The sequence below is a fragment of the Zeus faber genome (genome assembly GCF_960531495.2).
Source record: "Zeus faber genome assembly, chromosome: 11".
Classification (NCBI taxonomy): Eukaryota; Metazoa; Chordata; class Actinopteri; order Zeiformes; family Zeidae; genus Zeus; species Zeus faber.
Genome location: NC_137205.1, coordinates 11296865 through 11431864, shown reverse-complemented (window position 1 = coordinate 11431864; position 135000 = coordinate 11296865). Strand labels below are relative to the sequence as shown.

Genomic DNA, 135000 nt, shown 5'->3' with positions numbered 1-135000 from the left:
CTGTCAAATTCACACACGCACCCACACACGGTTTATGTTTCTGGTGGCAGACGGTGTTTATCCAAGACGGAGGCGACATGGTATAAATCGAAGGCCTGTGCTGGTGCAGGCTCATATTATTCCAACACTTTCCCTCCAGGGAGCTTTGAATAACTGCCAAACCTTAAACAGTAGCTTGTTAGGTAGAGTGAGGCCGGGCTTGTGTCAACAGTGGCACAGGGCTGGTTGGCCTACATCTGCATATAACTGTTATACACTCCAAGATCTGGACGCATGTGTTGATCGTTGGCATTCACCGTGAAATTTACTACATGGAGATTACGCCCCAGCGTCGCATGTGTTAATAATGATATCACCCACTTGCTGTGACCATCTATTGAAACTAAACTTAGCTTGCTTCCGGCTTCTCATAAATGTTGAATAAATCTTTTTTATTCATGCCGGGCCGGGCGTATCCCCTGCCCCGGCTGTACATGATGTTAAGCATTTGCTTTGTCTCGTTTCAGGATTTCACTGACATTGCAGAGAGAAACACACCGAGGGGAGAAGGAAGCGAAGGTATTGTCGAGGCGATTTGGTGCGAAGAGGTGTAAAGCAACAGGTAAACTGGGGTCCAAGGTACGCACTGAGCGTATGATACCAACAACACGGATGGAAAGAACTTTGATGTGGAATCCTAATAGAATTTTGGAACGGAGGCTAAGAGTAGAGACTGACTGGCAGTTTATATTATAAAGGAGACCTCAGGAGCAGTGAGAGACCTGAGAGTTAGAGAGCCATTAGTCCATACTCCTGAGTTCGACACCAATCTATCCTTCAGTCAAAAGATAAAAGGCGGACAGTTCACAGTAGGAGTAGACCCAGTAGAGCTCAGCCCATAGGAACAAGTTACGCCCCAGTAGGACAATCTTTTGATTGGGCAAAAGATGTCTGGAGAGGAGCAGAGTTTATCAGACGCGGAGTTGAGTCCGGGCGTCTCGGACGACAGCCGTTCCCTGTCGCCCGGTCACTCCTCCGGCCACGCCGGCGGGGGAGACTCACCCCTTTCTGGCCAGCAGTCCCAGCTGGCGGGTCTATGTGATAAGACATCCGGTGCCTCGAGCAGGTCATCCATCAAATCAGACGAAGAGGACGACCGTTTCCCCATCGGTATTCGTGAGGCAGTGAGCCAGGTGCTGAACGGCTACGACTGGACCCTTGTGCCTATGCCCGTTCGCGTCAACACTGGAAACAAGAGCAAGCCGCACGTCAAGAGGCCCATGAACGCATTCATGGTGTGGGCGCAGGCGGCGAGGAGGAAGCTGGCCGATCAGTACCCCCACCTGCACAACGCCGAGCTCAGCAAAACATTGGGGAAGCTGTGGAGGTGAGGCTGAATGATATCTATTCACACTGACATCTGGCTGAAGAAAGGTGTTTTGGCCCTTTTTTATTGCAAGAAAATGACTCTACTGGACTGGCCTTTATGTATTCTACCCAAATGCTTTCCCTTAGGTTTTTTGAATCATGATAGTTCAAAACGTTCTCAATGAGACAGTTGTAGTCCACATAATTTAAGAATACTGTATACCATTGTGCTAAATTCAGATACAACATGAACACGGGCGACTATGTAGCAGACCTGCTAATTTCCTCTTTCCTGGTTGTGGGGCTCAATTGAGAAGGTTGCTGTGCATGAGGTGTCCACCCGTCATACCTCCCATTAGATAGCACAACATTCTGCAGCTGGCCCTTTCCTGTAGCGCTGCTTTTATGTCACAGTTGTAGGTGGCAACCAACCAGTTAAGGAAAATACTTGTCTAAAAAGAAAGCACTGTGTATTGTGAAGGGTAAGTGTGCTGTGGTCACATGTCCTGAATCCATGCTAATTTCAGAGACCACTTAATTCTCAGCAAATTAGTTGGAGTAAATGTCTCCTGGGGGAATAACTGTGCCCACCCCCCACCCCCCCAGCTCAGCTTTATAGTTCAAATTATTACAGGGCTAATGACATTTCAGGTTTTTCCATTCACAAAGCTATGTCAGTTTATAATGGAGTGTAAAGTGCTAAATTTCAAGCATTATAAAACACTTAAACCCATTTCATTATGAATTAAAACATTTTCCTGAAATGTTTGCCTTTTGAAATTCCCTTTCTAGGGAAAAATACTTGCTTAACAACTCTGAAAACTAAGTCGTTAAGCAATTCAGACTGTACATTTTCTTTCCTTTTGTTGACAGGATTGTAGATGACGATAGCTAGTACACTCTGGTCACCCATAGTGAACTTAAACATTGCGTCGGACTCCATAATGATTCTCATCATTATCCTGTCCTCGATACTTTCTCATGCAGCCTACTCGCTATTTTCTAATTCGAAGGTCAGAAAGGGTTAATTCGTTAACCTCGTATGGTTGGAGGAATAATTAGATAAGGACTTGACCTTGTGCTCAGGCATGATTGGTTAATTGGTCCACAGACATGGTGAACTAGGGGCGGAGGAAAGGTCAGGGCTTTCTCATTCCAGCTCTGCCAGCAACAGTAACGTGGATCCTGATTTTCGTGTGTGCAGACAGGATGTATCGCTGGCCCTCATAATCGCATTACTGACCCGTTGTTTCCAAGTCCCTGGCAGCGGTAACTTTAGAGAGTTAATACAGCAGGCGGGGCCACCTGAAAGAAAACTACTAAATAAAACAACGATATTCAGTTAATAACAAAACAAACAAACAAACTATTAATAAAGAAATATAAAAATACTTGACTGCATTTCCCTCCCCAGAGGAACTGCCTGAATTGAACACTTGAAAAGACGCATCATATAAAGTGCTGTTCAAGATCAACAACGAGGTTTTCAGTAGCTCAGACCGCCCCCCCACCCCCCTCATTATTTTGTTGACTACAAACCCTACACGTCAGCCAATTCACGATTCACACCTTCCCTGTCTTTCTTCATCCAAGACTCCTCAATGAAAACGACAAGCGGCCATTCATCGAGGAGGCGGAGAGGCTGAGGAAGCAGCACAAAAAGGACTACCCAGAGTACAAATACCAGCCAAGACGCCGCAAGAATGGGAAGCCCGGGTCCGGGTCGGGCAGTGAGGCAGATGGCCATTCGGAGGGCGAGGTCAGCCACAGCCAGTCCCACTACAAGGGCCTGCACCTGGAAGTGACCCACAGCGGGGGAGTCGGGTCCCCTCTGGGTGATGGCCACCACCCTCATGCTGCAGGTGTGTTGCCTGCTGTACTCCACCTACACCTGCAACAACCCAACATCTTTAATTATTAAACATAACCAAAGACAACTCAGCAAAATAGAATCTACTAGACTAGAATATTGCCTCGTCTTTTCTGTAGTCCAGACTAGTCAATATTAAAGTCTTAACTAATTGAACTAGATGGGACTTACTTTAACATTTCCTTTACATATTAGATACACATTCCATAATAACGTCTTCTCTTGTGTCTCTGCAGGCCCGAGCCACAGTCCTCCAACACCACCCACCACCCCCAAGACAGAGCTCCAGGCTGGCAAAGCGGGGGAAGGAAAAAGGGAGGGTGGCCCAACTGGTGGCCCCCGTGGCGGAATGGGGATCAGTGCAGAAGGGGCCTCCGGCACACCGGGTTCTGGCAAACCTCATATCGACTTTGGCAACGTGGACATTGGTGAGATGAGCCATGAAGTGATGGCCAACATGGAGACATTTGACGTCAATGAGTTTGACCAGTACCTCCCCCCCAACGGGCACCCAGGGGTCGGGCAGAGTAGCGGGGCAGGATCGGCTGTGCCTGCCACTTCTCCCTACACCTATGGCATCTCCTCAGCTCTGGCGGCAGCTAGTGGACACTCAGCAGCCTGGCTGTCCAAGCAACAGCAGCAGCAGCCACACCACATCTCCCCGCTGGGATCTGACCCCTCCAAGGCCCAGATCAAGAGCGAGGCCGGAGGGGCCGGGGGCCACTTCCCCGAGGCCGCCTCGGCTGGCTCCCATGTCACCTACACCTCGCTCAGCCTCCCTCACTATAGCTCCGCCTTCCCCTCACTGGCATCCAGGGCTCAGTTCGCCGAGTACGCTGACCACCAGGCCTCAGGGTCCTATTATGCGCACTCCAGCCAGGCCTCGGGGCTGTACTCTGCCTTCTCCTATATGGGGCCCTCCCAGAGACCCCTGTACACTGCCATCACTGACCCTGGCAGTGTGCCCCAGTCGCACAGCCCCACGCACTGGGAACAGCCTGTCTACACAACGCTGTCGCGGCCATGACAGACAACGATAGCTGAGGGCCGTGGTGCATGTTCGGCCCCCACGTCAGACCTCCAATGTAGTAGCAGCAGCAGTAGTCGCAGTAGAGGTAGCAGTGAGGTTGGTTGTGATAGAGGCAACTATGGTCTGGGCTGGGGGGAGTGGGCAGGCACTGGGGGAGCACGCTGGGAAGGCAGAAGGGGTGAGACCCCGTACTGGGCTGGCCCAGATGCAGAGAAGCATTCAGGGCCCAAGGATCAACTTGGAGCCCGAAGCTTTTGGAGCATGGTCGATTTTTTGGGCTAACAGAGTGTAGTCGTCCATGAGCGTACTGTATTACTTTGCAAACCTTGGAGACGAAAACCTGGGGGGTTTGTTTTCCCGTTATGGAAACACTGACCTGGGAACAGCCAAACTCTTCCTGAATAAATGGTTTGAAAGCATCGGAAGGATAGAGTGCCAAACTGCTTGGCGATATTCCCATTCAGGTCTCAGGAAAGTTTAACCTGGTATCAGACAGACCTGGTAATGGAAGAAAACGTAATATTCAAAAGCATTTTGTTGTGGTTAGAGAGCTGTATCTCAATACAAAATATCACACTGTTTACTCACAAAATGTTTTTTTTTTAACACAAAATGAGGGCTCATGGAACAAAAATGCCATCAAACCTTGATTAGGTTCAGAAGTGTTAAGCAATTTTATCAGAAAAATGTTTTCATGATAAAATGATTAGTGAATATGATCAGGATATTTTACTGAACGTGTCTGAGATTCAAAATGTTTATTCATGCAAACCGGTGATATATATACAATTTGATTATATGTTTTATTTGTAAAATAACCAAAGTTTTGAGACCAAAACTTTACTTAACACAGTAGATAAGAAACTGAGGTTACAGAGGTTTCTCCCAACACGACACTCAACACTACCTGCTTGTATGTAGCAAATTAGTTGTTAAGCTGAAAAGATCTTTTCCTTTGTGAATTATCGTTCCTTTCGCAAACCTCCATTGTTTTATTGATTATCGAGGTAAGATTTCATAATATGGCACTGATGAGCATAGTGATTTTCAGAAGTATTTGATGTATTCAAGCAGGATATTCATGATGATGGACAAATCTATTTATACTGTTTAGATAATCCGTTTTCATTGGCTCAAACAATGGTCTGTCCTTGCATTAGAATACTCCTTTTGTTTTAATTGTTCCACAAAGTTACTTTATTAATATTACTGTCAAATGCTTTTTGCCATTATAACCCTCACTGAATGCACCACTGCCTTTGCATTTCTGTTGTGTGCCATTAGCACATCAAGTAGTTTGATGTAATTGTGTTACTTGTGTTGTTTGTTTTTGGACACTTCCTCTGTGTGAGATGCCACAATCAAAATGTAGTTACCAGAGATATTGTTTTTTTTATTTTTATTTTATTTTAATGAAAATTAGGATTATCGTAAATGTCTAACATTTGATCCCGGTGTGCCTTTCTCCAAATTAAAATAGCCGCTACTCACAGGGGAAAGGACCAACATTCTGCCTGTTTGATTAGAAACAAGGCTTTGCAGAGGTTTGAAATGGGTCTATTTTATGAAAGACCTACAGAAGGAATTTGTTTTTAGTTTATTCTACACCCTCGTATTGACACGCCTGTAATTCAGGTATGATGTCTTCTATGACAGAAATAATTATTCATTCACTTTTATTATGTGTCTGCCTGTAGCACAGCTTGTAAAGCTTTTCAGTTCACCAGCACCTACACACCATGTTTTCCTTATAACGTGTCACAGTTACAAAGCAGAGCAAAGTCTATATTACATCCCAGTCGCTATTTGTGTGGATATGAATATTGCCTGAATTATTTATATTTGCCAATATATTGCTGTTCACGGTTAACCCCCCACATTTTGAAATGAAAACACCTTGACTATTATTGGCTTTTTACTGTTTTGAATTATCCACCCTTATGTAACACAGCAAAACAACTTGTAAATGACAGGAGGAACGAAATTTTAGGCATGTGATGTTGACTGATCTTCTGCTCTCGCACTAAATAAAGCGCATTCTCTGCTTTTGTACAAATCCATCTCTGGTGGCATTCTTGGTGAGAGGACAGGACATGAAAATAAGATGAAAGATGGGGGGGGGGGGGGGGGGGGGTGTCACTCGTGATGTTTTTTTTTTTTTTTTTTAAGCATTCACTTTTTTTCTGAAAGGTAACAAGATGTACTGAAAACAAAATAGAAATGTGCCAAGTCTCTGCAAAGAAACAAACTAAACATTTTCATACAAAGCGATTGTGATTTCCTTTCGGTGACTCAATCTCTGCTCCACATTCTCAACATAATCTGCTCTAGCCAATTCAATTTGACCGGTAAACACATTTCCTAACTGGCCATCATTCACTGGCAAGGATTGGTCATTTGATAGTATTAAAAGAAGCTGTGTGGGTTATGTGTTGCATTGAATTACATTTCAGTGCATTGCTTGAAAAATAAGCGCTTCTTTCGATTGCAATCCGGTGTGTGTGTGTGTGCGTGTGTGTGTGTGTTAGGATACCTGGGAGAACATCACTCCCGAGTCCTGACCATAACTTCGTCCCATTTTCACTCCACCTGGATTTTAAAATGCATTTCTGCAAGCATGATGGAAATATATTGATATCTGTGTATATACATACAGTACATGTATGTATACCACGTGTGTGTGTGTGTGTGTGTGTGTGTGAGTGAGTGGGAGAGAAGGACTTTGTGTGTGTGGCAGGTTAAGCCTGACTCCTAATTCTACTATTTAATCGGCTGTGTGATACTTTAGAAAGACAAAGAGAGCCATTGAAAGGGAGCCGGGGGGGAGGAGGGAACCATACCCATAACTGCCTCGCCTGTAGCTACGCTAGGATACAAAGGCACTCTCATACTCACATATACCCCCACAACCGAGTCCACCCTCCCCACCCACCCACCCCCCTTCCCCCGGCCAATGAACCCCACCCCCCATCCCTTCTCAGGTTGGAACAGTAGGCCTAATGGGATTAAAACATTCCGGACGTAGGAAAAGCAAGAGAAAAAAAACGACAGAGGCAAATAATGAAATATTAAACGGGAGAAGAAAATTATGTATTTGCTTATGTAAATTTGGAGCACCAGAATAACACACTAAAGAAAGTTGACCTATTTATACAAACTAGTTCATCGGAGAGGGATGAACGGCCGAGAGCAGTGGAGCCAGCGACAGGTAGGAAAGGAGGCCTCTATTTCCATGACCAGGAAATGAGCAGGCAGCACAGGCAGCCGAGGTCAAACTGGGGCACAAAGTATTCTAACTCACAATCTGACCAAGACACAATAAAATGAAAATTCATAGGTTTTCCTCTCACAATCATATTACTAAAGATCTGGTGAATTTAAGACATACTTATTTGATCTTGATCTCTAGATGTGTAATTTTAGTAAAATAAAATCATTTTGCTGTCTAATTGTGTACTACAAACTGAATTATCTAATGATCACAAAGTATTTTATTAGCACCGTGTCGTCCAAGTCAGAGGTTGAGTTGCAGTGCTAAATATGACCCATTCCATTAAAGCACATGATCAATTTGCATATTTGCATAGGGCCAGATTTCCCCAATTGCCCCACTATAATTTACAATGAAGACTGATGGAGACTGGCCTTTTTTGATGGGAAGATTCGAAGGAATCCAGTTCATCAACACGTGCACCAATTTGACATGTGGGCCTGCACTTAGTCCATCCCAATGGTTTATCATGACATGCCTAGCACTGGAGGTTCAAATCTGCACCAACAAGCACAAAACTAGAATTGTCATTTCAAGAAACATACACTGCAACATTGAATCCTGTTTGAAACCCGTTGGTGAATTGAAGGGATGAGAGGTTGACGGGGGTCAGAGTGGAAGCAAAGAAGGTTAAAAGAGTGAGACAAGAGAGAAAGCAGCCAGAAAGACTGAGCAAGTCACTCGAGAGAGATACTAACCATGCAACAAGCTGCGGGCTGCTGGCCTAATAGCGTCCTCTGTGTGGCTGATGGTGGTGATGCTCACATGCTTGGCCCCCCCTCTCCTCCTCTGCCCCATGAAAAGAGCTGTGCCACCCCCAGACCGCATCTCATCAAAAGATTCCCAGATTCAAGCCACCCAAAATGAACCAATAAGATCTGGCACTGCGGTGATAAAAACCCATGACAAATCGTCATTTACTGGGTTTTCCCAGTAAATGACGGTAGTGATGTTTTTTCCAGAGTGCAGTTTTTATTTTTAGGATTCCTCTTGAATGATCGAGCTGTAGCTTTGCAGTGCATCAGATCGATGGTTAGTGAGATACTGCACTGACTCATTCTCACCGAGAGAACAGAATGTTAGAAGTAGAACAAGCTGTGAGAGATAAAGGAAAAATGTTGATTCTTTTTTTTTAAAGCCACTTGAAGAAAATCTAAAGTAAAAGGGGTTTGTGGGGTTGTAATTGACTAATCAAATAATCTATTAGTAGTGCTATCTAGCTTCCTTTTTAAAAATAATTCTGTTCATTCTTCCAAACGTGAAAGTTTCCAAGTCCTCCATCGCCCATCGACCACTGTGCTTCGGCTGCTTGGGTAACAGTCCACTTCCTCTGAACAATAAAGTGACTGTCTTTGTGTCGTGCCTGCGTGTGGTTGTCTTTGCATGGAGAGGGATGGTTGAGCGGAGTGGCATTATGGCACTTTCACTCAAACAAGATTGAGAAACTACATCGCACCGTCACCATGTGTTATGTTCAAACTAGAATTTATAGTTTCTTCTGATAAATGAGACTTCAGTGCGCTCTGGTTTTGTTGGTGAAGCTCTGCACTTGTTTCCAGTAACAAAATATGAAAACAGGACACAACAGACCATAACACAGGTTTAGCTCACAGTAGAAGCCAATCAGTTTCATATTGCATTATTTTATAAATGTCTACAGTGCAATTAAAAGCCATTTTTAAATACCTGCCTGATTATGTGACAAAAAGTGATGCGGAATAGCAAGTATACAAAAACATTTATTCACAATAATAAAATTGTTTCTGAGAATCTTCTTTATCTCTTTTTCAAAACAATAATCCCCTCACTAACAACAGAAGGTTATTTCAGAAAGTAAATGTTTGACTAAAGTTAGATTCCCCCTTGTGGGGAGATTCAACTGATATTTAACTTACACTCAGAAGATACAGCTCAAATGAGGGCATAGCAGTGTCAGCACACCAAAACATCTAATCGCAATAAAACAGGAGAATTTTAAGTGAACTCAATGTCCTTAGTCGACTTTTATGGAAGCAGAACTCTCCAGTGTCTGTAAATCCCCACATACAGAGCCATCTCACTAGGGTGCCGGCCGGGGACATGGATCTTATCCACCTCCCAATAGAAGAGGTAACGCCTCCGAGCGTTGGAATGTTCTGTTTTCCCAAGAACGGAAGGCAGCTCCCGGCATCGAACGGTTTAATCGGTAATGATAAGCTCGTCGCAGCCCCAGTCCTCGTAGCTGCCATCAGGAAGATACCGCCGAATGATGATGGGAATCTTCCTGCTTCTGTCAGGGGAGAGGGGGGGGTCAAATGTCACGAGATGCTGTGGATGACTGATACTTTGTTCCAAATATAGAGAACACTGATCACAGAAAGCAGTGTGGCTAAATTAATATAAATAAAATAATAATCAAGGTATGCAGCTCTTGTTGTCTTGAAGGTTTTGAAAAGACATTATGGAGACAATGGCTTTTCAAACAAGACCAACTAAACAATACAGAAATATATTTAAGTAAACAAGGTTTCTTCTACTAATGCTGCAAGAAGCCTTCATAAAGTGAGAATCAATAAAGATATTGATGAGGAATATAAAGCTCAATAATGACGTTGGAATAGGCAGCCCAACAAACTATCAAATTATATTTTTGTTTTACATTTACGCTATGATTTCATGTTTTTGGTACACAACGTTTACTTACTTCAGCTCTTTCATTGCAATTTGCAGTGGGTCTGTTTCTCCCTCCAGCTCCACCATGACCGGAGCACACATTCTGCATGTCCATAGATTAGTTTAAAAAACAAACAAAACAAAAACAACAGACAATTCCTGTAAAATTGTAAAAGGGTGGGTGCGTGACTGCGTGTATCTATTGAATTCCCCTAATGTGTTTACATGTTTCCATGACGACTTGATTTACATTTGCACGAAACTTTGGCAGAATCTGACACTACTAAAAAAAATATATATAACTTCTATTGGCTAGAATTAGGGTTATCATTGTGGGTGGGTGAGGAGACAACATTGCCAATGTATAATATGTATAATATATGTATGTGATTGGAAAACTGCGGGGGCTGCCATGAGTTCGGATTTTGTGTCAAAATGAAGGATTTTCTCAGCCGTAACGTATTTTCCCCATGGCCAACCTCTTGGCAAAATTTGGGCACAAAAAGCGCAATATTTCATTGCTGGTCAAACCCCTCCACAGAATAATAGCACATAGAGTCAGGATAGAGCTGGTTGTTTTGATGTACTTTGGGTGTATGTGGCTTCGATTGTGTGAGGTGTAGCACAGTCAAATTTGGCACAGTCGTTAGCATAGCTCACTGAAGCAGATAATTATTTTGTTGAAGGAATGGGACTGAAAACAAAACACAACTCACGCTATCTGAAGGGCTCGTGTCCCGAGAACTCTCGCCCTCTCATATTTCGTCATGTAAGGCGTTGTGATCCTCTTCTGGTTTGCTTGCTGGCCGTCTCCTGCTGGCAGGATCTGCACATTTTCCTGGTCCTCCTCATTTCAAGTGGGAAAAGCCCAATTGTACATACTGTTAAAACTATACACAGAAAACGACGGCTCTAAAAACACACGTGAGAAGAATTGTCCACCCTTTATAAGAATGGACAAAGTTGACACGTGACAATTGTGACAAAGATCCACGGTGAGAGAGTAACGAGGCACACTCACATCTTCCACGTTTTCCAGGTCATCCAACCCTTCATCTTCCTCGGCGTCATCGAAATCCCCATCATCAAAGCTACAATTTTGTCATCACAACAATCATTACTAGATCACTGAACTCCCCGATAAAGGACTTTGCAGTTATTTACCTAGACCCGCCACATAACAACAACGTGTGTTGAACCTCTTGTTCGACCCACGTTGTTACGCACGAATTGGTTTAGTTAGATATGTCACCTCTTTGAACTCTGAAGATCATTGTACTCACTTATCGTCGTTGTCTGACATGGTTCTTTGTTATACAAAAGCTCGGCCCTGCAGAAATAAATCTTCAAATAAGACACATGCGTCTACGTCCGCCGCAACCAGCGCAATGGCGCCCCGACTTCCTGCACAAACGGTACGTCAACAAAAACATTCCGTGTAATTCTCGGGAATCGTTCGTGAAGGTTCCGCAGAACAAACGCTAACGTTTAAAGGTAAAGGCTTTTGCTGTGCAAATGTCTTTATTTATCTATTCGCGTGTTTTATGGGAAGGGAACGTGATACCGATGGATCGACGCTTGGATCGATGCTTGTTTTCGAGACAGTGTTGTTGGCGCTTTACGAAGACGTCACAAAGCGTCGAACGTCACTAACTCACCGGAAGAGGTTCGAAGGTTTCAACTCTTGCCCCCCCCCCAAAAAAAAACCCAGTACACCTTGATATTGACGCGCAGATCGGGAGAATAAAGACATAAGCGGTTCACTCGAGATATTAACAGAAGAATAAACACATTTCGGCATAACGGACAATGGTATAAGAAAAAGCTCTGCCTCTCTACCGAGGGATCCACTGCACTATCCGCAGCCATTTCACAACATTCTGCAACACTGGAACAGTGTTGGTATGGCCTGTACTACACTGGAAACTCATTATATGCGATGGTTTATTCCGCTTTCATATTGTTTGCCTCCATTGAAACAAATAACATGTACTCATTAGACAAGGCATCTGAACATTTTAATGGAGCTTTAATGAGGCCTTCTTCTTCTTCTGTGCTTATCGGCGGTTGGCTTTGAGCTGCGTTACCGTCACAAACTGGACTGGAGTGGTGCACGGGAGTTATGCGGGAAATGAAATATAATAAAAATGAAATTCAAAAAAGGAAAGAAAAAAAAAAACCCAAAAACGATCTAGACGTTTTTAGCCAAATCAGTTTATAAACGTTTCAGGTTTCAAAAACATATTCATGTCACACCATTTTTTTTTTTTTCCTGCTGTTTTCCCCAAAACACCTGGCAATGAAAAGTCCTGCTCCTTTGCCTTCCTCAGGGGTTGTAAAATGTGATTTCTCTTGATTTTGTATTTCCTACACTTATGTAGTTTAGTGCACGTTCGACTGTTTGCGGTCGGTCTGTGTGTTATGACTCCTGTCGACCACCAGGTGTCGCTGTCGGCGTAGCTTCGGCTCCCAAAAGACCGGCCTCAGCGCTTCGTCCGCTACAAACGACAGGTACCGACCCTCAAATGAATAATTTATTGAATTCACACTAAACACATACGCACAAGTAAATTGCAATATATACATTTCCCGAATGACAATTAAAACACGTTGAAACACATGAAAACGATGATCAAAATGAAATTACAGCTTTTTTTTTTTAATATATATATAAAACCGCATTGACAGTAAACAGTGAAAATACAAAATCCTTACAAAAAATGTCATGCAAAAAAATATCAGAGAAGTAGTTTCCATTGGAATAACAATTTCTTCCAGTTCTAAATGCTGTTTCAAATGGTGAATCATGAAGTTTATTCATCCATGATTCAGTATATCTTTTTGAAAATAGTACATACATTTCTAAGTAGGTGTGATGTTCAGGGAGGGGGACGGAGGTTCCTAAAATCGTCACATGGCTTTGATATTCAAGGAGCTCACATGTCCAGATTTTCTTCAGGCCCGGGCTTCTTCACCTCTCGATGGAACGGGCCTCAGCTTTTCTTCTCCTTGGGTTCTTTAGCGCTAAGCATCTTAAACACTTTCATGGGCTTGAATCTCCCTTTGGACTTCTTCAGCTCCTTCAATCCCTCTTTTTGGAGTTCTAGAAAGGAAACGCAGCACAGCGCGCTCGAGTGAAATGGTGGACGTCATCTACAAAAGAATGTTCTGAAATGGTAAGTGTTTGGGGATTCTTCTTGACTTTCCCCCACGAAGACAAGGACATTATTATATTTGAGTCCAGGATCAAGCCTATTTATTTTTTTGCTAAACTCCCAAGAGCCTTGGGCTGAAAACAGATGGACTCTGCATATGCAAGAGAAGATACCTTTCTTCTCCATCATGGCGTCCAGCACAATATCTTCTTCCTTTTCCCTGTATAACGACAAAAAAAACCTTGTTAAATATCTATTTATTGCTGCTACAAATGTGGAGAATGTGAAAACCCTGTGCACCTCTGTCTGTCTTGATCTAAGCTGCTGATGATCTGGTTCCTCTCTTCAATGACCGTGACCAGTTGGTCCATCAGCTGATGCTCGTGACTTCGATCCTCCGCGCTCCACTCGCTCTCTGCATGTTGGGGATACGACGCGTGGCATCGATAAATCACACCACTGACTACACTTGACTTTAAAGGGGATGAACCTATTATGAAAAAACTCACTTTTTTCAGTGCTTGTGCACATACATTTACAGTTTTTTTTGTGAGCTGCCTATGTCTGAAAACATGTCATTCAGCAAGCCGTTCAGATTTGTGTCTCAGTCTTACGTGACGTTGAGACTCAATAGAATTACAACCGCCCCCAATGTGAGTAACACCACCCATGCCTGGAGAACTACCAAGTGCTGCCCACAAATCTTTCAAAAGAAAGAGGATTTAATACAGATACATATTTAAGTGTCTGACAAAAAACTGCAAATGAGTTTTTCATAAATCAGTATTTTATAAATAATTCTGCTGTGTGTTTCTTTCAAAAATTATTTACTTTTTAAATAAAATAGGTATGCGGTGCACAGTCTGTTTGTTTTTATTGAAGATGTATTTCTTTTATTTTCTGACATTTCCTGATTAAAACAACTTTAAACAACTTTAAACAAACTGCCTTTAAACAACTTTGCCTCCTTTGAATATCACGCCGTCTTGGTGACTGCTCCGGTGAAAGCCTATGTGGTCGTCATCTACCGTCCACCAGGACAACTAGGTGACTTCCTACATGAGCTTGACACCCTGCTGTCATCAATCCCTGAGCACGAGTGTCCCATGCTCGTCCTCGGAGACATGAACATCCACTTGGACAGTGCGAGCTCGGCTGACTTCCTGTCTTTGGTTCGCTCGTTCGACCTAAGACAGATCCCGACTCCACCGACTCACAAGGCTGGCAAAGAGCTTGATCTCATTCTTGCTCGGAGCTGTACCACCGACAACCTATGGGTCACTCCTCTTCATCTCTCTGACCACTTCTTCATCCACTTCAATGTCCAGCTACCAAAACAACCCCCCACCTCCCCACCCATGGTTACTATCCGCAGCAATCTCCGCAACTTGTCTCCCACCCACTTCTCCTCTGTGCTCTCCTCTTCTCTTCCACCCCACGGCACTTTCTCCTCTCTGCAGGTTAATGATGCCACTGACTCCCTCTGCTCCACCTTGAGCTCATGTCTGGATAGCCTGTGTCCACTATCCACCAGACCTGCTCGTTCAACCCAGTCGCACCCTTGGCTGACTGACACCCTCCGGACAACGCGCACCGACCTCAGAGCAGCCGAGAGGAAATGGCACAAATCCAAAACAACTGAGGATCTTGCTAGCTACCAGACACTGCTGTCCTCCTTCTCTTCCAGCATCACTGCTGCCAAGAAGGCCTTCTTCAACGATAGGATCAACGGTGCCACAGACACACGTAAGTTATTCGCCACCTTCAAGTCTCTGCTTTACCCTCCACCACCTCCCCCACCTACTAACCTCACTGCTGACTGCCTTGCCTCCTTTTTTACTAACAAAGTGGCAGCCATCAGCAGCCAATTCACTAAACAACTTACTCACAACCTGTCTTCTCCAGCCCTAGGCTCATCGTTCCCTGGTTTCACCCCCCTCGCTGAAAGTGAGGTATCTAAACTACTAACATGTAGCCGTCCCACTACCTGTCCGCTAGATCCGATCCCATCCAACCTCCTTCAAGCCATATCACCGACTATCACCCCGGCAATCACACATGTGATTAATTCTTCCCTAACTTCCGGCACTTTCCCTTCCGCTTTCAAAGCGGCTCGGGTCGCACCACTGCTCAAAAAACCCTCACTCGATCCCAATCAAGTAGGAAACTATCTGCCGGTCTCTCTCCTCTCATTCCTTTCCAAAACCTTAGAGAGGGCGGTCTCTAGACAGGTTACAGAGTACCTGTCAAGAAACAACCTTCTTGATACACTTCAATCTGGCTTCAAAAGTGGTCACTCCACTGAAACAGCCCTGTTGTCTGTGACAGAGGCCTTAAAAACTGCTAGAGCTGCTGCCAAATCCTCGGTCCTCATTCTGCTTGACTTATCAGCTGCTTTTGACACTGTCAATCATTGCATACTCCTGTCCATACTCTCAAGCATGGGCATAACGGGCAGTGCACTTTCCTGGTTCGAATCTTACCTTACTGGGCGCTCGTTCAGTGTGACATGGCGAGGCCAGCTGTCTGTGCCTCACAACCTCACCACAGGGGTGCCCCAAGGCTCGGTGCTAGGACCCCTCCTCTTTGCCATATACACCACCTCACTGGGCCCAATCATCCGCTCACATGGCTTTTCATATCACTGCTATGCGGATGATACTCAACTCTATCTGTCCTTCCCGCCAGACGACCCTACTATCTCGACGCGGATCTCGGATTGTCTCGCTGACATATCCACATGGATGAAGGATTATCATCTTCAACTAAATCTGGCGAAAACGGAACTGCTGGTCTTCCCGGCCAAACAAGGTATTTATCACAACATTGATATTAAAATCGACTCTCTATCTCTTGTTCCTACCAAGGCTGCAAGGAATCTTGGTGTCATTATTGATGACCAACTGACATTCTCGGACCATGTTGCCGCAGTCTCCCGGTCCTGCCGCTTCGCACTACTCAACATCCGAAAAGTCAGGCCGTACCTGACCCAATATGCCACTCAACTGCTGGTACAAACCTTGGTGATGTCCCGTCTCGACTACTGCAACGCCCTCTTAACAGGCTTGCCGGCCTGTGCGGTGAAGCCACTACAGATGATACAGAATGCGGCGGCGCGACTGGTGTTCAACCAGCCAAAGAGGGCACATGTCACTCCGCTGCTCATCGAGCTCCACTGGTTACCTGTAGCCGCCCGCATCAAGTTCAAGTCTCTTATGCTGGCCTACACAGTGATTGTTGGGAATGCTCCCGCCTACTTAAATGCTCTTGTAAGAGCACATGTTGCCCCCCGGATGCTGCGCTCGTCAAATGAGCGTCGCCTGGCTCTGCCGGCCATACAGCCACGGCAATCCAGGCTATTCTCATTTGTAGTTCCACGTTGGTGGAACGAGCTGCCAAAAATGACCAGAGCGGGGACCTCCCTCTCTGTCTTTAAGAAGCACCTGAAGACCCAGCTCTTCAGTGAGTACCTCCTGTCCTAATCTACAATTACTTTGCACCACCTTGCAGTATTTATTGTTACACCAATGTTGTTGTTACACTAATCTCTGTCGCAATGTAGCTGAATGTTATTCTCCCTTGTAAGTCGCTTTGGATAAAAGCGTCTGCCAAATGACTAAATGTAAATGTAAATGTAAATGAAACAAAAAAAGCCTGGTGCGGTGTCACGTCCCGTGTAACCAGCAGTGCCCGTGTCCTACGAAAGTCGGAAAAAACCTTTAGATAGGGCCTTGTAGATCTATGAGTGAAGATTCTGCACCTGGATTGCTTAGCTCTCGCCTAAAATTTTGTTGGACTGCTAAGGTACAATCGGTGAAAGTTTACGTACTTCATACAATGGAACCCTACTAATGCTCAAACCCCCATTGGCTCCCAGAACTAGGGGCCTGGCGGCTCATTTACATTTAAAGCGGCACACACCAAAACAGCCCATCGAGAACAGGAGGGATATAGAGGCATGTCAGAATGGCTAGAATGGCTGTTTTGGGTACCTCAGAGACCTATATTAACTTGTTGAAAATGAGCATAATAGGTCCCCTTTAAGATACTCCTCTTGATGACAAAACAAAAAGGGCAATTGTTATTGTGCTGCAATAACAATCGTCTGCTTTGATTCACAATGCATTGTTATGGACCACATCATATTTAATCAGATGGATAGATAGATAGATAAGTTCACCTGGTTTGATAAGAACACATCGGAGCTCATACTCCAAATCCTCCTGCCTCTCCTCTAATTTCTTCTGCTTGGCCCTTTTCACACAGAGAAGACAAAAGCCATAGAAAGCTTCAACGTAAATTTCGGATGTGCGGTAAAAATAAGGTAAAAATATGATATGGTCTTTTCACTCACAGATGGACAAGCTCTGTGTCGCGCCGCACAAGCACGCGTTTCTCGTGAACGAGGGTCATCCAGTCCAGCAGCATTTCCTCTTCCTCTTTCTCTGGAGTTGAAAGGAAACCATAGACACATATTGTAACTGTCCACCAATCCAAAGATCAAACACCCAGGAGCATCTTGTGGGACTGTTGAACACAAGCATCTCAGTAAGGGCTTTTAAAACGGCTTATGAAAGTCAAAGTCAAACAACTGCAACGTCAGTGAGCTTTGTTAATCCAGGATTTGAGATATTTGGATAGAGTTTGTTTGTATTAAACTGGTGGAGTCTACAACGGATATCCAGGTGAAAAGAGTGGAATAATAATAAATAAAATAAATAATAATATAAACAAGGAGAAGAACAATATGAATAACAATTTTAGAGAACAGTTACAAGAAATAACGCACAAGAAATAATACCAGTGAATAGTCTCCATGAAACTGTGAAGCCAAAACAAAATATGTGCATCATATGCGCAGATAACATTTAATTTCTTTGGGATAAAAAATGGATACGTTAAAAGGCACTGTTGCACCATTAAGTAAGCAGTATATGACCTTCATTTAAAGAAAATTGTTGATGAGAGGCCACATTTTCAAGTCACAAAAATGGGTCTATGAATTTATATGCTTATATATATAGTGATTCATTATTTAGCTGCAAACTACAGCAAAGTGTTGAAATGCAGTTGTGGTTTTGGCGCAATCTGCAGGTGGTGGCAGCCAACACTGGCAACCAGCAGGGGTAATTAGCAGGCTTTAAAAGCTGCTGGTCCTCTCTCTCTCTCTCTCTCTCTCTCTCTCTCTCTCTCTCTCTCAAGCAGAAAATACAGACGTTTGTCTCATAAGATGAATGTCAGACAGCTCTGCAATGGGAGCCCAACGTCACTGTCAGGTGAGAAAGTGAGCAAACCCACCTCCCCCCCATCTGCCGATGGCGCCAAAAACACTGCCCACTGCCCACTACCACAGTAGTAAAGCCCATTCTACTGCTGGATTTACAAACTTACCTGCGCAGAATATATTAGATATATACAACTCGTGCTAACATGCATGTTATCATCATCGTTATTACATGGAAAATCATTACATTGTGTAAAACTCTGATCAATAAATTACCATTTTTGCAATCTCTCAGCTCCTTCTCCATTCTGACGCCTCTTAGCTCCAGCGCCTCCAGCCGCTCGTTCAGTTTTCCCATCTCCACCTGCAGGTCTTCAGTGGGAAGGAATGGATCTGTTTGAACCTGAACATAAATAGACAAAACTCGCTGTCAAATACCAAATGGAAGTGAAATAGAAAAACAAAGCAGAATATCAGATCATTGAAATTAAGCTTTATTTCACGTTCTACAATGTGGCTTTTCTTTTGACAAATATCGTCAGATTTTCATTTCAAAACAAAACTGCTGTCAGAAAGTGACAGGCTAATGAGGTTAACGTTGTTTAATTAAACAATATTTACAAGGTGGGAATAAATATTTATACATTTAACATACATTATTTATGTTAAAGATTATATTTTACATTTTTGTAGATTGGCACTTTCAGGGAAAACTGGGTAAATCCACTTTCCACTTGAAACACAAGTAACGGCCCCGACGGCTCAATGTTAATGTGTATATAGTTCCAGGAAATAATTTGTTATTAGAATAATATCATTTTAACGCAATATCAATACATATAAATGAAAATATATATAACAATATCACAATGAGTTCAAACTCCCAACTGATTCGGTCCTATCTTGTAATGTTATATGATCATCCATTTAAATCAAATTAAGTGAAGTCTAAATCAAGTCTCAAGTTCGTCATAATATATTACAGAATATATGACATTACCTTCCTCTTGATGGGAGGGAAACCATATCCGGGAGCAGGTGCCCGCCTGGACGGAGTGGCCTGAAAAGTCTCCGATTTAGGAATAGCAGATTTTCGATCAAAAGGGTTCCCTTTGCAGGCCTGACGAAAATGGAACGCGATTAAAAACAGAAAAGGGAAAAAAGAAAACAAATACACACATCATTGAGTTGTTGACGGTCTCTATGATCTACAGTCACTTTACCCTCAATTAAAACCTACTGTGGGTAATTTAGGATCATTAGCTTTTGGTGAGTTCAATTCAGTTACATAGTTACAGGGTTGTGTTCGCTGCCACAATTTGGAGGAAATATCAAATTTTATGTGACAGAATGTACAGTAGAATGCTGTTCATATGCACCTGATTTATCTGAAAGTAATGTGCATTGAAAACTTGATGGATCTCCAATAACACGCGTGACAATCAGCTCAATCAGGACAAGGTACTGATGAAAGTACGGTCAGATGTTTGTTTCTGACAACGTTGAATGTTTTAACTTTACGTCTATTGATCAAACTGACCAAGCAGCACAGGATATTCATATCATTGTTTCTGGCAAACACTAAATAAAGCACTTGGATTGTATTAGGAACCGTTTACATATGCACTATATTGATTTGTGTCAACCAAACAGTCCATGCGGCTAGGATGGACGACATTAAACTGTGCACCACGACATGTAACGTACAACATCTTACCTTGCTCTTTGATTGTGTCATTCCACCACAATGGTTTTTTTCGGGCTGCTCAGAGGAGACGGAAGGACTGTGGGGGATGGCGGAGGAGAGGGCTGGCACAGAGACGCCCTTGGGCAAACTATGGGCAACGGGTGACAGGCCACATAGCCCTGCCGTCTCTGCAAAACCTTCGGCCAGGTCGGGGAAGGCCATTCCACCAGCAGCACCGGCCAAGCACGGACAATCACCCTCAATATCAGCTGAAGTGTCTAAGCCACAGGATCCTGCTAAACCGGGTAATCCAAGATCAATGTTGAACTCACCCCCAGCCAGTTCACTGAGAGCACCTTCTGTAGCTAAATCTGGAAGACCGTGCTCACTTGATGCTTCACCTGAACCTCCTGGCAAACCTCCCGTTACCGATTCATTCAACCCAAGTCCACCAAATTCGGTGTTCTGTTCAGAAACACCAAATTCACTTGACAGTCCACCAGCCATCCCACCATCTCCATCTAAGCCTGGTATCTCCAGTCCCACGGCTGCGCCTACAAGCCCTGGTAATCCTACACCACCCACAGTAGTAGGACAACCATCAGGGCCACCCGCTCCCGTCAAGCTGGGCAATCCAAAGGAACTGGCCGCTGCAGCCATATCAGGGACGACTCCAAGCACTTCTGCAGGGACGGCCATGTCGGGAATTCCTCCAGCTCCACTTGAACCTCCAGTCAAACCATCAACACCAGCAACTTGAGACAGAACCGATACATCCACTGAGGTCACTCTCCCTGCCAGGCAGGTTACAGCAAGTCCACCAGTCAACTTAGCGAGTTCAGGTTCCCCAAGTGAACCTTCAGGACCGGCTTTGACCACATAGTGTGATTGGGGTAGATCAGGTGCATTAGGGTCGTCTGTGCTTTGACTACCACTTCCGCTCGTACCGGAAGGGCTGTGGGAAGCAGCTGAACCATCTCTCTCTGCCCAGTCTGAATTCTGTAAAGGGGGATCACTATGAGCATCTTTCTTCAATGGAACCGGTTTATCCGCTGGTTTATCATTTGTATTGTCACCTGAGCTCAGCCGACCACGTGTGTCTGCTGACTGGGTGGCAGCTTCAGGCTCAGTAGCCTCCTTTCTTGCATCTTCATTAGTGTCCACATTCATGTCACCAAAAGGGTTGCTGGGGATGGCCCTGGGTTTGAACCAAGTCCCTCGCATGGCAGGGGAGGAGCTTGATCGAGGAGGAGTCATGGGGGCCGGTGCAGGGGGAAGTTGTGTCCATGGTCCTGGGTGGATGATGGCCATCCAGGGATGGTTCATCTTGACTTTATGGCTGGTCGGACTAGTGTTAGAAGATAGAGGACAATGGGGAAAAAAATACATTTTAGTGACCTAAGGGCAGGTGAGAATTGTAGCCGTTCTTTCTGCAACTGAGAATGATCAAAAATCATTTTTTATCGAACTATAAAGGAAGGAATCTCTGTCGGTCTGTATGTCCTTTGATTATCTCGACAACCGTTCATCCGATCTACTTCACACCGGCAGTTTCATCTTTCATTGTGGAATACAGGACTGAATCTTTTCCATTCTTAAAATTGTGCTATAAATGTCTTGAAAAGTAAAAGCCTATAGCTTCTTGCGATTATGTTTTTACTGGTCAAATATAAACTTTAATAGCCATACAGAATGAAACAATTATCAGCATCATATGAGACGCCGAGACCCATGTGAGATCCGCGGATAATTTGGTAAAAGTGTCTGTGTACTGGATATTACACAGGTGGAATAACAATAACACTAATGGTTAAGGTATTACAAATATGAGGAGGAGAGTTATTATGGTAGTGAACGCTGCTGTATATGGCAAAATATGAGGACGATTATTTTACTTTTGCCATCAAGGTTCCTTGACTTTGAAGCACAGCAAATGTGCCGGCCCGACTTTTAAAAGATTGTGCTGTTTGGTTTTGATACACTTACATGCTGGAGGAACCGGGCGGAGATTCAGTTTGAGAGGATGGTTTTCCTGCGCAGAGGAACAGACAGGAAATGAAAAGTGTTTTCAGTCAGTCAATTTGATGTTACATAATACATAAACACACACACAAACACACACACAAACACACACACATACACACACATACACACACACAATGTCTGGGAGACTCAGCAAATACTCACCTGTAGAGCTGGAGCTCTTCATTTTCTCTACTGTTTTGCTTCTGGGCGCAGGAACAGGCGGCACGGAAGAGTCTACGTTCATGTGTCTCGGTGACGCAAATGGCAGACGACTTCCTTCTGAAAGTGAAACACCTGATGATGGAGCGGTGAGCCTGGGGGGGGTTAGAGCCTCTGCCGCGTCCTCCTGCAAGTCTGCCAGGTGGGTGGGCGTCCTGCTTTCCTAGCTGGGCTGCAGATCTCGTATGTGACGCCGGGCCGGGGGGGGGGGGGGGCCTCCTTAGCTTGACCTTTGAGCCTCTGCTTTCTCCTCTTCCAGGCGCCTAGCCGTCTTGTGACTCTGTTTTCTGAGTGTAATGAGCAAGTATGCTCACAGACCGTCTATCTTTGCGGTACTCAACTTTGGGCCGATTCTTGGTCGGTCAAATTTGCCCGCCGAGGTCGGGGCAGCTGTGCAGATCAATGAGCCGGTACCCCGTCCTGGTCTATAAGATCTGGGGAGAAGGCTGCTACTGCATACTTTGCATCTGAAATACGAGAATGAGGACTTTCACTGAGAGGCATTAGTGATACTTTGTATACAGGGCTTAATGGAGCACAAAATGCAGTGATTGCCTTGTGCATTTGATAGTACTGAATCTCAAATAACTAGAATCAAAGAAACTCAAAGTTTGAATCAAAATACCCCAGTTGATTGCTGAACCTCATAAAAAGAATGATTTTACCAGGGAGTAACATACGTAAGCCCACGTTGTATTTCATTTGAGTGAACCTGGCCAGCGTACTTGGTCATGAGGGGAAGTGTTGTGGTTCAAAAACAGCTGACCCGAGGCCAGATGACCAAGTACGGTGGTAGGTTGACTGAATTGGTGGATGGATTGGTGCGATGGTAGATGTTTCCTTCCACTAGATGCCTCTGTACCAGATGAACATGCTTTCTAAACAAAGTGCACACAATCACTGGATTGCGTCTGGATCCATCACCTTCTGTGCGAGAACAATGACCAGACGAGGTCTGAAAATAGAAGAAAAGCTGGCGCCCGACTGTGACAACATAGCAAACAAGATAAAAGAAAATGCCGTTGACATGAGCTATGAGTTATGTGCGCTTTTTAAATGACCCCTGAGGGGGTTTCACGGCAGCGGAAACTTTGCTCTTTATGAGATTGGTTTGGACTGTGGCGTGGGATGACACCAAACTGGCAGGACTGGCTGCAGAGTAAAGAGAATGCAATCAGGTGACACACATTGTGACATGAGCAAATTTGTTTGACATACAAGGCCTTGTATGGATTAAGATGTGCTCTGTGTCTATTTGGACGGCACAGTGGCTCAGTGATAGCACTGTTACCTCCCAGCAAGAAGGTCCCGGGTTCAGACCCCGGCTGGCCCCATGTTTGTGCGGGTTTCTGCCGGGTGCTTTGATTTCCTCTCACCGTAAAAGAACATGTAGTTTGGGGTTAATACTCCTACTGGTGCCCCTGAGCAAGGCGCTGGCAAAAAGAGCAGGAGTTGGTCCCTGGGTGCTGCACTGCAGCTGCCCACTGCTCCTAGGGTATGTAAGATGGGTCAAAGGCAGAGGACAAATTTTCTTTCAGTGTATGCGAGTGTTGAGAAATGACGAAGAACTCTTAATCTTGTTTTGATAGATGACTCTTTGATGACTCTCTTTGGGGCATTATGGGGAAGAGAGGTAGAGTGGAAAGTGGATGGGGAACACTTGTAAAGGAGAAGCCAGATCTGCGGTAAAGTCTTCCAGTTTCCAACAGGACTTTTCAAGCGTTAAAGGGAATCCAGCCTTTATTTATTGATTTATTTACCTATCTATTTATTTATTTATTTATTTATAAACCCTTATCAGTCCCACAACGGGGAAATTCGCAATTTCTCTGCATTTACCCATCCTAGTATCTTACGTATCTAGGAGCAGTGGGCTTTAATTCTAGTTACCGTTAATGTGATGGCATCAACAGTGACGTGGCCTGACAAAACAACAAATTCAAAAATCCTCCGCCCCCACTTCACCCCTCTATTAGCTTCACAGCGTGATTGAAGAAGCAGTATAACTGGTAGAGGTAAGTGATGACACCTTGACGATCGGGCACCATGTCCTCTGGATCCAGCAGGGCAGGGATCCCCAGTTTGGTCTCTGCAACCTCAAGGGCCTTACAAATCAGGAAAGATAATGAGGGATCAATATTCTATTCTGTATTTTTCCATTTTCAATGAATATTACCAATTGCACAACACTTGGAAAGGAAGAAAATTAAAGACAATTGGCATTTGGCAGTCCAAGATGTTCAAGCAGGTTGTTTCAAAGTCAAGCACTATGATGACAAATTTTAAAATGTAAATATCTATATAAAAATATACAAAATATACAATGGAAATACACCAAATAAAAATAGGAACTGTACACAAAGCTAGTAAGGCAATGCCATTTTGAGACCATTTAAACCAAGGCAGACTACACTCTGGAGCAAAGTTAAGACAGTAAGTCATGGGTTATTAAAGAAATTAGAATTTGTTATTAAACATGTGCTAAAACTGAATGGAGATCATGCAGATAGGAATGGAACCGACACAAATTGGGGACCCACTTGAGGTACTTCTTTGAGCTTATTTGTTCTATGCAAAAGGTATGGTGTTCCCACAACCTGCGGGGCTAGAAACAGGGAAACGTGAGCACAGGAGGATCCGGCGGAGGAGAGCATCTCAGGTTCAAGAAAGAGCAGCAGGTTTTTCGGCCTCCTACAGCCTCATGATGACATGGTAATGTTCCAGATCCGGAACAGTTTCAAACATTGGTTCCAAGGGATCAGGGAGGTTTTTTTTTTAAATGCCGCATCAATGAGCTGAGCGTCACTGCTACCTGACTACCTGACCGCACTTCTCGTGTCCATGAGGTTGAAAGGTCGAAATATCAAGCAGTTCATTTGTATTAAATTACAATAACTTAATGAATTGCAATGCAATAAAAAAAATTAAATCGTTAATTTAAATAAGAGTAGTCAATAAATAAAATGAGTCACTTTCATAAAATAAGTTTAGTAAAGTTTAAATATCATACATAAATACAAATAAATATACTAAATACATATAAAATACCAAATAAAAAGACTTGCAGCTCTACCTGCAAGAGGAAGTGCGCAGGAGCCTCGTTATCGTTACTTACGTGGAGCGAGGTCGATGTTTGTGGATGAAGTCCATCTCTGAACGAGGTCGACACTTCCCTTATGTCAACATTGGGGTGTCGTGGGCAGAACGAGCGGGACCGCTCCCGGTGAGGAGCGCGCCGAGACCGGGGCCGAATCTCGCGTGTTAACGGGATCCCAGGCGTCCCTAATCGCGTAAGCGGAGCACCTTCATCCGAACCTCCCCGTCGGAAGCCCCGAGGCCACGGGAGGGCTCGGTTTCCTCCTACTCCACCAAACCCAAACAAAGCGTCGGTGCCGCCCCCACGGCGCCCCGCGAGTTGACGCGGAGACCCACGGTCCGCGGACAACGGCGGCGGCTCCCAAGTTTGTCAACACGGACGCGTCCACGCTGCGGGAGGAATGTGTTCACTCCCGTCCCCGTCGAGTGCGTCTCCAACGATTGAACGATCCCGAACGGCTTGTTTTCATCTCGCAGGCGAAATATCGATCTAAAAATAAAATAAAATAAAATAAAATACCGTTATTCTTTTGTACTTGTGGCGCTTTTCATGTGCTGTAGTTCGCAACGGGTGTCGCTAGGGGGAGACAAACGTCTAGTCACTATAATTAGATGGGCCCGGTTTCTTGTTTCAAATGTATTTTTCAGATGGGTTGTATTATACATTTGGTTATATGATTTAATTCAACAACGAGGTCTACTAGTTGCAAATTACATTGGATTTACAGCCAATACACGGACAGTGAGGATGCATTTCAGTAAGAACACTCAACATGCACCGACCCTATGTGACAATAACAACAGCGCACGGCAAAGGTAAGTGTGCGTGTGTGCGCAGATGCAGCGTTCAAGTCATGTGGGAGGGATGGAAATTACGCGTCTTCCGACCTGAAAGTACAATTTCACTTCAGTTTCATTCCTTCAAGTCGAAAATATTATTTGTGATCTTTGAGTTGACCTATATCACCCCCCCCCCCCTCATGTCCAACGCGAGATGGCGAATAAAAGCAAACAAAACTCATTTTTCAAGTAACCTAGAGCTATTATAGATAGGCTTAATATAGATAAATAAAGACCAATGCGTTCTATCATCGGTGTAATTTAGTCATTACTTTCTGATTTAAAGATATTTTTACGGTAATCACGCCTTTAACGGTGATTCAATGCCATTTTTTTTTGTTTTTGTTTTTAGATTCAAAGGACTTGGGAAGCGTGAGTTTACATTGCCAACGCATGGACAACTAAAAGTGAAACTATAAGACGAAGCTAATTCTTATTTCCCCACTTGACTTGAACGCATCGCACGTCGAGAACGCTCTTTGCCACCACGCCCACCGCTCGTCCGCACCTCGCGAGACCGATGTTTGACAGAAATCCCGTAGCGATGGCTGCGCCGCCCGACGCCGAGAGTTTGGAGTCTCGCATTAGTGAGTATTTCAAAGTTAAAAACCGGGTCAGTCGTCGCTAAGGGGGCCCACACGCCAGCCTCTCCCCCCGCGCCGTGACGACGATGGGGTGACAGGCCGTGCAGCGGCGGTAGCGGCTGCGTGGCAACGGTGGGGGCATTGACGACGCTAACGCGTTAGCTATTTAGCTCCTTAGCTGTTGTGCTAGCCGGCTGACAGCTCGTTAGCTGAACAGAGCGGCGGAGCGTGAAGCCTCTGCCGTCATGGTTTCGAGGGGGTGACGTCACTGCCAGGACGGCGTGTGGCGTATTGGGGAATGCTGTCAGGCAGCCTGTCTTTCAATGGGCGGCTACACATCTACGTTGAGCAGGCGTTGCTAAAGGCTCCTGCAGCGAATGCATCCCGTAACGTGTATCCCCGATTGTATCACTTCTCTACATCACAGACAAAGCCACCAACCCACTGAACAGAGACACAGACTGGGGTAGCATCCACGCCTTCTGTGACCAGCTCAACAATGACTTGGAGGGGTAAGGTCTGTCTAGACAATCGATTCTGACAGTTGGTCAAACTTGCACTCCTGCATGGGTTCATATGGAGTCAAGTAAAGGTCGTTCATATAGCCCTTAATCACAGTACAGTTTCAAGCCTGTAGTTCACGTTGAAATCAACGGCATCCCGAGACTCCCAGAAAAACACCGTCAGGGGGAAAAAGGGAAGGGAAGCCTCGAAGGGGTCACCGCAGGACAAATTTCCCATCCATAGCAGCCAGGCTGCAATGGATTCCGAGTGGGCAACATTATTGAGTGAAAAAATAACGTTTTCCTCTTTGAAGGAATGATACAATTCTTTCTCGGCTCCAATATGAGGGGTAAGCGATGCATTTATATGACCACAGTCTGGAGGTCTGAAAAGTGTCCAGAATAATTTTGTTTTACATGGAATAAATCTGTCTGACGTAATCTTCCTTGTGTTCAAACTGACTCGGTTCGGACTCTGTTGCCCACTTGAGCACTGAGCTGTGTGTAGTGTAGTCGCTTTACAGTGATGTCTGTTGCAGACCTCAGCTGGCGACCAGGCTCCTGGCCCACAAGATCCAGTCTCCACAGGAGTGGGAGGCTATGCAGGCTCTCCTGGTGAGTCAATGGATTTGAAAGGTTGAAATTAAAAGTTTTCGCACCAAAATGAGCGGGTTGACCTGGTTTAAAAAAACCCTGGGTCAATCCTCTAAAAATAGGCGATTGACACCTTTCCCATTACCAGGAGAAATTATGTTTTTTTTCTGATGTGTCATGTTCATGGTTCCAGTGTGATTGGGAATAAAACAGTAGAGGAGACAGCAACTTAAACAAATAACGACAGAAAACTATAAAACTTGATAAAAAATATTTTTGAGCCGTTCAAAACAATCAGATCGTTCATGAATGACCCAACACTACAGCAGAAGCATCATGGAGAGTCTATGCTGCCGGTGCACATCCGCGAACGGACACTGCATGCTGTCGGTGCACTAACCAGCAGGGCGTGTAGGGGTTCCCCACACTCACAACATTTCACGGTCCCCCATGGAGAAAATAGTCAATAACTTCTGATTTTGGATTCTAAATGGGATATGAAATGATGGAATTATACACAGATATTCCTGTCTATTTATGCTCTGGCGTCCGGCATTTCAACGCACGTTGCATTACTCAGGTAAAGGGGCCAAAATTAGCGGGTCGACCCGAGTGTCTTGTTCACATCAGAGCTGATCTGAGGTGGAGCGTGAACCCCGATCAATTGCTGGGTCATTTGACCCTGGACTGAGACCCGGCATTTTCCTTTCCCACTGGTGACAAATGCCGGTTGTTACCGGGTTTTTGATGCAGTGGGAAAAGGGTTTTAATGAATCCCCAACCCCAGGTGTATGGCCTGTTGTTCTGTAAAAAAACATTATTTTTCAGTGGTTGTCTTTTGATCTTGTTTTTGGTTCTGTTCTAAGGTTCTGGAGAATTGTATGAAGAGCTGTGGGAAAAGATTCCACAGTGAGGTGGGGAAGTTCCGATTCCTGAATGAACTCATCAAAGTAGTGTCACCAAAGGTAAACGTTTGAATGTCTGTCTTCTTTTGCATTTTGGAACCATATATCAGTGTTTTTGGTTTTATGCCTGGTCTCATGTGATGTAAACTAAAGCCCCTTTCCCACTTGCACTGAAAGGCCAAAATCTACTGGCAATGTTCCTTATTGGCCGTCATTTGGGAAAAGCAGCCGCTCTCGATGTTCCGTAAAAACTAGTCGTGTAACAACATAGTTGATCTGTACGGATCAACCCCCACGATTCGGCAGGCATGTGAACCACAGATTTAGTGCAAAATTTGTCATAGTGAAAAACAGCTTCACTGCTGCTGTTACTTTGTAAAGTAATAATTCCCTAAATCTCGATACAGAGTTGCAGTGAGAAGAAGATACAGTAGACAAGACAGATGCGTGCTGTGTTTTACTCTGAAGCGCAATGATTGCTTTACGGTACGTCGCGCTATGTTGCTGGTACTTTACATGTCGTGAATGAGCTGCTGTCTGTCGCCGCTATGCGTGTGAGTGTCCGCCATATTGGAGCAGTCAAGATCCGCTAGTAAACAAATACGATGTGTATTGAGAGATGCAGACTTCTCTAAAAAAATCTAATGTAACTTGCTAAATTTTGAACCGATTTTCACTAAATCTGGTGTGTTATAGACGTGAGAAATTGAACATGACACTGTTAACTTATTGGAATTTAATTCAGTTACTGGGGAAGGATCTAATCATATATTTTCATTCACTCACTACCATGTTTAAAGTAAGAAGGTGTCATGCATGCCTCATATTGCACTTTAATTTAACAATTGAGTATTGAATATTTTATATATTTTAAGATTTTATTTAAACATTGGACATCTTAAATGTTGTTTTCATTTAAGACCATGGGCAAAAGTTCCTTGCTTTAAGTGTTTTTACTGAATAAATGGAAAGCAAAGTTATATTTGTCTCCCTTTTTTACTTAAAATTATATTTTGCTCATCCAAAAAAAACAATCCGATCCGTGACTCAAAACTGTGATACAATCCAAACAGTGAATTTTGTGATCCATTGCATCCGTCATCCATCAGTAAAAGTTGTTCCGTAAATTTCCCCACTCTCGACCTGGTATAATCTCTGGGAAAACGCCGATACGTCTGTGAATGAATGTGTGTGGGAATGGAAGCAGTAACATCACCGTAAAGTAGGCGCGGAACCCAAATAAAGCAAAAGTAGTGGGATTTTACAAATATTTATTTTGTACAAATATTTCAAATGTTGTTTTTCTGGAAGAAATAAAAACATTTTGAGAAATGACGAGTCCGATTCGTGGCGCTCGGCTTCAAAGAAAGAAACTGAAACATGTCCAGTCCCTATGGAGACATGTTTTTATATTCTTACATTTTATTATTTTTCTAATTAAAAATGCCACTCAGACCCTAGATGTGTGTTTTTTTTTTTTTTTTTTAAGAGTAAGGGGCACGGTGCGGGGACCTAGGGCACAAGCAATTTGCGTGCCTGCCAGCAGCAGGCACGGTGGAGGAGTAGGAGAAGGAACGAGGGGCTCTGTCCCATCTCCATCAGCCGTCGGAACAGAGTCTGTCCGAGAGGAGAACCAGGGGAAAAAAACCCCGATTCTGATTGTACTTCCATTGCCGACAGATTGTCCAAACGTTTGCATCTACACTGGACATAATGTGCTTACCCTAACCGATTATGTACTGTATCCATAGTAGTCATCTATGTGGGAACAGACTCCATACGGAACTTTTCCGTAAAGGCCAATGTGTGAATTACTACCCACATATAATATTTTTTATCCAGCAATATTAGGGATTCCATATGGGAAAGGGGCATTATATATGGCTCCATTGAGATTCTGGTTTATAGATTTTCTCCTGAATCTCTGGAGGCGGAAGTGTTTGAGATTAAAAGCTTCTGACTGGGCCCGTTTCCTGCCTTGTGCATCATTGATTACATCCCCACCAGAGCTGAGACTGTTTCCATGCAAGATGCCATTTTGGACATTTTCCTGCTGGAATTTTGGTGAATCCACACAAAACGTTTTTTAGCTGCATGGTTACAGTTAGCTGCTCGTGCTGATGTGAGATGTAAACAACAACATATGAGCAGGAAATGGAAGCGGTCCGAAGCTTTACGTCTCACTCACTTTGCCCTTCCTCACCCGACGTTTCAGGAGGATATTCAGACCTGAATCATGGTTGAGCCATACGTAATATCGTAGGAACATCTCATGCCTGGTGCATGTAAATCAGTCATTTTAATAAATAATTCTTATTGTTGACAACATCTCAATCCATTCCCAATCCACCCCCCACTCAGTACCTGGGCTCACGGTCACCAGAGCCGGTGAAAAAGAAAGTTCTAGAGTTGATTTACAGCTGGACCTTGGGGCTCCCAGATGAGGCCAAGATCTCCGATGCCTACCAGATGTTAAAAAAACAAGGTAAACTATTTATTACATTGTAGTGGGTCCCCACTTCCTAGATTCCTGTTGTCTAATTATGAACCATAGTTGTTTTTTGTTTTGTTTTTTTAATTGAGCTGCAATGAGCAAATCAATCTTTGAAGTAAAAGCAGATTTCTGAGGTTCTTGTGGTCATCTTTAACTGGCTTTATTAAATTGGGCTTTTTAAATTTAGTTCCTAACTTCTTTCAAAAGTTGAATTTGACATAACTACGATGTAAATATTAGCATAAAATAGATACAGATCAAATACTGATCCGTTACAAGGCCAAAAGAATGTGGACGTTTGCTTCTCAAATATCTCATTTCGCAGTCCTCGGCATGAACGTGGAGCTGTCCCAGATTTGCTGCTATAACGGCCTTTCCTCCTTTGGCAAGGTGTTAGACTAGTTGTTTCTCAATCTAATTATTTTATTAGGTGTGCAAGAGTTAATTTGGAACTTGAATGGCAGGGGGCATTTGAAGACTAGACTGAGAAACCCTTCACTGGATATTTAAGCCTTGCTGCAGGGATGTGTTCCCACTTGGCCCCTTAGTGAGGTTGGGCGCTGCTGGCTCAGCAGTCAGTGACCCGATTCATCCCAAAGCTGTTAGATGGGGTTGAGGTCAGGGCTTCGTGCAGGCCAGGCACCCGGTCCCTCCACACCGTTCTCCACAAATCATTTCTGTATGGACCCGGCTTTGTGCGAGGTGTAAGTGTCATGTTGGAACACAAGCTACACAGGGAGATTAACAGAATCAAGATGTGTGCATACCAGCCAGTTTTGTTCTTACCCACATGTGATTGTTGAAAAATCCCGATCATTCGAAAACTTCTAAAGAAGTTTCTTCTGCAGGGTCAGAGGTAGAGAAGGGAAAGAGGTGACTTGTATTGCGAACTGAAAAGTAAACTATGGCCTTTAAAGGGAAAAATCGGAACATTTTACTGATACTGAAATATGAATTATTTGTTTCATAAGTTGAATCCAGAAAATGCTTTTCCGTAGCATCTCCTCTGACTCATCCATCCAAAAATGAGGCTTGTGCTGCAATGACCGGTTAATGCTGGGTCCCCTGAGGTTCGCACTTTGGCTGGAATTAAAAATAAGGGATGAAAAGTTTTGATATAAAAGTCGATTTTTTTCTATTTGTAAATGAATAGAGGCTGGATGGTAGAGAAGGGTGCACATCATGGGTGCAATCTACGGCACCAGTGGTGTTGGGCATCTCAATAGATTAAAGTAAGAACATATTATGAATCATTAGGTTTTTTGCTTAAAATCTTTGCACGAGTGCTAAGATTACCCCTCACGGGAAATCATGGGTCGGAGCTATGAAAAATAGCCCCATACCACTGTCCCTCCTGGCTTTAAGGCTGAGGCTGTGTTTTCAGACCAAACCCAGAATCATTCATCGGACTGGCAGATGGCAAAGTGTGATTCATTTCTCCAGAGAACAGGCTCCCAGAGTCCAATGGTGGGGAACTCTGCACTGCTTGATATTGGGCATGATGATTTTAGGCTTGTGTGAAGGAAAGTGATTTCATAAAGCAACTGTTGAGCAACAGTTCCTGGTAAACATGGAGATCTTCTCTCTCCTTTTCCTCAACAGGTATTGTCAAACAGGATCCAGACCTTCCACCCGACAAACTACTGAACCCTCCTCCACCCAGACCCAAGAATGCTATTTTTGAAGATGAAGAGAAGTCAAAAGTCAGTTTTTCTTCAAATATAGAAAATAATCATGATCATTTGTGTGCATAGATATTTATTTGTATTACCGTTATCTTTGTTCTGTATTTTTCGGGGTTGGCTTTGAACAGATGCTGGCTCGCCTGTTGAACAGCACCCACCCAGAAGACCTGAAAGCCGCCAATAAACTCATCAAAGAAATGGTCCAAGAGGTAAGACTCGGTGTCCACCCTCTATTCAAAAACACCCAAACAAACCAAGCCAAGCGTTGTGGAACGGTTGTGAGGGGGCACTCTAGTTTCTTCTAGATAAAGAGTGCTTCGACTGAAAACATTAGCTGAATGGGGGCTGAATGGCTCACTTGAGGAAATGGCTCACTTGGGGAGGTTTTCCGTGTCGCTGACGAAAGTGATTCAGCCACAGCTCTAAGAATCCCCCCCCACCCCCCACCCCATACACACGCACGCACGCACGCACGCACGCACGCACGCACGCGCACACACACACACACACACACTTTTACTGTCTTCTGGCTGTGTTGTTGTAGGCTTTGCTTGTAATTTGTGTGTGCGTGTGTGTGTGTGTGTGTGTGTGTGTGTCAGGACCAGAGGCGAGCAGAGAAGGTGTCAAAGCGTGTGAACGCCATCCAGGAGGTGAAAGAGAGCGTCAGCCTGCTGTCCCAGCTGCTGGAGGACTACGACAGGACGGCCAGCACGCACAGCAACTCTGAGCTCATACAGGTCACAGGCTCTCCACGACACAAACACAACACCAAAGCCCATAGAAGAAACGGAAGGCTTTACGTGTGTGTGTGTGTGTGTGTGTGTGTGTGTGTGTGTGTGTGTGTGTGTGTGTGTGTGTGTGTGTGTGTGTGTGTGTGTGTGTGTGTGTGTGTGTGTGTGTGTGTGTGTGTGTGTGTGTTCTGTGTTTAGGACTTGTATCAACGCTGTGAGAAGATGAGACCCACGCTGTTCAGGCTGGCGAGTGACACAGAGGACAATGACGAGGCCCTGGGTGAGGGTCACACTCACACACTTCTAAAATACTTTTAAACACAGTCGCTGTCCTTCAAGAGTCCTTCAGTGTCGGTACCCGTTGTTCCTCACCGAGTTATCATTTGCAACTAAATGAAGCAAGGGCGCTCCAGAACGATCATGGTCACTTTTACCATAAAGGGAAACCCCAATACGTAGCTCAATAAGTTCACTATATTTTCATCATCTCCACAAATGTCCCATCATCCCAAATGTCCTTTTTGCTTTGATTACAAATGTGATATCTTCCTGTTGGCAGATACATTCTCTGGTGATTTAGTCCCATGCTTCAGGGGCACATCTTAACTTCCTCTTCAGTCTGATGACATAATCTGTCCCGTGATGATAGTGAAGTGTAATCCAGTGTGTCTAGTTCTTTAAGCTATTCTTTGGGAAAAAGCTCGGCCTGTTTGGAGAAATCTCAATTATTGTGCAATGGCCGCTCGTCTCCCTGCAGTTTTACAGATTTCACTTGCAGCAAACGGTGTGTGATCCATTCCTGGCTGTAAAAATAACCTAAATAATAATGACTTTGATATTGATGTTTGATTATCCAGAGAGCTTCATTGGACAAATCAGTGTTACATGTGTGCACAATAAGATAACAGTGTAATAATGCGGGATTCTCTAGTGGTGTTGGCAGAGAATGTTGCCATACAGTTACAACCAGTTTGTGGACATTTATTTCTGCATGTGCTTCTAATAATAAATTAATATTATTGAAAAATGTATATTATGCATTGATACTCACTGTGATACTCAGAGCAAACATTGACAAATTGAGTTAGAAGTTTGCAGCTATTAATTGGCCTCCCATCAATTCTCCTACCTCCAAGGACGATTAGTAAGAATCAGAGATCAGTGTTGCCATGGAGGCCAATCCCCGTCGATTACATTGCCCAAGACGAGTTGTTGACATATGTTTTGAGAACAGCCTCCCTCTTAACTAGTGGTCCAGCTATTAAGAAACATATCCAGGAAGGCTAAAGTGTGTGTGTGTGTGTGTGTGTGTGTGTGTGCGTGCGCGTGCGTGCGTGCGCGTGTGTGCGTGCGTGCGCACAGCTGAGATTCTGCAGGCCAACGACAGCCTGACGCAGGTGATCAACCTGTACAAGCAGCAGGTGAAAGGGGAGGAGTTAAACGGCAACAACACGGTCATCACGCAGCGGCACACAGGTTTGCGGAGAGCACACACTTGAGAATCCACTTTTAATACAGTCAAATAGCACGGACAGAATTTCGTTCAAAAGCGGCTCCAGTCCAAATGATTTTGGACTGCAGGAAAAAAGAACTCAGAAATGGTCTGAGAATTGTCGAGATTGGTAGATTGGAGATTGGTTTTTAGAAATGTTCTCCCTCTCGCAGGCGGAAACACGGCGCTGCTTGATCTCTCAGGGCTGGATACGTCGCCTCATTCCCCTCCCTCCTTCCCAGAATTCCCCACCCCGACAGACAGCTTTAACGCCCCCTCCCAGGAGACGGGGATCAGTCTCCTTGACGATGAGCTCATGTCGCTAGGTAACGGCCTGGCAGGTGTTCCCTGTATAAGTGACACGGGGTTAATATTTCATCTGTAAACCTCTGTTTTGTTCTTACAATCCAACAATGGTCGCCTTTGTCTCCTCCAGGGCTGAGTGAAGGCACCCACACATCGAACCCCGCCTCCCAGCCCGAGGACTCCACAGCGTGGGATTCCTTCCAGGTGCGAAGTGGGAGATCCATTCTCTTACTCAAGTTAAATATTAATAATTGCAGCCGTTGAAGATTAAACCTGCAGTTATTGGGTAACATGCTGGTAAAAATGACGGACAGGCCACGTGCCAAGTGTCACTTCCCCGGCAAACCTGTTTGACTTGAACGCGGGCTCCTGTGATAGACTAGAATAGGTTTCCGTGAATAGTTTTAGTTGTTTTTTTTTTTGGATGTCCTCACACTCCGTGCCCGTCTCTGCACGTCCACAGTCCTCCGACAGCATAGACGCGGATATTCCTGCAGCCCCCAGCCTCCTCCTGAGCCCGGAGGCGGCTTCCCACTCGCAGCCCCTCTCCCCCCAATCCGCCACGGGGAGCTCCGCCCTGGACGAGCTGGACCTGCTGGGAAAGACGCTGCTGCAGCAGTCTCTCCCCCCAGACAGCCTGCAGGTCAAATGGTAAACTGACCTAACAGACACGTTACTCTGCCCTGCTGCAGCTGGTGAGTAGAAAGAACTAAAGCAGCAGCCTCACCGTGCTGCCGTTGAGCAAGGCACTAGAGTAGAAGACTTTCAGTAAGATACTTGACGATAGTAAGAGAATAGTATGAAATACTGCAATTAATATGCAATCACAGTATTGAATGCGTCGAGCAAAACAAAAGTGAGGCAGAGAATTGCTGAATAAGAATAAATAAATCAGTTTGTTAGATATTTAAAGATCTAAATATAAAGAATCATATTTAACCCTATCATGCATATGTTTGGGTCAAAAATTATCCAGCTTAAAAATCTCCCTTCAACTTTTTACCTATTATTTAATGAGCATTGAATTAACCTTATGGAGAAAGAATACTTTCACATCATCTGAAACAACTTCAAATGGGCAGTTCCTTGATATTTTGAAGATTCAAATATTATTATTTGGGTCATTTTTGTATTCTAGGGCTAAGCAGAAGTGTGACTCTCAAGGTGTTTGAAATGTTTGAGCCGTCGTGTCCCCCCCCCCCCCCCGGCTCCAGGGACAAGCAGCCGTCCAAGCCCACCCTACGAGACCTCCAGAGCAAGTCTGGTTTCACTGTGACGCCCAGCCCCATCCCGGCCTTCGCCTCCGAGCACCTGGGAGCGACGCTGCTGGACCTGCCTCCCGCCTGTACCGAGACCCCGCCTCCAGAGGTCACCCTGAGCGACGTCTCTGTGCCGCTGGAGTCCATCACACCCAGTGAGTAGGATTTCCTGGCGGGTGCCACGCCATCGTGCAGGTGGAGGAGCGCGGCTCCAGCCTCTCTGCTTTCTCTCTCTTTCTTCGCTCCAGGCAATTTGCTGCCAGTGACGGTGTTCGACGGACACAGCCTGCGGGTGCTGTTCCACTTTGCTCGCGACTCCCCCCCCTCGCGTCCAGACGTGCTGGTGGTCATCATCTCCATGTTGTCCTCCGCCCCCGTCCCCGTCACCGCCATCAACTTCCAGACCACAGCGCCAAAGGTCAGTGATTCCATCCAGAAAGAACAACAAACGAGTGGTCCAAGTAGCAGACTGACGTGGCTCCTGCTTATCCACGCGTTGTCTCAGTCCCTAGCTGTGAAGCTGCAGCCCCCGTCGGGGACGGAGCTTCCCGCCTTTAACCCCATCCTGCCCCCCGCCGCCGTCACACAGATCCTGCTCCTGGCGAACCCCAACAAGGTAACAGCGCAGACTGCAGCAGAACCAACCCCCACCCGACACTTAATGCTGTCGCCTAATGTGCTGATGATGATGATGATGTCTTCATCATCATGCATCCTGATCCATTGAGGCAAATAATAACAGAGAAATACCTAAATAGACGGTGTGTGGTGAGTGACCGGCACCTGGTAGAGAGCAGGAAGTAAATCTGTTCCTTTTTCACAATGTTAGAAGAAAAGGGAAATTGTATTCGCATCAGTCTATGCAAGAAAGATTTAGAGGAGCTAGATGTATGTTCGAGGTTGCTTCTCATGAGAGCTGGAGTTGGTCCCCGGGCGCTGCACTGCCGCTGCCCATTGCTCCAAGGTACAGGCTGGGTCATATGCAGAGGACACATTTTGTTATATCCCACTTGTACAATGACAATAAGAGATATTCTATTTTCCTTTTAAAAACCCGAAGCTAGGATGCAAAGCACACCAGTCGACTTCAGCGGGAGCAGCCCCGTTCAGCCCACGTGGAGCAGATCTGCAAACTTATCCGTTCACCTTGTGTGTGTGTGTTTCAGGAGAAGGTGAAGCTGCAGTATAGACTGACGTTCACCATGGAAGAGCAGGCGCACGATGAGAGCGGCCATTTAGAACAGTTCCCTCCCGTGGATACGTGGGGAAGTCTATAGCACTCCGCTGGACGACAAACTGACACTGTCTCCGCTTTCTTCTCTCCAACTCAACACCTTGCAGATCTTTATTTTAAACCACACTGTTGTTTTCTTTAGAACTGGTACTGATTACTCTCTATCCCCCAACCCCAGTGTATTGTGCTCATGCTTTGCTTTCAATGAGTCGTGTATTTCTTAAGTTTGTCTGCTGATATGTCGGTTTCAAAATGCAAAAGAAAAAAAAAAAAAACCAACCCTGTGGGTGTGAAGATCCAGTTGTGTTGTAGTCTTGTCCGTAATGGGCGTGCTGAAAAGTTACGCTGGAGGGAAAGCCAACCGGGTTCATGATTCCTCATGGTTACGATGGTTTATGCAACCGATGCAGTTTTTGTGTGTAGAGGATTAATACAGACTGCTGGAGTTCTCTTTTGCATGCCTTACCGAAGCTACGAGCACGCGAAAACCAACAGGATGATGGAATGGGAGAGCCTGTCCATAAATCTCACATCTTTAATAGAAAGAAAAAATATAACAAGCTCTGCTCAACTTTTTTTCTTTTTTTTTTTTGTGTATGCTGTTTTGTGATGGGTAAATAGGTGCTTCTGTTTGCTGAAGACTGAACTTGATTTGCACATACTTACGTACTGTTTTCCCCTCTCATGTATCAACAACCTTCAGAGTTCTGTTTAATCCCCCATACGTGCCTCTTTCAGTCTCATTCTGCTTTGCAGCCGTCTTTGTTTCAGCTATATTGAGTTTCAAGAAGCAAAATGCGTTTGTGAGGGTGCTGCACCAGGATGTTGGGAGGGTTCTTGTTCGCAGTCGAGGGTTTCTGATTTACTTGTGGTAAATTTGAGTTGGAAGTTGTCGTGCGAGTCTTCGAAAAAACTCAGCCCCGCCCACTTTGTTGCAGCGTCTCAAATGTGCACACCCTGTCTGCAAAGCATGCCCTGCTCCAGCTCATTTCTTCCCTCGTAGACTCCAGAACCGTTCCTGCTTTGTCAGTACGGATGACAGTTGACAATGGCAGTTCTGTTAAGTGTAAGAGCATTAACACTGGAAATATATCAAAAGGGTAATAAAAGTATTTTTTTCCTTGGCAAATAAAAGTATGTTCACTTTTGTTCTGTAGCTCAAGAAGCAATGTATGTGGAAAATCTCTCGAAACTCAAAAGAATGTATAAAATCAGAATTGTAAATAAAAATCAGACATACAATGGTACGCTGAAAGACTTTATTAAACCCTGAAAAATAAAGTATGTAATAAAGACCATACTGTTACCGAGCCAAACAATCTGTAATTGTGCATGTCAACTAATGTTGGAAGTACAGTTACTGTACATTATGTGAATATCTGTGGGTCCACTCTGCATCAAACCTAAAATAATTATGGTATGTTCCCAAACTAAAACTGCATCTATTGAATATATAAACACTAAGGCTAAAGGTCTAGTATGGTTTACGGATAATATGAGGACATGTTTCTTAAATCTTCCTAAACAATAGTTCTGTTTACTAAAAGGGTAATGTACAAAACCTTAACTAAGAATACACAACTGAGGCACCTACCTTTGATACACCTAAAGGCAAAAATCAAATAAATCAGTGAAGCAGCTCACATTAGTAGATGCTCAGAATACAAAAAAATAAAAAATAAAATAACTTGTCTTAGCAAAGCGGCAACGCCAGCCAAACACTGCAATCAAAATGCTTCCATGGAACAAAGATGTGAATTCTGCATTTCATTAGAAACATAGTTAAGGAATTCAGTCATCCAGTCCGGCCTTAACTCACCTTACACGCAGTGAGGAGGAACGCTGAGCTCGGTGCAGACAAACCAGCTCAACCGTCCCGACCTGCTGCTCGTTCAAAAACCAAAAACAAGCTTGGAGGACAGGACTCCCCCCTATTGGACATTTTCAGCACTGTAAGTAAAACTGCAATGCCATTTCTGATCAACTGTGTGTGTAATTCACCTCTCCCACTGTATGCAGCGGTTTGTTTGTTTTTTTTTGGTGTGAATTGTGCATGTACATGCATGCACCCTCCCACAAAACCCAGCTATTTTCTACCTGTGGTGGGAGGGGGAGGTGGGGGAGGGGCAAACTGGAAGGGAGAGTGTCCCATGAGGCCCATCATGGGCTGGGTGGGGGTGAACTGCTGGGCCATGAGGGGCTGGGGGCCGGAGGTGGGGGGCGGGGCCGGGGCCCCGCTGCTCCCTGACCCAGAGCCTCCCCTGGAGCTGCTGTTCTGGTATTGGCTGTAGGAGGAGCTGGAGTTGGAGCTGCGCCCTCCATCCCTGCTGTTGCGTTCTCTGTACGAGGAGGAAGAGGAGGAGGAGGACGAGCGCTCGCCGCCACGACGATCCCGCCCAAAGCTGGTGCTGGTGCTGCGTCCATCTTTGGCGCCGCTGCTGCTGGAGCGCATGCGGCGATCGCACTCATCCTGGTACATCAGGTTGGGGTTGTTGGCGTTAGAGTTGGAGCCGCCGCGGAAACGACTACGCCCCCCTGGAGGGGAGGAGAGAAAGAGGGAGATTGGTTTGAAAATAACATTACACAGTAATGATAAAATGTACACCGATCAGCCACAACATTAAAACCACTGACAGGTGAAGTGAATAACATTGTACATCTCATTCCAATGGCACCTGTCAAAGGGTGGGATGTATTACGCAACAAGTCAGTAGTCAACAACAGTCAGTTCTTGCAGTTGATGTGTTTGATGATGTGTTGATGCATAAAATTGGCAAGTGTAAGGATCTGAGCGATTTTGACAGGGGCGAAATTGCGTGGCTAGATGAGCGCATCTTTTGGAGCGCATCTCCAAAACGGCAGGTCTTGTGGGGTATTCCCGGTATGCAGTGGTTAGTACCGCCCAAAAGTGGTCCAAGGAAGGACAACCGGTGAACCGGCAACAGGGTCATGGGCACCCTTGCGTGTGGGGAGCAAAGTCCAGCCTGTCTGGTCCGATCCCATGGGAGAAGTACTGTAGCAAAAATTGCTAAAAAAATAAGTCAATGCTGCTATGATAGAAAGGTGTCAGAACACACAGTGCATCACAGCTTGCTGTGTCTGGAGCTGTGTAGCCGCAGACCAGTCAGAGTGTCCATGTTGACCCCTGTCCACCGCCAAAGCGCCTACAATGGGCACCATCAGCGCCATAACTGGACCATGGTGCAATGGAAGAAGGGGGCCTGGTCTGATGAATCACGTTTTCTTCTACATCATGTGGATGTCGGAGTTAAGAGTCCGATCCAGCATCCGTGGGATGTGCTGGAACAACAAGCCCAATCCATGGGGGCCCCACCTCAAAACATACAGGACTTAAAGGATCTGCTGCTTACGTCTTGGTGCCAGACACCACAGGACACCTTCAGAGGTCTTGTATTCATTGAGGTCATTGTATATATGAATGAGCCATACAGAAAGTAGCCTCCTCACCTCCTCCACCTCCTCCGCGGCCGCTGTCCACCAGCTGCAGCAGCTTGGGGTTGATGGCCTGCCGGGCCTCCTCCAGAACCCGGATCAACTCCCGGGCCTGACGGAGGTTCCCCGGGGTAAAGAAGGTGTAGGCCGTGCCTTTGTTGGTGCTGCGGGCCGTGCGGCCGATCCTGTGGATATAGTCCTCCGACGAGTTGGGGTAGTCGTAGTTGATGACAAACTTGACATCCTCCACGTCTTTAGGGCGGAAACAGGGTGAGGTGGAGCAGTGAGATGTTGCAGGTATGGGAGAGAAAAAAAAAGAGCAACTGTCAAGGAAGATAAATACAAACTAACTTATTTAATGTGCTAAGCGCATGAAATTAATGTTTTGTGCTTCTGGAATTGGGGTCACTGAATCCAACGATAGACGCAAAGTCAGCCAGCGACCCCTAAAGGCCTCACTTACCTGCCAGCTGAATACTAATTCATAAAATGTGGCTTTAGAGATGAAGTCATTGATTTCACTTACATAGGAAAAGAAAAACGAATCATTTGACTAGCTCAGTCAACAGGTTGCACATAACTTCTAATGTACACAATATGCCAAATCAGCAAGATTTTCTGGGGGAAAACTAACTTTTTCATGAAAAGGAAAAAATAAAAAAAATAAATATAATAGGCTCAAAACTGCCTTTTAAAGCTAGAACTCTAGGATGGATGGAGTGCGCAAATTTAATGTTCAATTTCCCTGGATGTAAAACAAACTGGAGGTCTGTTTCTCATTACGGGTTGACAAAGGGCTCTGAAAAACACTGCTGATTCCGGGAGGGGGGAGGCAGTCTCCTAAATGTCTCCTTTTCCATACGACAGGCAGGGAGGGGATGGGAGAGATGGGAGGGGAGAGGGAATTGAGATACTTACCCTGAATTTTAGATTTAGAGATGACTTTAGGAGTTTAGCCCTCTGAGTTCCCGCCCCTCGCCAGTTCTGAGAGGTCTGCCGGGGCAGTAGGAACTTGCAGAGGACAAGCCCACCCTCAAAAACGAAAGAGAAGGGTCCGTTCCCGCGCCCGACCTCTGCTGGAACTGCTCCGGGTCAGAAACCCGGACGGGCCGAGTTCCTACATTTTTAACATTTCTTCTCCGTGTGTCCCAGTCTTCCTTTTGCACGAGGAAGACCTTTGCGCTGGGCTTTGGGTCTCGTTGGATCGGGGTTTTCAAGTGACTAGTGGGGGCAGGTTAACGCTCGTTTCTATATATTGGGCGAGTCCCGGAGGCATTAGGTAGGGGCAGGGATTTGGTGGATGCGTAAGACATTCTGAGGAGACATTGTGGGCCTTGTTGGAGGCTGGCAGTGCTATTTAGGAGCCCAAGGATTCAAGAGCAGTAACAAGAAACAGACACTGTAAGGGTGATGTGTAGAGATACTTCCACACTCGCCAAAAATATAAACCAACTAGTGGGCAGCTTAAAGGGGTTTTTTACCTCCTAAACTTAGCAGGATATATCCAGCGATATTGAAAGACTGGATGGGCAGTCAGTTCATATAAACACAAAAAGAGGTAAAAGCATAGAAGAGTGAGTAGGGGGTTAAATGGGAAACAACGGGGAATGTGAAAGGTGTTAGGAGTATGTACAAATGGTTTTAAAAAAGGTAGGGACAAAAAGCAGGAGTTAAGAACAGAGGGTTGTTGGAGTGACACAAGAAATGGCTAAACACTGACTTTGTGGGGGAAGAAAGTATTGCCAAAAGGGGAAGAACTGGGAATGACTGAGGTAGAATAGGAAGGTCGAGGTCTGAGAAACACGCAGAAAGGAGGGTGTGTGTGAAGAGGAGGGGGGAGGGAGAGAGAGAGGTAACAAGGGAGGGAGACTGATAGAGAGAGGTGGCTCCTCCAGGCCAGGACTCCTGCCAGCCAGGACCAGACATGACGGCCGGCACAGGCAGTGGTGGTGGGGGTGTCGGGGGCCGGCGGCCAGAGGGGGGTCTCCAGCTCCGCCGTCCAACCGCTGCTTTCCTTCATCACTGGACGGCGGTGGCCCCTTTCTGTCTTCTGGTAACGCACCACGCCAGGGGACTCCCCGGACCCAACTCGACCGGGCCTAGCGCTGACCTCCAATTGGTGGAGCTACGGGCCACGCTGAGGGGAAAACTTTGTCCTGTAAACTAGTTTGGTGCTAGTTGGGTTAGCCACTTAGCTTCAGCAATCTGATAATGTAGCCTGCGGGGTCCTAAAATTCGAAGACTCATTTTTTGTTTGTTTTGCCAATCGATATCTCTTGGCAAAAAAAAACAAAAAACATCATAGATTGCAATTAGTAGAAAGATTCTCTAGATGATGGGAAGGTTCGAAGTGCGGTGGCTACAACCGGGGCGTTGCTGCTCTCATTGTGGTGCGTTACTGTCACAGAATGACAGTGTGGCTGAGGGGAGTCCACCCCCATCGTGACCCCCTCTCCGCCCTCTCAAGTGACTGCCGCCCCCAACCCCCAGGGGGTAAAATTTGGAACCCAGAGCACCCCTCGCTCCCCCTCCCCTTGTCGCCCAGGCAGCCATTTTCCTGGAAGGGGGGGGAGAGTTTTTGCGTGGAGGGCTTTGCTCTAGGGTTTCAGTGGAGGTGGCCGTGTCTGGGACAGATTAATCAGGCCGTCTCTCTCCCCAACTCAGGAATCGATTTGTCATGCCTAGGTCCGGCTGCAGGCTCCCGAGGGCCTGTGTGCTTCTAGTTGCCGGAAGAGAGACTTGGAAAACAAAACAAATTTTTTTTTTTTAAATAAAATGAAAAGGAAACAAATGAACATAGAATTAGGTTAAAAAACTGTCATCCTGCAACGGGCAGCATCACCAATCTTACACGTGCTTCTAAAATACAGTTCTGTTAGTTTTCAGTGCTGTGATCATAGTATTTCTATATCTTATTCAGCAAGAAGAAGAAAAAAAAAAAAAAAAAAAAAAAAGAAAAGAAAAAAAAAAAAGATACGGCTCGGTTTCAAACTTAGTATACTTCCCAGATAGAATATATCCAAGATGTACATTGTTTGGAATAAGGCAAAACTTTGCAAAACCGCGCGCATGTGTATATGCATCGACTTTCTATTTGGAATCTAGAAACATGCAATAAGGCTAATGAGCTTTTTGTATATCGATACTTCCTATTGTCGTTGGAGCCAAAAAAGTGTGTGCGTGATTGTGTTTGAAATGAAAGCTTCACTGGAGCCCGTGCGACATACCCAGACCACGCGAGGCCACGTCCGTAGCGATGAGGATCGGAGCCTTGCCACTACGGAACTCTGCAACGCAAGACAAAGGAGAAATGTGAGATTAAAGCTTTTTGCCATGAGGAGACAACGGCACGAAGCTGCATTTGAATTTCATAAAAAAATAAAATTAAAAAAAAATAAAAATTGGAAAAAAACACTGGAAAACAAAATAACTGCTAATTACAGCAGCTTGAAGTGTTCACATTGTACCTGTTAGCACCCAGTCTCTCTCTGGCTGGCTCTTGTCACCATGGATACACATCGCAGGCCATCTACAAGGCAAAGAGATGACTTTTCACCTCACGCCCTCACATCTTTCTTCATGAAAACATGTGATAACATGGTAAATGCAAACTACAGACTTTAATTTTATTTATTTTTTAATCAAAATAAAAAAGCTGGACCAATAATTACCCATCACGTCTCATCCTGCGGGTGAGGTCATCACACCGCTTCTTGGTCTCCACAAAAATGATGGTCTTGTTCTCCTTCTCCTCCATTATCTCCTCCATGAGCTGAAACAGTCTTTGAAAATATGGAGCCAGTCATGACCTTCAAAAAGGAATATAAAAACAAGTTATATAATAGGAGGCCATTTTACGGTCGTACTTGCTGTCCTTCTCGCTCTCCATGCAGACGTCGACGATCTGCAGGATGTTGTGGTTGGCGCTGAGCTCCAGGGCGCCGACGTTGATCTGAACGTAGTCCTTGAGGAAGTCCTCGGCCAGCTGGCGAACCTCCTTGGGCCAGGTGGCGCTCCACATCAGGGTCTGCCTGTCAGGCTGCCAGCGGCACCAACGAAGGAGAGGGAGACGGACAGAAGAAACGCTTGAGGTAAGACTAACGACACTACAGCAAAGCCAATGCATACATTGCAAATGCAGAGGATATGGCTACTAATGAGAACGTTTATTTGCAAATATGCATTACATTTTAATGATGGGTTGTGGGATAAACATCACAGATAGAATCTGCCCCAATTACCCTGATCTGGTCCACTATCTTGCGGATCTGTGGCTCAAAGCCCATATCCAGCATGCGGTCGGCCTCGTCCAATACCAGGTAAGTGCAGCGCCGCAGGTTAGTTTTACCGGCCTCCAGGAAGTCTATCAGACGACCTGGGGTGGCGATGCAGATCTCCACTCCTGAGAGAAAGAAAGACGGAAGGGTTCAAATACAAAGCACTTGTCCTTCACATGCAATCTGTACATTTTACTGTTTAAGTTTTGATTTTGCCCCGAGCGTCAGGGGGAAAGGAGATCAATTTTGCGTTAAATCACACTATGTAGATCCCATTTCTGTAAAGCGTCTGAATTGCCTACTCTGTATAGGCCAAAACTATTGACAGGGTTCATTCATGCATTACAAAACGAAATTCAAGGACTTAAGTACTTCTTTAAGCACAATATTTTTAGAATTTTCAAGGACCTTATGGAAAACAAATAACACATTTTCATTGTAATCTTTATTGATTTAAAAATAGCCCTTGTATGATTATATATTAGTATGTCTATTATACAGTATATGTATATTAGTAGGGTATAGCCATCTATCAAACACACGCACACCCACACACACACAGTTATCTCATTGTCTCATCTACTACTGTATTATAACTGTCTATTTCAAACCATACTGAATTCCAAGTGTTGTAAAAATGACCCTGGAAACGTTTTATTACTTTACAATTTGAATAACAAAACCAGGGGGACTATCACAGGTTTTCACTTTTTTTTTCTTATCAAGCACTTCAGCACAAAAGTGACTATGTTCAAGGTATTCCAGTACTTACATTTCTGAGGACTAAATTAAATCACTTCAAGGACCTGGTAAGAACCCCATATTAAAAGGAAGTCACTGGGTCCCCCGCAAAAAGGATGTAAAATAACTCAATTGAGGCATTTATTCAAGTATGCCTTTCCCTATTCTTCAACTTTCAAAGCGGGAGTCTGACGCAAAACCAAACAAACACGGCCGCAAGAACCAAAAACGTCAGATGACACTGTGGAGCAATTCTCACCCCTCTCCAGGTCCCGGATTTGGGGCCCTTTGGGTGCCCCCCCATACACACAGGTGCTCTTGATACGAGAGGATTTCCCGTAGTCGTACGCCACCTGCTGCACCTGCTGGGCCAGTTCTCTGGTGGGGGCCAAAATCAAGCACTCCAAAGGAAATAAGAGAGTTAGAGAGGAAAACAGGGGCCGGCCGACATGTAGAATCAAGTGGTTCTCTTTTCCTAGTTAACTTACAATGGGTCCATCCCCTCGCTCCATGTAGGGCTGGTGGTTGATGTGCACAATGGCAGGCAGGAGATACTGCGGTAGAAAGCGCATGGTACAATTACACAAACACGTACTACTGTCATTACCCGACGACGGGGCTGCGGTAACCAAGGTGGAAGAGAGCAGGAGAGGCTTCTTACCGACAAGGTTTTCCCAGAGCCGGTCTGAGCGATGCCCACCATGTCTCTACCGCTGAGCGCCAGAGGGAAGCCTTGGGCCTGGATCGCCGTAGGCTCCTTGAAGTTCTGCTGCATCAGTACGTCCATCACATATTCTATACGCGGTGTAGGAATGCAGTGGTTTATTTTTATTACCATCTTCCAACAGTCAATGAACTTTCGAGGTTTGTTTTCTACTCACGTGGGAAATGAGCCTGGTTGAAGCCTGTGAGAGGTTTGGGGCAGCCTGTGCCTCTGATGGTGATCTCCTTCTTCCTGCGAAACTCCTCAACATCATACTGAAACACATCACATCGCATCATCGCTCCCCAATCACCCATCGTCGGTTCACATTCTGTTACCCCACACATAGTGGGGGTTTCTTGGGTTTCTCGGGTAAATTTGAGAATTTTTCGTATTTTTGGAGCTTATAGAGCTTATTGTGCGTAATCACCGGGTGTCATGACATTTCACTGCATATATGTACGACCGTATGTGTGTGTATGTATGTGACAAATAATCTCTTGAACTTGAACTTGAACTTGAACTAAATCAATACCTGGCTGAGGCGCTGCACCTCCGGGTGTTCGTTGTAGAAGTTCTTCTCGAACTTTGGCAGTTCGTCCAGGTCCCATTTCTTCTTGCGGAGACGGTCCCCCGGATTCCCGAACTTCCTACCAGAAAGGGGGCCGCCTCTGCTGGAACCGAAACGAGGGCTTCTGTGGGGCCGAAGAAAAACGTACGCTCGTTTCCTTAATACGGGCTGAATCCATCAGAGAAGAACGCAAAAGGCGAACATAGCAAAGCGCCAGCATTCAGCTAGCGTTAGCTTTAGCTAGGCTGCTCGGCTACTTACCCCCGGTCACGCCCACGGTCGCGGTCTCTGTCACCGTGTGAACCTCTCATTTTAGAATAACGCTGTTTCTGTGTACGTTCGGTGTGGATGAGCTGGTTAGTGAGTTAAACTCAGCGCGTCGCTTCACTCGGAGGCTCGCAATGAGGCGCCGTTTGAACGAGGCCGAGGGACGCAAGACTCGCAAACGATTCGTTCGTAGCGAAAGAAGAATGTTTCAAATGAATCGGGAGTTCGGGGTCGGTCCGTCAAACGACTCGTTCGTTTTGTTTCGCAATTAATTATTATTATTATTTTTTTAAGAATCGCACTTTGCATTTCTTTGACAAATTTTGACAAAATTTGCCATCCACACTTTGTATTATTTCGCCGAATTAATACTTTTGACATAACCGTGAGAATATCCTTCCACAACTCGGAAGAATCGTAAAATCGAACGGCTCCCTTTTCCCGAGTCACTCGTCAAAAGGCGAATCTGAAAAAAAAACACGAGTCAACCCTTTCGTCACTGCTCTGCCGTGTTGTTGTTGCGGTGGCAGGCTGTTAGGCCACACCCACCACCTGGCCAGCGCTGTACGCCCATTGAACTTTTCCGACGTTAAACCTGATCACAGCCAACTCACATTAATGTTTTGACTTTCGAATTAAGAATTGGCCTTTGATTTAAATGTTGTTTGAATTGTATTCGAATTGGATCAATGATTATTGTGCACAACTCTAATCCGAATCCGAAACAGGCACGTTGACGACCCCCTGACGGCGTTGCTTTTTCCGTCTCTCCTTTGGATGTTTCAGTGCAAATCAAATTCAATTCGGATAACGACATCTTTGTCACACCAACCAATCATTTACAGGTAGTGATTGCCACTGAATTCACAACTAACTTATCGCGCTTGCCAACTTTTATTTCCATTTCCAACACCAACAGAAAGACAACTATAGCATTACATCTAAGATATAATACCAATTTACAAATAAAGGCAAGAAATATAAAACAAGAATAAAATGAATAAGAATTGAGCGGATACAAAATAGAGCACTATCCAAACACTATAGTCACCATCTTAAATGTTTTTGTGAAACTCAAACCGTATTTACAATATTTTCCTTGTGGTATAATATATTCTGCTTTCATTAGAATATACATTTTAGAATACACAGTATCAAAAGCATCAATTGATAGTTTGTCTGTTCAAGAAGCTTAAGCTTGACGTGGTTACCTTTGGGGGCATACTACAAATAAGGTATGAAAGGAAAGAAATACAAACCAAGCCAGTGGTACATCTAGAACAAATTCAGTCAACATTACAAATTTCCGTTTCTCGACTTTCTGGGCTCAAAAGGTGAACCTGGTAAAAGGCAAAGGTCTCGCTTCAGTGCCCGAGTGTTGAAGTTAAGCAAAACAACCGATTGGGAGGTGGACGAGTTTTCATCCACTTGTCAGTGACGGGTGGATTACAAAATTCAGCGACTTTCATTTTAACAGCTGCAGAATAGACACAAAAACACCAACAAAACGTTGGGTCCATGTCCACATGGCTTGTAAGAGGTAGCTCATTTTTAACGTTACGTTTTCACGCCGATAATCTTCAACAATCCTGTGTCATTTAAGTCCGATTGTTGCCCGAACGTAGGCGCTTGGAATTCTGCATTTGACACGAGAGGAGATGAATGCGAGAATTAGGTTCAGAGGGTCAGCATGATAGAACTGTACTCTGAGTGTCCAGTTACTTAGGACCACAACCAGGGGGCGGCATGTTGAGCTTTACTGGAATATAAGTCAATAAATTTGGGGGGATACCAAAAAAACAGCTGTTTCCTCAGCAGTACATCTAACTACAAAACAGAATAGATCGATCAGTCTTCTGATACACCCGCTCAAATAAGCACACGGAAACATATTTACACATACATAGTAAGATTCCTTGTAACATCGCTTGAATAAACAGCTTTCCAATAGAATATTTGTAAATTAGTTGTACCTTTATGGTCTAAAGAACATAAAAAAAGATCAGTAAAAAAAAATAATATATTAAAATAAATTCCAGCAATTTAAAACTCTTTAGTGTTGGTCGCCCATAAATGACATAAAATGTAAATCTTTACTTAAGTGACTCTTGAGGAAGGAGCGGGTGACCCCTGAGTCCTCCTTCTCTATTTGGCAACGTTTCAGTAATGGGCAGAGTTGGCAGAGTAAGAGCTGAGTTGACATTCAATTAGGAAAACAAAATTAAACACTTAAGATTGTGTTTTAACTCAGGATGGCACTTGCGCTACTGTGTAAGCGTAGCATATTGATCAATGTTGGAGTTTGTATGCGGTATGTTTCTTAATCTATGTAGTCTGCATCTTTATGTGCAATAAAAACAGTGAAGGAGTTCACCTGAAGTGAATTCAATGCTGTGACAAGTTAATGAAAAAAAAAAGATATATAAATGGTGAAAACCAATACAATAATTCTCCTAAACTCCACTAATTGCCTCCTAACTAAAGTAGTTACTCCATCGCTCGACCACTTTTAATGCCCAATTTTTCCTAGATCACCAGATCTTATCCTTCATTTTCCTTCCATTGTAGAAATCCTCCATTCCCTTCTTGACGCGCCCAGCCCAGCGGCTGTGCTGCAGCCGAGGGTCTCACAAAGAACTTAACATGGGTGACAAAAGCACCCGAATGGAATCGGAGTCCCCCTCGTTTAGGAAGAAATGTAAATATTGGATTTGTGTCACAAGGACGATATCAGGTGTGTGTGTGTGTGTGTGTGTGTGTGTGTGTGTGTGTGTGTGTGTGTGTGTGTGTGTGTGTGTGTGTGTGCGCGTGTGTGTGTGTGTCTCTCAGAACTCGTCGTCTGAGCTCAGCAGCAGGGTCTTCTCGTTGTCGCAGCGGGTGCTGATGTTGCTGTGGCTGCGGGACAGGGGCGGACCCCTGCACTGCTCGAGGGTGGACTGCTGCGTGTACTGCTGATAGGCCGGGGAGAAGTTGTGGATGGCGTCCTGAACCATGTCTCCGGGGTTCATGGTCTCCTTCAGGCTGCTGGAGATGCTCTTCATGGGGGCGCAGCGACCTGGGGGTGGGGTTGGGAGGGTGTGCGGAGAGTGGAAAGTCAGTGGGGAAACATGGCAGGGAGGTTGCAAGTGATGAATCTCCAAATTATGAGAGACTTAAATGCACATTAATACTCATTTACTGAGAACGATGGGATGGTGTGAAGCGCCGACATTCATAGCAAAGATTTGAGCTATAATGCAGTTACACATCTTCCCCTAAAAATCAAATCTCTGCATAGGTGGAGGAGGCTGGAAATCACCAATCTGGTTAAGTTGTTATATATTAGTTATGAATTCAATCTTGTGCCAACTGAGAAAAACTGAACAAAATCCGACCCATCACTTAGAGGTCCCAAGATTTGGTTAGTTGTAGGGCAAGTTAAGTAGGTTTGTTAATTGGACTTGATATACACCGATCAGCCACAACATTAAAACCACTGACGGGTGAAGTGAATACCATTGACCCTCTCATTCCAATGGCACCTGTCAAGGGGTGGGATGTATTAGGCAGCGAACAGTCAGTTCTTGAAGTTGATGTCTTGGAAGCAGGAAAAATCTCCAAAAGGACAGGTCTTGTGGGGTGTTCCCGGTATCCAGTTGTTGTACAAACCAAAAGTGGTACAAGCAAGGACAACTGGTGAACTGGCTACAGGGTCATGGGCGCCCATTCGCTCATTGATGTGCTTGGGGAGCGAAGTCTAGCCCGTCTGGTCTGATATTACAGAAGAGCTACTGTAGAACAAATTGCTGAAAAAGTTAATGCTGCTATGATAGAAAGGTGTCAGAACACACAGTGCACCACAGCTTGCTGCGTATGGGGCTGTGTAGCCACAGACCGCAGTGTGACGCTCTGTGCAGTGTTCTGCTGGGAAACCTTGGGTCCTGACATTCATGTGGATGTTACTCTGACAAGTAACAACTTCCTAAACATTGTTGTAGACCAAGTACACCCCTTCAGGGCAATGGTATTCCTTGATGGCAGTGCCATCATTCACTGCAAAAACTGTTCAGGAATGGTTTGCGGAACATAGAGTTCAAGGTGTTAACTTGGCCTCCAAATTGCCCAGCTCTCAATTCGATCCAGCGTCTGTGTGACGTGCTTTAACAACACGCCCAATCTATGGGGGCCTCACCTCGCAACTTATGCCATGGGCACACTACACAACTTTCAAAGTCGTCAGATCCCTTTTCTGTTCACACTACACAACTTTCTCTCTTGCAATCAGGAATCTTACAGTCTTGTAGTTCGCACACTACAGGACTGATTGGCGACAGGGGGCCACACATTACAAGATCTTTCATCAGGAGGAACGGTGCTCGATGAGTCTGCTGGGCCTCCAAACTACGTTTTGTCATGAAATCACACGCGAGAATTGACACCGGAAATGATGCGAGACCATGCCGGGGACAGGATTATTTCTTTTTTTATTATATTCTTGATCACTGTAGATTAATTAAAATGAGAATTATATTTTAAACCTAGAGAAGAAAAGTAAAATAGTTATGTTTTGTGTTTCAATCTCTCCTTCTTGACCCCACCCTGTGTCTGCTCTCATTGGCTGGAGCTCGCCGTGTCACATCCGACTCGATCCCGACACAATATATTAAACATGCTTGATATCGGCGTCGGAGAGCGCTAGTTGGATCGGGTCGTGAGCAGTTCACACCACACCCCCATCACTCGCAGAGAGGCGCTATGATTTTCCCCACGATCTGAAGTTTTGCTCGGCAATATCCAGAAACCTCCTTGCGAGCGGAAAATCAGCCCAGAATCACATAGTCTGAACTCGGCATTACAGCATCTGCTGCTAACGTCTTGGTGCCAGACACCACAGGAGAACTTCGGAGGATCTTGTGGAGTCCATGCCTCGACGGAGCCGAACGGTTTTGGCGGCACGAGGGGGACATACACAATATAGGCAGGTGCTTTTAATGTTGTGGCTGATCGGTGTGTACTCTGTTTAAGACCGTAATTCAATTTTGGACACAAAATGGTGTTAACATGACCATTTCAATAATTAATTGGGTTCACATCAGAATGTTAATGTGCGTGTAAACACTCTCAATGATATCAGGAGTGGGGATAACGGGAGAAGCAGAGCGCTTCACCTGGGCGGCGACATAGTGTTTGATGCACAAGGAAACTGAACCATCGTACACGGCCTCCTTCCATCGAAAATAAACACACAATGACAATAATTGTAAATAATAATAGCAAACATAACAGTGGTGGGCTTGTTATGGACATGAAACGTCTTCACAACAGTAAAGTGAAACTGAAAGCTGAACCAAATGAGTTCACGGTCACACAAATGACAAAGCAATCACATGTAAATGTAATTTAGACACATGAGCGCAATCAAAATGTAGTATAGCACAGAAGCAAAGAGCAGGAGCACCGTGGTCGAAACGGAGGAAACACAGCGACCAGCAGACCTACCGTATTGTCCATAGATAGGAAATGAACCTTTTAGCGCAGCACGGGGAGGAGCCGGGAAAAAGGGGGGATAAGACGGGGACAGAGTCAGACAACAGAGAGACAAAGAACAGAGAGGAAATCCAAAATGAGCCAGGAGGTACAGCAGAAAACAGAAGGGAAGAGAGACAGATTGAGCCAAAATATATCGAAGGAATATGATCAATATGAAGATCACAACTGGGGGGGAACAGAGTTAATTCTGGCATTACTAAATGAAATTCAAAGACTTTCAAGGATTTAAAGCACAATTTTTTCATTTTGAAGGACTTCAGGCAAAACAAATAATACATTTTCAATGTGATCTTTACTAATGAAAATATAAGTCTCATTGTGTATTTTATTATATTGGTATATCCATAATCTATTATTAATCTATTATTTAGTGCTATGATTTAAATAACAAAGCCAGGGGGAATATCATGTTTTCAATGACAGTGTTTTTTCAAGGACTTTTCAAGCACTTCAGCACAAAGGGGATTATCTATAAAGTATTCAGAATTTTTGAGGACGAAATTTAAGCACTTCAAGCACCTCCAGCAAATAGTAAGAAGCCTGTAAGAAGGGTCTGTTATTAGAGACTACAGGGAGTTAAGACATCACTCCAGACGTAATCCCTGCATGAGTTGTAGTACTCTCTGACGCACATCTGATTATTTTGTGAAACAACGTGGTAGCTTGTGAGCCGCATTTCAAATTCGTGACACTCAGACCGAACTTGGTTGATAACCAATACCCTCCGACGGCTCCCACTTTACCGTAGAAGTCCAGCCTTTTGTCCATGTAGACCTTGTAGGTAAAGGCGTGGCGCAGGGCCACGGCGGCAAAGAACATCTCTATGCAGATGATGAAGTTTTGGTAACCGGCGGCAACCGTGCCCTCACCCACAGAGACCTCGGCGGAGCTGATCTGAGGGATGGCACCACACTTCTCCAAGATAGCCAGCAGCATTCCTAAAACAGGACGCACGGGAGCAGACAGAATTAGTCTGGGACGCTTCAGAAGCCGCTGTATGACGTGACGGCTCTGCTGTTACTGTGTGTGTGTGTGTGTGTGTGTGTGTGTGTGTGTGTGTCTAGGCGTCTAGAGTGCACCGTATTTGACTCCTCACCCTGCCAGAAGGAGAGGAAGATCACCGACTTCACCATGAAGAACTTGAGCACTGGGCTGTAGGGGACGAGCAGCTCACGCGTGGCGAAGTAGAAGAGGAACAGGGCATAGAGCGACAGGCTGACGGAGAAGTTGTAGACGATGGTGACGTAGAGGTAGCCGCTCGCCACGCTGCGGGAGAGACGAGCGCGAGGCTTCAGTACAGATCCGTGAATACCGAGCATGGTAGCGGATTTGATGTTAGGTAGTTGGGTTCGGTCATGGTCAAAGGATCTTTTCGAAACAAAGAACCTGCTGGTAAACTTGACAGAGCTAGCAGTGAGGACGTTAGCAGATTCAGGTCACTCAAAACATAACCAGACCACATCAATGACCTGTGGACTTAAGGGGGTCGTCTTAACAATAAGACACCAAAGGACAGGAAAGTGGGAAGGGCTGGTTCTCTCTCTCTGACTGGGGATCGGAGGGAAGGAGGGACATGCCGGTGAGCAAACATACTTGAAGTCTCCATCTCGGTACTTCCCGAAGGCCTGCAGGATGACGGTGATCATGGCCATGAGCGGCTTCACCACACAGAACTGGAGTGTTGCCTGTGGGAAGTGGGAGGGATGTGATACAGAGTGAAGGTAGGAAAGGAAGAAAGAAAAGTCAAATCAAACCTTCACCGCTAGCCCACAAAAACAAAATTACGGTAAAATCATCTGTTATTTTAAATTATTTCAATACTTTAGTTAAATTTGATTATAACCGCGGGGAAGGGGCCAATCTTTATTTTTTTACCAGCGCAATTTCCAATCCTCCGGAGGAATTTCATTAAGGTGATAGGATGGATATGGTCTTAAAGAAGCACAATGTCTTAAACGGGAGCACTACTGGCCCGTCTTGCCCACGGCATCGGGGAGGTGGAGCACGGCTACATTTTGTATGAGCATTATCATAGGACATTTTGACCGACAACTTTATAATTTAGCAGATTTGTGGGTGCCAGTCTCCATATTACAAGTCAAAGTAAGTAAAAGTAAGAGTACTCTGAAGCTGTTATTTTAAGGTAAAAACAAAAAGTTACATAGTGTTGCTTTAACATTTCTTGCCACATACTTCTTGCAGACTTTCAGATTAAAAATCAAATTAGCATTAGTAATATCATGAAATCCTGCAGATGTATTTAACATTTAACAGACAACGCAAGTTACTGGCCAATGGGTACCTGTTTACAGAACCTGAGGAAACCAATAGAGTAGGTCCTGCCCCAGAGGCAGCACGTCCCATACATACAGCTGGACCTGTGGAGCGATATGGGGTTATATATATTAATAAAAATATAATGATATATAATATCTAATAATTATCAGGAATTGGTCAAAACAAAAAAAATAGGACATTAAATCGGGTTTCTGCATGCTGACTTACTCAATGGGTTTCCCTCTGATCTCGGCCATAATGGCACTCTCTCCTCCCAGGTACTCATAGCAAAGACTGAGGAAGTTGTAGATGACAAACGCTGTAGACACATGCAGACACAAAGTTAATATTGGACAAAAGCGGCATTAGAAAGCCAGACTGCCCCGTTGATAGGCTGCTGTCGGTGTATAATAGAACCGGGCTTTAAATAACCTCAACTGGAACGGACCCTGATCCTGCTTATTTGTCTCCCGGGCTACGGCCCTAGGTGTTCTCCTGCAGCTTGATTTAAGGCTTGGTGCAGTGATGTTTAAGTATGCCTCCACCTTAAGGTAGCAGCTACTCTCAGTTTAGATCTGCAGAGGGACAAACATCCACTCGTCAAACCATAGCCGCATCGACTGTTTGAGAGAGAGGACCAACATTATGCGAACGCTGAAACAGATTTGTTTGTGAATTTTGAGAATTTAAGAAGTGGAAGTGTATATATATATATATATATATATATATTTATGTATATAGAAATCAGACAGATTGAATTATGAAAAGCCCAGTAATTCTGTATTGGACTACTACATTTCAAACATAAACATAAAATTATTAGTAACATTTCACTTTGAATCTGATGATTCATTGATTGATCCTAGTTTATACAAATAGCACTTCATCACAAATCATGACATCAAGTCATTACCTAATACAATATAGAATAAGTCGCCATATGCGCCGGGCTTTTGGGAGAGGGAAGTCCACACTACCTTGCGGGAACTGCAGTTTACTACGCTGCCAGTAGTAGCGCGGAGGAGGGGGCAGTGTGCGTGTGTTTGTGCAAACTTTATCTGGAGCACAAATGAACGGCCATTATGTCCATGTGCTCTGAAACAGGGGAAGCCCTCCGTCTTTAGATTTAGAAAAAGAGAGTAGTGGGTCCACAGCTGCTACGTGGTCTAAAATCCACAGATCAAGGAACGGGGGCACTGAGCGCAGCTGATCAGCTGCGCTGTCAGATCCCCCTGACATCACTAGCACACCCCCACGGCAGGACATACAATAACTTAGGCACATAAAATAGCAATAATGGCAAAAGGTCGTTGCTACCATTGACTTTAAATTTAGTGTTATTTGACTGAAAACAATGGATGATTTTTTTCTCAACTAAATGCCAGCAGAAATTCCTGTGTCGGTGGATGCACAGCAGGCTGGTAGGATGCAGAAGAAGCACATCATTTCTCTTTTACAAGTGAGTGCCCTCTGAAACTCTTCTTAGGGCTTCAGCCGTTTGAACACCGTTGCTAGGAAACAGGCTTCCCCTACCGAGCAATCCCAACAGGCCTTGGATGCAAAGCAAAGATGGCCGCCTTCGGGGGAAAAAAACAAAAAAAAAAAAAAAAAACCCGCACAAGACATTGAAAATGGCGTTAACGGTTACATTTCCAAATACTGGAACATTTTGCTGTCTCCAGCTCCCTCCTCTCACCTTCGTAGCAGTCTCGGACCGTGTCGAAGTAGACGTAGTACTCCTCGTTGGTGAAGAAGAGGAGACTGAGCCAGGAGTCAAAGGAGTAGATGGGGACAATGAAGAGGATTCTCACTATGTGCCGCTGTTCATTTGGAGAGCTGTAGTAGCGCAGGTGCATGTAGATCTGAGAGGGAGATCAGGGGGGGGCATTATACATTATAAAGAAACCTAATAAAAGTTTCATCATAAAGTTTCTCCTCAAAGAAACTTTATAATGGCAATGGGCAAAGCATTTACAATGGGCTGAACATAGTAATGATATTTTGGAAGTCTTGGATTTTGTAAAGAAAGATTTTGTACACATACACACAGAAACTCAGCCTCAACCCTTGGAAATTAACAAGCCTTGAGCTTGTCCCGATTTCAGCATCATCCTCATGAAATATTGACGTAAGGACCGGCCAGACAAGAACAACAATGTGTGAATATAATTTTGCATTTGGCTGCTATATTTTAAAATAACCAATATGGCATCATGACACAAAAGGAGGGAGACGGGGAGAAAAGGGAGACGATGGCTTTTAATATGCAACCCTTCCTCCCAGTTTGCCAGTGTGGTGGTAAATGGGTGAGCAGAGACATGCTACGCCAAGGCCTCATGCCGGGCAGCCGATGAGACTCTTCCCGTCTTCATCTGCAAATCTGTATCCAGCGCCGTCATATGTGTGTGTGTGTGTGTGTGTGTGTGTGTGTGTGTGTGTGTGTGTGTGTGTGTGTGTGCAAGCTGGAAGAATCCGATTTTTTGCATTTTACAAAAAATTTGAACTGATCTCTTTGTGGATTGAAAAGGTATTAGGAGGAAGTCAGAGAAAACTTGTGTGGAAAACTTCTTAAAAACTATATTTGGCCCTTACAAGGAGAGTGAAAGTCACCACAAGGATCAGTGGCAAATAATACCACAATCAAGATCAATTCTTAAAGACTATATTTTACGTGTTAGTAACTAGTAGGTATATAGTTGCCCAGACACGGTGTTGTGTGTGTTTTTTTTTGCATTTGGTGTGGATCCATATGAGGACCTTTGTTTGAGCTCCATATGGTTCTTTCCCTTACCACACACACACACACCCCCCCCTTCAGTAAGATAAACACTGGGTCACCACACGCCAAGCGAGGGAGTGCACTCCGCTCCCGAGGCTTGTCGCTAGGCAACCCCAACCCCACCTCCTCTTACCCATTCATCTGTACTGATGTCAGAGCAGTGCTAGCAGCACCTGTTGCCAAAGTGACAACGGGCTCGTCTTTAACCCTTTCTGTAGCAGCATTAAATGACACAGCGGTGGAGACACAGATAGGTCGCACACTTCCATAACAAACAAAGTCAGGCGACAACGTTTTTGCCAAACACCTCCAATTTTGCAAGTGATTATACAAACCCCAAGAATAACTAAACCACACAACTGGAAAACACACCTCTGTGCATTGCAGCGGCTGTCAGCCTTACAGGATATTGCATTACAAGTAAATATTTTCAAAAGCATGAATGTTTCTTTCCAGAGCGAGAAAGGCAGAACAGGACCTCTTGAAGCCTGGATATACTAGTTTCTCTATGACTTAGCAGCCAGAGGTGTACACCAGTGTGTGTGTTCCAGAGGACATAATCAACTTATGCTCGGCAGCCGTCAGGGCAGAATCTGAGATGTTTTAACAATGACGGATTGTTTTTTTAAAGGCAGTGAATTTCACTGTGTGCAACCGCAGTGTGATCTGAGGATGCCAGGGTGAACTATGTGTATTCAGGCAGCCATCTTGGAAGGTTGCGGAGGTACAAAGAAATCCATTGTTCCCGCGACTGGGAAAGTTGTTCTTCATTGTTTTAAAATAAAGCATATCATGCTAAATGTAAAAAGCCTTAAGACACATGGTTATGTATAATAGAAGGGGGATGAGAGAGGGGACGGGGACTTTACCTGGTGGCAGGTGATTAGAAGGGCGGTCCAAACAAAGAAGCCTGATATGGTCTGAGCCATGGAGGTCATAAGGAAAATGGGATCCACTGGTGAGACCAACGGGGCTTCTGGAACCCAAGTGGCGTTGGGCCCTGGCGGAGCCACTGTGACTGGGGTCCCCGGGGCCAGACCCACGGGAGAGTCATTGCTCGACCTCTCCAACAGGGGTATGTCCCAGCGCCAAAGTTGACTCATCTGAACGAAGAAAACACATTTTTACCTCAACACCGTAAGACATATCCACAATGGTAATCAGCAGTAAGAGATTTTTTTACACTGTTCGAGCAGTAAATCACATTACATTGAGAAGCATATAAATCGCAAATATTTAAGGTTCTTCAGAAAAGAATATCGAGTGGCATGAAGAAAATAGAACAGCAAAACAAGATATGCAGGAGACCAAACTAGGACAGTGTAGAGATACACAGAGCTAAGAAGAGAATCTGGATAACCATGTAAAGACAGAGAGATTGAGCGAAGCGAGGAGACACAAGGCAGGTAGGTGTGTGGTGTCAAAATGGAGGAAAAAAAAAAAAAAAAAAAACATGGGAGAGAGGGGAACAGAGCACAAATCTGTCAAACAGAACGAAATGGTGTGACAGCCAACGAGACAAGAGCTGCTGACCCAAATTCTACTCGCCTATTTCTCTGCATTTTTTCTGAGGGCAGGGAGCAGCACAGGGAGCTGTAAATAGGCCTAGGCACAAACAAATCCCTACAGAGGACAGGAACACCTTGCCACACACCACCAAAACAGAGCACACAGAGGCATGTTTGACCTAAGGGCTCCTGGAAGATGCGTTGCAAACACGGCTACTTTTGGATTTTCTTTTGAAACGCCAACCGGAACCGCAGCGAGAGAAAAAAACCTGTAAAACTGAGTTTCAACACATATCTGCTGCTCTAGAGACCTAGAAAATGAAGTCAACTGGAAGATGTAGACTACAATAAGGCCAATTTGGTTATTGTATGTGGAAACTGTTTATTTACTGTTGTGATATCAGCTGAGGACTTTAAAATCAATCCTAACAGAGACAGGAAGCCAGTGCAGTCTGGCTAAAATAGGGTTGAACTCGATGGATGACACACCAATATCAGTATTACAACATCCCGATACAAAACCGTGGTGTGGGGATGGTGTGGTTTGAGCAGCCACACCTGTCTCAGGTCTAGGTAATTGAAGCCCTTGTAATGACATGTTGTCCATCTGCACTGGGCTTGTTCCACCTAGCCCACTCGCTACACGAAACTGGTGTGTTTCAAACCTCAGTGTCCGTGTCTTTGTGCCATAGGTTCCAAAAACACACCAGTTTTATTGTAGCGAGTGAGCTAGGTGGAACAAGTATGGAGCAGATGGACAACATGTCATGACAAGGGCTCCTCTCCTGTGTGTGTGGGGATGGGGGTTTTACCTGTTGCTTGTTGATTAGTCTAATGAGCAACAGGCATACAGCCACCCTTATCCTAGGCCGAATTACCTAGCCCTAAGACAGGTGTGGCTGCTCAAACCACACCATCCCCACCCCACAAAAACAATCCAACAGAGAGCGAGGCTACACCAAAGATGTCAGATATTACAGTAAAATGGACATCATACGTCCAGTTCACTATGATGTAGCCATTTCATCGTCGCCAGGTCCAGTTCGAAGTGGCCAGCTTCAGACGGTGCACTGTGGTAGTCGCACCCATTGATGATGTGGTCCGCTGTTTGCTCAGGTTCCCCACATATGCAGGCAGAGACCCCATTTTTTCATGAAGGACTTGAAGCGACACACACCTGTTCGCAGCCGGTGTAGTGTTGTCCATTGTTAGCGTGGCAGTTCTTCACCCTTGACTCCTCCACCCGGGTCCCAGATGTGGCGGTGGAGTCGCGTGGGCTCAGCAGTCTCCCACTCTACCGTCCAGGACGAGGCGAGTCATTCTTGACTGTCCCTTTGGAGCCGCTTGCAGTAACTTCTGTGCCGCCAGGTTGTAGGGCTGACATGAGACCAGTCTGTTTGGGGGTGCTACCGTGGTTGTTGTCTGGTGCAGCAGGTGCTCTTTATGCATCTTGGCCTTTCTTGCCAAAGCGCAGGTGGCGGCTTCCCTTCTGATGGCGGCAGGGGCAATCCCTGCTAGGACAGGGAGCTGGCTGACTGGCATGGACTGTAGGGAGCCTGTCACAGTTCGGAGCGCGTTGTTTATCGCCACAGCCACCTTCTTTGCGTGTGGACTCCGTCCCCAAACAGGTGCGAAGTACTCAGCTGCAGAGAAGACCAGGGCCTGAGTTGCTATCTGTAGCGTCTTGGCGTCAGCTCCCCATGTTGTACCAGCAAGTCGACGGATGAGCATTGCCCGTGATGTTACCTTGGCCTTGACTTCTTCTAGGTGTTGTTTGAAGCCCAGTGTACGGTCCATCTTCACACCTAGGTACTTGGGAGCTTGCTGGAATGTTAGTCGCTTGTTGTCGACAAACACCTCCAGTTCTCTTTTTGACTCCTTGTTGTTGAGGTGGAAGGCTGCCGATACCATCTTGCCTATACTGAGTTTCAGTCCCCACTTCCTCGGGTATGTGGCCAGGATGCCCATGTCTTGGTTGAGCCTGTCCTCAGTCGTAGTCCATGACGGTGTTCGGAGCAAGATAGCCAGGTCGTCCACGTAGCCATACTTCCTTGACTCAGTCACTGGAAGGTCGTGGATGTAGATGTTGAATAGCATCGGTGCAAGGACTGACCCCTGCGGCACACCGTTCTTTGGTCTTCACAACCTGTTACGCTGGTCTTGGGGATGAAGCTGCGGTTCCTTTCGCAAGCGTCTAATCGAATGTGTTTAGATATTGCAGGGATTTGAGCCCAGGGTCCCTTAGAAGGGGTTAAGCAAATCAGACTGGCTATTAAAAGCAGATAAGGTGACGTCAAAAGAAAGCCAGTAAGATGCCTAACAGACGCCCAACCCTGATGATCAAAGCATCAACATGTTCTGCCATCTGTGACAGTATCAGTCACTCGGGCTGCATGACAGGAAGCTAATAACCTAATCACTAATCAAACTGATTTTGATGGTACCATCCTGTCTCCCATCACCTAAATATGGGATGAAGCGATGACTCGCATAAAGTAGCTCCGAGAGGCCTTAATTGGCCGGTCACAATGAAACACATCACAATGACATACAAAATCAGACCGGCCTTGCCTGCGGATATTTCTAACAAAGACTGTGTGAAAACGGTTGGGAAATTAAATGGAGATTGTGTGGGGTAAAATTCCTCAAATCCCATGTTTATGTTTGCGCAGAAGCTAAGAATGTCAGCCTGAGAGTCAAATCAGAGTCCAATGGTTTACAATTTGATGTTAAAAATTATGGAAAAGGAACCAATATAGTCGGCAAAATTCCGCTGCCTGGTCGATAAGAATAACCCTTGCTATCTGGAACGAACTGAGACGCTCAGTCTATTCACCAGAACTAAATTTATTTTGCACAATAAGGAGAGATATAAAGACACACTTCCAAAGCAGTGATAGCAGCGCTCTGTAGTATATCTCCCAAAGTGGGGAGTCTTATCGGAAAAGGAGTCGTTTTGTGACGCCACTCTGACCTCACACAAGCTACAATTTTTTTGAGAAATTTCTGGAAGCTAGAAGATTGCTGAATCATCTTGTGACTACTGAATGCTGTGGGCTGCATGTCCGCCCACAGGCAAATTGTGACGTCAGACAAGCTGGCGAACAGTGTGGAGCGTATGAGCCAATCATGTGAGCAAAAGGCAAGAGCTTGTTTATGAAAATAGAAAAATTATGATCCATTGGTTATATATAACATATCAAGTATTGCACTTTTCTATCACAATAGTCTAGAGATGCTTTAAAAATATGAAAGGGCACATTTCAATGAGCTTTGGAACAAAAACAAAGCTAACCATATGATCATTGGTTAAAACACCAAATACTCTTGTTAGTTATTTTTCCCACAACACATTCATACAAAGGCAGGTCATCAATCCCGCTGACAGCACCCCAAGGACTGTTCCAAAGCAGCCATTGTACTTTGACCTAAATGAGAACAGCAGGCTCTCTGGCATGACCTCAGCAGCTTTTTGCTGGGGCTAATGCGACACAAAGCATCACAATAACAACAACACTGGATTTTATTGTTGTCATTTTGCAATTGTTCTTCTGTTCGGATGTCAATGGAATGGACTACTTTCTAGTGGAAACTCGCCCGCAGCCACCGTGCTGCATTGCATTTTCTGACATTTCTGACACATTGATCATGTTTTCGATGTTTACAATTTAGGCTGTCACGATCATGAAATTTGAGTAAACTGTAAAAGGAACACAAATTGCTTTTAAGAATGTAAATTGTCTTACTCGTTACTTTTATACCGCTATACTAGTGGCATAAAATAAAAAATGCAATCTTCATGTCTATTAATTGCAGAACAGACACTTATTGGCATCGGAGATCGGAATATAGCATTTGGGGTAAACGAGTCAATTTTCCTCAACCCTAACCGAAGGCAACAACCAATCCTCGTTCTATTATTATTGCGACATTTCCTCAACACTACACTTAAATTTTGGTGAAAACACATGCTTGAGGAATCGAACGACTTCACACACAAAAAAAAAAGATCGCGATCGGGCGATGATGTAATAACCGTGACGACATTAAAATACCAATCCATACGCGTACAGTTAGCGAGCATAGGCGAGGTGGGAGAGGTGGAACCTGCGGTACACATAGACATCACCATCTCCAGTGTGCGGCTTACCTCCTCTGCAGTGCTTTGACTCTGAGCATCAGTTTAGCGCATAAGCTGTGTCGATGTCAAACCCAATCCTAAATGTCACACGCAAAAAAAAAAAAAATCGCTAGGCGAGTGAAGCCATACACCGCATGTTTGTTTGCACCTTGCCCGGTTCTTTTTTTGTTTGTTTTTTGTTGGGTTTTTTTTTCAAGCGGCTAAACACTCGCGGTGCGTTCTAACTTGGATGCCAAGTTAGCCTAGCCTGGCGTTAGCTTGCCCGTTTCTCCGTTAACTCTGGACAAGCGCTAGTTGCGAAAATACATTAAAAAAAAAAAATCACAATGCCACTCCCTTTACATTAATTAAAACGAGTCATCTCGGAAAGTGTTGATATAATCACTACTTCCACTCCATTTCCAAGTGTTCGGCTTCTTCTTGTTGCAGTGCCCGACAAAACTCCCGTTGTTTCTGCGCACGCGCAGATAGTTGGATCGCCTGGAACTGGCCTTTTCCACAGCAAGGTGACGTCATACAGCTGCCAGCTGGACCTGCTGTGCATGTGCTATTGTCTTGTACCCCCAGCCACACCTGCCCTCAAGGCTTTATTCTCAAAACTATCCACAATTTAAGAATAAAATACATCCACAATCGTTTGCATTGCAGTTTAAAGTTCAATGTCTCAATTGCTTCCATTTAAATACAAAGTGTAAAGCATTGTCTTGTCCCCCAGCCCTACCTGCCCTCAAGGCTTTATTCTCAAAACTATCCACATTTTAAGAAGACAATACATCCACAATCGTTTGCATTGCAGTTTCAAGTTCAATGTCTCAATTGCTTCCATTTAAATACAAAGTGTAAAGAAAGCATATAGACCAGAGAAAATGTTGTGAACGTTTTTATTAATTTTTATTACTTCATAAAATATACACAAATACTGTTGTAAATAAAGTTAAAAGTGTGTTAAAGAACTGTACAAGATATCAGTACACAATACATAAAGTGACTTCCCATTGTCCCAAGCATTTCTAGTTGCCCTGCCCCAAGCACTTACACTGCCACTGGGCCACGTCGGCCCACCCAGGACACAAAACAAAGGTCACCGACTGTTTTACATAACCACCCAAAATGCTTCAGATTGTTGTTTTTTATCTCAATGACATCATTAAGGTTGCTGGAAGTTTGAATCCAAATCACTATTTAAAAAAACAAAACAAAACAAAAAAACCTTGTGAAGACAAATGATGAACTAATCATTTTCAGAGGTGGACAGAAAGGCTTAACTCTTGGGAGGACAAACCATCAATTTAAATGAAGTGCCGAGACTTAATAGGTGAACAAGATGCCATTTACAGATTACAGGCTGGTTAACTGAAAAGGAAAACAATGACAAGGGTACAGCTTTAAAGATTCCACTGACAAAACACAAGTCGAAAATAAATAGCACAGATACAAAGAAAAATTATCAACATAAAGACACTATGAACTCTGTATTCTCAGCTTGCAGGAGTGTGTGCTTTTCTGTCAACGTACGCACACACAAAACACTGAGACCCAGCTGGCAGTGTAACATTTGCTTAACGCCCATCCCATAATGTAGTACTTCTAATAGCTTCTAAAATCCTGAACCCAGCCCTGATTTACGTATTTAGTATGCGTTTTTCTACTTTACACCTTAAAACAACCAATCACATTTTGGCTTTCCACAGAAATAAAAATATATTTACAGTGAGAAACGTAGTCTTACGTCTTGACCCATCCCCGTATTAAACTTAGCCAGTCCACCCATTCCCGGCAAACCTACATTAACAAAAAATAAGAAATGGAAAAGCTGTGACATTAAGAACCAATGTTTTAAAAAAAAAAAAACTGTAGCCAGAACAGGCAGCTCCAGTCAAATACATTAAGAATTTTTGCAAGAATATAAACTGAGAATTTCTAATGCTGATAGTGTGCCTTTACAATATTTATGATTACCCCTTTGTTTTCTTACCTACACAATGTCATGATCAAAGAACACAAAAACAGGGCAAAAAGCCAACACAAAAAGTGTGGTGTGCGTGTTGGTGTGTGGGGCAAGATGCTGAGGATGCATGAGAAAACAAGTGAAGTGGACTGCTGAACTTTACTGCAGGACTAATAAGTCGGTAAGACATGGGTAAATCATGGGCGACGCACCAATCGCAATTTCAAAAACCATGACGGCTAAAACAATCACTTACGCATCCTTCCTTCTGCTTTCATCCTGTCCCCCCCCCCCCCCCCCCCACCTCAACTACACCTCTCCGCCCTTACATCTTTTAGCAGTCCGCTCGTGGAAACACAGACCTCCAATCTAACCGCGAAAGGGTGCATTTCGATCAATGCAATGTATTCACAAACCAGGATACTATACATCCCCAATACTATTCTAGGAAACATTAAAACAGGTTATGTCATTCATAAAAAAAAAATAAAAAGGTACAACTGTCGCTTGCAGAGTACAAAATAAAACATAGCCATAAAGCCAATGGGCAGTTCGTCCCAGGCCAGAATCATGTTTGTGCACCATGACACCTTCCATCAAGCTTCTTTGACGCCAACAATACTTCACATTTGACCGACGGGGCATTGTGGGAATGTTCATCTGGAGCCGGATATGGGGCGAGCGTGATGAGTTACCCCCGGGAAATAGGAGAGGAGACAAGACTTGAAATGGTGTTCATTCTCCCCTTGTATTGTGGTGGTGGGTGTCATTGATTGTAAACCGAGGTCCCAGAATGATCCAAGAAGCCGGATACTGTAAATTTTTTTGATCTTTCAGGGTCTGTGCATTCCTAAAAGATCCACGGTGTCTTATTGGCAATTATATAAAAGACAAAACAAAACCAACATATTTCAGAAAAGAACCCCCCCCCCCCCCCCCCCCCCCCAAAAAAAACAAACAAAAAAAAAACAACAACCTGGAGCGATTTGCATCTCTCGGAGCCCTGCAACAAGAAGCAGGTTCAATGAGGAGAGAGTGAGATTGTGTTTGTCTGTCGTCTGTCTGTCCGTCTACCCAGCTAGCACAAGTAAAATCGGGCCCCACCTGTCGGTTTCATTCACAACGCAGAGCCTGAGGACTTCACTTCCCCACATGCTCGAACGGCATGCTGACCTGGAAGCAAACAGAAAGTTAGTGACTCAGAGGCAACGGTAATAAGCGACTGCAACAAGACGAATAAGCTGAAGTCGCTAAAGTAGAGGGCGACGGGCGCATCTTCTGACCTGTGACGTGGAGATTCGGGACGGGTCATGACGGGCTGTGAGGTCAGAGGACGACACATTAGCGGGAGCCCCCCGATGTAACCGCATGCTCACCTTCCTCTCCCTCTCCGCGCGGGATATCGCACGGGGTGACGTGTTGCCTAAGGTGGCAAAAATAAAAAAGGGCCTTTGATGATAATCAAACTGTGTCATGGCCATTTAGGGCCAGGCGCGTATTAGAATATTCTGTGCACTGTAGAGCTCATTTACTCTAATTCAGACTCACCCGACTGCTGGACCCGCGAGGCTGGGTTGGAGATGGCCTGCTCCGGTCCGTTCCTGACTCTGTTGGCAGGTGGGGGGTTGGGTCCCGGGGGGAGGCCCCGTGTGGCAGACCCCCTGGGGGCTCCCCGATCATCCCTGTCGTCTGCCGTCCTCCGTTCCCGGTCGCCGTCTTCGGCTGTCCGGCTGGCACCCTGGGGGTTGAGAGATCACCATGAATCCACACGAGAGACCAGGTGAAAAGGTTGCATGAAAAGCTACAATGAACGACTAAATCGTAACTCACAAATTTGAGCATGTTCCAGTCAAAGACATAGTCGTAGGAGAAGCCCTGTCTGTGGAAGAGGTTCCTGAACAGCTGTCGCAGGTACGAGTAGTCCGGCTTGTCGTCGAAACGCAGCGAGCGACAGAAATTCAGGTACGTGGAGAACTCGGCTGTGTCAAGAGGACCGGACGGCACAGAAGTTCAGAGCAGAGACAAGCCTTTGGCCTTCGAATCAATAAAGTGTTATCTTTTAACTTACACCAGAGCAAATCTGACGAAAAACACTAGAATATCTAACCACGGCTGCCCAAAGACAGTGGACTCACAGGGGTATCCTTTGCAGAGCACCTCTATGGGAGTGGACATTTTCTTCTCACTGATGCGTTCGTACTTCTGCCTCTTGGTGGCCGCCTTGAGGCCCTGCCACGGCAAGGAGCCCAGGTTGAAGTACATGAGAACGTAGCCGAGAGACTCCAGGTCATCGCGCCTGGACTGCTCTGTGGACAGAGAGTGGGACAAACACTTGCAGGGTTACCGAAACAAGGAGAGAGCACGCTTTAAAAGACAACGGAGATGCAACGTCATTTGTTTTCTGGCTGACTTAAGTCATTATCAGAGAATTGCGTCACGCATTAGTTGTATCAAAATAATGTGCCAAAGTGCACATAGAAATGATGATCGAAAGGTTTGTTAAAAATAAGAAAATATCTCAAAAGACACGTCTTAAAATAAAACAGTTATATTTCTGTTCAAGCACAGACCATTTTGAAGGCTGAGCCATATAATGAATGCTCCGCACAATATCTATTACAGTACATTATATAGGAATGATGAGGCTGGGGCCCAAGATGACAACTTGTTTTCCATGCCAGACATCCCACCCACGCCCCCTTTCTGTTTCTGCTTGCGCTAATGAGCCCGTAGTCCCCCCCAAATCTGATGGCAACAACATTAAAAGAAGAAACTTTGCCGTGAAAAAACAAAGCAAAAAAACAACACTTAAGCCTATTCGATCTAAGAGAAGAACACTTTTTGCTTCCTGAATGGAAAAAGAACCTCGCTGTAGATTAAAGCCACTAAAATATTCAGGGAGCATTGTTAGGCTCTCAGACAACATCGAGTGAGGCAATGTGACGGATTTATAAAAGCAAAACAATACCGAGGATGACAGATGACGGACAAAAGCGTTCACAACTCGTAAGTTTGTCAGTAGGACATCTTTGTACTGCGTTGCATTATATCTATGTATTTCCGTTATGTTTGTTCTTTGTATTTCTTTGGGTCTTGATCAATCAGCAAATCTGACAGCAGCTCTAGCTCTCTGGTACAATGTTGACTCATATAAAACACATTGAAACTGATTGCACTCTTTAAAAAAACATTTATATGTAGTTATATCTCATGTTTGTATGGAAAAGGCTTGTGTAGCCGCAAGCACTTAATAGACCTATCAAAATCAGAAACACTGCCCAGCCCCGCGAGGGCCCCGTGCAGCTGACCTGGCCAGTGGAGCTCCAATAGCAGTTTTAAAAGAAAGCGGCACTTACAGAATGTAGCGCCCATACGCTGTGCCAACGTGCCTGGTGGTGTTCTATCATCACAGTGTAGGGTTCGTTCAAGACTTATATTTACATTTGATATTATAACTAGAAAAATCAATTGTACTACAGCTGCATGTAGTACATCGCTATCATAGCGACAGTCCAGGTGAAGATCATTCATCCATATTCCATATGATGTGAAGTCACAATATAAAACCGTTCTGATAAGAGTTCAACCTTTAAATCGTACTACTTTTACACACACCTGGAGACATTGTTGTGGAGGGGGCATGTATCGCCGAGTAAGAATTGCTGACGTCACTTCCGTAAACAAGACAAGGATCCGGTTTGACTTGTCTGTGAAAATTTTCATTTGCCTGCTTTGTTAGGATTTCTACTCTGTGAGATAAGTACTGGAGGTAAGTTATGGTAAAGTTTCATTTCGGAGGATTTAGATGCATATTTAATACAACACAGACACTTAATCCTATTATATAATTATAGAACCCAGAATCGCGATTGTGGCGCCGCCCCTTGCGGCCGCCTGCACGAGTGCCACGTGTCGATTACGCACATTTGAGTATTTTTCGAGCTTATAGAGCTTGTGTGTAATCACCGGGTGTCATGACATTTCACTGCATATATGTACGACCGTATGTGTATGTATGTGAGAAATAATATCTTGAACTTGAACCTCAGAGCTACAGATGAGTGTCGAGAGGAGGAAAACATTACCACATGCCAGCTCCAATGACTCAACATGGTGTTTGCAGAAAGCTTCCAGTGACATGAATAGACTTTTTGGAACAATTAAGTTTTGGTTTTTTTTGCCTTGCACAGTGTTTTGGGGCACAATTTTGACCCAAACCAACTGGCAGGGGATGTGATGGCTAACTAACAAAGAGCTTACAAACCAGGGCAACATACACGCATTAAATGATTACATGTTTCCACACCCCTGAGCGGCATCTTACCGATTCCCAGATGTGTGTTGATGGAGGCATAGCGGGCAGTGCCGGTCAGGTTCTTGTTCTCCCTGTATGGGATGTGCTGGTGTGTGCGTGCATCTCTGTACTTTTTGGCCAATCCGAAGTCAATGATGTACACCAGATTCCCCTTCTTGCCGAGCCCCATCAGGAAGTTGTCTGGCTTCACGTCCCGATGGATGAAATTCTTGGAGTGGATGTACTCGATGCGACTGATCTAGGGGGACAATGAGGATACATTACAAATGCTATATTTTGATCTATACATAAATTACACACATTTGCAGTGCGATTGTCTGTTCGGAACACCAACAAGCGGAAGTAATTAAAGTAGCAAAAGTAAAGTTTGATACTCAATGAAATTTGACGAGTATTGTTTTGCAACATGTGCGACACTAAAATTCCAGAAGCTAAATCAGTGGCAGGCTTCAAGAAGAAAACTCGGGCTGTGAATTGGCAATAATCTGGCGATAGGATACGTATCAAGATACAGGGCTTACGATTCAATATAGTGCGATACTGTAAGTAAGGCGATATATTGCAATTATTTTTAATCTAATTTTAGGAAAACTGTCATATGCAATCAGAACAGTGGCATCTGCATTGTTATTTATTACAGTCCCTGTAACATCCGACATCATAGCAATACTTTTTGTGCAATCTGAGCCAAGGAATTAACATTTGCCTAGATTAGTAAAAAATAAAAAAATAAAAGTGCTTACAGGATTTTTTAGGTAAACAAATTAAGAAAATAAAACAAACATCGCTTGTGGGGTGTAACTGTACACATATTCATACAGGACTTTCGGTAGGGTGCAGATGTGTACCCAACGCAAAGTAGGCTTTTTTTGCGTGCGGAACATACTTCAAATCAGAGTTCCCACAAACATTAAGTGGCAGGCTGGAAGTTTGTTTAGTCTCCGCCTTGCACTTTGAGCGCACTACACACACACAGCACGCTTAGCTTAGCAAGCCCAGCCAAGCCTCTGGCTAGCTAACGTCAAGGCCAATGAAAACAAGAAGCCAGAACTTCAAGACCCTTCCCTTATCATTAAGGTCTCCTGTTTGAGAACACTCCGGTTTCCCGCTGAAATACAACAACGTAGACAAGTAGAAAAGACAAGTGGATAAGACGAAAGCAGCATGCCGAAATTGTTCGGCAGTGATCTGGTATGTTTCTGGCAACATGTCAAACTTGATAACTTATTAGACCAGTCGGGGGTTTAAACACAACACAAAATTAACCACTGCCATGAATCTTTGCATGTAAACTATAAATTAAAAATCAATAGTGTTTTTGAGAATTGATACAGTATCACAAAACATAATATCACGATATTTAAGTGTATCGATATTTTCTTACACCCCTACTAAAGCGGTTCTGAATGTGGAGTCCTGACCATTGTTTCACAGTTATCTCTAACTATAGAAGTTTAGATCAAATCATACCCAACAATAAAACGATCAAATGGGGTCTGTGGCCTAATGCGGATCAACGTGACTGTCATTGAAATAAATAAGGGTGAGAATCATTGCCTGAGAGGACAACAGGACCAAAGATGAAGAGAGGACAAAGGTAGGCGATGACATCGCAAGCTATTTGGGGACAGTGAAACACCAATATATATCATTAAGACTGACACAGCACTGGTTAGTTAGGAGAGTTGTGCAGGAGATCGCTATGTTGAAGAGTATCTGGGCCTTAGTCCAAGTGGAGGCAAGCCTTGACAATTTCACCTTTGTTTGTGGTTAGGTTAATGTCAAGATTTCGGTATAATTTCTAATATCACTGACACAACTGGTATATTAGCATAAAGTTTGAGCAATAATAGGCAAAAATATGATTCCATGTGTATCTGATGTACTGAGAACAATATGGTGGCTCTAGATCCTTTGAACCGTACAATTAGTGGTTAGTTTACAGGAGAATTAAAGTTGGAAAAGGGGGGGAGTACTTAAGTATTACAATATTTGGTTCTTCACATCCATACATCCCACTTTTTAATAATGCGTCAATTACCTCCAAATTGATTATTTGCATTTGTAATATATGACTCATAAGTATTTTGTATTGTACTTTGGATTACTTTCAAAATATAACTTGTGATGTTGTTTCACTTTGGAAAAACTATTAGTTTCCATTGATTAGCACAAAAAAAGGATATTGATTAGGTCAATGAACTGCAAGATTTACCAAATTAGCACCTCAGAGTTATGGTGTCTAGACGAGACGCCTCAACTAATTCTAAAATTGAAATAAGCAGCCATGTTCTGAGATTTTGCGAGGTGTTAACAGCCTCAGTAAAACAACCCAACAATAGTTCTCATAATTTGGCCTCCATGTGAGGGTTTCATATGACATACCATCTGGTCGGCCAGTAGAAGGACCGTCTTGAGGCTGAACTTGCGGGAGCAAAAGTTGAACAGGTCCTCTAGACTTGGGCCCAGCAGCTCCATCACCATCACGTTGTAGTCGCCCTCTGCCCCACACCACTTTATGGAAGGGATCCCAACTGAGAAAGAGCAGAGAGGGGGGACATGATGAGACACATAAAATTACACAGACACAGTAAAACTGGATTTCATAGAAAATAATCTAAATTATGATCTGGGTTTTGGAAGAGTCCTAGTAGGTGTTCTGAAAAATATTTGGAAATCAAAAAGAAAAAGGTATATTGTTAAATTTTGATTGTTGTTTTTTGTTACCTCCACCCTGCATCATCTTGTAGAACTTGCTCTCAATGTGCAACTGTGGATGTTTGGTCTTCACACATTCCAGCTTAATGGCAACCTCCTCACCAGTGGCAATGTTGGCACCTTAAGACACACAAAGAGCTATAAGCGCCATGGTATTTTATTTACCCAGAACGGCAATGACATTGGGTGGTAGGAAAATCCAGATGAGTGCAATGAGAAAAGCATTAAAATGCCCAGTATGAAAAGGGACAACTTGAATTGACGGCATGAAAATAAAAACTGACAAGGGAAATAATGCTTCAGCCAACTTACCGAGGTAAATGTCCCCGAATGAACCACTCCCTATCTTCCGCCCAAGGCGATACTTGTTCCCCACTCTCAGCTCCATGGTCGCAGGTCGTCACTGAGATCAGCACAAAGAGATGATTAGAAGAAGGAAATGGACATACGACACCACATCACCATGACTGCTCTGTACATCGTGTCTTTTATCCAACCACTAATCCTGCAAAGTTATAGGCTGCTGCACATGAGCCAAAATACAACCAAATGCCAAGACTCCACGTTGGCTCCGTAGTGCAGCTTGTGGAGGGCCAGAAGACACCCACAGGAGAGTCAACTGCTCACATGGTGACTGTCAATCTGAGACATGCTAACAAATTGACCAAGCATGTGTAGCTTGATCCCTGCTAGTTGATCAGCCAACAGCTGTCAGAGTTCCAGCCAGCCATGATTAGATTTGTAGGGTGGCTGTATGCGGGGGTGGGGGATCAGCAGTAGTACTGGGTATGAGAGGATTAAAAAAAAAAAAAAAAAAAAAAAAAACCCTGACAGAGAGACAGTATTGCCAGATAAGAGTCAGACGAACAGTGGACTAAAAAGCAACTGCAGCGTGAGTAGTGGGACTTGGCAGACTTAGCACGACGGGAGGGAAAAATGGGCCTTCGGAGCCGAACCACACGTGACACCGGAACAGGATCATCATTTATTTAATACTCCCTACACCACGCCACATTGTGCAGTCACTGCAAAGGCAAGGCACTGCTCTCCAGCTTGCGGCGTAGGGAAGAGCAGCCGCGGATCACTGTCTTTATCTGTGTCAGAGAGCCCTGAAACAATTCAGTGGACTGAACTTCAGAGAGAGCAAAAGTGCTGAGGACGTACTGGCACAAAGTTCAATTTATGGAGGAGCTATGGTTTCTCCCCACCGATTTGAAAAGATGTAAAGACAATGTTCCCTTTATAGCAAGGCTATAGCTAGTAGTTCCTACTTCCTCTTTAGTTCCTAATGTAGCAATACCACATCATCAAAATCACTGTCCACACAGTCAGACTGCGCTTGATTAAACAGTCGAACTTCTTTCTGGACTAAAGCCAGGGCTTGTTATTGAGTAACCCACATATCATGTGCTGCAGTAACAACTCAATAGAAACGACAATATTCTAAATAGGCTGCATCATCTCTGCTCAGCCCTATGGTGCTCTGCTGGTAAAAGCCCGCTTCCTAAACCCCCATATATTATAAACAATGCTGCCATGAGAGTCTCATGACTGAATGGGAGAGTTTGCAAAACAAAGCATTCTCAGATGACCTCAGTTTTGCGGGCAGCCCGACTCACACATGGAAATAATAGCAGGACTTAGCAGTTCTTGTCCTGTGAAAGCTGCATGCTCCCAAAAGGGACAAAAGACACACATGTTTAGTTAAAATAAGTACTGTAGGTACATTGTTCTAGTCTGTATCTTATTATCAACAGACAAAACACTATCTAGGGGAGAGACTTGTTATATTTCAAACCGCTAACAGGAGAGGCAGGGCAGTATAGCTTCCAGGTTTCCAACATACTATTGTGACATATTCTCCAACTTCACAAAGTCACATACAGCCGCTAGGCTTGCCGGACAACTCTATCTGGCAAGATAGACAAGAGTATATTGGAAGCAAATGGATTAGCGTTAATAAAAGGGTTATGTTCCGTTACACCAAGCAGCTCCCACACACGCTGCAGTCTGGGACCCAAATTAATCAAGAGGTGTTTGAGGCCACTGATGAATTGCCTGGGATGCAATAGTGACAGTTCTATAGGATAGAATTTAAAATCTATAGGATTCTATGGGCTTGGGATTGAGTGGTGGTGTGTCTGCATTTAATAATAATAAAAATAAAAAAAATAAAAAAAAAGGTATCATGCATGTTGACAACCAGAATATTGAGGTTTCCAAAACGTTTAAACTAGACAGACCATACAATTGGCAAAGTAAAAATAATAAACAACGGGTGATGTCGACATTTCGTCGCAATGAAAATACAATGTCCAATTGTCCTTTTTGCAGCTGGCCAGGGAACATTTGAAGCCTGATTTCAATTTTGGGAGGACAGCCAGCTGAAATCAGCCTACGACAGTGGACAGATACACAGCATTTATCCCGCTACAGCCAGACGGTTACAGTCGAAGGGAGAAGATTTGTCAATGGTCTGTAAACAGTAGGTGGGCAATAATTACGCTTATAGTAAATGGTTGTAGCACCGAAACGGGAAATATGGGTGCACTCCAGTGGCCGTTCTCTCCATGAAGCGGGGCCCTGTGTTTGGGGTAAACTCCTCGCTTAATTTCCTTAATCTGAAGCGAGAAGTGCAGTGGATTGAAGACATCATTTCAGGCTGCAGAAACCTGGAGTCCACTTCCCAGTCGCCAGAAGAGAGAGAGAGAGAGAGAGAAAAAAAAAAAAAGCACTGCACCTCTCCAGCATCCACCGCTCACGCAACTAAAGGTTTAGTTCCAAAATACAAACACTCAAGAGTAAGAAAAAAAAAACCCGACACAAAAAAAAACCCCAAAACAGACAAGTTGAACAACAGTTTCTTCAGCTTGCACCTGGATATATTGGTTGTTAGGCCACGGCACTCGATCTATTTTAGATGCCTGTTTCATTTCAAATAATAATATCAGCTCTAATGTTATTTCGGCGGCGACCCCGCGACGAAATGGCGGTTTGAGACCGACGACACGAGCAAAACGCTTCACTGACAAAACGATTCACACAATTCAGTTAGATTGGGGGAAGCTAGTCTCCACACCAGCAGCACTAGCTAATACGTATTAGCTGCTGAGTGTAGTGGAAATAACTGGACGTTAATCCCGACATACACGCCATTTTAGATTAATATTTCCGATCTCGGGTGTGCTGGAAAACACGCAGTGTTATTTTGTTGTTGTTTTTGTATTTGCACCAGTAGCCGCACCCTAGGTTAGCCCGTGGTTGATAGCCATCTCCATTCGCCCCCTCCCCCCTTATCTCATAGCCGTGAATAGGAGCCTCGGATTCCGCCGAACCGGGCCCTCTTTCCCCCCTGGTTTCCCCGCGTCCCCGGTCCGCCACCCACCTGATACTGGGTTTATCCGAGAGCTGGTTCGCTGGAGATGTTGATCCGGTGGTTGTCAGTCGGACACGGGCATGGGTGGCGGAGGATGGGAGCGGATTCTGGCGGCGTTCATACCCCCCGATTCTTCGCTCTGGCGTCGGTTGCGCTCCCTGTTCAGTCCCCGAGCAGCGTCGGCCCGCACGCTGTGTCTCCCCCTCCCGTCTCGCGAGGCACCGCTGACAACATGACGTCACCCGCAGGGCGTTGGAGCCAGAAGAAGTTGATGTTTTGTCTTTGTTCAAACCTTTTTCAACGCTCTAAAAATATAATGTTGGTACAACCACTTTGTTTGCCCCCTCCCCCTGCTACACACAGTACATACATGCCACTTTAAATGCACATATCTGTATATACATAGGCATATTCCTTCTACCTATTCCATTTTATTTCAATTTATTTTTTATTGTATTTTATTCTATATATTTTTTTTATCTTATTCTATAAGTATTCCACTTACTGTATTACGTTTTAGGAGTCAGTTAGTCAGTCTATTAGAAAGGAATTTTCTACTTTTTATTTTATTTTATTTTTGTACTTTTTCCTAGGACTTATTGTGTGCTATCACCGGGTGCGTTGCATTACATTTCACTGCATATATGTATGGAAGTATGTATATGTATGTGACAAATAAAAATCTTGAATCTTGAATCTTGAAATACTTATTGTATTCTATATGTGTATTTATATACACATATATGTATATATTCGGTGTGAATTAAGGCTTCGTCCATTTTTAGGTTCACTGAATATTTCCAATTTTTTCATTTTTAATTTGTAATACTTTGTTTTTGCGGATTGTTTTGATGTGAGCTGCTGTAACACTGCAATTTGCCTCCAAGGATCTATCTAATAGGAACCATATGCGGATAAGTGGTTACATTTGGTTTGGACACAAGTCTATGTTAAGTACGTTGGCCAAAAACATTGCGCTCATGTATACAGTACGTATCTTCCATCTGAACAGCTGACTGTAAATGAACATCTTTCGCAATGTGCAGACCTCATGCGTAGTGTACAAAAGCAGTGGTGTAATGGTTAAGTTCCCATCTTTGTTGTGCAAGCTCAAGTTACCAGAAAAAAAACTGCCATGAAAGCAACATGAGTTTTGCCTGCTAATGACTTACACTTAAAGTCCATTAAATAATAACGCTTAGAAATGCATTAGAGGTTGATCATTTCCAAAAGGAGCAGGATGATTGCCATCGATATACACTACCTAGGGTTGTTTTGGTGGTAAAAACGGCAAAGGGTGCATAACAGCTCATTTCTGTCTGCTGCTGATAAAGAAATGCATTCAAGAGTTAAACCCTGTACTGCATTCAGTCGCTGGTAAATGTACAAGTCAAATGGCTCCAATGCAACATGGAAAGTGAACCATTTTGAAAAGCCTGATCACCGAAACAAGAGACGTGGAAACTTTAACCGCATACACACACACACACACACAAACGGACAAAAACATCTTTAAAAATGATCACGACAAATTTAGAAGCCAATACTTTCATCTTTATTATTAATCTTGTTCTCATTTGTTTAAATATTTTTTTCTTTGTAAAATCTCAAAACGAAAACACTGAACAGGAGTGTTAAAGCCTGTCTTAATTTAAAACGAATACACAACAACAGAACATAAAAACATATGGTAACTCTGTTTCTGCATCTGTAAACAACCCACCCCACCCCTCCCAACCACTCCACACAGTTTGATAAGATTTGGCATGTCCTTTTTCTCGAAGCATATGCCTTCAGCTCTTTGTGTCATTAATGTTTTTTGTTTTTTTTTTGTTTGTTTTTTTTTGTTTTTTGTTTTTTTAATTATTGCAGGTCGGACAATAAAAAAGTCTGCTAAAAAACACAACTTAAAATGAGAGAAAAAGCATTAGTGCCAATATTTCTTGAACACACAGCAGTATACCAAGTACACTCAAAACTTTTTGAATAGACCTTCTGTAAAGTAAGCAGCCTTAGTCACACTTAGGACAGGCAGTAACATGCGCACATACATTATCTTCACTCACACAAACGGGGGTGGTTTAATCCACTAACTTGGTCTCAAACTCACTCTTACACGTTTACATACCGTGCGTCATAATGTGCACAATATGCGACACATGGAGAAATGAAATATAGCCTCAAACTGCCAGAAATTCAACTTTCATCACTGCAACAGTAACAAACGTGATTGAGAGAGAATAAGAGTGTGTGAGACACAACAGTAGGAGGTCAGCATTTTGAAAATGGAACAACATTTTTCAATATTTCCACTTCTCAAAAAAATTAAAAAAAAAATTAAAACAACCATACATACAAACAAAAAACAAACTTAACATACACAGTAAGATACAGTTCTGTCGTGAATCAGAGCTGTGTGTTTGCATGTGTCTGGATTCAGTCTCTATTTTCAAGGTACATGAACCCAAAATGCACGTCAACCTCACATTATGTAGTAATTTAAGTTCTCTTCTACAATGCAGGTAATGCTGTTTACAGTGCCCACCTGTCTGAAGGCTCTTCTGTATTTGGTGTGTGCATGTGTATGTAAATCTGTTGATAAGTCCCCTTTTACTAAGGACATTGCAATCCAGTCGGGTCAAGTCTTTCAGACTGACTTTTCATTCTTTTACAGGTTCAAGTCTAAGCAGTTGAAATCTTCATCTGTGGAAAAAGGCCGTATACACATCTAACAGTCCCTGCATTTATTTATATAATAGCTTAAGTCTGGCCACGAGAATGTGTGTAAGCAAGTCTCACATTTTTGCTATATGTGTGTACATTAATATGCATACCATGTATCTGTATGCAAGTGTGTGTGTGTGTGTGTGTAGTACATCAATATGCATACAAGGTATGTGTTTGTGTATGTAAGTGTATGCTATAGTAAGTACAAGTGTTTCCCCAGTGTATGTCGTGTCAATGTGTCTAAATCTATACTTATAAGTGTGGGGCAAATCAGATGGAATCCGCGCCTCCACCCAGCAGGTCGCCAGGCAACAGTGCGGCAGGGTTGTCCATTTGGTGCCTTTCCTCCATCTGTGGTGCCCCCCACAAGCTGCTGCTAGGGTAACCCACCGTCACTGCTCCCCAGAGCCCAGACCTCCCAGACTCCACACCGCCCCCTCCGCCACCGACTCCCTCCCCTGCCCCGTTGGTGCTCCACTGGGAGAATATGCCCAGCCCGGGTCCTTGGGCCGAGGAGGAGTCAGAGGAACCGCCTGTACCATCCAGATTCTGCCAACTGGAGCTGGAGGAGCCCACACTACTTAGAACTGCTGATGCTGCGCCGCCGCCGCCGCCTCCTCCGCCGCCCCCCCCTCCTCCTCCTCCTCCTCCTCCTCCTCCACCACCACCGCTTCCATTACCGCTCGTAGCTGTCCCTGCAACACCCCGCTCGCTCCCCGGGGAGCTGCCTCCGCTGCTCGCCACAGCAGCGCCTGCTCCAGATGCCCCTTGTGCCCCACTGGCTGCGGCCCCTCCTGGGCCGGCCCCGTCTGCCCCCCCAGCCTGGGAATGTGCAAAATAGCGAGCAACTTCTTCCTCACTCACAAACTCCGCCAGGATTGTGGTGTTGCCCAGAACACACCTAGGAGAGATTTGTTTTAAGAGATATTAAAATACACCAAAAAAGGTTGAGGGATGAATATTGAATATTTCCACAAAACAGTCTGCCACTAATGTGTACTTATGTACTAGTGTGCTGTTGAGTTGGCCATTAAGTTATACAAAAGGAGTGCGGAGTAAAGAGATGTCGTGGATCAACCTACATGTGCAGTGCACCCTGGGCCTTGGCTGCTTCTTGTCGGCTGCTGTAGCGAATCAGAGCACTGCCCTGGGTCAAGCCGAGGTGGAAAGTCAGCAAGGGGCCGTGCTGCATGCAGATAGTCCTCAGCGTGGAACCATCAATCTACAGGCAAAGACGGAGGGACGTTGGTTAGGTGTGGGATGCAACAACTTTGCCAGTGTGTGTGATGCAACAACACTAATTGTCCTCAACATACTGTAGTTGACCATTAGGCACGGGAAAAGGTCAGGCAGTCTAGAAGGTTACACAAGAATGATTCCGTATATAATATTGTGTGTGGTGATACATTATGTAGCAAGAGAGTAAATATACACCACTTTGGATATCCAAGGCTGTTCCGAGTGTCCATGGACATGCACACATGCGTGCAGACTTTTAAGGAGGTCTGTGTGCTTTACTATAATATCTATTTGGCGGTAAGGGGTGAGTGTCTAGGCTGCAAAATGGAATACATTACATTCTATGTTTTTCCCAGAGCAGCCCTTCCATGTCAGCCTCATTCATGCAATCCCTAATGATTAATTGGATCATCCGACTTCCCAATCCAATTACAGCTGGGTCACACATGACTCTGTACAATTTGCATAAGATACACGACTGAAGGAGAATGCTGATGAATGGAAACTACTGTTTAATTTAAACACAGGCCAATGTCTGGGCAGCCATATTACTTAATGGAGCCAATATATTGTGCCACGATGACAGGTTGCTCGGACATAAAAATTCTGAATTGCCCTCATGCCGACTTCCCCTCCCTTCTACACCATCTCCTTTGACAGCTGGTGGTACCAGACAAATATAATTTTCACCACCAGTGAAAATGATATTTTCCACTTCCTAGGACAGTCTCCATGATTATCTTTTGTCACCTTCACCCTATTCCTTAAACCTCCTACTTTACCTGAGGGGTCAGGTTGCTTAGCAGTAACCAGCAGCTGCCTCTTGAGGCTACACCATCACTCCAAGCCGAGCCTAAATAGAGAGGAGGAGGGTATAAGGTAAGAAACAATTAGTATGGACATTAGAAATGTGAATTTAAAAAAACACAGAAGACATCTTTATTAAGTTTTATACTTCAAAATCGCATTGGATTGGCTTTGATCGATCTTACTTCATACACAGTGAGGTTCTATGTTGGCTTTGAAAGAGTTAAATCTTTTCTAGTTTCTTGACAAGTTGTAAACAGTACCTGGCCCAAATCTCAAGTCCTGGTTAGCTCCTCCACCTCCCCATGCCCTGGCCAATCGTGGGCCTCCGCTGCCCCAGGGGGAGGGTGGGGCCTGTTTCTGATTGGTTAAGCCAGGAGGGGGGCGCGACAGCTGAGAACTGTTGCGATTGGTCTTCCACAGCTTGTTGTGTCCGATGGGCTCTGGGGGCCAGCTGGGCTTGTACTCGGAGTACTTTGCTAAACAGGAAATGGGGAGGAGGACAGATGAAGGGGATAAGGAGTTTTTAAACACAGAATAAAAACTGGAGAAGAAACTAGAGTGAAGAAAACAGTGTAGCTACTGAAAATCTATTGTTAAAAAAAAAAAAGGACACACACACAAAGAAAAAGGTGATAAAGGCCAATAAGAAAGAGCAATAAAGGCAGAATAGAAGGTATAAATAAAAAGCAGGTACCGCTGCCGTGTGCATTGCCAAGGGAGCTGTCTGAGGCACTGTAGGGCCAGGCACCGGGTGAAGGCAGCAAGGTGTTGAGGGAAGGGTTTGGCCCTGTGATACACAGCAGGAGAATACACAAGTACAAATTATACTACAACAGAAGAGCAATGCTTTGTGTTCAAAACATTTTCCCGGATCCACAATTGAATATGTGTATATGGTAATGTGTATTATTTGTTGTACTGCCATCTTCCAATCAGGAAATTCAATTTAAACACGGGCCAAAAAAAGTCATTGCCATCCTAGAACTACTTTAATTTTGGAAAAAATGGAGACCTTTTAGGTTTAATGTTAATGTAGTTTGTCACTTTCTTTCAAATGTGCGTTGGGTCAAGCAGGTATGAAGAGTTGCTGTAATGCAATGAATGCAGCACCAAAAGGCTGGCATGGTTTTGATTATTTGCAAGTACCTGTATTGTCTCGCAGTAACTGGTGGTCGGAGTCATTTAGGCTAGGCGGACCTGGGGAGCCCAGAACACTACCAGGGGTCATGTAGGGGTCAGACTCTGGGTCTCCAGCACTCTGGATCCCTTTCCAGGGAACACCGGGCTGGAACTCTGTCACCATGATAACAAAGACAAGCGCATCTGGAAATTAGACCCGACTAACTGCATTTTGGCACTAGATAAATAAAAGTTGTCTGAACTAGACAAGTGACCAAGTCTCTCTAATCCAAGTCACAAGTAAGTTTCAATGTATTTGGTCCAAGTCTCAAGCAATACCCAAGTCATTTTTCCCTTCGGCAAGTCAATCACAGGCCTTAGTTAAGACAGGTCAAGTCCCAAGTCAAGTCACTTTTTTTCTCTCCAAGATACTGCAATCTAACCTGCAGTATCCGGTCTGTATAAAGAGAAAAGACAAGGTATTAGTAGCAGTCTAATAATGATAATATTGGCCAATCTAACCCATTCATAAAGTATGACAACGTATTTCGTTTATCATTATTGATATTCAGTAAAATAGATGTAATCAAACAAAAAACAAAACTTTAAAAAAGCTTTTGTTTCTTAATTTCTTCCCAATCAAAATAAATGTTGATTTTTTGACAACTGTTCAAATTTTAATTGATCTTTAATTTGAAAATTTTATGGAGAATTGTTTTAAGAATGTGTCGAAAGAGATGGCAGGGATTGGCACTGCCCTTCCAAAATATTTGGTCGCTCCGGTGCCCCCCAAAACGGCATTGGGCTATAGCAGAGGTTCCCAACGACCACGATGATCAATGCGGACCAGCTCCATTGGCAACGGACCAGCTCTGCAGCAGACCAGCTCGGTCGGAACCAGTCAGGCACCCCCTTACTGGTTCTTGGTCCCCCCTGTGCCACCTCATTAAAAAAAAAATAAAATAAAATAATCCTGGAATTGCCCGTCAATCATGACAATGCCATTCCCAGTGTGCGCTCACATGCCAGGTGACGTCAAACTGACACTTGTAATTAGAGATGCACCGATTGCAATTTTCTTGCCCGATTCTGTCCGACATGAGTCTGACGCGCCAATTCAGATTTTGGACGATTCTGATTTTCATTCAAATGTATGTTCATAATAAAACATTTGGCAATTAAATAACTTTTACATTGTCGTCCGATCATTTTGAGTTTATGCTGCACATACAGACTAATGCTGCAATTTTTAGTTACCACAATAGTGAGATTGCTAATTATGACACTGTTTATTATTGGTCATTATTTACTATGGAACAATAATAGAACATGAAACTCTCCACAAGTTCTAATAAAATACAACACGGAACGGTCACTGAGTTCCAATAAAACAGAACATGGGCCTGTCACCAAGTTTCAGTATAACTGGACACAACATATAACTACATGGAAATGTCCAGTTCAAACCTTAAATTAAAGTCCCTTTCACTTCTTCACGCTTTTCGATTATATTTATATGGTACTTGGCCACTGCAAAATAAATAAATTGCTATCATTGCAAAAAAAAAACCCCAATAATAATAAAAGGCAGACTCTTCTCACTCTTGTTCACTCCTTCGCTCACCGTGCATTAAACTAGCTTAAATCGAACAACTTGTTTTACTGAGTGACTCGTCAAGAACCGAGTCTCAAAAAAGTCGAACCTTTCATCACAAGCGGCGCTCGTGCACTACGAACAACCAGAGCAGACGCGCCCCTGTAATGACAGCTCTAGATACGAGGTCTGCACAAATTTGAAACTGTCAGGCGCTAGATAAATAATTTATATAATCTTCTTAGTTTACCTTGAAATACCTCCAGACAGTCAGTATTTTCTTTCTTTCTCCCCTTTTTGAGCATCAACTATGTTACATTACGTTGGTATTGGAGTTGAGTACTGGAGCATTGTTCCAAGAACGAGTACATGAGTGCTCTATCAGGCGTGTAAATTTGAACGCCACAGAATCTGATATATCTGACACTGATCGGCCGGTCACCGGTCATGGCCAATCAAGCTGAAAACCGGCTGATTCTCGTCATCGATCTATGCATCTCTACTTGTAATGTGAACATTGACAACAATGAACATTAATATTTAATATAAAATTTTAACTGAAAAAGCATAAAATGAACACAAACAAGCCATTTGAGTCATGTCTCAAGTCAAGTCACAAGTCTTTAACTTCCAAATCCAAGTCGAATCTCAAGTAATTTAGTGTTAATTTCAACCACAAAAACAAGGGTCAACTTTTGCTTGTACTAGTGCTACACCACAGAGACTTAGAACCTGTTGAGACCTGGCATTAGAATTGTCTAATCGCCTCAGGCTATCTGCTAGCCACGTACACCCCAAAGTCCCGCTGAAAATCAGATCATCTTAGAATTGGAGGTGTAGGTGATGGTTGTCATTTCATTGCAAAGGCATAAATAAATACAGTATGATACAATTCTATTCTATTTTTTCCAATTTCTAAAAATTGTAAGGAAAATTTGTATGTGACCATTTCCCACCTAAATGAAATACTACCATGATCACAAATTAATTTAAATATTTTTCTATACCAGATGGAAATTATTGGTCATTGAAATTATTTGGTTATGCACGGCAGATGTTATACTGAAAAGTTGGTAGCAATTCTCAATGTGTATAAAATGTCAATATAGAATTGTATCAAGCCATCTCATCAATATCAAATTGAATGAATAAATACTCAAACCCTTTGTATTGAAATCTAATCAAATCCCTGCCCAATACTTAGCCATATCCCTGATAGCATTCAATGACTGTATATCTAATGTACACAAGTGGAAGCACATGTTTTCTTTTAAAAATTGACCAAATTTTGTTAAACTCATTCAGCATTCGATAGGCCTTACTTAACAATTCAGTTCAGTGCAGGATTGTCAGTGTGCGGAAAGTTAGTAAAAAGTGAATCTAACTTTGACCACATCAATAAATCTATAAAATTTTTAACTGTCTGGGGGAAAACACATTTAAATGGTGTCAGTAAAAACCATCACAGCATTTCAGTAAAAATCGTATCAGTTCAACTGAAAATATAAGGTTGAAAATGCTGTTGCATATTGAGCAGGGAAGCTAAATGGGATCACAAGTGGACACTGGTGACGCATGTTGATGCATATTAATTCCGGACTTCAATCAGTCTCAAACTTATCCATACAGAATCTGGAGGCAACATATCAAGTCTGAGAAGGGCCGACGAAGCAGTTACCTGGGGGCCAGCTGGATGGGCCTGGCTTGGTGGCCATCTTGCTCCCGGGGCTCCGGTGCCAGTTGTCTGCCGGGCCTTGAGGGGGAATGCCTAAAGCATCACCCCCTAGCAGCTCATACTGGGAGTAAGGTGAACCTCCTCTCCCCTTCATAGGGTTGGGTAGAGGGCCTTAGGATTGGAATGCAAAACAGACACAAGGTCAAATAGATCGATGGATGTGCTTCAAAACATTTACATAGTGGTTAATTCATTTCAGATACACCGAAGGATTGTCATTGACGCAGTGCAAGTCTTGAGGCAGGTTGGTCCTGAATTCACACAGAAGTGAATCTCACCTTTGCAGGATTCGATTTTTCAAACCATCTGTCACCTACCGTTTTTGTGAAGGGCCGTTTCTGGGGGGGACGGTGCGGGGGAGTGACCTTCCATCATCCATTTAAAGCGGGACTGCTGCCCTCCTATATCCTTCATCCCTCCCATTCCTCCCATCATGGCACCCAGCTCCAGTCCTGAAGAGTTGCTTCCAGGGGCAAGCCCTTTCAGGAAGAGAACACCACCATCATCAAACAACAGCTAAATCCATGGGGTTAATATAGTCTGAAAACTACAGGGAATGTTTACATAGATTAGTGAATATGTATACATTTGCAAATGTTTGGTTATCTGCATAGATGTCCATATAATGTAGTTTGGCACAACTGCAACTTGATCGTTTCTAATAACCTTCTAACAAAAATCAACTTTAATAAGGACTGAACACATGATATAATTGGTGTCATTGGGGAGAAACACATTTGCACAACAGTCATTACACCAAAACAGGTTTCGAGAATGAAATCAAAGCAAGTCCAATTAATCAAACCCTGATACTCATTTATACAAGTTGCCGACAGGACTCACAAGAATACATCCCCTGTGTTTTGGCATGTAGGTCTGACAAGGCCCCCCCCATTCCATGGTGGGGTAGAGGGTCTACCATTGGCTGTTTGGCTGTGCCCCCTCCCAGGTGAGAGGGAGACAGTTTGGAACTCCCTAATCCCCCTACTCCTCCTCCTTGCTGATGTCTCTGCTGCTGGAGAATAGCCATGATCCTGGCCAGCTGTAGAGGACAGGGTGTAAGACAGTAATGTGAGTAGCATCATTAGATGTGTAGGAATTTGTATTTGCACAGTCACAAATTTGTACCACTTGGAAAGATAGGGTTTCTGTATTTAGGGCCCATTTTTTGACATTGACTTCACACAAGCATCAGTTTAACCTAAGTGACCCACCCAACCAATCTCATGGCTGAAGTTATACTTTGGATTCTGACTATAAATGTAACTGGTAATAGCGTCACCACATTCAAATTACTTAAGTGCAATAAACAGACCAGCCAACCTTGGGAAAATATTTACAGTACCGCAATAGTTTAACAGGAAGTCTCCGTAGCGTTTGAGTTACTGCAGCTTAATAACTGTCAGCTATTCACACCGTAGTCGTAGTGTAACGAGGATCATCACTTCGTACGTGATGCAATTCAATAGAAAAGAATATGGAAATGTCACCAAGTTTCAGTATAATTCAACCTGTAACTCACCCAGTTTTAGTAGGACCCAACATATAACTAACATGGAAATGTCCAGTTCAAACTTAAAATGAAAATCAATTTTCACTTTAAGTGCAAATATACATTTATACAGGTACTCCTCCACTCCTCCCCTACGACCAAGTTCCGTTCCGAGGACCAGGTTGATAAGCAAGGACCCATGTTATTTCACGTAAGGGGGCGTGGTGATTGCGAACTGTAGTGTAGTGAATACTGACAGACTGCGGGAACGAGACTGAGAACGGTGATGAGATGAGATGTATATATAGCGTACATAAATAAGTAAATAAGAAGTGTAAATAAATAATCAATCAAATTTGTGAACCTTGAACTACCGCCAAACAGCTGACATTTCCTTTCTTTCGCTCTTTTCTGAGCATCAACTACGCAACTACATTACGTCGCATGGGGTTTGAGTATCGGAGCATTTTTACGAGTACAGTATCGGGCGTGTATATTTGACCGGCACAAAATCGGAAAATATATCTGACACTGATCGATCGATCGGTGCATCTCACGTTTTATGTTAACATAACGGCCACATATTTGTGCTTTATTCTAATTCTCCCATTACCCATTTTACCCAACAACGCAGCGTTACGCCTCTGTGGATAATAAAGTACTGCTCAGTACTGCTGCATATCAGCATATGTTGAGTGAGAGCGAATTAAGAGAATATTTTTTGAGTAGTTTCAGCTGGCATTTTTTACCTGCGTATTTTTCCTAAGAATTCCATAATTGGTATACAAAATGCATGCAGGTTGGCAGGTCTGCATAAATGCAAGACTTATTTTGGAATTCAAAAAGTTTGACCTAAATGTGTCTATTAGGCTGTGGCTGGCTAACCTGCTGTGGATCTGGTTGCTGCCGGAGAGGCTGAGCGAACTTCCTCTGGTTCTGCAGAAGCTGCTGCTGCTGCTGTTGTTGTTGTTGCTGCTGCTGCTGCAGCAGGAGCTGACAAGCCTGTGGGTCGGCAGGAAGAGTGGGGGACGGGACACACAAATGCAGGAAAATGTTTATTTCAATCAACAGAACTGAACAAAAACAAATTAAAACTCATCTTCCAAAAAAACAACAAATAAATAAAAAATAAAAACACAGCCCAACATAAATAAACTAATCAATTGTATCGTGTCAATATGTTAGCCAGTTTGCACAGCACTGCACTGAATGTACTCTGCGGTGTAAAAGTGACCTAATGATCAATCAGTGAGCGCCCCAATAGTGTTGTGACAGCAAATCACTCACCAAATGGAACTGCTGCACATGGGGGTAAATGTTGCTCAGCATTGCTAGCTGCTGTGGGGACAGCTGAGGAGGAAACACCCCTCCACCAACACCTCCCACGCCTCCCACACCTCCCACTACTCCACTCACACTGCTGCCAGGAGAGGGCATCTGCTTTAGCATAGGGCCCGGCACCTACAAGTCAAATGAACCAAATTCAGTCCTATCTGTCCTGAACACAAATAAACTGATGACTGATGGCAACATGTGGTACACAGCACCCCAGGTGTACAGTACTCCCAAAAATCTAATTGGATCTACATGAATACATGACGACCTATATTGTATTCAAAATGTAGATGTTCACAGAAACTTTGCCCAACGCCTACTAGCAGATTAAAGAGGTACCTGTGCAGACAGGAACTGATGAGGCACTTGAGCACGTAACCCCTGGGAAGGGTTCATTGGATGCATGCCAGGCTGATGCATCCCTCGAGGTGGAGGCATCCCGCTACCACTGCCACCAAACACTCCATGGCCACTCAGCTGCAGCAAATCATCAGAGGATATAATGATCATTCATTATAGTATAGATTGACTTTCTTAAGAGTTCATTTAAAAGTAGGAAATATGGCTGGGCAATACATTCATATATATCCCGATATAAGACTAGATATCGTATTCAATATCGATTTTAGTTATCGTAATATCAGGCCAGTTAAATGCTGTTTCTTTCTCATTAATAACTCTACCTGCTTAGTAGGGCTTGACAATATGGCCGAAAATGTGATTCCAATTTTTATTCTGATTGATGTTGATAATCACAATGTATATTTAATAATAATAATAATAATCCATTTATAGTTTTAAGTGTATTCTCATGGCTTTCAATATATTAGTGATGGTTTTAATGTTGTAGCTGATCGGTGTATATACACAATTAATCAATATTGAGGTATCGGTCAAAAATACTGGGATCTTTAATTTTGTCAATATCGCCCAGCCCTAGCTGGAAATGTTGATACCAGTCTTGTGGTTTAGTACATACAGTATGTTGCAAAACTGATATAGTATAAATCAGAAGACAATTCACATGGAATCCAGAGAGAGAGAGAGAGAGAGAGAGAGAGAGAGAGAGAGAGAGAGAGAGCTCTCAGAGCTCATCAGTCAAAGCAAAAAAAAATCCATCATTTTGATGGGTTCTCATACCTTGTCACCGTAGGGCCCCAGGTCTCCAGCACCCATCTCTTTCGAACCTGGCATGCGGTAGCCTCCTCCACCTCTTCCTCCTCTACGCATCTCTCCATTATAGTCATTCATTCCTCGCTTATCACCCTCCATTTTCTTGTCGACGTTTGGGTCGTCAGCCTGAAAATGAATAGAACCACGCAAGCGCCTGGATAAATTCATTGAGTCTTGCGTGAAATAATCAGCCGGAGCGGACTGATACGCCATTGTGCATGATATTATTTCCGGTTATGTAAGAGAGCTGTGATTGATTTATGGCTTATACTGGAATATTGGATTAATCCTTAATGGAAAAACTGTTTCCCAAGTCAGTGTGACAGTTAAATCAGCAATTAGAAATAACCATCTGAAACGGTTTAGAATGTTACTGTTGGCAAACAAACAGCAGCATGAACATGCCATTGTTGAGACTGTAATAAAAGCATGCTTCTTTCATTTTTCAGAAAGGTTCTTAAAACTTACCAGGAGAGCCATGTTGGTAAACTGACGTGAAACCGGGTTCACCCAGCTATCCCCGCCTCCACCCTTTGGGGAAAAAAAAGAGGCAAATTAAACAGAAAATATAAAATAGGATTAAATCAGATAGTAACATTTATCACTCCCTTTATGATTGTTGAAAGTTGTTTCAAGTCATTGCTCAGGTCAGCACACAGTTTAAAAACTACAGCGTAGAGTGTAAAACTTGTAAAATAAATATGTCGATGCCCTCGTTGATGGAGAAAGTCTGGACACCTCCGCTTCCTACCTTGATGTTTCCTCTCTTCCCTCCGTGACTTTGGCTCCAGCCTCCAGAGTTGAAGGAAGAACCGCTCCCTTGGGAGCCGGTGCTGTTCCAGACCCCAGCGCTGCCGCTGTCCTCCTCCTCCTCCCAACTGGAGTGACGAGAGGCGGCGACAGAACCCTCGCCCTTCCCCCCCCAGCCCTCCATTGACTTGGAGCCTTGAGGAAAGAAGGAAAAATAAAAAATGTTCAAACTTATAGTGTGGGTTGTTAATCAGAACAATTGAAGTTCTGTCTTTTTGGAACGGGTTAATACAGGGGTGATGGAAAAAAACTAATGTTATCTCACCAGTTTTGATGGGATTGGAAGAAGGGTTCCCCCAGCTGGAGGATTTAACAGGCTCAAGATCGGGGTCACCCCAGCCGGTTGGTGCCTCTGTCGTCTGTCCCCAGGTGCCTGTACCATTGTCCGCAGACTGTGAACCTCCACCCCACATACCTGCACCTAGCGACAAAGGAGGGTCAAAGAGTAAGCGCAGCTAGAAATATATTTTGATCACAAACAAATATGAAATTGAATAAAGACTCCATCTCCTTGCAACGGAGGAGAGTGATGGCGTGAACTTACAAATGGGAGGTTAAATTTGTTTAATTACAAATACATTTTAATAATGAAAGTGAAAATAACTTCCACAAGCCGGTTCGTTGTCTTGCACCACAAATCAATGACGTGTTTTAACAATGACAGCAATGCAAGCTATTTATACCAGCAAAAACCATCAACCATCGTCAGAATGGAACCATTTCCCAAGTGCTTCAACGAGAATGTTGGAATTTCTTAGTGTTAAAGCCACAACTTTACAGGAGATCTGTTTAAATTTAATTTTGGTTATTTAGCAACTGTTGAGCTGAGGTGTGGGCTTCAGCTAGGGCTGCACATTTAATCATATATTAATTGCAATGTCGATATTGGCCCCCACAATTAATAGGCCGTGGCCGGGGATGATATGGTTAAGATATTTTTTAATCTCCAATTTGTCTGCTATCCACACTGTCTAAGCGTCCAAAAAGATATTGCGCTAATGATATGCCAGCATAAATACGCCTATAACGTTTTGTAAATGAGTGCAATTTGCCCTTCTTTTTAGTCTGATCACATTTATCAATGTGGCAAATGAAATAATCTTTGCATTTGTGTGCCAGCGGGAGTCCACTGCAGGCTCTGTGGAGCGAGCGTGTGCACACACACAGGCTATATGGACATGGGACACACAGGGCTTTTTTTTTTTTAAACGGGCACGTGCAGCAATGCATATTGGAGTCTCCATTTACACCACTGGATAGGCTGTTTTTTTCTTTGCAAAAAACCTGCAGGTGTAATTAACTGACCTTGTTGAGGAAAAATCATTTTTATTTGGTACCATGTAGGGCTGTGACTATCACCAAATTACCATGGTTGAGCTCATTAACGTCATCACTGTAAATAAAAGAAAACGTGGTGACGCGGGACATGTGCCCCTTCCCCCTTACTCAAAATAACAAAAACACACTGTTTTAAAGATGTTTAATTTGGAGGAGCGGGGCACGACAAGCCGTGTTTGTGTCCATGTCCAGACTATTCACACATAAAAATATATTTATGATTTGCCTTATTTTTAATTCCTAATTGAAATGTTGTCCCTGTGCATTTTTGTAAGCTTCTATCCGTTATCCCACTATTGTAATGCAGACATTTTAACTTTATATATAGCTTTAAGAAGACTGAATCAGACCTGCCAACCCTGGGAAAATATTTTGGTACCACAACAGTCTCTGTGGTGTTTGAGTTACTGCAGCTTACTTACTGCAGAGTTACTGCAGCTTAATGCCTCCATCTGGTATTCAAACCGTAGCCGTCTTGTAACGAGGCTCATCACATCGTATGCGAGCTACTACGGCTAATTACTACGGCTAACTATACTACGGCTGATTCCTATTTCTGATTTTGTCTGACGTGCAGATTCCGATCTGCTGTACGTCGATGACAAATACATCTGGTGATCTGATCACACTGATGGGACAGCTGCGCATACAGACTACCGCTGCAATTTTCAGTTACCACATAGTGAGATTGCTGATTTTGACGCTGTTTATCATTCACTATGGAACAAAATTAGATCATGAAACTCACAGAGTTCCAAAAAAATTGAATATGGGAAAGTTTCAGTACAATTCAACCTAGAACTCTGAGTTTTATTAGGACCCAATATATAACTAACATGGAAATGTCCAGTTCAAACTTCAAATGAAAGTCTCTTTCACTTTAAGTGCAAATATACATTCATATTATATTTATATTGAACTTTGCAAAAATAAATGGCCGACTCTTCTCACCTTCGTTCAATGGAAGTCCTCCTTCCCCACTATGTGTTAAACCAACTGAGTCAAATTGAACGACTCGTTTTACTGAGTGACTCGTCTAGAATCAAGTCTCAAAAAATGAGAAACTTTTCATCAAGATAGGAGCTCCGCTGTGACAGAGGTAGATACGCAGTCTGCACAATGTTAGAATATTGTCAGCCGATAAACAAATAATTGAGTTTAACTTCTTTGTTTACCTTGAAGTACCTCCAAACAGCTGACATTTCCTTTCTTTCGCTCTCTTTTTTGAGTGTCAACCACGCAACTACATTACATTGGTATCCGGTTTGAGTATTGGAGCATTTTTCCGAGTACAGTGCATGAGAACAGTATCGTTAAAGTAATTGGACTGGCACAGAATCGGGGGGGCGCACACACACGCACGCACGCTGAATTCATGTGAAGAAAGTCCTATTTTGATTCAAAGATTTGTACATTTGAGTTTTTATTATAGGTTTATATCATTACATTATTATTGTGAAGGCAGTTTTTCTGTTGAATTACAAAGTGCAATAAAATAATTGTGTTTCCCAAAATGGATGAATCATGATAAATAATTGCGATCACAATATTGAGTAAAATAATCGTGATTATCATTTTAGCATTATAATTGTGCAGCCCTGACTTCAGCCACAGCCTGTGAAAGTTGAAGATAGATAGATGAATGATCATTTATCTATATTGGATTTCCATTTTGCAGTGTCACTATTAAGCAGTAGTAAAGTCTTTCACGTACCCATTGCAGCGTTACTGGAGTTTGACTCCCTGTTGGGTGGCATGGCCTGCTGCCTTCTTGGGGGCTGCGACGGCATGGATGGCGGTGGCGGGCCCTGCTGATTGTGGCCTGGGCCTGACGCAGCACTCTTCTTGTCCCACAGGTTCACATTCTTGCTGTTATAGCGCGTGGGGTCCCCCCAGGCCGAAGTGCCGTCATCGATCTCCATCTTGCGGCTGATGGACTGAGGGGAGGGCTCCTCCCAGCCGCTGGGCTCCGTGGACTCGACCCCGCCCCCGACGATCTGGGTGAGCGGGCCCGAAGTCCAGCTCAAACTTTGGTTCTGATTCTTGGACGGTGGACCACCTCCACCTACAGGCCGGCTGCCCCACCCTCCGTGCATGGACGCACCCGGCTGCTGCTGGCCCTGTGATTGGTGCTGCTGTTGATTTGGGGCTTTCATTGGTGCCACTTGGCTGTTTGGTATCTGTGCTGATGCAGTATGTGGCTTGACACTCCCCCACTCCTGATGAGGTTTGCCGCTGGTCATCTCTCCTCCCCAGCTTCCCCTCTGAGGTCCTCCTTCCTCTACGTTGCCCCAGGAGGAGCTCTCGTCAGAGCTGCCTCTTCCTCTGCCTCGTCCGTCCCCCCACACCCCTGCGGGCTTGGAGTCCCTCTGTCCCCAGTCTCCTCCCCCTCCAACTTCCTTCCATCCTCCTGTTCCTTTATTGTCTGGAGCAGCACCCCACCCACGAGACTGTTCTCCAACATCTCTCCAGTTCCCCCCTCCTCCAACTCCCCCGCCTCTTCCCCTGCAATCGCCCCATTCCTTCTCTTCACTCCCCCATGCTTTGCCCTGGCTCTCAGGTGGGAGATCCCCCCAGCCTCCAGCTGCCTTTACCTGGCCGCCCTCAGAGTCCCCCACTGGAGATCCAGGTTTCCTCATGCTTCCACCCACCATGTGAGCACCGCGCATCGGCTGCGCTGGGGAGCTACTGCTTTCCCAGCCTTCCCTCATTGAACCAGGAGCAGAGTTGGTGCTGGACATGTGCGCACCAGCAGATGGATCAGTAGTCATTGAACTGGTATTGGATGGGTGCCCAGAACCATGTGTAGCGGTTGTGGATGGCGATGAGAACGCAGATGAAGATGAAGTGCCTTTTTCGTTTCTTTTTCCTTCCCCTGCCTTGGTATTCAGCTCCCAAGCCACATTTTGTCGGATCTGGGTCTGGCCCCAACCAGTGTTGGACAGAACCCTGGGGTCCAAGTCCGTCCGACTGAGCATGCTCTGTAAGGCCACTTCAGCGTTGGGGGTCGGGTGGTGGGAGCGGTGGCGTCCAGACGAATTCTCGGTCTTCTGATTGTGAGGCCCACTCCCATCTCCACCGCTCCCAGCGCCTGAACCTCCACCGCTGGAGGACGGAGGCCCTCCAACTCCTCTGCCTCCACCCTGCCCCCCACTTCCGGATCCCCAGTCACCCACAGCGCCGTCTCTGCTTTCTCCTCCTTTCTGATTGTCCCAAGCTCTTGTCATAGTTGCAAACATTGGTGAGGCAGAGTCCTGTGATACTCCGCCCCCAACACCTACACTACCTCCACTACTGCTGCTGCTGCTGCCGCCGCCACCACCGCCACCACCACCACCACCGCCACCACCGCCACCACCGCCACCACCACCGCCTCCTGCCGCTGTCCCTCCACTTCCTATTGCAATATTACCAGAATCTCCTCCTCCCCCTGTACCACCCCACTCTGACTCCGAACTCCCCCCTCGCCAAGCTCCCTGAGATACCACAGGGGTATTTGAGCTACCATCCTTTTGTACACCCCATCCAGTTCTCTCACCTGGGCTGCTGAAGCCCCACAACTTCTCTTCCTGCACCTGAGCTCCACCTCCTCCTCGACCCCACCCATCAGTTTGTGAGGCACCTGCACTGAGGTCAGAGGAGGTTGGCGGCATGGCTCGCCACGAAGAAGAGGCTGCAGAGGAGGTGGATGAAGAGCCAGAGAGACTAGCATTTCCTCCTTCAACATCAGCAAGCCCAATGTCCATCCCCTCTCCACCTCCTTGATTTGGTCCAAGCCCTGCTCCCATCCCTGACCCCACGGATCCCAACTCGGGCCCCAGACCCGTCCAGTGCGGCTCCTCCACAGCTCTGCCTCCTACGGCCATTTCAGGTTGCTGCTGAAGGATTTCATCCTGACTCGCGGATGGCAGAGACTGAGTGGTGATGAGGGTGGCGTTGGCAGAGAATGGGGAAGCAGAAGTAATGGATGAGTGAAGAGGAGGGGCCTCACTGGCCGAAGCCGATGTCCCATCCTGCACCAAGGCAGGCCAGGCAGAAGGGTTGCTGCTTGGGTTAAAGTTGGCATCGGGGACGCCGTTGTTGCAGCTGCTCACTGGGCCCTCCTGAGTCCCGGGAAGAAGATGGGAAACTTTAGAATTGTAGAATGCCTCACCTCCTGGCCCGGCCTCAACCTGAGAGGACGCAGAGGAACCCCACGGGACGCCACCCGACTCGACACATTCACTGAGTGATGACGAGGAGGGAGGAGGAGAGGAGTGAGGTGGGGAAGGATTGTCTGAGTTCCTTGCACCACCTGCTGATGCTGCTGCTGCTCCTCCCTTCTGCTGGATGTTTCTCTCGCTCCATGAGGCACTACTGTTGTTATGGGGGGCATCTTGTTCCCTGTTCGCTCCTCCTGCTACCCCATCTGAACCCAACTTGGCCCCGCCCAGGATACTCGGCCACTCCTCCAGGTCAGTCCCATCCACAATCACCTTCTCCCAGCCCTGAGAGGGGGGCTGGCTGCCAGAGCCTGCCCCCCATGTGGAATTTGCATAAGTAGTAGAAGACGACGACGGAGCAGCGACACATGATGAGGATGAGGAGGAGTAGGAGGGTGAAGGGGAGGATGAACCCGGGATTAGATCTGGAATGAAAGAGGACAAATCAAACACCGACTTTTGCCTTTTTCCCCCATCTTTTTTTTTTTTTTAAATTATAAATAAATAAATAAATTAATTAATTAATTAATAAAGCTTCATAAACATATTCCAGCTTGTGGGGATTTCATACCAAGGCAAACAAACAGAAGAGTGTACACATAAGCCTCTAACACTGTCAGCATTAAGGGATGCACAGCATGGGACATTTCTTTCCTTTTTAAATCACTATTAGATTCTGCAACATTAACTTACCTGTGGCTCCAGCTGTGGTTGCATTGGGGTTATCTCCTGCCTGTGAGGAGAGGGGTGGAGTGGCTCCCCGGCTACTGCCACTGCCCCCCCCTCCTCCCCCCAACAGCATCGAGGACAACGGTGGCTGGCCCCTCTTCAGTAGCACTTTGTGGTCCTGCTGGCAGCGAAATCTCGGTGGCACCTCCCTGGGCATGTAGCGCTGCTGCTGTGGGGTCTGGCTTCCAGAGGAGGCGGAGGTGTTGGAGGAGGTGGAGGGCTGTCCGTTGGCCACAGCAGCCCGCTGCTTTGCATTATTCCCACCACCGGGAGGGACTTGTGCAGAAACCCCAGCTGCACCAGGACAGGAGGAGGAGGGGGGAGCGGGGCCAGGACTGGGGGACGCTGAGCCCGGGGTTGTGAGCGGCTGCGTAGGTGAGGGCTTGGCTGATTCTGGCACTGCAGAGTAGGTGGGGGTAAGAGAGGTTCCTGTTAGACATGATTTCAGTCAGAAGTCCAAGAGAATGTCAGGCACTCAACCCTTCTTCACTGCTATTTATTGTCAGATTGTGGTTAGACTGGTCATCCTCTGGATGTAGAATATATGTGGGCTACTGACTTCCACTGATGCGACTCTCGGATACAGTCATATAAAGATTTGTCTGTTCTTGAATAGTATAATATAATTTTTGTCGAAATCTTTCGGATAACCACTGACATATAGATGCAATGATGATGGATCACAAAAAAGAAAAGGAGTGAGCGCATTACAAGGATAGACAAAAAACACTTACCTTTGATTTTCTGTTCTGGCACCTGAAATTACAGAATACAGTAGACATTGCTTAGAAAATATGAAATATTCACTTGCTTGTCCAATAATCAACATTTTAGGTTTTGGTTGTCGCTTGCATTCATTCTATATCAAAATAATAAAATGAGATAGGAAAGGTTTGGTCTTTAGCTCTGCAACCTAATCAACATTTTTGTTTTAACAAAGATAACTGGTTAAATGCAGTTAAACAACTAGTTAACTATTTCAATATTCAGGAAAACAAATGAGCACCCCCTGTGGGTTCAAAATGTCCTTTAGACCAGAGTTTTTCAATTGCTGTGGTGCGGTTTACTTAGAATAACTTAAAATACATAAATAACGTAAAATAGGTGTGTTGCAAAATCAATATTGTTTGTCAGAATAAGCTCAAGTTTCACACTGAAAGTGAGAACTTTTGGTAGTGATAAAAGGTTTGACTCTATTAGAGATATGGTAATTGACAAGTTACTCAGGAAAGAGTAAATAGTCTTTCGATTCTCCTGACTCCAAAGACATTTAATAGTAGTATGCTGTGGGATTATTTCATTGTGGAAAGTGTGGAAGTAAAAATAAATGTGCCTGTACTCCCCGTATTCACATGTTGGGGGGGGGGGGGTTAACCAAGATAACAGACCTGACGTCGGGGCAACATAGGGGCCTGCACCATTAAAGGTGAACAACATTCCCTTTGTATAGACCATTATTTATTCTAACTTGTATAAAGTCGTTTTGAATTACAGGTACTCCTCACTTAACGACCGAGTTCTGTTCCTAGGACCAGGTCGTTAAGCAAATTGGTCGATAAGCGGGGACGCGTGTTATTTCACAGTAAGGGAGCGTGGCCATTGGGAATGCTAGTGTAGTGCATACTGAGACTGAGAACGGTGATGCGCGATGAGATGCTTGATGCTGAGACGCCGCGGAATTGTACGCAGCGCACAATACAGACTGATCAGAGAGCTGGTCATAAGTCTGAACGGTCGTTAAACAGGTAGGTCATTAAGTGAGGACTACCTGTACTCTATAGATTTGATTTCATGGAAACATGGGACTACCAACACGGATTACAGTTTTTAGAGTTCCCGTGGAACACAGCATGACTTCCTGCTGTCTCTCCACCTGATACAAACTTGGAGAGCTTTCTAATCCACCTGAACCAGAGAGCACGGGCAGCAGCCTTTACCAACGATGGCACCAGAACTGGTGGAATAGATAATGAGTGAAACCAGCTGTTTCGGACCAAACAGGTGCCAAATACAAAGCGCAAAACACAGATGCCCACAATCTAAATAAATACTACATCCATGTACATATTTGGTCAATGACGTCATGGCAACCCTCAGCAATAAAATCTGATATTTTCATTTTAATATGTCCACTTGAACTGTCACTTGATAGGGCAGAACAGAGTACCGGCAGTTTGTGAGAGGTGCCTGTGCGCTAGAAAAACTTACAGTACGCCAAAGAGTAAAACATAGAAGCTCCGGTACTGCGCTGTGGCAGAAAAAAAGGCTGGGAAACACTGCTTAAAACCATTTGATGTTGTCAAACGTATTTGAGCATCTAGTTAGTCTTAGCGTCACGATTCTTCAAAATCTACAGTGATAAAGACCAAACGATTAGCATATGAGCTCATTTTGATTAAGGCTGAAGATGTTTCCTGCTTTGGCAGCCACTTTGGAAGGACGTTAACCACATCTTTATGGTCAAATCATATTAGAGATGAGGTCAAGTCGGAAAGTAGATGCACAACAGGGTATGAACAGTGGACTACATTTATACATAATTATATGCAGAGTAAATGTGATGTTTTTTCCCCCGATGAGCTGAGCAAATAATGATGGCACTTCAGAAGTCATGTGTTGGAAGTGTAAACTATTGGGTTTTTTGTGATATCATTACCTTCTGAGAGGTTTCCCTTTTCTTTTTATCCTCTTTCTTTTTTCTCTTGTCTTCCATGAACTGCTGTTCCCTTTCCTGATTCTCCTGTCTGGTGAAACAGTTAAAATGCTGTTTGTGTTTGTTGCATGGCAAACCAAGTTGAAATCATTTTGCTTAGACACATGCATGCATTACGATACACAAAATCAGAAACGTTGATGTAAACATAATAAATTGAGTTAAACCGGAATACTTTCAAGATCTAATTAGACAAAAAAAAAAAGTAGTTAATGTTGCTCCAACTGTAACGTTAACCAGTAGCAGGGTAGCTTGCCAACCTGCTCTCTGCATTATTCATTACCCAACAAACGATTGCAATTGCAACCAACAACCAAGACAAGGCAGCAGCCAAACTTGATACCAATAACACGGTGCAGCCCAGTGCACTTGAAGAGTCCGTATTTACTTTGCGTCTTCAATCTTTAGTGCAGCCTCATATTAAAAAGGTCATAAATAATATCGGCATTTCTTCCCACGGCCTTGCAGACAACATTTGTGTGTGTCTATCCAGTCTCAAACGTTGGCAGGAAGGCTTATGTCTTCACTGGTCTTATGCTTGCCGTCCACCTGGACAAATATAGAAACGGTGAGGCCGGCTGTGCTGTTGGACTCGGAATAGAAAGCGAGTTCGCGCTTGACAATGAGCAACAAGGTAGTTGCAGGTTGGAAAGGGGCTCCCACGCCCACAGTGGGTGCATCTCTGGTAGAGATCTGCGTGCCAATCTGCCATTAAAAACTGTACCGCCACTGCCGAAACCGTCAACGCCGATCCACCTCTTAGGTTTCGCTTTTTCAGGAAAGCACATTGAGACCTTCCCTCCCTCCCTCCCTCCCGATGCTTCTCTCAGACCGAAAGCGTGTTCGCGTCGGATAAACGCTCCGAGCAGCTGCTGTCACCGCCGCGGCCTCGTCTCCGGCTCTGCTCGGTAAAGAGACGCACAAAGCAACGGGTTTCGCCACCTCGCTTACCCTGCACATGGGCCGGACTGAGAGCTTCACCCCGGCACTCCACCGTGTGCATGACGGTGCAGCTGTCAGGTGAAGCAGCTGAACACCGACGGGGGCTGCCAGGGCCAAATACTATAATAACATCGCCATCATTTAAACTCGTCCGTTGTTTTCCACGCCGTATTATTGTTCACATTTGGAATTGTTCTGTACAGAATATACCTGCTATTTTATTATTGATACCCACAGCCAATACTAGAAACCATACTGCCGCCTAGCCCGTCATAGCCTTTTAATGTAATGTATCCTGTGCATAGAATAACATTTTGATTATTCAATGTATTATGTTTGTTTTTACACTGTTGGGATGTTTAATTACAACTGTTCGCCCTACTTCGTACCGACCACGCACTTCTACGTCCGAATAAACAGATTGTGGTTTAAACCATCAACTTCAGCTGCGTTTGTACCGCGCAGCAAGCAAAAACACAGCACGCGAAAAAAAAAACACGCGCACATAGGGAAAAGCTCGACGTGCGTTACAAAATATCCATATATAAAATAATCACTAGAAAAGATTGCATCGACACAGTCGGTACTCACCTCAGGAATCACATACAACATAAAGTGCTTCTGTGCGAAATCCTTGCAGACCTGTCGCAAGCAGCCTAGCTAGCTAGCTAGCTAGCTAGCTAGCTAGCCCCCCACACACACACACACACACGAAAAGCTAGCTAGCAGGCTAGCTAACTCGGGAAGCTAGGTCTTCGAGGCTTTCAAGGCTGAACGGAATAAGAAACGACATCGCCGTGGGGCGAAATGTTAATCGTTGGAAAAAAAAAAGATGCAGACGAGCGAATATCCTTTTTTTCGCGCGAACGCAGTTTTTCAAATGGCGAAGGGAAGCTGGGTAACCTCTCGGCGGCTGTCAAACGCTGTGTGATCGCTTAGTTTACTGTCGGCCATTTTGCTTCTCCGCGCAGCTAGCTAGCGCTGGTTGTTGATCAGAGGGGGGAGGAGGACCAGGGAGGGGGAGGGGCGGGGTCAGAGCGGCTTCTTGCAAAAGGGGGCGTGTTCTCGCCCCAAAAAACATGACGTCATTTATTTCCTTTTGGGACGTGCGGCCAATGCTGCATTCCGTTAGAAATCGGAACTCGGTCATTTCGGCCGCGCACGCACCACGTTTGGAGCTTTACTTGGCTGTATGTGTTCCATGGCCTATTTTGCGGAGACGTGGACGCAGGGAGAAACTGTGTGTTTGTTCGGCAGATTGTGGGGATTAGACAAAAAATTGCACGGGCGCTAAAACAAACAGAGCGGGTTGGATCAAAGTTTGCATTTTTTTTAACACAACCTGACGCGGAGGGAACTTGGGAACTTCCTTTGCGCCAATTAGTAGTAGGTTGGGTTTTTCCGGGTTCTGGTCCCAATGGAACGCAGCACAAGCGCACACATCTCAGGTGTCGTTAACTCGTTGCTCAATTTTATTATTTTGTTTATTTTTTGTTTCATTCAGACCTTTATATATATATATATATATATATATATGTATATATATATATATATATAATTTAAAAAAATTATATATATATATATTTTTTTCTTTCTTTATTTTTGTTACATGCTCGTATCATTTATGCACTGCTGAAGTTATTTATCATCTGAGCTTCTGTGTGTTGTGCATTTTGGAGTAACAAATCTGACTTAGAGTGGGTTGTAGTTCATAAATACTGTTTATTATATATGATATCCAGCATATATATATACACACACACACATTTAACGTGGGCTGCTACATGGTGATAATATATTGCTACATCTCCTTAATTAATCCACCCAAATGCACTTAATGTTTTCAAAATATGAAACAGAATCAAATAGATCATAAGGGAGCTATTTCTAACAGGATTACCAGGCAATTCACTAATGTGCGGGAGAAAAAACCCCGAAACAAAACAGGCTTGTTTTCCCTTGAAGCTCAACACGGCCCCCCTAAAAGAAGACAACCTGGCCAGTGCCTCCCAGGTCATTTGAGTTGGAGACCACTGGTGTAGAGTGTTCACATTTAAGGATAACAGTACAAATTAAACAAAAAACATGTAAGTGCTGCAAACTCTCTTGACTCAAAACAGGGAATGTGTTCTTTTGTATCTAAAAATAAATCAAATGAATATTATATAAACACATAGAACATCGTTAGGTATAGAATACGCGAACATGGGAGGGCCACCACTTTCAGCGCTGTGGCTCCTCTGTCCTACGGTCAGTCCAGCTTGACTCATAGACAAGAAATTCAAAACACCACCCAGCTTCTACATCGTTTCTAATACAGTCTTATAGCTGTTGGTGAAGTTGAACTATTAATTATTTTACTGGGGACCGTGTGGCCCCCAGTAAGAACCACCGGTATAGATGGTGGCAGGTGGCAGTATGTTCCATGAACATATTTTGGGAGGTAAAGATCCTCTTGGGAAACCAGCCCCTATGGTAGTTTACTGGTATGGTGGTTTACTGGTACGCTACTGGTTTACTGCAGCCTGTCCAGCTCCACCCAGGCCGCTGCCTCCTGCTGGAGGTGGATGGCGTTGCGTATGGTGGCCAGCAGCTCTTCAGTGCAGCTCCAGGTATTGGGTTCCAGGGTGAAGTAGACGAGGGGCAGCGTCTCCAGCTGCAGCTCCTCGGTCTGGTACCCCTCCTCCATCACGCCCTCCTCCCTACGTCCGGGTAACAGCTTCCTAGAAAGAGCCAAGGGAAGAAGGGCTTAAAGTGGCAGATAAAGCGTTATTAATGGGCCTGTTATTCACAAAGTCAAATAATAGCTTCCTTCACATGCCAGACAAGAAATGTACTCCAGGCTATTCAACTGGCGGCCCGGGGACCAACTGTGGCCCACGCATCAATGTAAATCCCCCCTTTGAGTGAAAAACGTGAGCAATAAACCAAGGAAAAAAACTCAAAAGACTGGATCATTGGTTTAAAACTAAATATGAGTATGGCATAGTAGACAATAGTCTTGCATATTACACGTGTTACTTGTCTAGTTAACACTGGACCAAGTGGGAAAACATTACATACAACATATTGTAATGTTACAAAATGCTTTGTGAATAGTTAGATCAATGTCAGAAATACCTGATTGCGGAACGTAATTCAAAATCGTGAACACACATTTGGCTATGTAGAAGCAGTATAAAACAAAAAAAAATGTAAGAAAATTATATATTAAAAAAATACTGACTTTTAGGAGCCCCCAAGCAGTTACAGTAATTATAAACTCAAATGAAAATCACATAAGTACACAAATAGAAACAGACCCATTGCAGAGTGTTGAAATTTTCATTTCAACTTTATACAGTATGAAGGTCGAAATGCAAATGAACACATCATGTAACAGCAAAGCCGTTTATGACTGCAGCCAATTTTCACCTCACAGTTGCACTAAAGTCTCAATAAGATAATTTCATCTTGTAATGTTGATTTTCATATAAGCATTCCTGTTGCCGTCGCTGAATTGTAATGTGAACCTTGATGATGTTTTATTATATAACGATCACTTAGTTGCTCTTGAAGGAAGCATCAAGGGCCGCTGGCGCCTACTTGAGTATCTTGTGTCTCTTGTGTGTCTTGTTCTTGGGTTTGACGTGGATCACGATGGGGTAGAGCCCCTGCCTCAGCATGGCCTCCACGCTGGTCAGCCCCAGCTCCAGCAGACAGTGCTTATCCTGAGAAGGAGGGGGCGAGGGAGTGGAGAGAGAGGAGAGAGAGAAAAGACAAGGAGAGACTGAGTTGATGTGCAATCAGGCTCACTCACATACGCTGCACATTCAAACCTCTTTTCATGTAACGCTTCAAACCAAGGGAAAGCCTACAACCTACTTTAGTTATGAATGGTGAATATGGGGAAAAAAAAAACGGCGATAAAAACATTGATTTTTGGGGAGTAAGGATATTTGCAAACATGGACTTTGTACGATGGAGTGCAGCTCAAAATGAAGTAAAGACAAATAGAGTGATGTCATTTTTCTTCATACCTGGCTGATGACTTCTTGTATTGACTGCAACCGAATCCCCAGAGGCTGCTCCGGAGTGGAGGAATTCATCAAAAACACTCTTCTGTCCTGTTTTTCGGAGGCCTGGATAGGTTCTGCCGCACATAAGGGACCAACGTTCGTATAAATAAGGTTTCCAATGATTTTATCTGTATTTGCATGCAAGGGTCTCCACTTACAATGGCATATCCACTGCTACATTTTGGCACAGGTGTGCATGTGCGTGTGTGTGTGTGTGTGTGTGTGTCCATGTCCACCTGGTGGGCAGGTGTTGAAGTCCAGGCCGGACTCGGCAGGCTGCAGCAGCTTCTCTATGAGGCCTCGGGAGAGCAGCGAGGGAGAGAAGATGACTGGCCGCTTTGTCCGAACGTGCACCGGCTGGACCAAGCTGTACGGGATCAGGTGATCCTCGTACCCTGCGAGGGTCAGAAGCATGAGTGTACAGTGCAACACACAAAAAACACGCCTCCGTTTTCATTAACAAAACATGTTCTTCAATCTTATTGGATGTGCTAAATGGTGTAGATGTTTCCCGTTAAACCTGCCTATCATCTGCCATATTCTCTATGTTAGCGACTGTGGAATCAATGTATTGCAGCCAGGAGCGCCATAGAAAAACATTAAATAGATGAAAAATGGAAAACAAAATACAGGAGGTGGCAATTCACACCATAATGCGCAAAGGCCCTTTTTTAATCATAGTTCTGTCACAGCGGGTGGTTCATGTATGTGAATTTTTTTTATTCTTATTTATTTACTGAATGCAATCCATTGTTTTATTATTGTTATTTATTTATTATTTTAGTCGGTTTTATTTTATTTAATTCTAGATTTTTTAAATTGTTATATTATTCTAACTTGTGAAGTTAGCAGATTTTTGCTGCTGCAACAACTGATTTCTTCAATTATTAATTCACAAAAATGTTAAATCTATTTATCACTATTAATTTCTGTTTTTATTATGATATATTATACAATATATATTATTTTGCTTACGGTGGCTGAGTGTGTAGAAGACCTGCGACGTGGAACCACCACTGCAACAATTAGGGGCCACCGCCTTGACCAGTCGCACACGGCTAGACACTTTTTTGGAAATCTTGGATAAAGGGGAATAGAAAAAGATGCAAAGAATGACCAAAAAGAATCTTCGTTTACCTGTGCCTCGAAAAGGCAAATTTTACAGTTGAAATTTCAGAGTCACTAGACATACCACCTTCTTTTTCAGATTGTTCTGCTCAAGGGTCATCGTTTGTATCATCACCAGCAACAACTGCTGGGCCCTGAGATCGAAAATAGTGCATTTGATCTTTTAAAAACGATAAGATTGACAGATAATACACATTATAATAATAAATAAAAAATTATCAAAGAGAGTACCCACTTTTTTAAAACCTTACTAATCTCTCCCTTAATGGACTGTAGCCTACCTGTTGTAATTGGGCATGGCCCCCGCCTGCAGGGGCTTCGCGGTCCTGCGGTCCAGCAGCTGACAGTGCCACTGATACTTCCCGTTGTAGCGCGTGTCCGTCACATGGATGATGTCGTTGCAGCGGGCGCCCAGACACGGCGGGTCCCCGTGCGGAGCAATGTCCAGGTTAACACGCACATAAAAGGAGTCGGCACCCAGGAAGGCGGGCAACAGCAGCTGGGAGCACAGCTTGGAGTACGCTGAAGCACCATGTAGTGAATAGAAGTAGAGGGACTGCTATGGCTTTTAATGGTTCCATTTAGTAAAATTCCTACATTTTACTGGTCAATTTCACCAACAACATAACAGGAGGGTTAAAAAAAAAAAGAAAAATCAGTCTGAAGACTCTGTCAAAAGATAGATACTTTCTAAATGTCAGGTTTATTTACCATTATCCTGCCACATTTTATTATGTACAGTCAACTGTGAGGTTTACTGGATATTTCACTTTTTCCACAAATATTGACACTTTCCCTTTATATTTTTATTTTAATGTTTGTAATTATGACTGCCCATTGTTTTTTTTATATGAGCTGCTGGAACATTGCATCTATCTATCTATCTATCTATCTATCTATCTATCTATCTATCTATCTATCTATCTATCTATCTTTTTATCTAAAGATAAAAATTAAAAGACCTTAAAAAATAAAAGTCCTATAAAAATATCCGGCCCTATAAAGCAGGGAACCTCACGTGGAACATCAGACTCTGAACCCGCATACACCGATTAGACAAAAAACAAATAAAACAAATAAAAACACTCCCACTCACTGCATATATGTATGATCGTATGTACATGTATGTGACAAATAAACCTCTTGAATCTTGAATCACTCACCCTCAGTGTTGTCCTTGTGTTTGAGCGATGCCGGCTCGCGCCACCACTGCAGAGAGAAGTGGGCTACCTCTGCGGTGCACTGGCCCAGCAGCATGCTGCCTCCACCGAACAGAACCCGCTCCAGCTGACCACAGAGGAGGGGAAGCGGGGTCACAATCGTAAGTTCCTAAGAATAGGAACGGAATCTAAATGCATACCAACAAACACACACACTCGCAAGCTCACCTCTAAAAGCTGGCTGCCCTCCTTCAGGCCGCACAGCTCGGCCCGGGAGCCCGGTGTGACGTGGCTGACAAAGATCCCAGTGCAGTTTCCCCCGACTATGGCGATGTCATCCGCCAAGCTGTCCCTCCCCTTTTTGGGGGAGGTAGGGGGGCTGGGCGACGGGGAGAGAGGTTCCACCCTGAAAAACGGCAAAGCAGGTCATTGTTTTAGTCGAATGCGGACACTTAATGCGAAAAATTTGTCAGATTTGTACTTTTTTTTTAAGCCAGTGAAGCTGTACCTGAGTAGATTGGGAGTGGGTTTTGGAGGAGGGACGGGGGCCAGGTGGAACCGGTCAGGGGAGAACAGGCGGGAGTGCACAGAGATCCAGGAGTCCCTCAGAGAGTTGTCGCCTGGAAAACAAAAAGACAGCACGTCACGGGATGAACATGCAACGTGCTCCATGCCTTGCTGTTAAAACCTGCCTGGATATTCAACTTCTTCAATTTGCTAAAAATCAACCATCATGATTTCAGAGCACAAGAATGGTCAGCTCTTAAAGTAAGCTGTCCTGGTACCAACACCAACTGGGAAGGTTAGTTTTTGGCACGAAGCACCATTGCTGTAGAGTGTGATCTGTAACTTGTGATTGAATTGTGTAAGGTGAATTAAAATAAATTAAATTGTATTTTTTCATATAAGCAATTTGTTCTTAGGTCTCTCTTAGTAACGAGATGTTCATTTTAGTGAGAGCACATTAGCCTCTCTATATATTACTCTATGATCTTTACATTCAAATCACTTTTAATAAATCTATGACCTTTGATATATGAAGTGCCATGGAGGACAGTACACCTGGAAGTGTGAGAAGGATGACAAAAACAAAATACACATACCTATAGAGCTTTCATTTTCATCGCTGCCCCAGGAGTCAAAGTCAAACCTTTTTCAGACAGGGAAGCAACGTTATTGCAAGTGAAAAAAAAAACACATCTCCGAACAATTCAAGTTATTTTCAGCAGTTTAATGCTGGGCTGGGAAACTTACTCTGCGTTGAATCGACGGTTGATGGAGTTCATGCAGGGAGGGAAGGGGAAGGTGGAGAGCCTATTTATCTCCTTCGCATTATCCTCTGCCTGAAGATAGAGAGATGCTGTATGAAAACATTGAATGCAAAGGATGTCTTCTATTCTAGTCTGTGGACATGAATTTTCAAATGTAATGACGCTGAGGCTTTGATTGGAAAAAACATCCCAGTCTCATCTTCCTTGACTATGCATGTCTACGGTAGAGGTGGTTTGGAAACTCACTGATGAAAGCAGATTCTCCTCAGAGTTGAAACCAGACACTGTGAAATGGATTTATATTTAAGACCAAAGGGTTCGATTAACCTAAAAAGGCCATATAAATACAGTATGTCAGCATGGGGGGTTATTTCTGAACACTAATTCTACCAACTTACCAATAGAATCACCGTTTCCTCGGCCTCTAGGGACCTGTTGAAGACAAGAATTCACATCACAACCCGTAGCTGCTGAAAAGCACTGCGAGGTGCAGGTACTAACATGCTTCTGCATGCACAATGTTTTTTTGGCAAAAGCCTTCACATTATGTAAAATAATTGTAATAACCAGTGCAAGCACCAAGAAGCTTTAGTGCTGCATTCCTTAGACAACCATCGGTACATGACTCTTAACAAGTGCATGAAAGGGCATGCCTGAAACAGCTAAAATTGAGCCATTCCAGTTAGGTTTATTTCAAGTGGGTTCTGCAAGAAAGACTGCTGACACAATTTAAGACAAGACGCCTCCGGAGGAAACCATATCGCCACAATCGCATACTAAACTGTTATGTTAAGACATAATAAAAATATATGTCACATCACACATATGACAAAGTTAGTTATATCAGGCCCCTTTCACACACAGTTCCCGGTAAATTACAGGGATAACATTTCCGGCACCACTAGTGAGTTTCACTATTCACACATGCAGCTACATTCTGGAGCATTTGCATCTTGCGCCTTTTCACACATGCCATAATATATGATATATATATATATATATATATGATAATGCCGGAATAGATGACGCAAGGGACAGTCCAGCAGAAGTCACCCAGTGCGGTCTGCACCCCCCACGCCAGAGAGCGACGATCGGAGCAGCAGAGCGCACGGCGCGGTGCACAGACAAAGCTCAAAGCTCAAACAGCACGCAAAAAGAGGACGTACAGTATGTGGACGTATGCGTGCAACATTTTTCAAAAAAAATATAGATTTCTGCTGAACCACTGCACAAAAGTTTTATAGACAGTCATTTGCAAAGAATCGGCAATCGGAATCGAAAAAAATCGTCATCCGTGCATCCCTAATATTCAACATTCAATATTCAAGTTTGTAGCAAGTAATGTTTTTTCATGATCCACTTGAATCAGAAACACGCATTTGATACATTAAAAGGAAAATTAAGAGAGCGTTGGATGCTGAACTGGACAGAGACAGGGACAGCGGCGTCTTGTGACTGGTCCACTCGCTCCACGTGAAAGTGTCTGACGTCAGACGGACATAACCCTTTACATGTGTGTCCCGGCAATGTTACTGCATCCATTCATTCCAACACAGCCGTCTATGGCCGTAATGGCATTTTACCGGAAATGATACAAGGTAGTGAGTGGGGACATTTATAGAACATCTTTGACGCAACCTCGACACCAGCTTCTGTTCCCACATTACGTCAATATGGAACATTGCCAGTGGATTTACGGCTTTGAGTGCAAGTGGGAAAGGGGCTTTAGTCCAGTGAGTCCTGACCTTTCGCAGTTGCACGTGAGTGCCGTTAATTTGGGGGTTCAGGTCCAGGTCCAGGGAGCAGCAGGGGTTGTAGCACTGGTCCTCACAGCACAGAGACAAGTGCGACTGGGGGGGAACGGGAGTCAGGACAGACGCAGACGAAAGAAACATGTGTTTTAATAAGGTGAATTGTGTGTGCTATCCCTCCGCGTACTCACACAGTGCAGGCAGGGGCTGCTCTTCTCCCTCTGCTCCCTCTGCTCCTTCTCCCTCTCCCTCTCCAGCTCCCCCCGCTGCTGCTCCACGTTGGCCTGCAGCTCGGCGATGCACTTGCGCAGGCGGTTCTTGTCCAGCAGGCAGTCGGTGTACTCTAGCTGGAGGCTGTCGCGACTCCTCAGGGCCTGTTGGCGTTATTAGATAAAAGCAAGAAAGAAGCGCAACAATTTTTTTGGAGCTCAAAGACACACCATACAGTAAAATAATTTCATAATTTAGGAGCACACTTCCTGATATGGCATGAGACCTCACCACTGACCTGGTCCCTTTCCTTCTCCAGCTCCATGATCTGGTTGAAGTAGGATACACTCCTCTTCTGCTCCGTCTCCCAGTCCAGCTGGAGAGCCCTCACCTTCAGCTGTAGCTGCTTGCACTGCGACTCCAGCTAAATAGTCCGCAGCAAAACAACCATTTAGTGGCAGTAAGCTCATGGTTCACATTTAAGAAGAGGAAAATGAACCCATACGAAACAAATGTGTTTTCTTGTTATCTTAGCATGCATCTAGTTGAAGGCGAAATTAGAATGAAATGAAATGATGCTTAAAAGCACTTTAAAGTTCACCATGTCTGTGTGCTCCTCTGTGCTCTCTAGCTCCCCCCGTAGTCTGGTGATGGTATCACACAGCTCCTGTCTCTGCTCAGCAGCCTCCTGGCGGTCCTGCTGCAGGATGTCCACCAGGGCCTGATGGAAAAGACCCACAAAAGAAATGGGGGTCCTACTCACTGAGAAAATACTGAATGGTTAATGTGGTTTAATTAAAAAAAAGAGGAATTGACTGACAGTTTTTCTAATCTTGTATAATTGCCTATCCCACAAGAGAAAATTTCTCACCTGAGTCCCAGTATTCACCGCTTTCAAGATCACATTATATTGCAGAGGTTTTTCCGGTACCCGAGGCGGAGCACTGTTTGTACTGCTGCGGACCAAACTGTTGCTTTTGACTCCAACAGAGTTGGCTCGAGCACCGTCATTTTGTTTCTCTGTCTCCATCATCCTGGACTTCAGCTGTTCGATCTACATAGGGTAAACAGAACATCAGGTTTGAACCGATATCCTGGCTTTTATTCAAAGTATGTATCTAATAAAATACATCGTTATTCTAAAGTTTAGCAAATCATTAGAGAATAATGCAAGGTTTTTTTCTTTTTTCTCTCGCCGTGCCCAAGACTGTCAACACTTAATAGCCTAAAGAGTCTGTCTTAGTAGGTCCTTAAATGGGTGACTAGTAAAGGAGTGGTGCTTGTAAACATTGCTCCGTTTTCGGTTTCCTTAATGCTGAAACTGTAGTGTTTTCCCTTTCCTTACCTAAACAGAGGGAGGTAAGTAACTACTCATAAAAACGTGAACTGTTGTTATTTTCTCACCTGGCTCAGTAGCTCCTTCTCGCGGGCCGAGGCCTTGCCCTGCTCCTCCAGGGACCTGAAATATCTCACAGCCTGCTCCTGGTACCTGTCCTTTAGCCTGTGCAGCTCTTGACTGTCCTTCTCCCAGTCCTGCCGCAGCCTGGAGACCAAACCATTTAAAAGCTCTATAAGCGCTCGGTTCACGTCAACACTTCACATAATCGGCCCCTCGCCAGCTCCTCCTCCCCGATGGAGACGACGGCCATACCTCTCCAACTGCAGGCGGTCTTGACGAAACACCAGGGCCTCGCGCTCGGCCTGGCTGCGCTCCTCCTCGGCCACCCGGCAGCGCTGCGAGAGGCGGCGCTCGAACAGGCGGGTGTTCCGCAGCTGCTCCCTCAGCTTACGCACCTCAAGCAGCAGGAACTGCGTCAGACCCTCGGGACCCTCCTCGTCTGCCCCGGGAGGAAGTCGGAGAAGTTAACACGTGCAGTTTTAACTTTCAATCTGTGTGCAGGCAGACAAGTTGATGTCCACATGAACAGATGAATGGACACATCAGGCAGGGTGTGGTTTTGTAGGCACCCGGTCAGAGAGTGACTGAATGAGGAACACTGAAGTGAAGCACAAAGACACACACAAGGCCCCAACGCACCCACGCACGGTGTGCCCCAACGCCTACCCAAGATGAGCGAGCAGCGCTGCGTGGGCTGTTTCCCGGTCAGCCGGGTGTACTGCTCTGGATGGTAGAACTCCAGTGACTCCAAGAAGGCCTGTAGCCCTCGCTGGCCCTGTCCTCGCAGGATGTCCAGCAGGCGGCCTTGAGTAAAAAGTTACAGGGGAGCCAGCGTGTGCATTGTTAATATCTCAGATAGACAGCCCCAGCTGTTTCTTTTCCTCTCCTCTTTGCTGACATCATGACTTAACCTTCCCCCCGCCTCCGTCTCCTCTTTCACTCCCCATCTGGCTTCTTTCCTGCTCTCACACTCCCCCTGTACTTCACCATGCCTTTCATCTCATTCCCTCTCGCTTTGGCTCGTCCTGCCTCCACCTGTCAGAATGATGTCAACGTGGTTTGTCTTCACCGCCTTCACTTCACAGGTGACCCGTCCAAACTTGAAGCCAAACAATAATGCTGCATCGGGAATCTCAGAGTGAAGAAACCGAAAGCATGAAATCTGTGAGGTTGAACTGCTAATTTAATTTTTATCATCTGACTTAAGTTTATGGTTCTGTGATTTCTTCCTGTCTTTCCTTTCACCCTTCAAATACAGATTGAAAAACCCTGCATTCACTTTGTCACTGGATCTACTTACAAAGGAATGCTTCCGTTTGGTAACCCCATACTGTACTTTTTTTTAGGACTTCTCAACCTAAAATCTACACCTTCCTTTCTTATTTGAAGTTCATTTCTTACTTAATTTAACAACCATACTTTCTATCTTCTCGGATTTAAAAAGATTCTCTAGTGTCTCTAGTACCTTGAGAAAAACAGTCTTAAATTGCAATACATTTCTCAATTCATCTTCCCTCTTACTAAGTACTGAAATGAATCCCAGTGTTACCTATGCAGGTAAAATAGCAGTTAATAATAATAAATAACGATAGTGTTCGATCCTGCATTTATCTCACCAAAGTGAATCTAAGTGTTAATGAACGGTAAACATATTCCGACTCAAGGGTGAGCCTTATAAGCTTGAAGGGAGAGTAAATTGATCGAATTAAGGTAAATGAAATTAAGGTAAATTGAATTAAGTTAAAATTGAATTTATTACAATTTAAGATCGTTTACTCACTGTGAAAACAGCTTTAGGTTTTCTGAACTTAAAATCTTCACTTTATTACATATTAAAGCTATTTTTGTCAAGTTAATCCGATGACTCATTAGTAACAATGTAATCTTCTCCTCTCCTGATTTGTCTCTGTTTTTTTGCTATGTTTTTTTGGTTCCTTTGTGATCAAGTTGCTCCTGCTGTGACATGACTTACTGCAAATAAATGAATCTTAAAAGTCTCTCTCTCGCTCTCTCTCTCTCTCTCTCTCTCTCCAAGGAGGTAAACTGTACAAAGGAGGAAGTCTGGGCTACAGAGGGAGCTGTCCTTATAATGAACAGCTGTTAGTTATCTCTGAAGAGGGATGTCTGTACTCTGACTGCCTATTTACCTGTTGATTGATTTGTCTCTGGTTTTTTGGTTCCTTCGTGATCAAGTTGCTCCTGCTGTGACATGACTTACTGCAAATAAATGAATCTTAAAAGTCAAAAAAAAGTCTCTCTCTCTCTCTCTCTCTCTCTCTCTCTCTCTCTCTCTCTCTCTCTCTCTCTCTCTCTCTCTCTCTCTCTCTCTCTCTCTCTCTCTCTCTCTCTCTCTCTCTCTCTCTCACCGGCCTTGCTGACTCGCAGGGGGTACTGGGTGGAGTTCAGGACTTCGTCCTCGTCCTGTTCGTCGATGACCTTGCACTGGCGGAGGTAGGGGGTCATCTTGGCCGGGTTGAGAATGCGGGTGAGCTTGTGCCTCACCCCCTCCACGCGGTCCCACACCTCCTCGCAGCGCTCCTCTGACCAGGGGGAGGATGGCCGCACCTCCTGGGACCGCTCATACTCCCCTACCCACCCTGTGATGCCTGGAAGAGAGTGCAGCAGCTCTGAGTGATTCAACTGAAAGTTGCTGATAAGGGCTCTGCACACAGTCGCACCCATGTATTGAACATGCATATCCTGCTGCACGGTCTCCACTTATGCTGAGTGGATTCATATTCTACTGAATACCAGCCTGGTCGATTAACATTCACCATGCAGTGATTTGACCTACGGAGAGTGGATATGTTGTCATATCTCGGATAGAAGATGTGGTGGATACTTTGGCTCGAGTTGTGGCCAATGAGCCAAAGACCTCTTTTTCTTTCATAGATAGCATGAGCAGTAAATGTATTTGACGGCAGACGATGATTACCACAGCATTTATCCATGTAAGAGCTCAGGGGTCGGCGGTTATGAGGGCCATAAACAAAAGTTGGGAGGACACTTTTTGCTGGATGTTATTGTGTCTCAGCGCAGAGGAATGAAAATACAGACGTGATTCATATGGCCAGTCTAGAGAAACATTGAAGCAGATGGGTGCAGTGAGGTATAAGAGGCCCCATTCACTTTCCAATGTGGGAGAGGGTCCATACTTCCTATTAAGGGTGAAGAAGCAGGAAGAAAATGAAAAATGATCTGTATGCGAATGTCTGAGGCAAGGAATAAAAGGTGGGAAATGGAGTCACTTTCTATAAATCGTAGCAGTAGCTGCGGTGGAGTAGTGCTTTCTAGACCCTATATTGATCACGTTTATTAATTGAGACATCTTCAACCATTCCTTCGCGGTTAAATACAATTTGGCACATGTGGGTGCACTGTTGCTAGATTCAATAGAAAAAATGGTGCAGACATATACCAGTGAAGATTGAAGACAATGAGGTTTTCCTTTTTTTTTTTTTTTTACAATTTTAGGGCGTGAACTCTGGTCTGTATTGTATTTTTAATGGTCTGAACGTATGTCTTTCACTCTGGTCAGCTTCGATTTGGTTCAATTACCATATGCACAAATTGGTAACATCAAATTTGTATTTGGCTTTTGGCAAGCTATCTTCGAAACTTGCCCACACACATTTATTTTGCTAATGCAATGCAATTTTGCCCCATCCACAAGTTCAGCAGTTGTGACTTATTAATAAACTAAAAATTATGATGATGATAACAGATTCACGAGGACAAGGAGACCAGACGCCACAAATCCTTGTTGAGCGGTATTGAGATGGATGCGTGTACTTAAGTCAATAAATGAGTACATATATTTAAAATGCACTTGGCTGTTAGTTTTGAATAGCTGCCAAAGTGCACAAGGCCCTGATAAAATATTTTAAACAGAGCTACGTATTATGCACACAAACTGAAATCCAGGAATCACTTTCTAGCCTCTACAGAGCACCATTGTGAAGCTTCATGGTTAACCATTTACTCTAAAATAGCACCTTCCTCTCTCTCTCCTCTTGTATAGTCTCTGTAGACCCACTATTTGGCAGCAACGGGAGCTACAGTAAGTGGACCCTGTCTCTCCTAGGGAGCTGCTGAGAGCTCTCTGGGTGAACACAGGCAGGCCCTGACAGGTCTGGTGTCTGGAATCTGTGTCATCTTCCATCTGTCGCTTGTAAATAGTCCATTGAGTCTTAGCAGGGGAATGTGACTTTTGATCATATGACGATGACCAAATGCATGACACAGGTGTCAGAAACACACACACACACACACACACACACACACACACCCTATACCATAAATAACACGTTAATAGTGAAAACGAACACTGCAATGACTAATAAAGGTTTTTGTTTGCAAAATAATTAATAGTTTAAACACTACAAACAAAACATTACACTTTATCTGAAGTACTTTATAGTTCTTGGCTTAATGGCACAAAGTAACGTGAAGCAGGCAGGTGTTTAGATCGATATATGTATAAGTCTGTTCAACTCAAGTGTATTTCCTGTGTGATAAACTGTGCAATATTCTTGTACTGACGTAAGTTAGACGGACCCAAACCCAAATGCTCAAAAAAAAGGTTGTGATACAATACATCAAAATTGTTGTAATGTATCTTCCAACCACATGTCGTTAGGGAGCAGCGGGAGCAATGTTGACATGCTGAAATTGTGGAATGTGGAAATGATCTTTTCTATCTTATTTTGGGCGTTTACACACAACCGGCGATTTGCGCCATCGCAGTGGGTTATCACCATGCGGTCCTTCAAGGTAGTTTGCGTTGCAAAGTGTGCCGTACTTGTATGACCATTTGGGTTCAGTTGAGTAGCACTTTGTAAGCGACGGGTGCAATTTTGACGGGACCCCACTTCGGAGAAGTCCCATCGAAAACGAGCGGGGGACCGTTGCGGGGCAACCCATCCGTGACCAGTCCATACTGTTGTATACATATACATATTATTTTTAATATCATTAGTTATGCATAGAAATATCCTACTGTATTTATTTATATTTATACCCAGTCAATACTTTCATCCTTGCTGATATTTTACCACCATCATATATATCATTTGTAATTTATCTGTTGCTTAGCGCACATTTTGTATATTCTGTATATATTGTATTTTTCTTTAACATGTAGGAATTCTTTCTTTATTCTACTCGTCTGTCTGCACTAAAATTCACCAACTATTACCAAGACAAATCCCTTATTTATGAAAATGCACTCCCAATAAAGAGATTCAGAAAAATTAAGAGTGTTTGATTTTGATAACATAATAATAAATAACACATTGTAAATACATATAGAAATACATAAGAATACAAATAACATAATTATAATAATAAAACAACTGGTTTCAGAAAAGGGTGACCAGTCGACCATTTATCATCGTACACAGCATCATCATCATCATCATCAATAACATTTACTGATAACGTGTATTTCAAACAATAAAAGCTGGAGACCAAATGCCAAACTTACCACTCATGTCCCCTCGCGGGCCTCGGGTTTGATGTGCGGAATAGAGGAGCAGTGAAAACAAATAAAGTCCCCACTAGTAATGTGTTGCTTCACCCCACTCCTGACGCTGAGCAATGTTTCCACGGCAGTGACAGGAACTAGGCAAGGACTGTTTGCCCTACCTTACCTAGCTGTCTGCATGCACACACACGCCCGCGCGCCTACACACGCACACGCACACACACACACACACACACACACACGCACACACACACTCACACGCTTCCCTGTCCCTCTCCTCCCTCTTCCACGGCGATCGTCCAACGGCCTCTGCATTCCCAGACGCCCAGGGTAAACTGGATATCCTCGCCCAGCAAGTGGCGCAATCCGCCAACGCTGGTTTATGTCGAATTGTGTCTTATTATCAAGTAGAAGTCTTCGTTCTAACCCTGCGACTCATGACACGATTGCACTGAAATGTGACTCACTCCAAATACCTTAGAAGCAACCTTCACAGTGCTTCCTTTTTTTTTTTTTTAAGAGGCTTTTATTTTACTCGTGAAAGTAATTAGTCATCTGGGGAGGTGCCAAAACGAAAGACCTCCCCATTCAACAACACGATGACACATAGACTGTAGTCTCACCCCCTTTGTTGTTGTTGTTTTTATGCGTGTATAGCACTGCTATCTCAGCATTGTTATTATAGCCTGGCCTATGAGGACCTGACAGAATAATTTACATTTGATGAATAATATGTAAAGGAAGAAAACTATTCTCTTGTTAAATTGAAAAAGGAAAAAAAACACGCAATAATCTAGTACAGTGAGTATATAAAGTTATTTGGGTTTCTTGTGGAGCCAACACAAAGCATAGTGACAGGACAAAGTTACGGTATGATTGGAAAATGGAAATATTGGGTGCCCGACGGAAGAATTTGTGCTTTTCTTTACACATAGGCAGGAAATGTTACCCTTCGTACCATGGGCCTCCCCTGAATGGTTGATCCTACTTAAGCCAGGGTGTCAGCATCGCACCCGGGAAGGGGCGTACAGTCTACATTATGAAAAATAGACATAATCAATAATCAATACACCTTATACTATAGTATAATCCCATATTTATCTCCACTCATATTGACCAGGACAACAAACACCCTGTTGGTACGAACCACATACAGTTGTTTTTTTTTGTATTAAAATCAAAAGCATCCTGTAGTTGGGTCGTTCGCTTAGAACCTTGTGTAAACTGTCAATGGACTGAGGGTGTGAATTTTATCAAGCGCATCGGCGTGTTTTGCTCCATGGTCTATAGCTGTTACTTTTTTCCCCCAGTCGTAGTTGTGTGGTAGATTTGATCGTTTGATAGTATACTTTAAAGTTTCAGTGTACTTTAGTTTTGATTTATTGCAACCCTGAGAGAGGAATCGAACAAGCCCATGCGCCGTGTGATGGTTGCTTGGGTTGTAATTTAGTAGTAGTTTAAAGTTGTAGTAATTTAAAGATTTAAAGGTGTTGTTCTTTTTGAGCAGTAAAGGTAGATAGAGTGGTCAGCTTTGGCGATTTGATCCTGGCTAATTTGTCGAGGTGTCCCTGAGCAAGACACCTAACCCCCCAAGAGCTCCCGGCAAGCTGGTTGCCGCCTTGCATGGCTGATGTTGCCATCAGCGTGTGGATGTGAGGCATGCACCATGTAAAGCGCTTTGAGTGGCCTTAGAGGCTAGAAAAGCATGATAGAGACACTGCATTTTCATCTGCCGGGACCAGAAATACTATGTAAAGACTTGCTTTTTTGTTTGATGATCACCCCAAAATATATCACCAGATACATTTTCTGGTTCCTGTTTTATACTTTATATACTTGTACTTCATATCAACTTCTTAACCTGAATCTGATATATATATATATATATATATATGCAGTATATAGAGTAAGATAATGGTACAGTTCCTGAGGCCTTGGCAGCAAAAGCAGCTCCTGTCTCTGCTGACAGCTGAGGATTTGAGTGAGTGGCAGGTGGAGCAGAATGCATGATACAGATACAAGTAGAGATCTCACTGAGGAAGCGGCATCATCTACTGTGGTTGTATCAACCCAGTCAATTTCTAACCAGTGGTTTCCTGTTTATTTTAAAGATGGCAGAGACATGCGGAGCGTTATCTCGTCCAATTCACCAGAAGCTATGATCCCCACTTTTGAGTGAGCTGCCACAGTTACTGTTTCTTCCAAAGCCTTTCGGGATAAACTCTCTGCTGTTATGGACAGCAGAGAACCATCTTGCCACCTTGTCTCGCTCCATCCGGGATGAAAAGGGATTTTCTTTTAATTCAAAAGTCATTAAAAGAGAAAGAGTGGGTGAAAGAACTCATAGAGAAGGCGATAAACCAATTTGGGCCAGAATTGCTGCTTGGTCTCTATTATTGACGTCACAGTGAGGGAAATCAGTGTGATGTTTGAGCCTGTGCAAAAAGCCGCCTTTTTAAGGAGTTTCCTCAACAGCAAAGATTTGAGGATGAGTGTTCATGTTACAACACTTCAAAACCAATGCCCACAAAATAGGGCAACCCAACAGTAAAACATCCAATTATTACAGTTTCTAAAAGGTAAACAACCTCCTTCTATCTCTAGCTCACACTTGATGATTCCACACAGCCAACTGTGGGGGAGGGAGCCACCACCACCATTTGTCAACATTTCTCCATTTAACCTACCCACACATTGAGTCTGCACCATCTCCATCTGTGGAGTCTTCAGCTGTGGTGACCGTCCAAGGCTGTCCCTGACTGCTCCACGCACCGCTGTGGTTGAGGAGGCTCTGACCACCAGCCCGTTGAGCAGAGAGGAAGAGGAGGAGCCGGCAGAACCCTCCAACACCACCGCAAGTAGGAGATGTTCGCTCCGTCTCATCTGTGCGGTATAAGCCCCTCTCACACTGCAGAGAATGGATAGGAATTAACCATCAATTGTCCTTTTTGTTCTCAGAGACATCAAACCCGAACCAGTTCTGCTCTCCAGAATAACGAGTGTCTTCTGCTGCTGCTGTCTGACTAAGAAGGCAAACTCCTCTTTCAGATGGATAAACGCTTTGATGCATAGCAGTTACTCTTTGTGTTTTACCACTCAGGTATTACAAACAGACATACAGACAGACATACAGACAGACAGACAGACAGACAGACAGAAAATTCAATCTCTGTTACCCTGTGTGTACATTTGCCCGGGGCCCCAGAATTCCTCAGTCTGCCCTTGCTGGGAATGTACCGGAAGCGTGTTTGTCTCCCATGAAAGAGAACTTTTTGATCACTTCAGCCAAGAATGCTGGACACGTACTGCATGATATATCTACGCATGGGAAGATATTGCAACACAAGATCTGCTTTTCCACTCCGCGTGTTTCTGAGACTCATAACTCATTCCTGCATGTCTGCTCCCCTTCATCTCTTTTTCTGTCTCCTTGTGTGGCTGAGCGCACATACAGTCTCTCTTCCTTCCTGACTCGCTCTACACAGACAGACCAGATCCATACTCTATAACTCGCTGACCGGGCCTGGAGGGAGGGGGCACGCCGGAGACCGGCATTCTTGTTGTCTCTGAGGTGACAGCGAAACAGAGAATCCATTGATGGTGGCACCAGACCCCAGTTTCCCTGGAATGTCTCATGTCATTACATGCTCAGTCACATAGAAACAGGATGTGTAGAATGTGTGAAAATGCACATTCAAAAGAGATAACATGATAACTGAAGTGATAATGATTTGGAAGGTATGAATGTGGAAGGTGGTGGTCTGGAAGGCCACTTTCGCTGTTACTGGAGTCGAATGTGTGCACCTCCTCTTATGGGGTTAATCTCTCCAAGCATGAACCCAACTATTAGGTTGTAAAAAGATATGGGTAGGTTAAATGCTAGTAAAGATGTGATCTTTAAGACGTTGCAGACAGGCTAACAGAGGGACAGCGTTTGAGGTCTTCACGTCTGCTTGTTTCCATTCCTGTCAGACCCAGCGCACTGCAGCCTTGGCTCCATTCCCCCCAGCAGCTGACCCCCCGTGGCCCCATCTCTGACTCAAGCCTGGCGGCTACACTGGCCGGGCAGAATTGGCCCTTTGTGTCTGCAAAGAATGTGTCTTTTCTCATGTTTTTTTTTGTAGGAAACAGAGGCAGATCTGTTATGTAGGACAAGATGTTAATATCCCTTTAAAGCACACGTAATGCATGCTGCCTAGACTCTGCAGGGTGGTCAAGTGAGTGATGGCATCTTCTCGGTTATCAAGTGGGCACCTTCTTTCCTCGATGTTTCGCTAATAGGCCCAGGACACCTACCAGAGTGTTCAGCAGTGAATCCCGGCATCCCGACCTCACCCCCTAGATGCCTCTTCATCCAGAGCCACTGACACTTCTCAGCAATTCTGGAGAGGTCTTTGACTGCTTGCCGATGGGCCTTCCCTCATGCTCCCATCTCCCGGAGTAGCCTTGACATTGATGTGACTACAAACCCTCTGCAGCCTACTTATTTTCTTATTTATTTATGTATTTTTAACCTCTGCTGTCAGCTTTCAGGTATTCATGCGCGGAGGCATGGTGGAGGTTGACTTCATCTCTGTAACCATTCTGATGAATATTGGGGATACAGGCGACCAGAAGTGTTCACTGAATTCCACTTGGTGGCCATCTGATCCAGGTGATTTATTGTTGGGCATAGAACGGAGAGCTTTCCTCAGTTCTTCTAGAGTAGGTGGTTGATCTAATATGGTAGCCTGCTGTGAGGATAGTTTAGGGAAGTTGATATCATCAAGGGATGAGTTCATGTCTGATATATATGATTCATTATCTGAGTGATAAACATTATTTTAATGGCTGTTAATGGCTTTGATGGCTGTAATAAGGGTTTTTTCTATATCGTGTTTCAATTGATTGGCAAGAAATTTACCTGATTTGTCATTGAATTTCAAACAATTTACCTTTTCTTTGCAAGAGGAATTGTGTCTTTTGATGGATGATATCATCAAGTTGAGATTTAATTGTCCGGATCTAATTTTGGATTTGCTCAGTGGGTGAGTGGGCTTGTTGGGAGTGCAAGTCTTTTTAATTGTTGTTCTAGTTTATTTTGGCATTCTTGTCCTTTCTTTTTCTTGTGAGTGGAGAATTAAACAGTAATACCTCTCAGAACTCCCTTTGCCATTTATCAGAGTAATAATGGTGATATTTCTAGAGAGTCATTCACTTCATTGAAGGATGTCGATTCTCTGGAAAATAATTGGTTAAATTCTTTCTCCCTGAAAAGTGAGGTGTTAAACCGTCACCTGCCATGAGGGTTCGGGTTGGTTTCATTTTTGAGGTTGAAACCAATCAACCCATGATCAAAGATTATAAGAGGAGATGGATTTCAGGATTAGTGATTTTGGATAGTACTGGACTTTTGGACTTAATTGTCAAAAAAAAGTCCATTCTAGAAAAGCTTTTTTGGGGTGGTGAGTAATATGTGTATTCTCTATAATGTGGATTATTTGATCGCCAACAATTGCCAAGAGCAAGATCAGTCATATATACATATATATTGTTTTATAATGTCAGACGAACGCTAGGACTTGTAAATATCTCTGGTTTGTGAATGGTCTCAAGTCCCTCACAGTATAATAATTGAGTCCGAGAATTCTAAGAATTTTGAAAATATATTTGGATCGTCCTCAGTGGGGCCATCAATATTAATGTTAATTTGATGTTTCCGAAAACTCCATTAATCATTATGTATCGCCCTTCTGTGTCCGATATTGTGGTTTTATTCTGACATGGGATACTTTTATTGATCAATATAGAAACACCTTTTTTTTTATTATAGATGCAGAAAATATCTGATGAATCCATTTAGCTTTAAGTTTGAGGTGCTCGGATGCAGTGAGGTGAGATTCTTGCAGTAGACAGTAGCTGGGGTTTATCATGCGTAGGTGATTTAGGCAACGTTTAGCTGAGGAGCCTATGCCTCTCACAATCCAGCTTACAACTAACAACTAACAACTAACTTCAGCCTACTTAAACCAGTCGGACCTTGCTTTCCAGCCACGTTGTTGTGCATCGCAGGCATGTTCAGAGTACCTCAGCTTCTTGCCCTTGTATGCGCCTCCACTACATCCTCTCAGGGCACTGTGAGCTCGACGATGTAAACGAGATGGAGTGAGGCCGACCATAGCACAAGGTCTGGTCTAAGGTTGGTTGACACGATATCAGCCGGGAAGCAGAGCCTCTGGCCTAAGTCTGCCATCATCTTCCCATCGGGTGCCTAACCGCCTGGTGAATGGTCATGATGTAGCGGGTCTGGCTTAATCCTCACCTTCCCTCACCTACAAATGCTGTTGCTGGCCAGTGGGATGAAAGGGGCGTTGTTCATCCACCAACCTTCCAGCACTATTGCAAGACACCTTAACACCTGGTTGGGCTGCTATGTGCATCAGCTTGAGTGAGGCTGGTCTTACAGCCCACCAGGATCAATTTTAGTGTTCCTGGAGTCTGGCAGATGGAGCATGCGGGATCTTCTCCTAACCACTACCTGAGATTCTTGGGAGATGGCAGGAGATCATAGGCAACCTTGATGGTGAAGCTCAATCTAAATGTTTCCATTTCCCACAGCTATTTCCAGGAGATTTCTCTTCTCCACTCACTCTCATTTCATCCATTTCCCTTGCCTTGCCTGAGCGACGGCCTTTTCACATCTTGCTGCCTCCTCTTGCTGACTTATCTACTTGTGGTGTGGCGATGGTGTGGTTTGAGCAGCCACACCTGACCTGGATCTAGGTAATTGGGATCAGAGTAGCTGCATACCTGTCGTTGCTCGGTAAAACCCCCATCCCCACACACACCCAGGAGAGCAGCCCCTGTCATGTCACATGTCTATCTGCTCATGGGCTAATTCCAACTTGCCCACTATCTACAATAAAATGGTGTCTACAACCCCATCTTCTGTGTCTTTGTACTGAAGGTCCTTGAACATGCCACCTGGGTGGCGCTTGGTCGGCGAAACTGCCACACTCCTGTACCACAGGCCTGCGTCTCTGAGACAGAGTAGCCTTGTTCCATTTCCTCCCAGTAGCCAAGATGGGGCAGCTTGGGATACAAATGGATCACTTGATTTGATGTAGGTCACACTTCACTGGAGTAATGTCTGACCAACGTTGCATCTTAGTTGTTGGCAGTCTAGTGGCCGCATTTTGGACTAACTGGAGCCGAGACACAGAAGACTCAGGGTGGTGAACAGTGCATTACAATAATCAAGATGGGAGGGGTCAGAAACATGAATGACTTTTTCCAGATCATGAAAGAAGAGTACAGATTTGATTTTAGCAATGTTTTTTTTGTTGAAAGAAACAGGATTGGACCACTTTCTTTGCATGCAACTCAAAGTTCATGTGTTGGTCAAAGAATTCTCCAAAGTTTTTTGAGGGTCTCTTGACTTTTGCTGCTTAAGGACCAAAACACTGTTGTATTTTATCAAAAATGCTCTCAGGGCCTATGAAAAGGACTTCAGTCAGGGTTAAGCTGTAGGAAGTAATATACCCCGATTCCCTGCCTGTTCGTGGTCCTGGTCCTGAGTCCTGACTCCCGTCCTGTTCCTGAGTCCCTGCCTCCCTGGTCATAAGTCCCCGCCTGTTCCTGATCCCCCTTCTGTTGCCTGCTCTTGATTCCCTGTGTGTCTGCACATTAAACCTCTGTACCAACTCCCAAAACCGCGTGTGTCCTGCGTTTGGGTTCACTTGACCGTATCCTTAACAGTAGGATTGGACCAAACATGAACCCAGCGGACCCAGTCTTCATGGCGTTCAGGGGGTTCCTCACCCGGGGCAAACCTCTAGACTCGCCTGCTAGCTGTAGGCTTGATGGTCGCCAGCCTGCTTCCTGGACGGCTCACCCTCACTTGCCTCTCTCCTGCCAGGACTTTGGAGTGTCTAAGGAGGTGTTTGAAGGGGATGAGCCCACTTTCCTCCGGCTACTCGCAAGCTCATGGAAACAGGATCCTGAGTCTTGCCGGATGTTAGCAATCAACCGGTGCAAATGATATGCATTCCCTTCTCCGTCTCCCCATTCTCCAGAGTCTATAATTTCAGTCTCCTCTCCTGAGGGACAGCCCGTTCCAGTTCCAGAGCTGCTGCCCACCTCTCCAGAGGCTCAGTCTGTTCCAGTCCCCGAGCCGTTGGCCGCCTCTCCAGAGGCTCAGTTCTTCCCATCCCCGAGCCATTGGCTGCCTCTCCCGAGGTTCAGCCCGTTCCCGTCCCTGAGCAGGCATCCAACGCCTGGCCACTCTGCTAGCCCCCTAAGTTGCCCCGCATACAAGGTCGTTCTCCGGACCTGCCCTGCTCATCTGCCCAGAGGCCGGGTCGACCTCCCAAGTGATCCGGACCCCGCTGGTCGCACTCCAGAAGGCCTCCCCCTACCTGCCCTGTTGGCCTGGGCAAGGTTCCAGCTCCTGAAGGCTGCCTACTCCTTCTAGCTCCCTCTGTCTGTCTGTCTTGCGTAACATCCCTGTCACTGCACGCCTGTCAGCAGTTAGCAATCTCACCACCTGTCTTTACTTTCCTCGTCACTCCTTTTGTATTTAACCTGGTCCCATTCACTCTGTCGGTGTCTGATCGTCTCTTGTGTTGCTGCATGTTTCCCTGCATGTTTCCCTGGGTGTGTGCCTCTAACTCTCGGTCCTGATTCCCCGCCTATTCTTGGGCTCCGATTCCCCGCCAGCTCCTGGGCCCTGATTCCCCGCCAGCTCCAGTTCCTAAGTCCCTGTCTGTCCTTTATTCCCTGTCTCTCTGCACATTAAACTCCTGTACCAGCTCCCAAAACCATGTGTGTCCTGTGTTTGGGTTCAGTTTACCGTATCCTTAACAATGTGTCAATCAGATGGTTTCTTTGCAGGTATCCAGCCTGTAAGCCACCGCGCTAAAGAAATGTTTTGCCCTCGACATTTAGGAGGCTCAGGATTCCTCCGCTCTCCGCCAGGATGTTGGTATCTCCTGCTTGCACCATACCACCTCCGAGAGCCTCCAGACGATCACAGAACATCTAGTGTATTTTTTTAGAGCCTGTATGGAACTCCACTAATGGGACCTGGAACTAATGAGGCCCTCGCTCTATGCACACTTTTCCCAACTTCACTCCATCTTGGGCTGATATCTAGTTGGTGTTCAAGTGGATTAATTGGTGGCATGTCAGGTGGGAGGATGATCATCTTCATGGTGTTGGTTGTCCGTGCAGGACTTTTCTAGATGTTTTACTAGGTCTGCCTTTGGCACTGAAAGACTTCCACTCTTCTCCTTTGTGGAGAGACCCTTCACAAATTTGAAGGGATCTTCATGGAAGCTTGTTCTTGTCCGCTCCTTTTTTCTGTGCTTCATTACCAGGTTCTTAGCACTCCTCAGTGTCAAAAGCCTGCTCCCGAAGTGTGCTCGCAAGAGGTTCAATGTGGAGGTACAAAGAAGTAGACATTCTGGACCAAAAAGATGTCTTCAGAACAAGATAAGAACGAATTGACGTGATGGTCTGGGTTCTTGCAGTGTTGGCAGCGCAAGCCCCTGAGGCAAACTATGTTTTGTCTTTTTCCCACGATTGGTCCAAATGCCGTTGCATCATGGCAGGGGACGGACTTAAACCTCCCTTTCGGGGCCACTCAATCTTCTTCAGAGCATGTTATATATATGTTATATATATATACTGTATATATATAAATAAAATATTTCCTCAAAAGAAATTATGTAAAAATAATTCTCTCCAATTTCTTCATTGTGGTGCCTCTAAGTGTCTCTAATACCATTTAACAAACATGGATAAATCTGCTTCACGAACACGCTGGGAGAGGGGCATGTCATGTTTCCATTGTGACATTGTGGATGTTTTTCTACGACTAATTTTTCCTTACATTTCCTGAATAATTTTGGCTCATTACGTCTTCTGTATAAAACCCACTGTAATGTTAAGAAATGCAATTTCCTGTTTTCCAATTGTATAAAGCAGAACACAAACTGGATCACAGTATGCGGTCGGAATTTTTACTTCGACAAACAAAAAGCCACTGGAAAAGCAACGAATCTGCAAAAATATGATTAGGAGAAAAATTGAGGCCAATTTGACTTTTTAGTACCAATTCTATTTTGCCTTTTTATTGCACTTTTAGCACCATCATTTACCCTTTTTAGTGTCCACTCTTTTATTTTAACAACGCTTGGAGAACAGGCCTCCACTCAAACTCCCTGTTGTCCTTTGCGTGACTGTGGGAGCAAACCGCACCGAAGAGCTCGTCCCCTCCAAGGTGACGTCTCTCAAAGTGAACGGACCGAAAAAAGGGGGGGTCGACTTTCCTACAACATGGAGCCCGTGGTTCAATGTGGGAGGCTCTCAGTCGTCTCCCCCTTCTGTCTCTGCCCTAAACTCATTCCTTGTGCTCTCACTCAACCTCCTGCTGCTAAACTTGTTCGGTCAGAAAAATAATGATTTCCTGGAGACGAGGCGCCTGCCGCGTCTTCACACACTTTCCTGGAGCTCACCCGGACAATCTGAAAGAAAATAAATAGGAAATTTCGAAGAAAAAAAAGGGCACCACCCAGAGTTTTAATGAATTTGCTCTACTTCTAGTCAAACCTGCATGGTTTGATAGATTGGCGGCATTTCAAAATGCTGATTATGCGGTTAAAACATTAGACCTCAAATGTTAGAGCTCATCCATCAGACAAAGTGATCAGATGTAGGATACCACTGTCTCTGCTCACCATACAACATACAAATAAGCAGACGTTCACTGTGAACCGCGTATTTCATATTAAGACATACACACAAACGCATCCCTCGCTTATGCCTTCTGGAATCACTCTTGCTTTCCTTCCCAGGCATTTGAGATGGAGTTAACATCTGAATTATAGGGTGCAACAAAGTTATCCAAATCCAAGCACAACCACACAACCACTTCACCCACCCCCGTTTGTCTATTTCTGATAGACAAACCGTTTTGAAGAATTACGTTTGCCCATAACCTTGTGCACCATTTTACATTTTCCACACTTGTCGTCACTTTCTATTCATTCAGCCAAAATTTCTATTTTCAAGATTCAACATTCAAGAGGTTTATTTTTGTTTGTGTGTAAGTATATGAGAGCAAAGAGTTTACCACACATCCGAATGCAAATGTAAACAGCAGATGCTAAATCCAAATAGGTCGGTCAAATTCTTACAGATTTATGTTTAAAATCTTAAAATTAAATGTATTCATCAATCTCAGTGCAGATAAATCCCACACACCAACAGTATGGAGTATGGGTCTATATTTATATTTATATTTATACATTCATGGGCCTACGCATACCTGTTTCATGTGTGCACATGAACTGACAACCCCATAGATGAGAGCCTGCAGGGTCATGGACAGCTTAGTGACAGGTCGGAGGTCAAAGGTCACATGGCAACACTGTTTCACAGCCCATGGCCACCACACTCCTCTTCTGCTGCCGTCTAATACGGCTTCCTGTTGTCGAGGGTTTTCTTTTGTACATACACGACCACTGAACAAACACATGTTTCTTTCGTGTGTGTATGACGCCTATCGCAATGACATTTTTAAAAGGGAATCGTGGACATGTTTTCAAATGGTGTTCAAACTGTTCCCTGCTCCCACAATTAAAAGAGCTGACCCTCCATTGTTTATTTTTGTAAATATGTACAAACTTGAATAAAATCATAAATGCATAGTAATAATTTATAATTGTCATTTATACCCATACCAATAACTTATCCTGGAGTTTGCCAAAAAAGCATCTCACTACATGTTGTATGTGATGAATAAATCTTTAGAATCTTGAATCTCTGCATATTATCTCTGCATCTCTGTATATTAATTTCTATATTATATATTTATATATTTGGCTATTTCTATTTTGTATTTTTCTTTTATTTGGCCTTTCAATTTTAATTTTTTCCAATGAGCATGTTTTTAACAGGAATACACCCACGTCTCAGAGCACAATGGCTGGAGGCTCCCCGCCAGACAGACAAACTGGGAGTGAGGGATTAACACAGAGAGAGAGACAGACTCCATGTCTCACGCCTGTGAGTCAATGCAAAAACCTCCGCTCTGGAGTCTCACTGATCCAGATGACTGATCATTTTCTCTGTCTCAAACACACAAACAGCGGCTTCCTGTTCTCTGTGATCTGTTTTTAAATCTGCCATACGTGATCTATGCACGGTCCTGGGGTCTCCATCCGTGGGGGCTACAGAGCTCTGGATGGAATTGTACAATATCTTTCGAGAAAATAAGGGACCGTGTAGAGTTAACAGCGAGAACAACTAACAGTTTCAACCTTTAATAACATAATATATTTTTGATAGACAATTGTAATGCCTGTACATTGAAGGAAGCTGGCATACAGCCAGTCTAACTCCTGATGCCCTAGAGAGTGGGGAATAATAATAATAATAATACCCTTCGCGCTGGACCCCTAATAATAATGATATTAATCATAATAAATATGCAGGCAGCAATACACCATTCTATTTTTGTTGTGTTACATATTACATTTTACAGATTTTCTGTAATCCGTGATCAAACTACACAAATTCAGCCTGATTCTGACCAGAATTTGCTGTGTTGGACAAAATCTTTAATTGTCCGGCCATAACAGTTGTCCTTATGTGTGTGTGACATAATCAGTAAGCACCCCGACAAAAGGTCAATCATCTTTACATTATAGCTATTAAAAGTTCTCAAGGTTCTCGAGGTTCTGTAGAACGCATCGTTTTATATCGACACGAATTACAAAATTCCCAATTTTTCATCTGTAAATGTTAGACCAGTTGAATATATTTTTGTTACATGTCTAGTTCTTTCAGCGATATTTGAAGTATTTACAAATCTATCTTGTAGTTTTTTAGCCAGGTGTACCTAACCCTAACCCTTCGGGTGTGTCATTACACACACACTGTTTGCGCTCCATTTCTTCAATGTACAAAGTACTGTCAGTATGGCCAGTAATCACTATGACAGAATTTATTAGTAGTATCATGGGAATGACTATTGACGGATTAAATCTTATTGTAGTAAGCTACAGAACTACTGGGTGATTCATACTCTTGCAGTCCAACTTTGCTCCTTGAGTGTGAATCAGCAATTGCACATCAAGATCCCTGCTTGATAATTGCATATGTATGTCCAGGAATAGTTAATAAGCATGCGTCATCATTATTTAACAGTGATCTCTGAATTGCTCTATCAACTGGCATAGCGTTGTTATAATTATTATATTATATTACTAACGCAAAGTCATAATGATCTATACCAATGCAGCCAGTAAACGGCTCAGAATACATTATTTGTGATGTTGTATTTAACATAGTTTGTCTTCTTGGCAATTCTGTTATTGCAATATTATCTCTTCCTGATACATTATCTTTTATTCCACCAAACATTTTCATATCCTGATAAAGATTAGTTCCTGTAATCAAAACATTGTGTATTTTTTTTTGTCTCCATGTGAAAACATTCTTGATCTTCTTCTTAAGAACTGCTGATAAACTGATTGCTGCACACTGCTTGTCCCTGAAGTCTCCAAACTGTGAATCATTCGGGAAATGAGCCTCTTAACACCGGGGATTCAACACTTTAAAGGCTTCTCATCTACATTTACTTTTTTCATAGATATAATAAAATATAGATATATTTAGTTTTGTTCTTTTTTGAATGTTTTTTTTCTGTCTTTTTTCAATTTGTGTTTCATAGGTTTTCTCAAAAGGTTTTGTTTTGTATTTTCTCTTAGAACAGTGTGACTGACCTCTAGGGCTGGACGTTTGGCCAATTGATTCTTTATTGCCTTGGACTTTGACACAAACAAACTCAAACGTTGTAATTATTTTATATCAAAAGCACAATAAATACATGTTACTTCACAAACATAATAAATACATGGTACTTTCAATTTGTACTTTGGTGCTAACAACTTACAATTCAAGAACACAGTTAAATAGATGAATTGCATGTTATGTGATACAGATAACATTTATTGTACATAAAAATTCATTTGAAATTTGACTTATTAGGGAAGGACTCGTCACTGTTTAATGCCTTCTTCCTTTTCACTTCACGCCCACTACGTTTACCTGTAGGAAGCTGCATGTAGATGAAATTTCTTTAAATACAACCGTATATTTTTGCCTGTAAACCAGAACTTGTCATTGTTATAACTCACCGTGCGTCTGTGGAAAAAGAGCTGCACTCTCAGTGATGGACAGGTGACTGTTTAAAGCCAGGTTGGGCAGTGATGACATGCTGTAGTTACAGAAGCATGACCGTTTGATGACGTGTGGGGCAACAACAACATGGTGACGCCTTTCTGTGGATTTGCCTTTTTAACCCAAGATTTCCGATGGGTTACGATTCCATGAAACCCGAAAAAGGGTTGAAATCTTTCTGTGATTATTCATCATTTTCTGGGTACATGCAATGCATCATGGACTCCTATAGTTTGTATGTTACAGCTTCCTCGAATCCTGCAAAGTAAGGAGGGACACAACAGCGTATGTAACACGGGGTTAGATGTGAACAGAACGCCTTCATTTACATAAAGAGCAAAAGAGATCAAATTTCAATCAAACAGCTCCGCCGACGTCAAGCAGGTAAGACGGTACACATACACACACACACACACAAGTGCAGTTTGCGCAACGCAAATGGACGTTTGGGACTACAACCTGCACATTATAACAAATAGGATGATTATGTTGCAAAGCGTCTTATGCCACAAACTCATCTCTCCCAACCACCACCCAACCTTAAGTTTTGGTTTGCGAATGTTGGCGTGTTGGTTATGCACGAACGTTCGGCTACTTCCGGTCAAATTTCATTGGTTTTTCACAAATTCCGACTCTGTATGGGTGAAACTTGAACCACGAAATGTCTGTGATGTGCCGTTCGTGGGTCCACGCTTTTAGCCTGAAAAGTGCCATGGAGAATAATATTAATAAAAATCCAAACAATAACAATAGATGGACAACCAAAAATATTATTATTATTATTATTATTATTATTATTATTATTATAAATGATGATAATAACAACAACAATAATAAAAAACAATAGTAATAATAATACCACTAATACCAATATTACTAATAAAAATATTCATACTACTACTACTACTACTACTACTACTCATAATAATAATAATAATAATAATAATAATAATAATAATAATAATAATAATAAAAAAATGAAAATAAAACCACAGAGGGAAAAACTGAAAAATTTGTATAAATGGTTGAATTCTTCCCCTCTTTTCTGTCTAGAACTTTTTTGAGCAAGGAGTTTAATCTCCAATACCATTACTGTTTAAGGACTGGTTTTGTTGAAAGCACATCCCGACATCCCGACAAAAATGTGAGTGCACCGAGGCATCCTGTGGACTACTGCAGCTCAAGCCATCTGAAAAAGTTTAGAAAAGTTTCAAAAGTGACGAGATGTTATCCAGGAGGCGTAATGTTCCATCCTGGCCATCGTTCAGGTCGTGTTCTGCAAAACACCTGACCCTGGAGACCCACAGAGCAAGAGCAACAATATTTAGATCCTGGTTGTAAAAAGAGTTACCATCCCAGTGTTTGAGTAAGTGTCAGAGCAGCGTCTTTAGAGCATTCTGTGTGTGTATTTGCCTAAGTGTGTACATCTGTGCATGTTTGTCTGCCTGTGGTTGTCAGCGTGTGTGAGTTCGTGTCCATTTTCCTGTCGCGGCCTCAGAAGACGCTGAGGAGCCCGCCTCACAATGGCCCATTGTGTCTTGGCCAAAACGTGGCTTCCTGGCGGGTCAGAATTCACGGAAGCCAGGGGCGCAGTCCAAACAAAAATACAAGTATCAGCTCTCTTTAACGGGGCCCTCAACCCAACCCCTCTGCACACGGTCTTCCAGGGGCACCTCCGCCCTCCTCTTCTTTAACGCTCCCAAAATACAGTAGGAGCAGTATAGGGCCCTATGTGTTAAAAGTGGAAAGCACCAAAACACCACAATCCGCGGTACAATAACATTGTGCTAGAGATTCTCTCTAAAATAGAAGGAAATAAACTATTCAAGAACTGAGGTTTTGGCAGAGCAGCTTAACTATAAATCTCAAAATTGTAAAAGTTAACCCGAAACAAAAGGGTGGACTCTTTTGAGCTCACCAAAATAAAATTGCATAATTATTGCAAATATTTTGAGAGATAGATAGATAGATAGATAGATAGATAGATAGATAGATAGATAGATAGATAGATAGATAGATAGATAGATAGATAGATAGATTGATAGATAGATAGATAGATAGATAGATAGATAGATAGATAGATAGATAGATAGATAGATAGATAGATAGATAGATAGATAGATAGATAGATAGATAGATAGATAGATAGATAGATAATCCTCAAATTTAATTGAAAAATGATTTTACCAATCCTTATAATACTTGTGTGAATTCATTTGGGTTTTGAGACATGATCAAAACCCCAAAAAAATTTCTCTGACAAATTACTAGAACTAGAAAGAAGTGTTTTCACACTCACAGAGCCACAGCAGTAGCTCATCCTGGCGATAGGATTTGGTCCTTTTGGGGCCGGGATGAGTTACATGTTCAGAAACCCACTGTGAGGATAAAGGGGTGATGTACATGACATAACATTATTTAGCAGAGGCTTTTGTCCAAAGCAACTTAATAGAAGTGAATTTTGTCACAGCCAGCTAAACATTCTGTAGAGATCAGTGGTGCTACTGGAGTAGAGTGAGAGAGAGGTTCCTGTTTTGTTTTGTTCTTTAATAGGAAAGGATGTTAGCAAAAGTAATACATAGAACCGTAGAAGCAGATCGTAAGGACCGGCAAAACCCTGACACAGGGAAAGGACAAAAGTAAAGTGTGTGTGTGTGTGTGTGTGTGTGTGTGTGTGACTTTCCCCACTGAATTCTATCACATTCAATTTTTGTTTTGTTCTCCAAATGTATGGCTATCTTGTAGAAGGCTCTTAAGAAACGTATTAAGACTAAGACCTCTATAACAGCACGAACCAATTGTAATGGTTTTACCGATACTAGTCTGCTATTCAACAATGAGAGCGTGCAGGTGAAGAGTTAAAGGATTCCTAGCATGCTGTTTTGGATTTGTGTGAAAGTCATTTCCTGCGGAGGAAGCCCCTTTTCTTCTTGTCCGGGAGACTTTATCGTTCCTGTTTTACACGGGCTCCTTCCTCCCTACCGCTCCTCTCTTCCTCCCCGCTCCTCTGTGCAAACCCTTGGCTCAGCTCGGACGGACCGACCCCCCCCTCCCCCCCCTTTATCCTTTCCCTTGTGGTCGGCGGGCCGTCTCTCTTTCCCTTTTCTCTGCATCTCTATTGGAGATGGACCGTTACTGATACCGAATCCTAAGCTTTGACTTTCACTCGACATAGAGTATAATTCCTGAGAACTTAATGCTTGAAATGTAAGATGTAGATGTACAGTATATATATCATTTTATATACATCTACATCTGTACAGTATATAGTAGTTCAATGTTTACGTTTGGCTTGTTGTCTTTGTTTCAGCTGTATGTCTAGTCCATGTTTGTACATTGAGAGTAAGGAAAAAAACAGAGTCAAATTCCTTGTAGTTACTCTATGTACATACTTGGCGAATAAAGCTCATTCTGATCTGATCTGATAATTCATTTTTCAAACATCTCTCTGTGTGAGAAAAAGCAAAGAAAACAGGTCTTTAGTTTGGTATCAGATCAATATCCGATATCTGCTGTTATTGGTCCCCTCCTAATGTCTATTTGCTTGC

The 135000-nt window shown here is 44.1% G+C and overlaps 9 protein-coding genes across 13 annotated transcripts in view; 2 read left to right on the top strand and 7 right to left on the bottom strand.

The window, feature by feature from the left end:
• sox10 (SRY-box transcription factor 10) overlaps positions 1-6303 on the top strand; it is an 8456-nt gene extending 2153 nt beyond the window's left edge. For both annotated transcript variants that reach the window (XM_080009752.1, XM_080009753.1), the window contains exons 2-4: positions 507-1366; positions 2941-3209; positions 3454-6303. In XM_080009752.1, the coding sequence (XP_079865878.1) occupies positions 927-1366; positions 2941-3209; positions 3454-4244 (1500 nt within the window). In that variant the 5' untranslated portion in view covers positions 507-926 and the 3' untranslated portion in view covers positions 4245-6303. The remainder of the gene's footprint in view (positions 1-506; positions 1367-2940; positions 3210-3453) is intronic.
• A 2941-nt stretch (positions 6304-9244) lies between these two features.
• Positions 9245-11658, bottom strand: polr2f (RNA polymerase II, I and III subunit F). 2 transcript variants are annotated; one of them, XM_080008967.1, is made up of 5 exons: positions 11454-11658; positions 11192-11261; positions 10887-11008; positions 10202-10273; positions 9245-9787 (listed from the first exon to the last, which is right to left on the bottom strand). In XM_080008967.1, the coding sequence occupies exons 1-5, from the start codon at positions 11471-11473 to the stop codon at positions 9697-9699; spliced, it is 375 nt and encodes a 124-aa protein (XP_079865093.1). In that variant the 5' UTR covers positions 11474-11658; the 3' UTR covers positions 9245-9696. The 2 variants fall into 2 exon arrangements, with proteins under 2 accessions (XP_079865093.1, XP_079865092.1); XM_080008966.1 differs by having other exon boundaries at positions 10887-11014; positions 11454-11597.
• A 1106-nt stretch (positions 11659-12764) lies between these two features.
• Positions 12765-26128, bottom strand: LOC307236984 (uncharacterized protein; the record flags this gene model as incomplete). The annotated part of the gene is made up of 14 exons (XM_080009584.1): positions 12765-13273; positions 13499-13545; positions 13626-13740; positions 17506-17579; positions 17680-17770; positions 18826-18952; positions 19550-19669; positions 20267-21584; positions 22223-22268; positions 22424-22643; positions 22895-22947; positions 24510-24585; positions 25596-25840; positions 26113-26128. The coding sequence occupies 14 exons, from the start codon at positions 26126-26128 to the stop codon at positions 13164-13166; spliced, it is 2658 nt and encodes an 885-aa protein (XP_079865710.1). The 3' UTR covers positions 12765-13163.
• On the top strand, positions 25698-39276 carry LOC307236464 (ADP-ribosylation factor-binding protein GGA1-like). Of its 2 annotated transcripts, none has more exons than XM_080008894.1 (17): positions 25698-25770; positions 27428-27512; positions 28043-28118; positions 28964-29062; positions 31364-31487; positions 33099-33199; positions 33310-33390; positions 33781-33918; positions 34111-34192; positions 35275-35388; positions 35578-35730; positions 35841-35914; positions 36174-36361; positions 36925-37124; positions 37218-37387; positions 37475-37585; positions 38136-39276. In XM_080008894.1, exons 3-17 carry the CDS (start codon positions 28104-28106, stop codon positions 38244-38246), a joined length of 1761 nt encoding a protein of 586 aa, XP_079865020.1. In that variant the 5' UTR covers positions 25698-25770; positions 27428-27512; positions 28043-28103; the 3' UTR covers positions 38247-39276. The 2 variants fall into 2 exon arrangements, with proteins under 2 accessions (XP_079865020.1, XP_079865019.1); XM_080008893.1 differs by lacking the exon at positions 25698-25770 and adding an exon at positions 26951-27003.
• Positions 39277-39420: 144 nt separating this feature from the next.
• LOC307236465 (putative ATP-dependent RNA helicase DDX17) lies at positions 39421-48364 on the bottom strand. Its single transcript, XM_080008895.1, has 13 exons — positions 48210-48364; positions 47913-48072; positions 47556-47652; positions 47336-47469; positions 47163-47228; positions 46934-47075; positions 45898-46058; positions 45523-45695; positions 45328-45438; positions 45124-45185; positions 44884-44943; positions 41672-41908; positions 39421-40738 (listed from the first exon to the last, which is right to left on the bottom strand). Exons 1-13 carry the CDS (start codon positions 48257-48259, stop codon positions 40290-40292), a joined length of 1902 nt encoding a protein of 633 aa, XP_079865021.1. The 5' UTR covers positions 48260-48364; the 3' UTR covers positions 39421-40289.
• Positions 48365-49102: 738 nt separating this feature from the next.
• Positions 49103-64889, bottom strand: LOC307236466 (transmembrane protein 184B-like). The gene is made up of 9 exons (XM_080008896.1): positions 64459-64889; positions 59670-59903; positions 57718-57883; positions 56250-56340; positions 56047-56122; positions 55338-55429; positions 54841-55010; positions 54488-54682; positions 49103-51270 (listed from the first exon to the last, which is right to left on the bottom strand). Exons 2-9 carry the CDS (start codon positions 59901-59903, stop codon positions 51041-51043), a joined length of 1254 nt encoding a protein of 417 aa, XP_079865022.1. The 5' UTR covers positions 64459-64889; the 3' UTR covers positions 49103-51040.
• A 2478-nt stretch (positions 64890-67367) lies between these two features.
• Positions 67368-76979, bottom strand: LOC307236467 (casein kinase I). Of its 2 annotated transcripts, XM_080008898.1 has the most exons (11): positions 76816-76979; positions 73743-73833; positions 73440-73550; positions 73098-73246; positions 70722-70950; positions 68533-68703; positions 68228-68376; positions 67946-68135; positions 67681-67820; positions 67502-67570; positions 67368-67400 (listed from the first exon to the last, which is right to left on the bottom strand). In XM_080008898.1, the coding sequence occupies exons 2-10, from the start codon at positions 73816-73818 to the stop codon at positions 67538-67540; spliced, it is 1248 nt and encodes a 415-aa protein (XP_079865024.1). In that variant the 5' UTR covers positions 73819-73833; positions 76816-76979; the 3' UTR covers positions 67368-67400; positions 67502-67537. The 2 variants fall into 2 exon arrangements, with proteins under 2 accessions (XP_079865024.1, XP_079865023.1); XM_080008897.1 differs by having other exon boundaries at positions 67379-67570.
• Positions 76980-78387: 1408 nt separating this feature from the next.
• Positions 78388-101684, bottom strand: tnrc6bb.1 (trinucleotide repeat containing adaptor 6Bb.1). Its single transcript, XM_080008892.1, has 21 exons — positions 101356-101684; positions 99766-99853; positions 97844-97865; positions 97074-97508; positions 93893-96805; positions 91106-91261; positions 90782-90975; positions 90499-90561; positions 89998-90156; positions 89197-89334; positions 88810-88983; positions 88408-88524; positions 86874-87072; positions 86348-86509; positions 85974-86141; positions 82729-82875; positions 82277-82369; positions 81843-82058; positions 81555-81625; positions 80616-80755; positions 78388-80434 (listed from the first exon to the last, which is right to left on the bottom strand). The coding sequence occupies exons 2-21, from the start codon at positions 99820-99822 to the stop codon at positions 79804-79806; spliced, it is 6255 nt and encodes a 2084-aa protein (XP_079865018.1). The 5' UTR covers positions 99823-99853; positions 101356-101684; the 3' UTR covers positions 78388-79803.
• Positions 101685-102488: 804 nt separating this feature from the next.
• On the bottom strand, positions 102489-120109 carry LOC307236983 (caspase recruitment domain-containing protein 10; the record flags this gene model as incomplete). Its single annotated transcript, XM_080009583.1, has 24 exons — positions 102489-103487; positions 104350-104474; positions 104784-104896; positions 105059-105217; positions 105798-105900; positions 106015-106084; positions 106232-106472; positions 107114-107237; positions 107339-107516; positions 107619-107730; positions 108214-108260; positions 108365-108453; positions 108628-108665; positions 108780-108813; positions 110127-110231; positions 110324-110506; positions 110641-110766; positions 110944-111063; positions 111214-111396; positions 111747-111885; positions 111994-112180; positions 112408-112545; positions 114108-114347; positions 119914-120109. 24 exons carry the CDS (start codon positions 120107-120109, stop codon positions 103280-103282), a joined length of 3258 nt encoding a protein of 1085 aa, XP_079865709.1. The 3' UTR covers positions 102489-103279.
• Between the last annotated feature and the right edge of the window lie 14891 nt (positions 120110-135000).

Coding starts and splice junctions, on each gene's coding strand:
- LOC307236465 (XM_080008895.1), bottom strand. CDS start 48,259: ATGAGAGGTTCACACGGTGACAGAGACCGCGACCGTGGGCGTGACCGG. Junction 47,470..47,555: donor CAACCAGGCTCATTTCCCAC/GTGAGTAGAAAA, acceptor CACCGCGTATAG/AATATGTGATGGACGTACTG. Junction 41,909..44,883: donor CGTGGCCTCGCGTGGTCTGG/GTATGTCGCACG, acceptor TCCGCCCTAAAG/ACGTGGAGGATGTCAAGTTT.
- tnrc6bb.1 (XM_080008892.1), bottom strand. CDS start 99,822: ATGGAAGACAAGAGAAAAAAGAAAGAGGATAAAAAGAAAAGGGAAACC. Junction 97,509..97,843: donor GCCAGAACAGAAAATCAAAG/GTAAGTGTTTTT, acceptor CCTACTCTGCAG/TGCCAGAATCAGCCAAGCCC. Junction 81,626..81,842: donor GGACTTGAGATTTGGGCCAG/GTACTGTTTACA, acceptor CTCTCTATTTAG/GCTCGGCTTGGAGTGATGGT.
- LOC307236466 (XM_080008896.1), bottom strand. CDS start 59,903: ATGAGTCAACTTTGGCGCTGGGACATACCCCTGTTGGAGAGGTCGAGC. Junction 55,011..55,337: donor TACCGAGATGGAGACTTCAA/GTATGTTTGCTC, acceptor TCTCTCCCGCAG/CGTGGCGAGCGGCTACCTCT. Junction 51,271..54,487: donor CAAAAGGCTGGACTTCTACG/GTAAAGTGGGAG, acceptor CCCCACCCCCAG/GTCGCTGCGCCCCCATGAAG.
- LOC307236467 (XM_080008898.1), bottom strand. CDS start 73,818: ATGGAGCTGAGAGTGGGGAACAAGTATCGCCTTGGGCGGAAGATAGGG. Junction 70,951..73,097: donor TTCTACTGGCCGACCAGATG/GTATGTCATATG, acceptor TTGTCCCCCTAG/ATCAGTCGCATCGAGTACAT. Junction 68,704..70,721: donor CAACACACATCTGGGAATCG/GTAAGATGCCGC, acceptor CTCTGTCCACAG/AGCAGTCCAGGCGCGATGAC.
- polr2f (XM_080008966.1), bottom strand. CDS start 11,473: ATGTCAGACAACGACGATAA. Junction 10,274..10,886: donor ACACGAGCCCTTCAGATAGC/GTGAGTTGTGTT, acceptor ATGGACATGCAG/AATGTGTGCTCCGGTCATGG. Junction 9,788..10,201: donor ATTGCAATGAAAGAGCTGAA/GTAAGTAAACGT, acceptor CTCCCCTGACAG/AAGCAGGAAGATTCCCATCA.
- LOC307236464 (XM_080008893.1), top strand. CDS start 26,961: ATGGCTGCGCCGCCCGACGCCGAGAGTTTGGAGTCTCGCATTA. Junction 28,119..28,963: donor AGGCTATGCAGGCTCTCCTG/GTGAGTCAATGG, acceptor TTCTGTTCTAAG/GTTCTGGAGAATTGTATGAA. Junction 29,063..31,363: donor TCAAAGTAGTGTCACCAAAG/GTAAACGTTTGA, acceptor CCCCCCACTCAG/TACCTGGGCTCACGGTCACC.